The following is a 144179-nucleotide window of genomic DNA, read 5'->3' as shown; positions in this document are numbered from 1 at the left end:
GTCAACAGTTATAATCCCCGTAAATGTTTAATGTTCACCATAATCCCATTGTCCTGAAAGCTATTGTTTTACCTGGCTTTGATATATGGAGAACCACAGTTTATTTATCCCATTCAGTGATGCGAACATTTTTAGGAAACTTTTAGACTCACCATATTCATAGCCTACCTGTGATCCATTATTATTTTACTGTCTGATAGATTTCTGCAAACCTGGAGATAAATACTGCATTGATGCTTTTGTTTTCACGCAATGGCCTGACTCCCTCTTTTCCTTCTCTTCTCTTCCATTTCCTTCTCCCTCTTCTTTCCCTCTCTCCCTTCTCATCTTCCTTCTTCCTTACCTCCCCAGTCTTCCCTCTATCCTCTCAGTCTTCTTAATCTGAGAAGCTGCCGGTAATCACAGAGCTGCTTAAGAAAATTAGCTTTAGCATTGGGGTCAACTATTAACACATCAATTTCCCACGTGGAGAGACAAATTTATAGAGACCTTATTTTTTATTAGTATACATTATGTACATTAGGAGAGAAACCAGTGTTGAAAATTTCCGAGACAGTGTTCCTCACTGGCTTGAACCTTGCCTAATAGGCAAGTCTGGCTGGCTAGGAAACACCAGAGATACACTTGTCTCTAACCCAGCACAGGGTTAGCCCATAGGCCGCTCAGACTCCATGTGGGTCTCCTAGTAAGTAGAGCAGGGTCTGTCTCTGATAGGCTTGATAGGCTAGGGTCAGATAGTAGGAAAGGAGGACTTCCCCTTTCAGCGGGCTAGGGGAGAGTTGTGGGCGAGGGAGGAAGAGGAAGGAAGGCTGGAACCTGAAAAAGATGAGAGAGGGGCCTATAATCGGGATATATATATCCATTTATATGTATGTGTATATGTATATGTATATATATATATATATGTATATGTATGTATATAGTCTCTTACAATTTATTCTCCATACCTAGCTGCATACATTGGTCTTGCGTTAACCATCTCCCAGCTTTTTTATTTCATCTATCTATCTATCTATCTATCTATCTATCTATCTATCTATCTATTTCTTGATCTATCTATTATTTCTAGGCACAATTTCTTCTTATAGCCCTGGCTGTCCTGGGAGTAATGGTGTGTACCACAACTGACAGTCTAGCCTTTTGTAATTTTTTAAACTTTTCAAAGTAATTTTAATTAGTAAGTTTAAGATTAACATACCAAAGCAAATACACTTTGGAACAAAGAATACTCTTTTGTTAAGGTTTTCTGTCATGGGAGAGTTTTAATCTATAAAAAAATTAGAAGGGTCAGTGAAACACATCCATATATCCCTTTTATGTATCTTTCAACATCTTATCAATATTCTGTTTGTATTTACTAAGATTTTACATTGGGTCATGTGTACTTTTCTTATTGGTAAGAGTAATTCAATGTGCAGTTCAGAACATGATCAATGACCTCAGTGTCAATTAAAAGTTATGTCCTGTGTTCTCAGACTACTCATAGTCAATCTTTTGGATCTCTTGTGACTCTTTTTCTTACTATATTTATCCAGAAGAGATAAATGAATGTTGTGCTTTTTACCAAAGTGATCAAAGTGTGCCTAGCTGGTTAATCCTATGTGTTCTGCTTCCTCAAATGTCACAGGTTCCTCAGATCAAATGTTCTTTTACATGGATAGACTGTAGTTAACTCAAGGTAATATTGTCTTTAGCAGATAGCGTATTTTTCTAGGAAATATGGCATAGCCATCAGTCCGTGCCAGGTTAGAGACACTTCTGTGTAAAACTAATATCCTATTTAAGGCAATAATTTAATTTTACTCTTTTTAACACTAATATGCTTCTTCTATCATGGAATACTTTTTATTGAGACATTCACTTTTCCTGTTTCATGGTCCAGGGCAGAAAAAAAAAAAAAGGAGACTTTACTTTTTTCTGTGACTAGGTTTGATCTTCCTTCTTACTCCTCTGGAGACAAAGAAGCATAAGATGTTCAATTAGAGTTGAGTCTTAGTGCTGAGAGTTGGCTTCTCCTGGGTTGAAAATCTTCAGCCTTTGGGATATCATTCTGGGCAGCAGAGCTTATGCTCATTATCTGTGACTCTCGCGGTTCCTCTACAGAGGGAAAAGTGAACTTTGGTATGTGCGAAAGATGTTAAACTTCAGCTGATGAAGCACATTCCAAGACTGGAACTTTGGAAAGATGCAAGAATAGGGTTTAGGAAGGAAGTGGCCGAAAAGCTAGTCTCATTGTTTATGAATAAGAAAAGTTATTAAATCCTTAATTGAAGCAGATGCTGAGACCCATAGCTAAACTTTGGGCAGAGTGCAGGCAATCTTATGGAAGAAGGGGGAGATAGAAAGACCTGGAGAGGACAGGAGCTCCACAAGGACACTAATAGAGCCAAAAAATCTGGGCTCAGGGGGCCTGCAGAGACTGATGCACCAACCAAGGACCATGCATACAGAGGACCTAGACCCTCTGCTCAGATGTAGGCCATGGCATCTCAGTCTCCAAGTGGGTTCCCTAGTAATGGGAACAGGGACTGTCTCTGACATGAACTCAGTGGCTGGCTCTTTGATCCCCTCCTCACCACAGAGAAAGATGATACAGCTAGTCCTGATGAGACCTGATAGGCCAGGGTCAGATAGTAGTGGAGGAGGACCTCCCCTATCAGTGGACCAGGGAAAGGGCATAGGGGGAGGAGAGGGTACAAAGTGAATAAATAAATAAAAATTAAAAAAATAAAGGAATGAAATCATGGAGCTGGAAAGAAGACCCAGTAGGTAAAGTGCTTGAGGTGCAAATATGATTCAAGACAGCTACTAGTGTGCAAGTTATTACTGTAATATAGAAGCAAGAACATGGGTCTCCCTCCATGTTAAAAGAGTGGTAAAATCTTTATATAAATTCTATTGCCAAATTCTGAGCTTCCTCATGTACAGTATAGACAGAAGCGGGTCTGATTTTGTACACTGTTGAGGTTGATTCAGAAGGCTCCTTAGCAGTGCTCTGACAGCTCAGCTGTGTCTTGGCTGCATTAGATTTATCCGAGGGTCTATGCTTTTGAAATTGTGACGTGTTATTAGGGAAAGAAGATTTCAAGTGGTATATAATCAGGATTCAAGGAGATAAATGCTATGATATATATATCCATATTTCTCATACACACATACATAGCACACACACACACACACACACATAAAGTTCCAAGAAAAGAGAAATGAGAATGTTGTGTTCTTTTCCAAAACGAAGGCATTTCTAAGACTTTTGATGAGTCAGAACTAGCCATATGATAAATGGAAATATGAGGTCACTCCATATTCACAATTATTACACTTTCTTCATAACTCTGCTTTAACACATGTTCATAATATTCAGCGTAACGTGCATCTTATTGCAGTAAGGTTTTATATTTGCTGACTTTCTTAAAGTAAGGATTGTGGCTACTCATTTCCGTACACTATCTCTAATACTGAACATACTGCATGGCACATAGAACATAGCTTCAGTTATTTGGCTGTAGAAGCAATTGTCATAAAACACAAGATTCAGGAGATACAATTTTTGTTCAAGAAATAGTAATGACACTTATTATAGCCAAGTCATTGTAGCTCCAAGCAAAACATGGGAAGATTATCAATGCCCTGGTAGAAATTGGAATTGTATCAACATAGTTATTGACTAATCACTAGTAATCCTTAACCATGTGAAACAGAACACTTTATAGAAGCAGAGAAAGTATTTATACCAGAACAAAGAAATGCAGTCCACCATTTTATTAAATTATTACTTTGTTGAATTTAAAGGTCTATTGGATCATGTTACAAAGGTCTGTTTTTTCAAACATTTTACTTAATGACTCAGTGTTAAAATTCTTCAATTATGTTGTTTTAATTTGTATCAAAAACTCAGGCTCAGACTAAATTGTTGGTATACAAATACAGTTTTAATTTTTTAAAATATAGGACAAGTATAATTGATGAGAGTGCACAAATCTAAATTAAACTCTAATTAGGATGCCAGGAGTACGGATAACATGCACATTTGCAGTGGTATCCAAGGTGCACTTTAATTACACCCCTTACTCATATCAGAGTTTGGTGGCAGTAATTTTCCTTCTGCACTCTAAATCCATCAGGTGGTATCAGGGTGCCCATAACTAACAAAGCTAAAACACACCTGTGAAAAATCTATCACAGTTCTTCTGAGGCTAAAACCAAGTTTTCAGTTTCACTGTTTTGGATCTTTAAAAGGAAGGAGTTGGGGGGGAAGTTTCTATTTCTAAAATACACTATACAATTTTATTCTATTTTGGGCAGAAAGAATACTGCTATATATTCCAAGGTTATTCACATTTTGGTAGCACTATTTCTGCACCCATTCTGTGGCTGTGAAATTTTAAGCATCTATGCATTCAAAGACACGTCACTTTTATAGAATTAGGGTCAAAATTTGGAAAAAAAAAACCCACCTATCCAACCATACATGAAATGAGGAATGGTTATATATTTTTAACAAAATTGGTTAGAGAGAACAACTTGGGTCCCCTCAAAGCATGTGGGCACAGTCATTCTCTGCAAGCGCTACTTCTAATTGTTAACTTTTCTCACTATTAGTTACTTGTAGGATTTGAAACCAATGTGGTTGCTAATAATTACTATAAGGGAATGTTAAAATCTGGGCATCTGGAAAGACTAAAAAAAGTATTGCTTCAATGCAGAAATTCCTGTTTGTTTTATGTAAGCAAGATATGAAGCCCTGAGAATTTGGATTCTAAATAGTCATTGCAATTGAAGAGTAGTAAATGAGGGAAAATACATCTATGTTCAGGTACAGAAACATAGAATTAGATGGTAATATATGAACATGTGATATTTGACACCAGGTTCAATTTTGTAATAATGTAGGCACTGGATGTAGAGTCTCTATGGAATTTTGATAGCCAATTTTGACTGCAAGTGATGAAGTCTTCTATTGAATGGGGAGTGGATTCCATTTTTAGAAGAGTTGAGCAAAGGATAAAAGTTATTTTATATGGAGGGAGATACACAGAACTTACATTTACAGTATTGCTGACCAAAAGCCATGTAAAGGCAGAAATTAGGTATTTGTATTTAAAATTGTCTTTTAATCATCTGTAATGCTTACTCTTTTAAATTTAGTATATTAATCATATAATTAGAACTTTGATATATTAATCATATAATCAGAACACTTTAAAAAATTTATTAATTATTTATTACAATTTATTGACTTTGTATCCTGGATGTGGCTCCCTTCCTCATCTCCTCCCAATTTAAATAAAAAATTTTCCATAAATTTCTATGTATCCAAGTCTCCCGAGGAGCTATAGGTAGTTAAATCTTGCAAGAACAGGGAAATTGTATTCCTAAGTGTACGTCACTGGTACATTGTACCCACTCAAGCAAATAACACCAATCCATGTTTATTCACTCAACAACCCTAATAAATGCATTGGGTGACAGATTAGAAAAAAATGTATGTAGGTACACTACAGAAGAAAGAGATTTTATAGGAGAGGAAAGAAGATAAGAGAAGATGATGGAAAGTGATTGAAAGTTTTATATATATGACATTGTAAAGAAAAAAATACCATTCAGAAATAGTTAAATATGTACCCAGCAAAATGACAAAGTGTGGCATTTAATCTTGATTCTAGTCTGGATGTGTGGGAATCATCATTGTGCACAGAGGAAACAGTCTTTTTTTTTTTTTAAATCTGAGGTAAATACGAGTAAAACTTTCTCTAACGATGCCCAATGTTTTGAAGCAAAAATAAAATACAAATTATGGGTCTGAAAAAATACATATTTATTTAAACCAATAACATTGAAAATATGTGAAAATAATTACAATGTTTCTTTAAAACCTAGGACTCATATTTCATTTTTTTAATTAGGTAGTTTACTGTTGTTGTGATAAAATACCCTGACAAAGAGGCAAATTAAGAAAAACAAGAAAGTATATTTTGACTCACAGTTTCAGAGGGATAGAGTGTGTCATGGTGATGAAGGAGTGGTAACTAACAGAAACACCAGGCTGGCCTGGCAGTCCAGGAACATTGTGGCCACCTTTGATGGCTACACAGGAAGCAAAGAGAGAAAAGAGGAAAGAGAACGAGCTATAAATCCTCAAAGCCCACCTCCAGTGACATACATTGTTTAGTAACCTTCCCAAGGTCCTGTGTCAAGTAGGAATCAAGTACAAATTCAAATAACGAGCTACTGATGGACATTTTTTACTTGAAACCACCACTTTTCTCAATGAACCATTCTTTGTATTTACTACAACAAATATTTATTGAGTAGCAATAGACTACTCTTTCAATAAGAAATTGTATCCAGAGATACACCTAAAACTACATAATTATAACAGTTGTTTTAAAATATGTGATGGAAAAAAAAACTGTCTGTCTTAGTTAGGGTTACTATTACTGCAATGAAACATTATAAGCAAAATGGAAGTTGGGGAAGAAAGGGTTTATTTGACTTACACCTCCACAACATAGTCAATTTCCATCATTGCAAGAAACCAGGACCAGAACTCAAACAGGGCAGGAAACGGGAGCTGATGCAGAGGCCTTGAGGGCCTCCGCTTGCTGCCTTGCTTAACATGGCTTGCTCAGCTTGCTTTCTAAGAGAACTCAGGACCACCAGAGGGACAGCATCACCCACAATGGCCTGACCCCTCTGCCATCAAACACTAAGAAAATGCCTTACAGGCTTGCCTACAGCCCCATCTTATAGAAGCATTTCCTTTACTGGGATTCTCTCCTTTCAAGTGACTTTAGTTCCTGTTAAATCGACATAAAACTATCCAGCACATTGTTTAAAGACAGGGACAGAAGACCAATCCAGGCATCTGCTGAGAAAAATAAAATAGTCATTCCCCAATAAGGTCACAATTCCAAGTTGATGAACTAGGGTGAGAGCCGTGCAAAAAGGAGGAAGCACATTCAACAGAAGATTCTCAGACAGAACTGGTAGAGTCCCGAGTGATGAAGAAAAGACAAATGAAAAGAAGGGGGATGTATGAGCGGTAACATAACCAGAGTTAGTTTTTTATTGGAGTATTTTGAACAGCAAGTTTTTATTAGTTGTATTTTGAATAGTAAAATCATCTGCATGGCCTACACCCAAAAGTTTAATCAAGGCGCAGGGTAAAAAAATCTGTCTTCCCTTTTGGGTGTATTGGTCCTTATTTCCGCAGTCAGAGGGTTTACAACATTCATTTTGAAAAAGAAAAACACTTTGTTAAGGTTAATTGACACAGCGTAACACGCACAATTTAACAAACGGTGAAGTATGCACACTCCTACGGACCCACTCAGGACAATCAATATCAAAGTCATGCTCAAAGGGAGCGTTCCTTTTTTTTTCTCCCTGTATTCTCCCACCAACAGGCAGCCCTTAATCTGTTTTCTGTAGGTATAGATTAACTTTCACTTTTTTTTAAAAAAATTAACCGAACCACATACAAAGCATTACATATTTGTCTTCTTCTATGTGCCACAATCATTTTCAGATCATTCTTACGGGGAGCTGGAAAGATGGATCAGGGTTTCAGGAAACTGGATGCCTTCCTAGAGGATCAGGGTTCAGTTTCTGACACTCAGAGGGCAATTCACAACCATAACAAAATTTCCTGAGAATACACCATCCTCTGTTTTTTTTTTTTTTTTTTTTTTTTTTTTTTTTTTTTTTTGCAAGCACCAGGAACACACCTAGCTCACAGAGATACATATAGGCAAAACACCACACACACGATCATGAAATAATAAAACCACTCACACTGTTGGGTGCATCAGATTCCAGCCTTTTATTTCTGACTATGATCTTATGAATAGATCACAATCTATTTACCCATTAACTCCAGACACTTGCATGGGTCATGACTCTCATCGAACATCAAAAATATAGCAGCTCTAAGTAGCTCTAGGTGTGTGTGTGTTTGTGTGAACATTTTTTTTTCATGTCTCATAAGCATTGCAACGGTTAGTCTGCTTGTTTCTGTAACAAAAATACCTCGCAAAGGCAATGTAAGGAAGCAAAGGCCCATTTCGTCTCACAGCTCTTTGGTGCAGTAGATCATGGCAGGAAAGTCATGACAGAAAGAATGTGACACAGCTGGTGCCAGTGTATCCACGGACAGGGAACGGAGAGAAATGAATGCTTGCGCATCCTTTCTTTCTTCTTTAGTTTGGAATGGTACGGTCCACAGTTACAATGGATCTCCCCACCTCAGTTAACCTAATCATAATCTCTCACAGACCTGTCCACAGATTGTTTTTTTTGTAGTGATTCAAATCTCATCAATTTGATAATCTTGATTCCATAACCTATGAGTAGAATAGTTAGGTTTGTTAGTGGTTGTATGCATGATCTTTAAAGAATGGGTCAATCATTTTAAATTTGGCTGCACCAGGTCAGAGTCCCATCAGCAGTATGCAGCTCTTCAGTTGTCTTTGTCAGCCTATTATATGTTCAATTGTTTTTATAGTATTTAATTTAATATATATAATTGATGGTTTTCATTGAAGACTGGATTTTCATTTCCCTTATGTGTGAGGGAATATCCTCTTTGGTAGACTGCTATTCACGTCTTGCGCTTTTTCTCTTTGGATCTGTGTGCATTTATTACTGAGCTTTGAAGAGTGTACTTCATAGTTAAAACATATCACGGCTTCAAAGTTTTCTGTGAACTTTTAATTGATTCTTTGTGAGCTTCACATCATGCACCCCAGTCCCACCCGCTCCTCTCCCTATTCTCTCATGTCTTCCCTCTGCCCTTACAACCTCCTCCTCCTCTCCAACACACACACACACACACACACACACACACACACACACACACCAAAGCATAGGAGACCTCTTGTTGTGGAAGCTGTAGTATGTCACACTAAGTCTCACAGTGTATCTCTGTCCACACATCTTCACTTACAAACATTATCCGATATGTAATTTCAAATATTTTCTCCAACTGTGTGTATTGTTTTACAAGCTTTAACTGCTTGTGACCATTTTTGGAAGTATTATGGCTCATTAATCTAAATTTCATCTTACTTTTGGTGTTTTTTTTGCTGAGATGTCATGGCTCAGCCAAATGTTTATTCGAAGCTTTGTAGTTTTTAGCTGTTCCATCTATGCATTTTATACATTGCACATTAGCTTTAGTAAGGTATAGAAAGAATGGATGGATTGAAATTTTATATTTTTTAGAATGTAGAGATACAAAAGTTTGAACAGTATGTGTTGAATAACTGGTTTTTTTTTCCTTCATTCAATGGAGGAAAACAATTGAGGATATATCTGTGGTGCATTTTTGGTCTATGGAGTTTACGTACTCTAACTGCTTTTTCGAGGACAATGTTGCTTTGTCTTATTTAAGCTTCTAAGTAACTCCCAGTTTCAGGTATCATATCCTCTTAAGCTTCTTTTCTTCAATGACAGGTTGTTTGATCTGTCATGAATCCCTTTTCTTTCTACATCACTTTACAATTAACTTTTCAAATATTTGCATAAAAAGATAAAAAGATTTTTCTAGAAGTTTGAGCTAGATGGTAAAGGTGGGGTGAGATACTGAAAGGCACAGATTTGTTTAGGTGACAAATGCATTTCCCACCTCCATTTTGAGTGTTCAGATCTTGTATTGTCTTTGAAAGATTTCAAGTATCTGTGATAGTGGCCAGGAAATAATGCCTTTCAATTTTGTCATTATTTTGAAATTCAGTTTGTCAAGGCTGGAATGCATGGACTTATTTAAAGCTGGCAGATGAAGTCTTACATATTTTCAGTTTTTTTCCCCTCAATACTTGAATCTTCTCTTTCTGATGTTTACTCCTTTCACTCCTGTTTAAAAATATCTAGGCATGCAAGATGCTATAAGGCTTCGAAGTGGAAACGCTGAATAGATGCTGGAGAAATTTTATTTTGAACTTTAGTTTAGATTTCAGATTTCATAGGAGGCAGAGGATTTGAAGAAGTGGAACAAATTAAAGATAGACATATCATATGTGAATCATCTGAAGTTTTAAGTATCACAGGACAACGATGAAGGATGCTGAGAATGGTGAAACAGGATGAACTCTGTGCTGTGACAAGTGGCTGTGAAATCAGGGAAGAGGTGCTAAGAAGAGGATGTCACAGACTAATGACAATCCTTAGATCAGAAAATATTCACATAAATAATCAGGAATTAATTTTCTCAGCAGAGGTTTTTTTCCTAAATAAAAATTTCCTCTTGCATTTTTGGACAATGTTCTTGAAACTAGACATTTTAAACTATGCCTGTCAGATTTATGTTGACAATAAAATAAAATATGTGCAGATAAATCAGTCACTATTGACTGTAACCTTTAAATCTACAGTCAAGTAGAATTTCAAAGATTACCGACAACTACAGATTATAGTTGAATAATTTAAAGCAAACAAGGGAAGTTCTTTTTATTCATCGAATTATTTGCTGCCTTAGAAATTTCAACTATGATCAGATTTTTTTCCTTTAGCTATTTGTTTCCTAAACATCATAACAATTTAGTTTTAGTGTCTTGGATAATTTTTGTTTATTAAGTATAGAATGTTTGCAGCTAAGGAGATATCTCTGCGGTTAAAAGTGGATGCTGTTCTTATGGAGACCTTAGTTCACTTCTTAGTATTTGTAATTAACTGTACTCCAGCTCTTGGGGATGGGATCTCTACATCTGTCCTCTCCACACATCTGTACCCATGTACCCACCCATAACTAACCATAACTCCAGCCTCTGGGGATCTTATATTCTCTTCTGATTTCTCCACCTGTCTGCACCCATGGGCCAACTACTTCCCCCACTCCCTACAAACATACAGATACCTAATAAAAACTTATAAAATAGAATGTACACAATGATTAACCTATGTATGAAGACAAAGTGTTAAAGAATCAAACATAAAAAAACATGACGAAAGTGAAAAGAAAGTGCCTTAAGATACGTTTTTATTCATTAGACATTTTGTGAATTATAGTTTAAGAAACACTCAACTTCTTAGATCTTTTGTTTTTGTATTGTATGCGACAATTTATACCAGGTATGAAGAGTTACACTTGGATTTGTTTCAAGCATATTTCATTCCTATTTCCAAGAGAGTTTGGTCAGACTAAAGATATACTTAAGAAAACTGTCAAATCAATCATAGATTATTAAAAAAAAAACAAAAACAAAAACATGGAGGGGATGCTAAACTTGAAGAATGATTGAAGATTCCTGGAACTTATATGCAAAAGCTTCTGACTTTAGTCAGTTTTCACCCAGTATTAAAATGTCTAGATATTTCAGACATCAGATGCCTACTATTCAGAGTGGACTTAGGTCAACCTGAGGAAGCAAGACAGTGCAAGTGTTTCCCAAAGGAAAAAAAAAATCAATTGTAAAGACAGAGAGGATACTTTGCTTATAGGCCCTGGCATTGATCACATGCTCTAAGTGACTTTGTGCAGTGCTTACCCCTCACCTATAGGGTTGAAAGAGCCCTGCTCTTCCTGCTCTTATGAAGCCTCCTGCTTGGACCTTTCACTCATCAACCTATGACCCTTGGGTTCAAACTTAACGGAAGGGTTGACAGCGCTAACTATGCCACCAAATAGAAAGAGGAAGAGAGCAACTTAATTCCCTGGAGTCGATAGGGAAAATTCAATCAGAAACTTAAGAGAATAAATTAAAAAGGTTCCTGGGAAAAGAAAACAACAGCATACTTCTTAGCAGCTGAAAAAAAAAAATAAAGTACAAAAGCAAAAGCAGAAACAAATGTGGTTCTGAATCTATAATTCTCTTCAGAGCAGAAGATGACATAAGAGGCAGGCAGGAAGCTCACACTATGACCGTTAGCATGTTATTGTTTGCTGAGCTGCTCTACAGAGCCTGTCATATTGTGACAGATTTTCATTACAGAGTGAACAATAATTCTGTCAATAGGAGGAGAGAAGAAAAAAAAAATCAGAACCAAGGAAAGTTGGCTGTTTCTGTATGCTAATATCTTTCACTTGAACAGTAGTTTGTTTACAAAGTATTTGACATAAAACTTTATAGCCCTTTACGTTGCAGGAGCTTTTTATAGCATTCCTTGTGCCCCAACACAAGTGTCAGTGTGCTCAAAAAGCCACAGAGCTGAAGATCTGCTGTGCCAGCTACTTTGTTAAGATATATATTTTTTTCAATTTCTACTTTCTATTCTTCATGTTGATACTGTTTCAGAAGTCAGCCTATGATTATATGTGAAGGCATTATGAGGTTTTAGTGAGGAAGCAGTGCCATGTAATTCAGAGAGCCTAAAGCATGCAGGATCTTATTAATGGGCTGAGGTGGGGGAGATTTCTAAAAGGAATTTCTATGAGCCACCATATGGTTGCTGGGAATTGAACTCAGGACCTTTGGAAGAACAGCCAGTGTTCCTAACCTCTGAGCTATCTCTCCAGCCCCTAAAAGGAATTTCTAAGATCACTAGAACATCAGAGTATCTCTCCGGTACTGAGTACATGCTGGGTGAAGTGAAGGAATAAATGGATGAATACTTTGACATTATTTTTAAAAAATCAATTATTTGTTTATTATTATTATTATTATTATTATTATTATTATTATTATTTTTACTTTGTATCCCAGCTGTAGCCCCCTTCCTCATCTCCTCCTGGTCCCACCCTCCCTCACTCTTCCTCCACAATTTGTTTTCTAGTCCACTGAGAGGGGAAGTCCTCCTTCCCTACTGTCTGATCACAGCCTATCAAGCTCCATCATGGCTGCCTGGATCCTCTTCCTCTGTGGGCTGGCTAGGTTGCCCTATCAGGGAGAAGAGATCAAGGAGCAGGCAACCAAGTTCATTGGTTGTCAGAGACTCTTATTAGGGAACCCACATGGAGACTGAGCTGTCTATGGGCTACATCTGAGCAGGGGGTCTAGTTCCTCTCTATGAATGATTTTTGGTCGATGCATCAGTCTCTGCAGTACCCACTAAGCCATGCATTTTTTGGCTTTGTTGGTTTCCTTGTGTGGCTCATGTTCCCTCTGGGTCCTTCTCTCTCCCCCTTCTTCCATAAGACCCCTTGTGCTCTGTCTAAAGTTTGGCTGTGAGTCTCTGCACCTGCTTCAATCCTCTGGGGGTTGGAGTCTTTCAGAGGACATCTATGGTAGGCTCCTGTCCTGTTCCCTCTCTTCTACTGCTTCTGGTGTCTATACTCTTTTCCTTCTGAATGAGAATTAAGCATCTCCCTAGGGTCTTTGTGGTATATTTACACAATGGAATACTACTTAGCTATTAAAAGCAAGGATATCATGAAATTTGCAGGCAAATAGATGGAATTAGAAAAGGTCATCCTTAGTGAGTTATCCCAGAAGCAGAAAGACACTCATAGTATATACTCCTTTATAAGTGGATATTAGCCATGTAACATAGGATAAATATACTAAACTCTACAGACCTAAAGAAGCTATTTTGACATTCTTATTTTCACCCAAGCCTCACATTTCCACCACAAGTCTTGAGTTTATATATATCTATTTTTTTTCTTAGAATGTTTGGGGTGATCCTTTATAAGTCAAGGTATTGCCCCAAATTCTGCTTTGAATTTCTTCAGTTTCTCCAAGATGCTTTCTATTAGCTAAGATCCTTTGCTGCCAAGCTCAGGTCAGCTTTTCTATTTTTATTTGGAACAGACACAGCCTTTGCTTCTACGTTCTGGAAAAAAACAACCTCTTTATCCAGCATGTTTAGAAAAGAGAAGATAAAACAAAGGACCGAGGTGGGAGAATGACAAAGACCTTGTGTCTTTGAAGAAACTGGGGAAGAAAACGATAGCTTAGAATGAACTAGGATAGGTATTGGGGACGTAGGGCATGAAAATGGGCAGTTTTAGATTACCTAAGGAGATCAGGTCATAGGCTGGACCACAGAGGATTGGAAGAGAACCACTACCGACAAGTTAGCTATGGGTAGAAGAAAGTATATTTGGCATGGGAGGTAGCCAAGAAAAGCCGGAATGTAATTAAACAAAGGTGCAGCTGATTATATGTGATCTCACGGCATCTTGTGAGCAGAGGTGGAGAGCATTTTGCCATTCCCCAGTTTCTCACTCAACCTGGTACAGTTTCTGACAACTACTCTAAAAACATGCCAGCAATTATAAAGCTGGACAAGACAATTCACACCTGAGATCCCAACTGCTGGGACACAGTCGAGGTAGGAGAGATGTGGTGAATTCGAGGACGGCCTTGCTATATATTGAGTCCCAGGCTAGCAGAATGAAGCTCTGTCTCGAAGTAAATGCATAAATAAATGAATACAAATTTTTTTCCTATTTCCAGCCAAAATTTAAAGTCTCACTGTGAATTTGGATTAAATTACATTTAGCTTTTTAAAAATTAGATTTTAGTTACATATTTTTTTCCTGTATGTCTTCACCTTTTCTCCTTCTACATGTCTTACCCATATAACTGTCTCTACATGGTCTAGTCTATTCTTTTAATTGTTGTTCTATCTATCTATCTATCTATCTAATCTCCTATTATTATATTATATTTTTATTATCTATCAAATCTCCTACATATTATTTGTATGTATATGATTTCAGCGGGGCTTTTATCTGGGGAATACTACTTTACTTTTTTGCCTCCAATTCTTTTTCCTGTGGTTAGGAACCCTGTGATATTTCACATAGTTTTCTTAGAAGTAATGACAACAGTGCAACCATATCTATAATAATATTATACCACATACGTGAGTTAGACAACCCCAGGGCCTTTAGCACTGCACAGTGATATTGTCACTTTGGAAAGTGAAATAAAGTCCTATATAGGGAATTATCTGATTCCATGAAAATGTATTTCTTCAAAATCCACTGAAACGTCTCCCTGGAGACATTATCAGAATACCTAAGAAAATTCCACTCTATGTTTTAAGACAGCTTCTCTAACGGCTTTGAATATGTCATGGAAATAGTGAAACATAAAAACAATTCCTCTTGATTCTTTTCTCATCAACACTCCCTTCCTGATGAGAGGCTCTCCTATTCTTTCTTTGTTAACTGCCACCTTTTCAACTGTTATGTCACCATAGCAGTTACACTAATCGGTGCTATACTAATCTAGATTAGTCGTATGTACTCTAACTGTAGGTGTGTGAATGGTGCCAAAAACGAAAATACTCCACAGATCCATTCTAGGCCATCTTTGAAACTGCACATTATAAGGAAAACACAGATTATCTAGGATCTAGTCCCCACAAATCTGTTTGAGAGGTTGCAACCCCTTTTTAGATGATGTAAAGAGGGAAAAGTTGGAGCTCCATGGACACCAGAAGGTGGCTGTCTATTCACTTATTGCTACATAGGAGCTGCTAATAGCTACTCAGCTGAAAGGGCTACCATTAGATTTCAAGACACCAAATATTTATTATTGTCGCTGAAATACATTAAAATCAAGTTGGAAGTCAATATGCTTGATTTGCTTTTCAGTCCTCACAGCTGTAGAACAAATGCTATCTGAAAGCATTTTAGTTTTCAACAGTTCCTGGTAAAAGAAATTCAAACTATGCTTTTAACAAACATGTAAAATATTGGACTTTTAAACAGATTAGCTGTTTTTTAAACCATAGCCTCAGAGAACATCACTATGTCACCTATGGAACCGTTCAAATCATGAAGGTGATATCTAGAATTTCTTCATGAGGCTAGGTGCCATTAAAATCATGGAAGCAATTTCTAGAATTGCATCAGAGGGCTACCGTCAAATAACTCATGTGATCCCGCAAGCTAATTTTGATTGACTAGCCCAGGTTGCACCTGCATACATAATTACACAGCATGTGTGAAGTTATAAGCCACAGGGCCATAATCTTTATGTACCATTTGCTTTCTCTAACTGCCACCAGGCTATTGTTGAATGTGCTTGGCTCAGTTCATAATTATAGCCCAGAATGAATGTTATTAATTAAGCAGGAACCATAGCATAATCATTAATAATTGGTTCACTTTGCAGATTCCAATGTCAGACAATCAGTGATCAAGATCTTTTTATTATTATCTATTTCAATAGCTGTGATTACCCAACCCTTCTTGGCTTCACATTTTCTATTTGCAAACAGGAGTAATACCTTTACATGAGATCAGTATAGTATTTAAACTGTGTTAGGAGGTAAATGCCCAGCAATCATTACTTGCTATTTTTGTCAATTATAGTAGAACCTAGAGCCATGTGATTCTATTTCACTTAAATAACAGTGAGAAGTTATGGCATTGTAAATGGTTGTTTGCAAACATAAAATAGGTCTTGGTCATCCAATTCCCAGAAATATTAAGATTTTTGCATGTCTTATTAGAGAAGGAAACATATTGATAAAAGAGGTTATGTTCTCCACTAGCATAAATATGAATTTCTGCTGTATTTTATACACATGGGAAATGTTGTCATTTAACTGTGCTCACTGTAAAGATTCAGAAATAGTTATCAACTTGGTAATAGCTAATAGACCTAATGCACATACCACAGTCTTAAAATACTATACTGTCAAAAAGAACCAGGCTTCTTTGGAGGTAAAGAAGAAGAAATATAAAAGAACTCAGATTATTTTGCAATGATAAGAATGCAGACAGACAATGACAGGTTGTTATGAGTGTAATTAAAATTTCTTAGAGAGATGGGATGTAGTTAAAGTGGTACAATGTTCTTCCATTACATGTGAAGCCCAGGCTTCAATTCCCAGCATTGTATAAACTAAGCACAGTGTCCCACACATCATTCATGGTGGCATGTATGACCCTGGCACATAGAAAGTGGAGACAAGAGGATCAAAAGTTCAACATCATTATCGGCTACCTTGTAACTTTGAAGCCAAAATATAAGTACAAATAATAATAATAATAAATGGGCATATTAGGTCTAGGGAGACTTCTAATGCCCATTAATGAGACAAGTCAGCACAAAGAAATGTAACGAGCATAAAGGATAAAATAAAACGTATCATATGTTAAAGCTTATGAGGTCAAAGATAAAAACAAGTGGTATTGGGGTTGGTTGATAATGACTGACAAAGTAAAATCTTAAACTTTTCCTAGTTTTTAGATATACTCATTTTGTGTTAATTGTGAGTATATGTAATTGCATGAGTGTGGTTGACCCTGAAGGCCAAAAGATGAGGCTACATGATTCCTTCGAGCTTGAGTTATAAGGATTGCGAGCTACTTGACGTGAATTCTGGGAACCAACTTTGGCTCTCTATTAGTGCAGCAAGCACTCGTAACTACTGACCCATCTGCTTATCTGCTTCCCTGACTCCCTCTCGCACTCTCTCTCTCTCTCTCTCTACATATATGTAATATTCAATTATATTCTTTATATAATATTTGTATATATTCTCTCTATATATGAATTGTGTAATATATATATATATATTCATCTAAAAATAAAACAAAAGAGCAGATGAGATCTTTTCCTTTGCCAACAGGTTCTGGATAATGAAAGGAGAATGAATGGTACATGGTGCACTTCAAACCCTCTGCTCCATGACTGTAGGGATCAAGTGGATCTGGTCTTTGTCAACAATTGAAACTACTAAAAAAGAACATGTTTCCCACATATAACATATTTGTCAGGAAAAAATAACCAGTATATACAGCTTATGGACCTTCTACATGGAATTTATAGAAAAAACAGAATGAATAAACTATGTTCAACACTTAAAGACCAGAAGAATATGTTAAGCACAGATGGAAAACTGTGTATAGAAAACACCTTAAATTATTCCATAAAGTAAAGAAGGAAGTGGAGGAGAAAAAGAAAGGAGGACAAAGGGGTGGAGGAGAAAACAAAGAAGAAAGAAAATGCAGAAAGATATTTGTGTAGTGAAGTCGCAAAATAATTAACCAAATGACCAGTCAAATTTCTAGATGGTACAAATATGAAAAAACAATCTATTGATTTCCTACCCCCTGTCCAAGCCAGCTGTTTTGATCTTCAAAATTATCAGGTATGAAACAAAACTACATATGTGAGATTTATCAGAAAAAAAATGTATTTGGGTTGTATTTACCTTTATACTGTATATTTGTTTTTAGGGATGGGACTTGCAAGAGAAAGCAAGTTTACTGAGTGCTCTCAATAGGGCAGACTCTTTGTATATAATCTCAGAGCCGCTGTAGTGTCAGTTTATCCATCTCACAGCGGAGACAATAGTGGGGTTGGGATGAGCCTAACAGAGTCTTTAAGATCAGCTCAGGTGGTGAAGTTGGATGCACACGGTTCTCCTGACTCACAGACTGCGTGCTCCTTCCATTACTGGTAGTTACTCCACACAGTGGAGAAATACTTGCACGGCAGGAGAACCAAGAAAGATGGGCTTGTGTTTTAAAGAAAACTCCTCCCAAACCGGAGTGTTGGGACACACCTGTAATCCTAGCACTCAGAAAGGCAGAGGCATCTCTGTGAATATGAGGCCAGCCTGGTCTAAAAAGCAAGCTCAGGGTAGGAGGATAGGCATGTTTACTCAGAGAAACTCTGTCTCCACACTGCCTCCATCCCCACCCCCCAAAAGAAGTGAAGGTGTTTCTTTATTCAGGTAACTTACAACCAGATGGTCCATGGTGTCATGTGTTAAAAGGTTTTTTTTTTTTACAGGTCACAGACACACAGAAAGATAGAAAGACATATACTAAGCCTCTTGTAAAGACAAGAAAGGGGGAAAATATTGAACTTTCAATGAAAATAGACATACTGACATCAAGAATGAACTAAAAAAACCTGATTTTAAAAAGAAGTATTTTTGAGGTTAGGGAGGAAGCTCGTTGGGTAGGAACACTTGCTGAGCAAGCATGGGGTCCTGACTCTGAGGCCCCAGCACACGTCACCAGTCAGCAGGAGCCGCGTGTGCCTGTAACCCCAACATTTGCAGAGCAGAGACGCAAAGAATCTGGCTAGCCCAGCTGAAACGTGACTTTCCTGTTCAGTGACAGACCTCGTCTCAGCACAATAAGGTAAAGTGATGGAGTAAGGCCCTAGGTATCTTCCTAGTGCTTCCAAGTGTGTGTCTATGTGTAGATTCGCATGTACATACCACATACCTACACTGTACCTTTCACACAGCAATGCAGCACACTGAAAACCACCAAAAAAGAAAAGAAACTCAAATGCTTGCATTTTTTTTTCCTAACAGATATGTGACCTATTCAAAGGATAACAGGCTTTTGACTAATCTCTTCATTTATTAATTTGAATAGCTAACATCTTTACTTACAAAGAATTTTGGGGAGCATTACGTTGTATAGTACATTTCTGTGAGACACACACACACACACACACACACACACACACACACCGGCTTCTGGTTTAGTCATCCAAAGGCAATGCTGATTGTTACATAGATGTCTCTATAATAAACTCCTTTCATACTGGCTGGCTCTATGGTTTATCTAAAGGTTTTATCTACACTGATTTTTGTTCTTTGTTCATTTCTCTGTGGTGCCATTAGGAAATTCAATATGATGGCCGTGTTTTGCCATTATGCTGTTTCCTTGCAAAGAAATATCCAAGATTCTTTTCTAATGTGTGCTTAACGGTAACATTGTTAGCGGCTGAATGTCTCAGCTTGAGCAGAAAAATATAGTTCATTGTACAATAAAAGCAATATTCTTAATTTAAATCCGGGGTCCCTGGGCCTGTATTGTTCTCAGCCCTGGATATAACTGTAGAGCTATTTTCTTTGTTAAGAATGCATTGCTCCTTTGGTATCTATCCAAAGATTTGATCTTCCAGAACAAAGCCATGCAGCATCCTGATTCAAATGAGATAACACACCCTGTGGAAAGTTTTGAGATGAATAATTTGTAATCTCAGGTGTCATGTCCGCCGAAGAGACTCTCTATACATTAACCTGTGCAAAGAGCTGTGTGGCTCGAGTTGAATTGTTTAAAAGGACAACTAAGATAGGGGATTATATTTAAAAGGGGGAGCAAACCAAACCAGCCCTAAGGGTTACCTAATTTATGTAATAGCTAATTAAAGGGAGTTATTTACTTAATGGTGTGGACTTGTTTGACTCCCATTAAATACGTGATTATCTGTGTAAACTGACATCTCATGAAAACGCACTTTTCTGCTTGAAGATAATGTCTCCCTGTCATCCCGCAATAACTCCCAAAGGTCAGAGCTATGGAGATTCCATATGAAGTACACCAGCTTTTACGAGTATTTCTAGAGTGAATCCGAGAGAACCTTCCCTCTCCTGAGAGTTAAAACTATTAACCATTTTGTTTCCATTTTGTTTCTGTTTTTTTTTTTTTTTCAGAACCTTTGTTATCAAGAACATCCTCCAAATTTCATTGTACGCAGCGAAATTCATGTACATAACAAAGCAGATCTTTATTTTTAACTAGCTTGCAAGAGAATTTCTCTGAGACGGATGGTGGTCTTCAACCAAATGCCCCTCCCCCATCTTTTTGTTTATTGTGGAAACAATACCAAAGGCACCTAGTGAAAGAGAACAGCATTAAATAAGAATTATGTCTACTCCCACACTAAACTCCCAGGATCCATGCCGCATGTGGTTGTCATGCTGTATGCCATCCCAGGTTTTCCTCGATCCTTGTGGTTTGTAACACATCTGAAGTGTTAGTAGTCTCCGGAGTAGATCTGAGCTTGGGCTTGCTCAGTTTTCCTTCACGGTCAACTCCAGCCCTGCATCTTAGCACCCGTGTAGAGTCTTCCTGGTGCACTCCAGCAGCATAGCACTCACCGTCTCTTGACATGTTACGTGATTAGAGGTGACTGCTTGGAAGGGGTTACTACAAGATTTCCTGCCCGCCATATTAAATACCAGGTCGCCATTAGTTAGTCAAGTAGCAGTGTCAGCTAGGCAGTGGGTAAATGAGTTCAGGAAGAGGAATGAGTGTAGGCCTAAGTTTGTATACACGGGACGCACACTGTTAAGGCTGAGTAAGAAGCCAAGGTGATGCATAAGTACAGACAAAGGAGATTCAAGGAGTGGCTCATGGAGCAAATCAAGGTAAAGGAGAAAGTCAATGTGAGCAATAGTCCCAAGAACTTAAGAGTCTCAAGGGCAGTAAAATCCAAGAGAAAAAGGGCTGGGAGATTTAAATCAAATATCACAGTCAGGCAGGTAGATTTGGTCTGCGAGCCATGTGAGAGCAATGCACAGATTTTTTTTTTTCCCCTGGAGTTTCTATCCACTCGAGCCATGTGATTTTAATGCAAGTAAGACAAACACAAACTATGTTAGTTATTCCACGTGAGAGGAAGGGTGGCATGACTGTCAAAATCAGCACTGGTAAAATGTCCCAAACGCCAGACATTTCCTAGAATTCAAGCTATGATTTTTTTTTTTTAATCTTAGCAACAGAAAAATGTAATTAACTCAAGGGAGACAGGAATGTTAATTTGCTGATGACTTGCAATTGGGGTGGCCTCACTGGTTTGGAATCCTTTCAATTTCTCAGAGTTAAATGGCAAAGAAGGAGGAGGTCCAGGTGTGTTGTTTCCTATAATGAATGGCTCCTCCTAGGCTTTGGAATGCTACAGAAGTGATGAGGTATGGCTGATTATATTGTACTTTGTTGTCATTATTTTAGCATTAACTCAGAGGTTTCCAATTTATAATTCTTACAGGGGAAAGAAATGACTGTGATTTATACAAGTGAGGCAAATTAATCAATAATACAACTATTATTCAACTCTAGCAATTACATCATTTTAAACTAAATTCCTGCTTTATTGCTCTAATTCATCTACAAGACCTTGTTACACTTCAGTTTAAGGAAGACAGACTAACATATATTGGAATAGAGCAGATTTCTGCATTAAATATGCAATATAAAAAACCTTTAGTGTTTGCAGGTCAATATCCTCTTAGGCAGAGGGATAAATTACAACTAACCTGTGATAATCATAACTTAATCAATAAGACAGACAAAATTATTCCTTGATTTATCAAATACTCTTAACCTTAATTCACTTTAAATTTCACCTAATTGCCTAAAGGAAACCTATGGCAACGATAACTGTAGCTTCCAATATTATGAAGCTAAAATTAAGCATATTGTTTTACTGTTTTGTATTTTCTTAGTGTATGACATATATTTTATTATACATTTAAACTATTGTGCTGTATTGTATACATTTAGCATGAAATTGTTTTCTACCAAGATAATTCAGTGCATTCATGCACACACAGTTTCTCCAATTATTAACATTTATTAAAATTAGCATGTTAGACAAAGCGGTAAGAAGTACAAAAGCACACTTAAAATCTTCTCTCAACCTTATTTCATCCAAATCTCTTTTCAGACTCCTAAACCAACACTTCTGGACATGGACCACTGGGATGGAGCTGGGCTCTTATGAACTAATAGAGGATGAGGTTCTAAAGATGTTCAAAGTGTGTGAACTCAGGAGAGGCACTGTACTCCAGTGTTTATAGAGAGGGAAAAAGTCACTTACAGTGGGGTTGGGGAATGTGAATGTTTGTTTCAGCTCTTTAAAATTAATACCCAGCACTCTGACCAAGGTTTGGTTGTGAGTCTCAGCATCTGCTTTGATGCACTGCTAGTGGCCCTCTATGGTAGGCTCCTGTCCTGGTTCTTGTTTTCTCTTCCTTTCAGGGAATCATATGAAAGAAGGGGGAGTTGGTAAGACCTGGAGAGGACAGGAGCTCCACAAGGACCAAATGTATCTGGGCACAGGAGTCTTTTCTGAGACTGATTCTCCAACCAAGGACCATTCATGGATATAATCTAGAACCCTATGGGCTCAGGCGTAGCCCATGGCAGCTCAGCATCCAAGAGGGTACTCTAGTATGGTGAATAGGAACTGTCTCTGACATGAACTCAGTGGCTGGCTCTTTGACTCTCCCACCCCCTGAGGGAAGAACAGCCTTGCCAGGCTACAGAGGAGGACAGTGCAGCCAGTCCTGATGAGACCTGATAAACTAGGGTCAAATGGAAGGTTAGGAGGACCTCCCCTATCAGTGGACTTAGAGTGGGGCAGGGAAGAGATGAGAGAGGGCATATGGGATTGGGAGGGAATGAAGGAGGGGGCTACAGCTGGGATACAAAGTAAATAAACTGTAACTAATATAAGAATTAAAGTTAAAAATGTAAAAAGAATTACTATCCAGTATTTGTTATATGGTGAACAAATACATGCTGAAGAATGGATAAATTAAGGTGTAAAGGCAGACACATAAAACCTGAAGGAATGACATATGAAGCATCTATGGGCTTAATGCAAAAACCTTACTTCAACTTTTAATCGAATCAGCAAAACTAGTAGAGACTGCTGCAATGGCCATGGTAATGTGTTGTGTTTATTTTCCTGGCTGGTGCCTATTGTGTCATACTTGCTTCAGGGTAGAGTGTCCATGTGCTTAAACTGCACTTTTTTTTAAAATATATATTTTGTCCCTGTCTTCGAAATGCTAACTAATTTCAGTGCAGATATTTTGAAAGAAGTTTATGATATAATTATGGCATCAGAAACCCTGGCTTGGATGTAGCCCATAGACTCAGTATCCTAGTGGGGTCCCTTAAGGGTCCCTTTCTCTGGTATGAACTCAGTGAAAGGCTCTTTGATCACCTCCCCATAGGGGGTGCAGCCTTGCCAGGCCACAGACAATTCAGCCGGTCCTGATGAGACCTAATACGCTAGGGTCAGATAGAAGGGGAGGAGGACCTCCCCTATTAGTGGACTAGGGGAGGGCCATGGGAGGAGAAGAGAGAGGGAGGGTGGGATTGGGAGAAGAGAAGGGAAGGGGCCACAGTCAGGACACAAATTGAACAAATTGTAATAAATAAAAACATTTTAAAAGAATTAAAAAACCAGAAAAATGGAGCAGAAAAGCATTTTCGTGTAAATCCCACAGCTACTAAAAGCCATCCTACAGTAAATAATGCAGAGGTTGACAGCTCTGGATATGGTCCTCTACTTGTGCACTGCCCACACTCACACAAGGGCACGTATGCCATGCCCACACTCACATATATCCATGTCTGTAATCATTTCACCTTTTATATATATTTGTGAGTTTTATCATGAAATAGTTTCAGACTTTCATAAAAGTTATAGAATGCGTGTCAAGAATTCCTATATATCTGACACTCAGATTGCCTGTATGCTTGGTCACATTTTCTTTATCTTTTCCTTTTGTGGATGTACAATGCCTCTTTGCCTTTAATTATGCCAACATATTTAACCTAATTACAATGTAACGGAAACGCAAACACTGACCGAATGCCATTATCATAGAATTTCATTTAAATATCACTGTTTGTTTTGCCAGCATCTTTATGAGTTTCTAGCCTGCAAGTAAGTTTCTATCATTCTCAACCAAGACTGTGGTTGAAACTCAAAACTTTGATGAATCGCACATTTTAAGATTTATGAACTACTTACTTGTTAGAACGTCTTTTAATTTGTGTTATAAAGATTTTTCTTAAGGACTAGATTTACTTTTACATTTTGACACAGAATCCAAGAAACGATGTCTCTTTTGGTTTCATTATATAAGGGGATATGGAGTATTGTCTTATAAACGTGAAATGATAGGCTGGTAGCATATTACAAGTGTGGTTATGTTATCTGTTTGATGAACAATTAAGATACCTTGTTTCTATTTCCATTGCATTTTGGACATCTCCCCATTTTTGCCTCATTTTACACCCTCTTTTCATCAGACTTCCCAAGCGAAAGAGTTCTGCGAATATCCCATTCCCTCCACTTCCTTCAGCCTCTGTTCAGACACAATAAAGCATTTGATGGGCCATTCTTCCCTCATCTACAGCAGGTAAAGCGGTTCATGTTACAGAGAGAGGAATCCAAGTCTTCAAGTTATAAGTATCTGCACATTAAAATCAGCTGTGGGTCCAAGTATGTCGTGCATATCTTTTAGAAGCTGAGCTTCAGGCAGGAATTCTTGTGTGGTTCAATGCTTAAAGCAAACTCATTGGCAATCAGAGTGAAAACAAGGATAGAACAAGGAAGAGCAAAGCTGAGCTCTGTGGTGGCCTCAACTGTATGGTAGTATTACAGTGTGAGCCCATGGGGAACCCTGCAGTCCTAAACTCCCCCAAGCAGTTGGTTCCATAGGGAAAGAAGTGGAAAAGTTTCCCTCTCTTTATGTCAGTCACTTCCTAGGTTGTCTTTGGAGGTAAAAGAAAAAAAATAACTTTCACAATAAGGTGACTTCTGTTTGGGGCTGAGGATAAGTCTATAGACAGGAAACAATGGCTAGCAATGAATAATTATGCCGACAGGGCAAGACTGCACTGAATCTACTAGGGACACATCTGAATCCCATCACTTAGATACATCTAACACGTGGTGCTCAGGAGGAGGGGTAATGAAGAATTGCCTTGAAAGGCTAAGGATATAGGGTAGGTAGGTGAAGCACGTGCTGCACAAGTGCGGAGACCCAAATTGATCCTCAGCAGTTCTGTATGATGTTAGGAATGTTGCAATGGTTTTGCAGTTCCACAACTGAGAATGTGGAAATGGGGAGATCCCTGGGACTCACTGACCAGTTGGCACACACCAGTCAATGAACTCCAGGTCAGTGAGAGCAAACCTGTCACCAAAAGTCATGGTGAATGGCTCCTGAGGAACAACATCCACGGTAAATCTCCGACTTCCACAATTGCATGCAGTTGCTCATGCGCGTGGACTGCACATGTTCATGCATAAACACGCACACACATACACATACACCACACAGAGAGAAGAAGATAGGTAGAGGAAGAAGAGAGAGGGAGAGATGGGGGATGGTTTGTGTGGATGAGAATGGCAACCATAGATTCATGTTTGAATGCTTGGTTCCCTTTTGGTAGAACTGTCTGGAAAATGTTAGGAAGCTTTTTTTGGAGGCGATACAGCCTTATTGGAGGAGGCATGTCTCTAGGGATGGGCTGTGAGGTTTTAAGAGCCCACACCAGCCTCAATATCTTCCTGCCTCCTTCCCTGCTTTCCTCTTTCCCTCCCTCCTTCCCTCCCTGCAGTCCTCTCTCTCTGCCAGATGCTTTGTGGAAATGTTTGGGAAGGATTAGGAGAGACAGACTTGTTAAAGGAGTCACTTTAACAAAGTATGTCACTGGGGTCAGGCTTTGTGATTTCAAGTGCCCAGGGTATTTGTCCCCCATCCCCCAACCCCGTTGCTTGTTGATCAGGATGTAATGCTTTTAGCTACTCAGCTACTATTTCAGTGCTATGCCTCTCTGCTTCCTGCCATGATACTTACACACTAACCCCCTAAAATTCTACCCAAGGCTTCAATTAAATACTTTCTTTTATAAGAGTTTCCTTGGTGCCTCGGCCATGGCGTCTCTTAACAACATTAGAACTGATATGAGAGAGAGAGAGAGGGAGAGAGAGAGAGAGAGAGAGAGAGAGAGAGAGAGAGAAGAGATGGGGTGGTGAGAGAAGAGGGATTAAGATGAAAGAGAGAATTTAGCTTGCTATTTGTATGATGGAGAGAGCGCTGGCTGATCAGGACAGAAAAGTAAAAGACAGAAGGAACTATCTGAGCAATGGGTTGGGGTGGGGTGGGGCGTTTACTGCAGCATGTAGTGCTGCTGTCAATCATTATTGGCCTGATGGCTTTCCCCAGTTATCAAACACTTGAAGACTGAAAACAAATTTCAATACTCTTCAACTTTCTAGTTAGCAAGACCATCTGGTTAATAACTTTCGGGTTAATAAGAACTGAATGTCCTTAGATGTTAAACACTGGAAGACTCGATTTAAAATATGCTTTTTAAAAGAAAAACCTCAGAAAAATTTAAATCTTTTAAACGATTTAAATTTACATGAAATATTCACCAGATAGAAATTATACCTACAAATATACTGATGGATTTCAAATTTATTTATAGTGCACAAAGAAATTGTAGCTGAACGTCATAGAATTTGACAAAGATGCATCCTTAAGAGGAGACCCACCTTTGTTTATATTAGGGCACCAGTTCATGGTATGCTTAAGGAAATTTGGAATATGTTTTTATGACTGTATGATTCTACACAGATTTATTAAGTTTTAAGCGGTAATTTTTCTCGGAAAGCCAATGCTTTGCTTTCCTTTATAGAGAGGATAAATGGGATTTTTTGTGTGCGACCTTGAAAACTTACACTAAAAGGATGAAAGACACACAGTGGTGCAGGAAACAAATTGAAGCACATTTCTTTTTGAGACGACCCATGTGCCAGTGTGAACTTTGAGAAGTCATCTTTTACAAAGACTTAAAGAGAAGCTTATTAAGGGTTCTGTAGACAGCAGTATCTTCCACAGCACAACACGCTAGGATGACAGTGTAAAATCACAAGGCTGAATGATAACTTCGTGCCTCTCAAGTTTTTAAGACATCACAAGGGCAATGATATTTGTGTTTTGCTCAGGACTATTTTCTCAGCTTTGCTCAGTAAAGCAGTTACACATCTGGCCTGCATTCCCTGACCTCCTCAATCTGCTATTTGTCTAGTGAAGCCTGCTTGACGTCGCTCGAATGGCCTTTAATCAGAAAAGTTTTTTAACCAATGATATCCCACAACTTGCCACGAAAACTCCAGATCCACCTGCTATCCATTCATCCAATTCTACACATACCTAGCAAATGTCAGCTGTGTTCAACGCACTGTCAAAATATTATGTGAACTTAGAATTGACACAAGAGCTTACTGGATGTTCTTTGAATGCAGATCCAGGCTTGCCCTTTTGATTGACTTTTTCTTGACTAGGCTACCTTTCAGTTTAGAAAGGTGAGACATTATCTTATGGATTTACATCTAGTGTAGACAAAAGTAATCTCTTTTCTAGTAGAATAGGCACAACACAAAAGTTATGGTTAGTTAACCTTGAGGCTGTGACTAATTTTGTGTGTTGTTTGGCAATCATGTGTAAGCATCCCTTTATTAAGGAACAATGCCCTTCATTTAAACCTCTTTTAAATGCTCTCATTTAAACCACTTTTAATATAATTTTAGTAATTAATAAATATAATGTGTTCCTTGACACTTGTTCATTTTATATATTTTTAGAAGAATTAGCACTCTGCTGGTCAGTAGTGCTTTTATTAACATCAAGGAAAATCAATAGCTGTGAGTTATAGTTAAGAGCAGCATTTGTTATGCTTGGATGATAATGGCAGTCGTAGGTGTTTGCACTTAAGGGAAAAAAGAGAACAATCAATAGAGCCACGAAGAAACTATTCCAATCTGGATAGAGCAATGTATGACTCTCATTTTAAAAAAAATAATGGCTATTAATTTATAAGTGTATATATTTGAGCAGTGTATCAGTCCTTGCGAATCATTTACCACTTCTACAACCAATGTATTCTTCTCAAATTTCTTTAAAGGTGCATCCTCCAAGAATAGAGAGGTAGAAAGAAGGTAGTTACCCTCTTTGTCCGTATGTAGAACCAAGGAATGCATTGGTCTAAGACTTTTCCCACTCCCACAAAGAAAAAAAAAATCCTTCAAAAATTAAATCAACACAAGTCAGTCTTATAGGGAAGGTCCTCAGACTTAAGTTATTCAGTGAAAAATTATTAAATTACCAGATATTTTAAACTTAAAATTATATCCACAAAACTCAACTGTGGGCCTCTATCTAAGAAGTCAAGATAACAGAAAAATGAACCAAATCAAATGAATGATACCTGTTCTCCAATATATACATACAAGAGATCGAATTTAACGTGGGATTCCACTTCATTGTCAGCATGCTCACCTTGTCAGGTATTTAGCACCAGAGATTATTTTGCAGGGTGATCCCAGAATGTGCAGATTTATATTTCCCTTTCTGGATAGTTAGCTATAAAATTATTTTAATTTAATGATTTGCTATTACCTTGGAATTGTATTTATCCTTTTCCTAAATGCCTGTGCTTCACCTGTGCAGATTCAGTTTTTCTATTTTAATAATCCAGCACAATAGGATCCTTTTTGTAAATATTTTTTCTCATAAAATGGACTTTTTAGACTATTTTAAATTTATTATCTCTGTATAGGACCTTTGCAACTTTGGTGATTCTTGCTATTAGACAATTTTTAAGTGGAAACCTTACACTTCAAAAACTTCAAGTTTGATCAGGCAGGATGTTTCGATATGAATATTTAATAATTTTCACCCAAGCCAATAGACTAAAGATTCAATAAACTAATAGGTCTAAAGATTCAGATGAAGACTAAACTCCCAGATCTCAGTTCTAGTAATTCAGGAGGCTGTTGCTGCATTGTGAGACCTTTCTCCCTTATCTATCATTTCAGACATTTGGTGAAGGTGGATGTTAACTGGATGATAAAGAAGAGTGGAAAGAAAATAGTTTTGATGAAAATCAAGGTGACTCCAAGAGACATAGGGTGAACAAGAGCCACAAAAAGACAACTGTCATCAAATGTTTTTCTGAAAATTTTTCTAGTTGTGAGAAAAGCTGTCAGTACAGAAAAAAAAAATCTATTCTTCATTTTTAAATTTGACAACATCTGAGAGATAATTTCTGCTCTTTGCAAAACATTTTGATTCATATCATGCCCAATTCTGGTCACACTAAACAATTAACCTTGAGAAGTTAGAGAAGAATAAGTGACAGATTTCCCGTGCTTAAAAAAAAAAAAACAAAACACAAAATTTTGTGTTTTGAATTATAAGATATAATTTGAACATTCAATCTTGCAGTAAAGTTAAATTGTAATCCAGTAGCTTGAGCATTCAAATTAATATGAATTAGTTAAAAGTCAAACACCCAACATTACTTCTAGTGGTATTGAATCACTTTCTGCTATGCTTGGCTCTTACGTGAAGCTTCATTAACAATACTTTGTTCAGGCCCTCCTTTATTTGAATCAGATATAGTTCTTTATAAATTGTCTTGCCAGCTTTTATATCTCTTCAGATTTTCTATACCAAATACTAATTAATTCCTGTTATCCTAATCACTATAGACAGTTTTGAAATGGTTCCTCATTGTACTGTCTGAAAATACTAATGAAAGCATTTCAACAACCTCACTGAAACAGGACATTTTATGTACTAATGCACAGAGTTTTCTTTTTGTTCTTGAAGATCATCTCCTTTCTTGCTTTTGGACCCCCAAAATAAAAATCAAATAGTCACAAAAGCAGAAAATAAAATTAGTTTGAAGGTAAAAAAACAGATTTAGCATGTCTGCTTTTATGTTGTGGTCTTTGATCCACTTGGACTTTGCTTTTGTGCAGAGTGATAAGTATGGATCTATTTGCATTTTTCTACATGGAGATAATGCAGTTAAACAAGCACAAGCACTGTTTATTGAAGATGCTGTTTCTTTTTCTTTTTTTTTCTTTTTTTTTCCATTGTATGGTCTTGGCTTCTTTGTCAAAAAAATCAGGTGTCTGTAGGAGTGTCGGTTTATTTTCAGAAAACTGGGAATAGTGCTACCCCAAAACCCAGCTATACCACCCCTGGGGATATATCCAAAAGATGATCAACCATACAATAAGGATATTTGCTCAACTATGTTCACAGTGGCTTTATTTGTAATAGCCAGAATCTGGAAACAGCCTAGATGTCCTTCAGCCAACGAGTGGATACAGAAATTATGGTGTATTTACACACTTAGAATACTACTCAATTATTAAAACAAGTAAATTATGAAATGTGCAGGCATATGGATGGAATTAGAGATTATGCTGAGTGAGGTATCCCAGAAGCAGAAAGATACGCATGGTATATACTCACTTATAAGTGGATATTAGACATATTATATAGGATAAACATACTAACATCAACAGACATAAAGAAGCAAAGGACAAGGAGGATCCTAGGGAAGATGCTTAATTTTCATTTTGAAAACATGATAGACATGAGAAGGAGTGGAAAAGAAGAAATAGGACTGGAGTTTACCACAGATGTCCCCTAAAAGACTCCACCCAGCATGGATCAAAGCAGATGCAGAGACAGACTCACAGCCAAACTTTAGACAGAGCACTGGAAATCTTATGGAAGAAAGGGGATATACAAGGACTGAGTGGGGACAGGAGCCACGCTAGGAGACAACAAACAAACAAAAAACAGGGCCCAGGGTGTACTGCAGAGACTGAGGCATCAACCAAAGACCATGCATAGAGAGTAACTAGACCCCCCCCCCCCCCCTGCTCAGGTGTAGATCACAGACAGCTCAGTCTCCATATGGATTCCCTAGTAAGGGGAGAAAAGACAGTCTCTGACATGAACTTAGTTGCCTGCTCTTTGGTCACTTCTCCCTGATAGGGCAACCTAGCCAGCCCACAGAGGAAGGGAATCCAGGTCCTGATAGGCTAGGGTCAGACTTCCCCTACCAGTGGACTAGAAAAGAGGGACAGGGGAGGAAGCAAGAAGGAGGGTGGGACCAGGAGGAGATGAGGGAGAGGGCTATAACTGGGATACAAAGTGAATAAATTGTAAATAATAATAATAATAATCAACAGCAGAAGAAATGGAATATGTAAACATATAGTTAGATCAAGAAAAAAAAAATGAAAGGAAACAGAAGCAATCACAAATCATGAATGGGTGGTTTTATTTTACCACAGGCCCAAATATATTATAAGAAGCCCAGGCTAAGATGACAACTTTTTGTCTCAAATTTTGAGAACTTACATGGAATAGGAGAGTTCCTTGAAAAACACAAATTCTTGGAGACTAATAAAAAATGCTAATGGTTTGTTTTAAATTTAGTATTCAAGGTAAAATTTCCAAATGCTGAGATTTTTGGTAGAGAATTCTCCCAAATATTTGAGAAAGATTTAATCCCAACTCCATACAAAATGGGGGAAAAAAGTGAGTATTTATAACCAATTTCGTGAACCCAACCTTGCAGTCATACAGACAATAGAATTATACAAAAAAGAATGTAATAGAGAAAGGATAAAGAATTTTGAAAACAGAACCCAACAATATAACTAAAGGACAATGCTTTATGACCAAGTGTTTTCTTTCCCAGGAACCAGGTAGCATTTAAAAAATAATCAGAAATCCACGGTCTCAATTCAAAAACATAGTGAACATTTTATAATATTTAACAGTGATTCTGAATAAAATATTTTAAAAAGGAGCAAACAAATTTCTTCAGTGTGGTGATGATTAAATAGAGGTGACATCATCCATAAGATATAGAAGACTAAATTATTTCTCCTTACATTAGAAATAAAGCAAGGGCTCCCAATCTTCTCACTTACGTTTAGCATGGCAATAGCAGCTCCATACAAGCCAGTAAGGCAAGAAAAGCAACAATATGCCTGAAGATTAGGACAAAAAAATGATCAAAGATCAATGTTACAGAATCTCTAAAATATTGTGATCTACGAAATCTCTCCCATTCATTTTATAAACAGATATTCAGGTCTTATGAAACATTCAATAGTATAGAAAATATTGAATGCTTATGGGTACATATGATTATAAAAAGGATGTGACCTACACATTTAAGATGTAAAGCATTATGGAGATCAACTGGCCCTTTCCCGGAAAATTAGGAATAGTACTACTCAAGATTCAGCTATATCACTTTTGGGCATATATCCAAAAGATGCTCAATCATTCAACAAAGACATTTGCTCAACTATGTTCATAGCACCTTTATTCGTAATAGCCAGAATCTAGAAACAACCTAGATGTCCTTCAACCAAAGAATGAATACAGAAATTGTGGTACATTTACGCAATGGAATACTGCTCAGCAATTAAAAATTAACAAACAAACAAACAAAAACATGAAATTTTCAGGCAAATGGACGGAACTAGAAAAGATCATGCTGAGTGAGATAACCCAGAAGCAGAAAGACATAGATGGTATATATTCACTTATAAGTGGATATTAGCCATATAACATAGAATAAACATACTAAAATCTATATTCCTAAAGAAGCTAAACACTAAGGAGGATTCTAGGGGAGATGTTCAATTCTCATTCAGAAGCGCAAACAATATATACATTGGAAGAAGGAGAAGACAAGGAACAGGACAAGAGCTTACCACAGAGGTAAGCCTCTGAATGAATCTGTACAGCAAGGTATTGAAGCAGATGCTGAGACTCAAACTTTCGGTAGAGTGCAGGGAATTCTATGGAATAAGAGGGAGGTAGAAAGACCTGGAGAGAACGGGAGCTCCATAAGGAGACAAACAGAGCCAAAAAATCTGGGCCCAGTAGGCCCTTCAGAGAACGATGCTCCAACCAAGGACCATGCATGGAGAGGACCAAGACCTCCTGCTCAGATGTAGCCCATAGACAGCCCAGTCTCCAAGTGGGTCCCCTAGTAAGCAGAGCAGGGGCTGTCTCTGACATAGACTCAGTGGATGGCTTTTTTATCATCTCCTCTGGGGGGATTGGAGTTGGACAGACTTGTCAGGCCACAGAGGAAGAGAATGCAGCCAGTCCTGATAAGCCCTAATAGGCTTAGGTCAAAGGAGGACCTCTCCTATCAATGGACTAGGGGAGGGGCATAGGAGAAGAAGAGGGAGAGGCCATAGTCAGGATACAAAGGGAATAAATAGAAATAAATAATTAATCAATTAAAAACAGTCAGCAGAAGTATCACAAGCCTTTGGAAGAAATTATCAGTCAAGAACTTACATTTCTGTGTACATCAGAACATGAAAAAGTCAATAAATAGACAATAACTCAATTAAAATAAGTAGAAATTATTTGAGCAGACACCCATGGCACACACGTGCCTCACAGAGATTACAAGTAAAAGTCAATAGATAACATCAATGCATTTAGCCAGCAGAAGAGTACAATTTAAACCCAAATGTCATATTTCTATATATTAATCCAGATGGCCATATTTATCAATACTGACCATACAAGATCTGGCTAAAATTAGAGCGAATGAAGCTCTGAGACATTGATAATGAGGTTGTGAAATAATACAGCCACTTTCAAAATCCATCTGGAAATTTATTTTAAAATTAAATATTCATCCACTACCATAAAAGCCTTTATATTCCTAGGTAAATGTCAAGGGAAATGAAATCACATGTCCATTAAAAGAGTTGTACATGAATGTTTATAGAATCTGCATTTTTAATATTCCTAACCTGGAAGGGACATAAATGCTCATCAAACGTTTAATGTAGAAACAAACTGTCAGGCATCTGTATTGTAAAACCCTTCTCAGTAATGAAAAAACAGGGTGGATGGTTGGTAAACCCAAGAACATGGATTCTGCTTAAAGTAAGTTTTTGAATGAAAAAAAAAAAAAAAGAAATAATATAGTTAGGCTTTGGTTCTTTTCTGTTAAATTCTTGAAAATGCACTGTAATCTATTGTGGTAGGAAACCTGTGTAGGAAACCTGGGAGACGCAGAAAGAAGGATTATAAAAGGGTACAATGAAACTTTGGAGGTGAGGAATGCACTCATTATCTTGATTGCAGTGTGAGTTTCACAGAGGAAGACATGTGTCAAAACTTCTCACATTGTACTCTTTAAATATATTCTGTTTGCTATTCTACTTATACGTTAATGAAGCTGCAAAGAAGAATCAGCCATTTCTAAAAATAGCATATGAAGCTGTCTCAGTTTCAGTTAATTAAATTTTACTCTGGGGACTCAATAGAATATTGAATATCTTTTCCTTTGCAGGGTTTCTCTGTATGTGTTCTCCTATCTTACAAGTTGATCACACATTGGAAAATTCAGCAACTACCATATACTCTGTAGTTAGCATTCAGTCCATATTTGTTGAATGAATAGATGAATGGATGGACAAATACGCACCTGAACAGAAAATAATATGTTCCTATGATATGTTCTTATAGCTGGTCCACATATATTGGCTTTCACATTATAAGGACTTTGAGATATTGTTATTTTCTTTTATCTGTCTAATTATAGAAAACAAACACTTCTGTATCTGTCAGGGTTCTGACTCTCCTTCTTCTTCCCTCCCTCTCATATATATATTAGTGTATATAATAAATCTATATTATATGTTATATATAATATATCTACTTAATAGATATATTAGAATGACTTACAGGCTATGGTTCAACCAAACCAACAAGGACTGCCTATGAATGGAAGGTCCAAGAATCCAGTTCTTTTTCAGTCCTCAAGCGTGGATGTCTCAACTGGTCATCAGTTTACATCAGAGTCCTGAAGAACTGGATGCTGATATCAGTGAAGAGAAGGACTTTGCTAATGAAGGCCAGAGAGGCAAACAGGCAAAGAGAGAAAGGCTTTCTTCCCTTTATATAGGCTTCTGGAAGAAGGTGTGGCCCAGATTAGAAGTGGATTTTCCTACTTCAAAAGATCTGGATGAAATGTGTGTTTTCCCACATCAAAGATCCAGATCAGAAGTCCATCTTCTCACTTCAGATGATTTAAATAAACAAAAATCCCTCACAGGTGTACCCAGCCATTTTTGGGTTTCAGTTAATTCCAGATTTAGTCAAATTGGCAAACAAGAATAGCCATCACAACTTCCTTTTCCTACTTCAGTATTCTAGCAAAATAATTTTGGGTTTTTATTCTATACCATATTTTCCTGTCTGCCAGTTCTCAGTTAGATCCCTATAGATTGCTTTTATGTAAAAAGAGTTCTGTCCTTTCCATCAATTACTGGGAACCCTTGCATGGCTGATGTAGTTTTGTGTCTAAGCTGCTTGAGGAAATCAGATATCCAATTGGGTTTCTGACAATTAATGCTGTATGACTCTTGTTGTATAATCCCTAGAGAACCTAAGAAATTAAAAAAAATATGTCTTTCTTTCCAACTTATTTTCCTTATGGCTCTGGTTTAGAGAATGTGACTTTTAGAAGCTGCAGTCTTCCAGAAGTGGTAAGAATGTATTATGATAAAAAACGGGAAATGTACAGGGTAATGAGACATTGGTGTAGTTTCCATCTCAGAGGAAGTTCAACAAGAAAGCTAGAGTGGGCATTTCAGTCCAACAAACATTTATTGAGCACCTATACGTGCAGAATACTCTATGTGCAGCTCATGGGAAGACAAGGGCACAGAAAGACGTTTTCACTGGGTGTGTTGAGTGAATGATAAGTGAGGTTATGGAGCTAGAAACTGCGGGACCAAGGTCCAATTCCCAGGCACAAGCATGCTCTTCTTTAGGAGAGATGTGGATTTCAGGGTAAATGATAGTCCTGTTTTCTCCTGAGTTGTGACACTGTCACAAATCTCTCATCTGTCCTGGGAGATGAGAGGAAAGGAGAGGGGAGGGTTAGAGCTCAGGATGCCGACATGGCCTAGTCACATGGAGCTGAAATAAAACTAACAGTGCGAGATCCTTGAGAACTTTTAAGTTCACACTTCTGATAATTTTGTTTTATCGAACCGAAATCACCTGGCAGCCTCATGCTTGTGGATAATGGAGGGATGTGGGATGAAGAGAGCAGAAGAGACTCAGCTGCCCCAAGCAATTGTATCTTACTTAATGGAAATGAGAGTGATAAATCATACTGTTAAGAAGGAGTTATTAACTCAGTATTCATTTTAAGCTAAAGCATCTTCACTCCACCAGCAGTGACATTCCAAGATATAAACTTGAGACTCTGCCTGGCTTTTGCTGTTTTTCTCTCAAAGCTGGATACCCACAAGCAGAAAAGATATTAAACACACATACACACTTCTCTGTTGGTCTCCCCCAGGAAGGGTGAAGCTCTTTGAACTCAATAAATGTGCTGAATTTATATATGCATGAATATGCCAACCAATGCGTGACTCATAGAGCAACTCGTAAACTCCTCGAGCAAACTTGACCGCCTGAGTTCAGTCCACAGAACACAGAAATAATAAAATGAGAAATAAAGGCCAAGGACTGTGGCTTATAATCTCAGAACTGGAGAGGGAAAAGCAAGTGGAAGCTCCTTCTCATCTTCATGTGCCCCTATGTGGATACATGTGCACAGGAGCGTACTCTTGCATGTGAGAGCAGGCCATGTGCACACACACACACAGAGAAAGTATTGGGTAACACATTATGACACAGTATCATTGCCTGAGTTAAGTGTATAGGACATGGGAGAGCACTTGTGTGGGACCGTTAGAGCCATGAGCTCAACTCTAGACTCATCCATCCCCCGAAACAAGGAATACCAATATTACCAGAAGGGTGAAATGAAAGCAGTTAAATATTTTAGTTTATTTTTTATTAATTACGGTTTATTCACTTTGTATCCCAGCTGTAGCCCCCTCCACCAGTCCCTCCTTATCCCACCCTCCCTCCCTCTTCTCCTCCTGTGCCCCTCCTCTAGTCCAAAGATAAGGGAGGTCCTCCTCCCCTTCCATCTGACCATAGTCTATCAGGTCTCATCAGGACTGGCTTCTTTGTCTTCCTCTGTGGACTGGTAAGGCTGCTCCCCCTTCAGGTGAAGGTGATCAAAGAGCCAGCCCATGAGTTCATGTCAAAGACGGTCCCTGTTCCTATTATTGGGGAACCCTCTTGAACACTGAGCTGTCTATGGGATATTTTATAAATTAGAAATAAGATACTTTGGGTGGTTTTTTAAAAATATAGAATGAGTTTCAATGGCCATAAAACGTGTGATGGAATGACAAATTCCAACAATGCAAACCAAACGATAGCAAACAGGAAGGGATGTGATTTTTCATGAAAAATGGAAATAGGAGAAACTTAATGCTGCTGTAGATTTACTCTCAGACATGTCAAATTGCCAACCTGATCCTTAGTCCTTTCTGTCTCAAATTTGTATTCATTACTGAAGTCAGGAGGAAAGCTTTATTTGCTGTCATGCTGTCACATTAAACTTTATTATTATTATTTTTTTTTTCAGAGCAAGTTGGAGACATTGTCAAAATGTAAAATTAGGGGTTGGGCAGGTGACTCAGTGTTATAAGTGCCTGTTATACAAGCAAGAGCCCCAGAGGGAGTTTGGATCCCTGGAACCCACACAAAAGCCGAGTGATCGGGGTGGCTCACTTGTGATTTCAGCTTCAGGAAGCTGAGACAGGGGAATGAGGCCATGGAGCAAACTGGGTAGCTAGATTAGCCCAGCCATATCTATGAGCTTTAGATTTGCTAGGGGCTCTGAGTATAAGAACCACCAAGGAAGATTCCTTGCATCAGCCTCAGATTTCTCCATGCAAGCACATACATGTGCAGCGTGCCCCCACACGTATGAACGTGCATACAAGTCATGCACAAACATTACACTCACATAAAAAGATGGAACACTTAAAATTCAAGTTATTTTTGAAGGTTTATAGCAAACCTATCTTCCTGCCCCCCTCCCCCTGTGTTCTACAACTCTAAACCCTGACAATGATTGTTCAAGTATTTAAAAAATAATGTTGTTTATTCATTTACATCTTAATAATGCTCTTATATGCCAAGCTTCTGTAAGTTTCAGGAGCTATGAATATGATATCCAGAGATGACACTGTGTTTGTTGAAAGGCAGACTCTTAGCTCCTATGCTCACTTCCACTCCACGATTTTCTTTGTTATTTTGCTGCTGTGTTTATGGCATTCAGAATTACGTGTGTGTCTGTGATATGTGTGGTGTCTCCTGTGAATGCGTGTGTGTATATGAGTGTGTGGGTGTGCGTGAGTGTCTTTGTGGGAGTGTGTGCTTGTGCAGTAGTTTGTACCAAACTCAGTGGCTATATTACTTTTTCTTGCCTTCTTTTTTTTCAAATTTTTTATTAATTACACTTTATACATTTTGTATCCCCCCATAAGCTCCTCCCTCCTCCCCTCCCGATTCCATCCTCCCTCCCCTTTCTGCATGCATGCCACTCCCCAAGTCCACTGATAGGGGAGGTTCTCCTTTCCTTTCTGATCTTATTCTATCAGTTCTCATTAAAAGTGGCTGCATTGTCCTCTACTGTGGCCTGGTAAGGCTGCTCCTCCCTCAAGGGGAGGTGATCAAAGAGTAGGCCAATCAGATTATGTCAGAGGCAGTCCCTCTTCCCATTACTATGGAACCCACTTGGACACTGAACTGCCATGGGCTACATCTGTGCAGGGGTTCTAGGTTATCTCCATGAATAGTCCTTGGTTGGAGTATGAGTCTCTGGGAAGTACCCTGTGTTCAAATTTTCTTGTTCTGTTGCTCTCCTTGTGGAGACCCTGTCCTCTCCAGCTCTTATTATTTCCCACTTCTTACATAAAATTCTATTCACTCTGCCCAACAGTTGGCCATCAGGCTCAACATCTGCTTTGATAGTCTGCAGGGCAGAGGCTTTCAGAGGCCCTCTGTGGTAGGTTCCTAGTTTGTTTCCTGTTTTCTTCTTCTGGCTTTCAGAAGCCCTCTGTAGAAGGTTCCTAGGTTGTTTCTTGTTTTCTTCTTCTTCTGATGTCCATCCTCTTTGCCTTTCAGGATGGGGATTGACCGTTTTAGTTAGGGTCCTCTCTCTTGCTTAGTTTCTTTAGATGCACAGATTTTAGTGGGTTTGTCCTATGTTGTATGTCTATATGAGTGAGTATATACCGTGTGTGTCTTTTTGCTTCTGGGACAACTCACTCAGGATGATCCTTTCCAGGTCCCACCATTTACCTGCAAATTTCATGATTTCTTTATTTTTCATTGCTGAGTAATATTCCATTGTATAGATGTACCACAATTTCTGCATCTATTCTTCAGTTGAGGGGCATCTGGGTTGTTTCCAGCTTCTGGCTATTACAAATAAAGCTGCTACAAACATGGTTGAGCAAATTTCCTTTTTGTGTGCTTGAGCCTCTTTTGGATATATGCCTAGGAGTGGTATGGCTGGATCTTGGGGAAGCGCTATTCCTAGTTGTCTGAGAAAGCGCCAGATTGAGTTCCAGAGTGGTTGTACAAGTTTACATTCCCACCAGCAGTGGAGGAGGGTTCCCCTTTCTCCACAACCTCTCCAGCATGTGTTGTCACTTGAGTTTTTGATCTTTGCCATTCTGATGAGTGTAAGGTGAAATCTCAGGGTTGTTTTGATTTGCATTTCCCTAATGGCTAATGAGGTTGAGCATTTCTTTAAGTGTTTCTCTGCCATTCTATATTCCTCTACAGAGAATTCTCTGTTTAGCTCCGTTCCCCATTTTTTAAGTGGATTACTTGGTTTGCTGCTTTTCAGCTTCTTTAGTTCTTTATATATACTGGATATTAACCCTCTGTCAGATAAAGGGTTTTTGAAGATTCTTTCCCAATTTGTAGGCAGTTGCTTTGTTTTGATGACGGTGTCCTTTGCTTTGCAGAAGCTTTTCAGTTTCAAGATGTCCCATTTATTGATTGTTGCTCTTAGAGCCTGTGCTGTTGGTGTTCTGTTCAGGAAGTTTTCTCCTGTACCAATGAGTTCTAGGGTATTCCCCACTGTTTTTTCTAGCCGATTTAATGTGTCTGGTTTTATGTTGAGGTCTTTGATCCACTTGGACTTCAGTTTTGTGCAGGGTGATACGTATGGATCTATTTTTATTTTTCTACATGTAAACATCCAGTTGGACCAGCACCATTTGTTGAAGATACTATCTTTTTTCCATTGTTTGGTTTTGGAGTCTTTGTCAAAGATCAGGTGTCCATAAGTGTGTGGGTTTATTTCTGGGTCCTCTGTTCGGTTCCATTGATCCACTATTCTGTTTCTATGCCAGTACCATGCAGTTTTTATAACTGTTGCTCTATAGTACAACTTAAGATCAGGGATGGAGATACCTCCAGAAGATCTTTTATTGTAGAGGATTGTTTTAGCAATTCTGGGCTTCTTATTATTCCATATGGAGTTGAGAATTTTTCTTTCCAGGTCTGTAAAGAATTGTGTTGGTAATTTGATGGGCATTGCATTGAATCTGTAGATTGCTTTTGGTAAGATGGCCATTTTTACTATGTTAATCCTGCCAAGCCATAAGCATGGGAGATCTTTCCATCTTCTGATATCTTCTTCTAATTCTTTCTTCAGAGACTTGAAGTTTTTTTCATACAAGTCTTTGACTTCCTTGGTTAGGGTTACTCCGAGGTACCTTATGTCATTGTGGCTATTGTGAAGGGTGTTGTTTCCCTAATTTCTTTCTCAGCCCTTTTGTCTTTTGTGTACAGGAGGGCTACTGATTTTTTTGAGTTAATTTTGTATCCGGCCACTTTGCTGAAGGTGTTTATCAGCTGTAGGAGTTCCCTGGTAGAGTTTTTGGGGTCACTCTTGTATACTAACATATCATCTGCAAATAGTGATGATTTGACTTCTTCCTTTTCAATTTGTATCCCCTTGATCTCCATCAACTCTCTTATTGCTCTAGCAAGGACTTCCTTTTACTATTTTTCTGTTATTGTTTTCATGTAAAACATGCCACAGTCAAGTTTTCTATCTCAGATAACATTTCTATTCTTTTTACAAAATTGATTAATTTGTTTATTCACTTTACATCCCTAACTGATTGTAGCTCCACCCTCCTTTCCTCCTCCTCTCCTCCTTTTTCTGCCCTCCCTCCCTCCCTCTTCTTCTATCTCCCCTCCCATAATCTTCAGAAAAGGGGAGCCCCTCCTCACCCGAGCTCATCAGAACTCAGCATCAGAACTGAGTGTGTCACCTTCCCCTGTGGTCTGGCTAGACAGAACTGCCAGGGAGGAAGTGATCAAAAGGCAGGAAATATAGTCCATGCCAGAGACAGCCCCCTCTTCCCTTACTAAGAGACACACATGAAACCCCAGCTACCCATTGGCCACATCTGTATAGCTGGTCTAGGTCCAGTGGTTGGTGCTTTAGCCTCCACAAGCCCATATGGACCCTGGTTCTTTGGCACTGTTGGTCTCCTGTGCAGCTCCTGTCACCTACTGGACCCCCTACCCCCTACCACACACACACTTTCCCACAAGACTCTGCACTTTGCCCAACATTTGGCTGTTGAGTCTCAGCATCTGTTTCAAATGGCTGCTGGATGCAGCCTCTCAGAGGACAGCTATGCTAGGCTCCTGTCCACAAGCATAGCAGAGTATCGTTAAGAGAATCAGAAGCTGTATAGGGTGGGTCTCAAGTTGGGCCAGGCGTTCATTGGTTGGACATTCCCTCAACCTCTGCTCTATCTTTATCCTTGCGCATCTTGTAGGCAGTGTGAATTTTGGGTGGAAGATTTTGTGGGTAGGTTGGTGTCTCCCTTCCTCCACTGGGAGTCCTGTCTAGTGAGAGGATGCCCTCTTCAGTCTCTGTGACCCCTGCTACTAGGAGTCTCAGCTAGCATCCCCTCCAGATCCTCTCAGAAGCCTACCCTGCCTTATGTCTCCAGCTTGTCACAGAGCTGCTCCTGCCCTCAGTTTCTCTTCTTTCTGCAGGCCTTCTGTTCCCACCTCCACAATCTCCCAGGGTCTGATCACCACCCTCATTTCTTTCTGCACTCCCTTTCCTGTCTTCTCCCTCTCTTCAACCACTTCTGCTGGTTAGTTGTCTATTCTATTTCCCTATTTCCTCTTCTGAGTGAGATTTAATACAGGATAAAATTTCTTATATTACTGTTTTTTTCCCTGTATGTTGTTTTTTGATGGCATTTGCTGTTTTTATCTTATATTATTTATTTTTTATTTCTTTTGTGACTCCAGCGCTTTTCACATTATCAGCATCATCATTTTCCTCCATTCTTTCCTTAATAGTTTGTCTGGAAGGAACTTCCTTATCAGTGACCTCTTGGCACCTACTCCAACCCAAAGCAGGTGTTCTCTAGGACTGTTTTTGTAAATTCCTTTCCCTATCGTCCGTTTGTGGAGCCCTGTTATCTAGAAATGTATATCTTTCCAGAGTAAATAATCACATTCTAGGTTTTCATAAAAATATAAGAGATGCAACAGACTTAAAAACAAATCAGTCTTGTCCAATGTTTTCTTTACTGATGAGAAACCTAAGAGGTTTATGATAGCAAAATGGCTTTCCCACAGTCTCCAAATTGTGGTGGCAGAGCAGTCATTGCAACATATCTTGTCTGTGCTTAAAGCTTTATCAGGCAATACTCTCTGAACATAGGGGATGAAAATATTGCTCCATCTAGAGCAGAACATGGGAATTCCATTTATATATATATATATATATATATATATATATATACATATATACATATATATATCTTATTGTTTTTCTCTCATATCATCAATTACACTTATTTTGATGGGGAGGGAGAGTCCGATAGACACCATTTTAAAGGCTACACAGTCCTTTCTCCCATACCTCCACGCTTAACTGGTTTCTCACAATACTGCAATTGGCCCCTCTTTGTACCAGGGTGATTATACAAGTACGGTAACAATAGGTCAATAATTCTGAAGTCAAACATGCCCAGACTGATGAATGGGGTTATTTTAGCTACTTCCTTCTTTTCTTCTGCTTTTGATTTGTGTATGACACTAAGCCAGTCAATGAACTGTGTGACTTCCTGAATCAATAATCACCGATCCTCACGAATAGGCCTTTCTGGAGAGACTTTGCAATGAGCATCATTGCAGCCGTGATTAACATGGCTAGAACGGTTTCAGACAGCTGTGCAACTATTACAAACATCAATTAAAGTGCAGCTCCAGATGTTCCACACTCAGAACTATAGCCCCCACAAGGTGGCTGCAGCATGGAATTGGGTGCATAAAAGCTGTCAGGTTTAGCATATCTTATGTGTGTCAATTCAAGGCAACTCTTCATGCCCTTGTACTTATGCCGTTGATGTCCCAGCTATCTGCAGGAAGTGTTCACATATCCCAGAGAGGAGTGAAATTCATCACTCATAAAGAGGTTCTCCTTTCTGTGGGGCTGTGATCCATTTCAGGGAGAGATAGTGGTGCCGCTTTTCGGCATGTTTTATATGTTTCCTCTATACTGGAGACTGCTTCCTGCCACTGATGTCTTGATTTCAGAAAAAAGGGAAACTGCTTACTGAACACTCATAATTGGGTTGGTGCCATAAAGTTAATTCACTCACAGAATTTGAGAGACTGTGTATTATAGCTTTCTATACTCCAATGAGAGTTGTGTTGTTAACTAGGGCTATGCATTTTCTATGAAGATAAGAACGCTGATTTGGAAATCTTTCCCTGATTGTTTATATACCATGGGATATACTTTCTAATATATGTAAGACCCAGAACCAAGCATCAAAATAAAAAAAAAATCATGGGAAATGTTGTGGAAGGAAATGTGTGCCCTTTAGCGTTAGAAGGGTACCAAAAATTCACTCCAATATACTATAAAACTGTGAACTTTTAATATTAAAATGAGTCTAAGCACCTCGCTCTCCTACAATAATAAGGCCCAGACATCCTAACATAGATGAAACACAAGAAAATGACCTTAAATTTATTTATATGAAGATGATTAAGGCCTTTAAAAAACGAGTTTAAGCATCTCCACAGTGTTCATTCAAACATTATTTAATAGTCTGGATTATGCCTAAAAATGATACTTGTTTACAAAGTTATTGTGCTTATTAATCCCCCACTTTAAGTGTACAAAACAAATCTTTACATCTAAGATGTGAGCACTATATAGCTCAGGATAGACATCAGGAAAGCAAACAAGACAGTATTATTATATGATGTCATATTAGAGATGATAAAAGGTCAACATTCAAAGTATGGTTTCTTTGTGAACAGAGGACATCATATACAAAACACTGTACAAAACACCGTAACAAAATGTTTTGCTTTGTACAATCAATACTTTCCAATAATGAGTCTCTTGAAGTACAGTCTCTACTTAAATGTACATTGTTCTTCATCATCTTAGGTTTAAAAATGATAAGTTATGCCATCTTAAGTCAGGGTTGGCCAAGGAACACAGACATTCTTTGCATGTAGCAGAGGTAATGTGAGGGATGAAGATGTTGTGGTAAGTAGAGCAGCTAAAACAGGATAGCAGTTTATTCTGTGTTGCTTTAAAATGTGATATTCTATTGGAGATAAGAAAAGTAAAGCAAGGAACTAAGATTTGTTGTTAAATGTATTTTTATGAATTCATTCATTTTGTGCTTTTGGTAATTAGCTTGACAAGCATGTATTGGACATGCTTAATTATTTTATGCTTAATAAGTTTTTGCTTAGACAAGCATAAATTAGACATTTAAAATGTATGTTACACACACACACACACACACACACACACACACCAACTATCTCCTTAAAGTAATCTTGTGTTCTGAGTAGCCTTGTGGTAGTGTTGCAGAAAATAAAATACCTGAGTTATAAGAAAGAAAAATGCCTGCCCTATATGCAAGCCTTTTGCACACTGATGCCTGCTGGTACTGAATAGTGCACTTTGGAGGGGAAGTTGCACATCATATGTAAATAGTATGGAGCAATACAATGGGATTGGGAGGCCCATTTGCTTAGATGATGACATCAACAGTCCTCCATCTTTTGGTACCCTGGACCAACACTGGAAAATCAACCATACAGCCTTGTGGTGAATCTCAAGAGGTGCTGGGAAAACAAGCTTCCTGAAGCTATATCTCATGTTCCTGAAAAGGAAGGGTATGAAGTGCTTTTATCCCTTCAGTGTTTAGCTTGAATCCCTGAATTTGGTCAATTTCCTCTCTTTACATGGGGCATGGAATTCAGTATAATGGTTGATGGCTGGTGAATTAAGTAGGACTCAAAAAGAACCCCCGAAACAACCTAGCCTATCTTGTGATAACTTCATTCTTGTAGGATAAAGACTATGTAATAAATATTGTGAACTGTTTTTTATTTTCCAATGAGCTAGTTCAGGAATAAGATCTCTGCCCTTATTCTGAAGGTCCACTCCTGCTTTCTCACCAGGAGTGGTCAGGTTTCTGTTATAGGCAACTATCAGGAGGGCTTGTGCCAACTCAAAATGAATATTCCTGATTCACCATGTATTGGTTTTTCTTTTGCAATGACAAATTTACATAGATTTGGGTCAAATAATATGTTTTACATCTTGCAGTTTCTAATTGAGAAGTCTTACCTGGGTCTTTGGGGGATAAAAATCAGCTGCATTTATTTAAGGAGGCTCTAGCAGGAAGTCTCTTTCTTCACTGTGTTCAACTTCTAAAAATAAAATTTCTTTGCCTATTTGTTTGCTTACGTATTCATTTGTGTGTGTGTAGTTATGTTAATATTTCATGTCTTTCCCATTTGCTCCCCACCATCATTTTTAACTCTTTTTTTAACAAATATTTTTTTATTCACTTTACCACATCCCTCTCCCCTTCCCAGTTCTACTATCCCTTCTTCTTCCCTTTCCCTTCTCCCATTTATCAAGAAAGGAGAGCGCCCTTTCCCATCCACCTCAGCTCATCAAGTTGCATCAAAACTGAGTATGTCCTCTTTCCATGTGGCTTGGAAAGACAGTCCTTCCAGGGGGAAGTGATAGAAAAATCTAGGAAGTGAGTCTCTTTCCAATGCAATCCCCATTTCCCTTACTACAGGATCCACATGCCCATTTGCTACATCTTTGTAGGGGGTGTAGGTCCAGTTCATACATGGTCATTGCTTGATGCTTCAGTCTCAGCAAGCATCTCTGGTTAGTTGGCTCTGTTTGTCTTCTTGTGAAGTTCCTGTCATCTTTAGGTCTTTTTCTCTTTCCTCCCACTTTTCCACAAGACTCCGTATGTATCGCCCAATGCTTGGCTCCGAGTCTCAATATCTGTTTTAAGACTATGCTGGGTAAAGTCTCTCAGAGGACAACTCTGACAGACTCCTGTCAGCAAGCTTAACAGAATATCATTCATAGTGTTGGGTTGGCACTCTCCCATAGGATGGGTCTTTGGTTGGACCATGAATTGGTTGGGTATTCCCTCAAGTTCTGTCCTATCTGCTCTATCTTTAACTCTGTACATCTTGTAGGCAGGGTAAACTTGGGGTTGAAGTTTTGTGGGTGTGTTGGGGGTTCCTCTCCCTGTACTAGAAGACCACCTAGGATGTAGGGGTGTAATCTCTTGGGAGGCAGAGGCAGGAGGATGAATGGGTCAAGATCATACTTGCTACATAAGATTTCAGTCTAACCAGGACTACATGAGACCCTGTCTCAAGAATAAATACATGTATGTATGTATGTATGTATGTATGTATGTATGTATTAAAGCTGCAAAACAGGCACTTTTTGATTGTTTTTTAAGACTAGGTAGAGCAACACAGAGTTTCAAGGGATTAAAAAACATGTAGCCCAATATCCTCCTTTTACAGTTTAAGAACTGGTTAGCCAAACACAGTGGTTTATACCTATAGACTCAGGTATGTGGGAGGCTGAGACAGAAAGATCACTGAATAGGAGGCCATCCTGGGCAACATAGGGTGGTCTAGCCTCCAAAATATTAAAGTTGGCGCACCATCCTTTTTAGGAGAAGACCTCACTGTTCTACTTAAGGTAGTATGGGGTTTAGCGTGTAGCCCTCACTGCTCGCAAATTCTGCCCTCTGAATTCTGAGGCTTCAGGTGTGAACCACTACACTTGGCTTCCTCATTATTATTAAACCAGATTTTAAACTCAATTCCCCTCAGAATACAATCTGTCTTATATCTTCTTGCACAATGAGCTTTCGACAGAGCTCTGATCACTCCTTTTCAGAGGTCTCCACTGACAAAACTTCTGCCTCAATTTGTATTTCTTTGCAACGGGGTCAAGACCTATTTTTTTTCTTACACCCAGCTTCAATTAATGTTCATTTGAACATTTGTAGTTTTATGCCATCTTTCGTGCAACACTATTATAGGACTTTCAACTTCACGTGAGGCTCAGGAAGATTAGAGACTTTGTCCAAGGTGATCCCTTATGAATGAAGCAGGACCAAGATGGTTGCTTTGATTGCAGGGTCAGTGAGTCCATGTGACCAGCTTAAAAACTACCCTCTATTGTTCTACTAATGAAGAATAAAATAGATATCACTTTTGTCTAAGCTTATTCATGTCTGTATTTTTATCATGTTGATTCTAACAGTTATTCTCAGTTTTCTTTGTTTTCAAACCATTACTGCCAACTAAAACTAAACCCAACTTTAAAGCCCAGTACATAAATAGTATTCACTGCAAAATTATTTACCTTTTCTTCCTCTTTGGTTTTGTTCCTGCCAGTCTTTTTTAAAAAACTTAGTAAGAGTTCAATTAAAATTATTTGAATTATTGATTCAAACTATTATTTTTTTTCTTGTTGGCATTGACCGTCAAGTTAATTTGCAGCAAGTGAAACAATACTTCCTCATCTGCAAAATGGGGTGAGAGGCAGCACCTATTTTTCAGGCTTTTGTGTTGGGATGACCTTCCCTCACATTGAGAAAGTATGTCCCTCTGTTTTCAATTGTTAATTCTGTGCCAGCAGAGAGCTAAGTCCTGGCAGGATTTGGTACTATAATTTCTATGGCCCATCACAGGTTTTCTATTTGTAAATGCTTGCCCTTCTTCATCTGCCAACGGAAAACTCATAAGAGATGGATTGGGCATTGTCTTGCTGCTTATTGATTCAAAGTAGAATGTGTCTTTTTGTGTAATAAAGAGCTGACAGCCCAGACTGGGGCATGAAGTTCCAGGTGCAGGACTTTTGGGCACACAGAGATGCAAGAGACTTGAAAAGTACCTCTGGCAGGATGGTAGGAAGCCTTTAATACTATGAAATAAAAATAAAAACATTTTAAAATTTATTATTCAATAAGAATAATGACCAGTATAATACAGTATAATATTTTTTTTCTGAAGGAATTTGAAGCTTTATAGTATTTGTTTTTCTTTTTTTTAACCATAGTTCTATTATTGGTAGAACTTTCTGTATAATCAAATATTTTGAATATTACAATAGTGATTGGTGCAGGTTTTCTTGGTTGACCATCTCAGCATTTATTTTCAGTCTCTTTTCCTTAGCTATGTGTTTTCCAGCTGTCTTTCCTTGTACAGGCAGTCACAAATCACATTTTTGGCTCATGGAATGTGAATAGATATGATTAGAGAAGGGGTTACCTGGGAAAGTTTTTTTTAAATATTAATAAAACTGCTGTTGAAAGTGGCATTCATTATGCCTTTTTTCTTTCTTTGCATATCTCAACGGTAATGATGCCTGGATTTGCAGCAATAATCTAGTGAACATGAGAGAATAAAAGCCAAAAGAATTAGAGACTTGGAATTAACATTTGGAAACACTAAACCATGGATGCCAGATGTCTGTCTCTGGACTTCTTATTGTTTAGGAAAGAAAAAAAAAAGATATTTTTAATACCATGTGTATTTGAATTCTTCTATTAAGTATAGCTGAGAAAATCCATTAAAGCATAGTTTTTAAAGTCAAGGTAACCTTACAACCATCAGTCATTAACTATCAAATACAACCTTATGTGAACTCATAGACCCTAGAAGAGAGCTTATTATTACCACATTTCTAACTGTATTCTAACTACTCATTCTACGTGCACAGAAAGCGAAGCTTTCACATCTCACCAAAGAACCTTCTTTTTGCAGCAGATGGGGACTGTTACATAAAAACGACAACCAGTCGAAATACAAAGAACAACTGGTTGTGATGTGTTCAGCATCAACTCATACATCACAGCTCCTGCACTTGAGGCTCAGGGAACATTGTCATTTAGGAGACAGAAGGAGTCTACGAGACAGAGGACCAGAATGTCTGCTGTGAGATATTGTCTACATATGACAATGATTCCGTACTCATTAAAGACAAAAAGTTATTAATGAATTAAGACCTGCATTGTGAAAACACCATGGATGGGGGAGACCCTCACAAGGTCCCACAACACGCAGCAAGTAACTAATAATTGCTGAAAGTGGGAGAATCAGACCTTTCCAGATATAACTTCTCTGACTACTTATCTGATCCAAAGAATTCAGCCCTAAACAAACAAATATTTGAATAATACCAAATGTAATGTATATAGTAATAATAACTAAAGAAGAAGGGCTAATGAATTTGGGAGTGAATTGGAGGCACAGGAGGAGCTGGAGGAAATCATGTAAATACAATATTCATGTATGAAATTTTCAAAAATTTAAATTAAATAGAATACAAACTTAGGCTGCTTCTGGAAGAGAATTATATTTAGGTCCTTGAAGCAAGTTATGCAGTGATTATCATTTTTTGTTATCTGAACTATCAGACATTCATAATTTTCCATATCAAGGAAGGTGACAGTGAGAAGCCAATAATTCCTGTTTAAACTTAGCATACAAAATAAAAAGAGGGGAAAACGTACACCACAACAACAGATTAATGGGGTTTAACACACATGGCTCATTGGTAACTTTGAACACCGATAGTCTCAATCACCCAACCACAGAATGGATGTGAGAACAGGATCCATCCTTCTGCTGCATCCAAGAAACATATCTTACCATCAAGGATAGACATCACCTCAGGGTCAAAGGATGGATAAGAAGATCCCAAGTTGTAGTTTTGTTCTGACAAGTGTCTTTTGCTTTACAGAAGCTTTCAGTTTCATGAGGTCCTCTCATTTTCTGGTTCTGTTGCTCTCCTTGTGGGGTTCCTGCCCTCTTGTAAGAAGTGGGAAATAGTAAGATCTGTCTGGTCTATTTTATTTTACTTTTTTTTTTTTTGTGTGTGTGTGTGTGTGTACACGTGAGTACCCATACATTTGACTCAAAGCACCTTTTAAAGATCAAGGACAGTATTCAGAGTGCATTCTCTTCTTTTAGGTGTGGATTTTGGGGATCAAATATAGGTTGTCACACTTGGCAAAAGCACCGATGACCTCCTGAGCTATCTCCATGTCCTGATTTCTCTTTAATTTTACCCATCTACAACCTACTTTCTTTCAAATCTCAAAAATGTTAAAAAAAAAAACCCTCTACTTTTGAGTATGATTGTGTTACATATACATTCAAAATCCTACAAAACTTTCCAACTACACTCCAAATAAGAGGAATGGTCATTAAAATGCATAGTGCCTTGGCTCTAAGTTATTTCATTTCATGGCACATTTTATATTCGAGCAAAATCTTTTTTTTTTTTTTCTCCTGCATCACACTTGTGTTTTATCTTCTGGCTTCCTAACATCTAAAATGAGATCATTAGGGAAGGAACATTCATCTGTTTGTCAAAGTGATATGTTCCAGAGAGAAATTTTAACAAATATATGAAAAACTATCAAACAAATCTTACTGGTCTTGATTGAACCACAGGATAGGTAAGCTTCAGCAACATTGCTTTGTTAGGGATTGTGTCTTTTTTGAAGCTAAAAAACATTTTATTCTTAAATACCATTTTTAAATAACTATAAAGCAAAGCAAAGTTAAAAGAATGTGTGTGTGTGTATGTGTGTGTGTGTGTATGTGTGTGCGTGCGCGCGCACACACGCGCGAGTGCGTGGGTGCCGAAGCAGGAGTCAGAGACTTTTGATGCTGGGGTAAGCTAATGGAAAAGTACTAGAGGATACTGGAATCAGAAATTGTTGGTATCTAAGCTAGGTCTCCATTCTCATTCAGAGGCTGGGCAAAAGAAGCACCAGTCATTCATGACACTTGGCATTCTAACGTTGTAAAGTTTTTTTTTAAATAATTTTATTTTTTATATTAATCATGGGTTATTTACTTTGTATCCCAGCAGTAGTCTCCTCCCTTATTCTGTCCCAATCCCACCCTCCCTCCCTCATCTCCTCCCTGCCCCTTTCCAAGTCTGCTGAAAGGGAAGGTTCTCCTCCCCTTCCATCTGACCCTAGTTTATCAGTTATCTTCAGGACTGGCTGCAATGTCCTCCTCTGGCCTAGCAAGGCTGCTCTTCCCTCAGTGGGGTGGAGGTCAAAGAGCCAGCCATGCATGTCAGAAATAGTCCCTGTTCTCCTTACTAGGATACTCACTTGGATACTGAGCTACCATGGGCTACATCCAAGCAGAGGTTCTAGGTTATATCCATACATGGTCCTTGGTTGGAGAAACAGTCTCATTAAAGACACCTGTGCCCTGATATATTTGGTCCTTGTGGAGCTCCTGTCCTCTCCAGGTCATACTAACTCCCCCTTCTTTCATATGATTCCCTGCAATCTGCCAAAGTTTGGTTATGAGTCTCCCAGTCTGCTTTGATACACAGCTAGGTAGAGTCTTTCAGAGACCCTCTGCGGTAGGCTCCTGTCCTGTTACTGGTTTTCTCCTACTTCCAATGTCTATCCCCTTTGTCTTTCTAGGTGAGGACTGATCATCTTACCCCGGGTCTTCTTTCTTTTATTATCTTCTTTAGGTACACATATTTTACTATGTTTATCCTGTCATATAGGTCTAGTACCCACTTATAAGTAAGTATATATCGTGTGTCTCTTTCTGCTCCTGGGATACCTCACTCAGGATGATATTTTCTAGATCTCACCATTTGCCTGCAAATTCCATGATTTCCTTGTTTTTAATTGCAGGGTAGTATTCCATTGTGTAAAAGTACCACAATTTCGGCATCCATTCCTCTGTTGAAGGACATCTGGGTTGTTTCCAGTTTCTGGCTATTATGAATAAAGCTGCTATAAACATGGTTGAGCAAATGTCCTTGTTGCATACTTGAGCATCTTTTGGATATATGCCTAAAAATCAAAAACAAGGAAATCATGAAATTTGTAGGCAAATGGTAGGAACTAGAAAAGATCATCATGAGTGAGGTATCCCAGAAGCAGAAAGACACACAGGGTATATACTCACTTATAAGTGGATATTATACATATAATATAGGATAACCATACTAAAATCTGGACACCTAAAGAAGCTAATCAAGAAAGAGGACTCTGGGTAAGATGCTCAGTCCTCATTCAGAAGGGAAAAAGGGGTAGACATTGGAAGGGGGAGAAAACAGGAAGCAGGGCAAAAGCCTACCACACAGGGCCTCTGAAAGACTACCCAGCAAGGTGTCAAAGCAGATGATGAGACCTACAGCCAAACTTTGGGTAGAGTGTAGGGAATCTTATGAAAGAAGAGGGAGATAGAGAGACCTCGAGGAGACAGGAGCTCCACAAGGAGAGCAACAGAACCAAAAAATCTGGGCACATGGGTCTTTTCTGAGACTGATACTATAACCAAGGAAAATACATGGAGAAAACCTAGAACATCTAGAACAGATGTAGTGCATGGCAGCTCAGTGTACAAGTGGGTTCCATAGTAAGGCGAACAGGAACTGTCTCTGACATGAACTCTGTGGCCTGCTCTTTGCTCACCTCCCCTTCAGTAGGGTGCAGCCTTATCAGGCCACAGAGGAAGACAATGCAGCCAGTCCTGATGAGATCTGATAGACTAGGATCAGATGAAAGGGGAGGAGGATCTTCCTTATCAGTAGACCTTATCAGTAGTCCTTATCAGTGGACTGGGGGAGGGCATGTGTGGAGAAAAGGGAGGGTGAGTAGGATTGGAAGGGGACGAGGGAGGGGGCTACAGGTTGGATACAAGGTGAATAAACTGTAATTAATAAAATTTAAAAAAGAAATAAAAAGATTTGCCTTACTATGAATTTTTCTGTTTATCAGTTTCTATAGCAGATGCATAAGGTCTCTGTATGTTTAATTTTATTTATTTTTACTGATGAAGACCAAACCCTTCATAAGCTGCTTGTATGTGGTTTCTATTAAAGAATGTTTTGCATTTTATCTTTCTTAAAAAACAACAGCCAAGACCTCACATAATATTGCTATGACCAACACCGTAAATACAGATACTCTATGATGAAGAATTTAGTTGGCCAGGACATCTTATTTGGACAATTACGTGAAATGAAGCTATAAAGGCAAGAAATAATCACAAGTGTGGGGCTCGGGGATGTCCCATGGCTGCCTCTCAGTGCAGATTGTAACATGCATTTTAATATGAATCACATAGATTTGTTGGAATTACTGTGATGTCAAAAATAATTTCAATCATCCCTCTGTCTTTTTGAGCCCATTGTCCCAGTGGGTCCAAAACCACACATATTAAATTGGGTTTTGTGGCATGCCCTTTGAAATTTGCATTCGTGCTACAATAACTAAATCCTAAGATGGAGGAAATAGCTGCCCATTTAATGATTTGATTGCTCTTTACAGAACACATTTTTCAGATTATTGCACCAGTTTTCACTTTCTTTTCCCTACAGAATACAGCTCCTACACCTTAGCCCAGAGTCACAATGACCTCAATATTCCACCTAAGCTTCATTCTCTGTCGTTTCTTTCAAAGACTTTTCTGTTTCATTCCATACACAAGTTACTTCCGTTTTAGATCTCATGTCTGCTTGGAGATCCCAGTATCTCATGGATGTCTCCATTTGCCCAAGAACTCAACCTGAATCCTTCTCCGCCTTGTCATCTTTTCCCATTCCTTACATGCGGTACACTCTGAAGAGTATTTCAGAATTCCAGTAAGAATGGATGGCTCTTTCTTTTGTGCTCCATGACAGCTTGCATTTAATTGGCCCACTATTTTATGACGGCAGACTCTTATGCTAAACAATCTGTGTTTGGTGCTGGTCTAGGAAATCCTTGAAGGTGAAGGTTATTTTTATTAGTGATCATCATATTGCTTCAGTAGGAGTCTCCAGGGGCTGGAGAGAGAACAAATAAATGACAACTGGTCCAGCCAGTGTCCCTGTGCAGACTTACAACTTTGTCAAGTTCCTCACATTCTACCCATTTTTAGTCGCTACTCCCATAGCTTTTGGACACCCAATCAAATTATACTGCCAAACATGGGAGGTAAAGAAGCTAAAATGAAATAAAAGACACGACTCCTACTATGTTCATGGCTCCAAACATTGGATATTAATCCACTGAGAGCTTTTGTGTTAGCACAATGAGGTGCTTCTTGGAAGAGAATGTTCCATTTCTCTGTCTTGAGAATCCCACAGCACTGCCAGAGACACTTACTCAATTATTATTTATTCTTTCAGCTATTCGAGTGCTTATTATTCCGCAAAGGAATATGAAGGTAAATAAAGACAAACTTCATGCATTGCTGGCAAAAGTTCCCATATCTAAAAGGGCAGGATTCTGCGATAATGTATATAAACTGTGACAGGAAGATACTTTCCACGGGAAAATGATTTCAAACAATCAAAAGACTTGACTGGGCTACACAGTCAAAGCAAAGACCATGTATTGGGGTGGAGGTGGGGTTTACGTTTGACAATAGGAAGCTTGTAGCATGTTACTAGCTGTATTAGCTTGTATGGGTAATCAAACTTCTAGTTTTCTCTACTATAAATTGTGATATTTTTCATCCAAAAAAGTTGTTAATCAAAAGATATTATCTTTGTGGTTGAGCAGATGGTAAACAGCAGTTTAAACACACACCCAGTCACAGGGGGAAGGGAAAGAGACACAAACAGAACACAGAGAGAGACACTGAGAGAGACACAGAGCCAATATTGGTAAGACACGGTGAATGCTGTTGGTCATGGGAAGATCACTATGCATGTGCAGGCTGTGAGCATTCAACAAATGCTACCCAGGATACACTGTCCTAATGTGGTGGTTTCTTCAAAGCAACGTTATTTGGGGGGGGGGTGCTGGGAGGAAATACAGCAATGAATTTTCCTAGACATTCCGTATCTAACTGAAGAGTGGTTCTTTCAAAAGGACCCTAAGGAGTCCTCTTAGATGGGGACCATTGTCCTCATCGCAGGAGTGCAGCAGCTGAAAGAATAAATAATAACTGAGAAGTGTCACACAGACTGGGCTTTCCACCTGCCTCTCCCATGGTGCACTCATTCTTCCAATAATTTCTCACTTGCCTCTAAGTTATCAATATGATTTCCTCCTTAGAGATCACTGGAATTTTGAATATTCGCTTTTCTTTCCTGTAATTCTTTCTCCTCTGCTCATCTGCCCAATATCAATTTATTTCATAGGCTCAATGATCAAATCTCAAATGAACATGAATAAATCTTTTCTTTTCCTTAAGCCATGGTAAAAATTGTGATCATTGTAAGACTTGAAAGCAGGTCATCCTGGCTCCAGTGTCAGTAGTGGTTTCAGATACGCTATTATGTTTGAGTAGATAGTAAAAAAGTAAATCATACCCCAGTCTTAAGCATGAAAACAAAACAACGTGTTACAAAGTTTTAAAGTAAATCTTTCTTTTGAGGATATCATCTTGAGTGTACGGTAGGTGCTTACAAAATTTCTTGTTGAAGAAGTTAACAAAAGTGTGGAACCAGGAATCAGAGGTTACAAGCAAATGAAATGCCAAGAGCTGTGTACTGCATCCAAGACTAAAACTGATGTTAAAGTGTTTTGTGTAAAAATTTCCAGTGACATCTTTCGAGTAAAGCTAAATATTTTGTCATATAATTCCAGCTTTTTTGTTAGTGCAAATATATTTTTGTATGTATGTGTGTTCTTACATTTAAACCATAGCTTACTGTGTAACAGATGAGTAAGTTTTGAGCAAACCTCTTCGGTTTGTACTGTAAAATTGGGATAATACAGCAGGATTTCAGGGTCACATAATATAACATGGGTGACGATTCTGCATTCTCAGTCTATCATATTTTTGCCACTTATTTTCACAGTGCAAGATAGCATCTATGTGCTGCAACTGTTTGGCAGGTTCTTTGGCAAGTCAGAGAAAAGATAGCAGAAAAATAGAACTTGAGTGGAGAATTGGAGGATAAGTAAAGATGTGTTGGGGAAGCGTTAAGGGAATTATTTTCTAAATAAACAGATTCTTCTATGGCAGTATGGGAAAAATAAAGGCTGCACTACAGATTCAGATATGTATAGTTTGAATCTAGACTCCATCTCTTAGTGCTAAAATGATAATGGGAAGTTATCCATGATGGCCTGCTCCCTCTTTTTCATCTGAAAATCACTCTATTAGAGAGTTTCCAGTATAATAATGAGAAACTCTATAATAATGTCCAATAAAGAATTGGTCCTCAGAGGAATCTTGTAGGAGTTAACTAAGATCAAGGATAAGCAAGCTGGCTTTGAGTTACAACTGAAATTTACAGCTTAGATTTTCTAAAAATCAGCTTTCCATATACTATTTAATTGAAAAAAATTCCACATGAACAGTTTTTTTTTTCGTTTTTCCTAAAGCATAAATATGACATTTTTCATGACTTGCCAAGTTCAGCAATGGGCCCTAAAAATAATCAGACCCTCAAAAACAATGGTTGCATATTACCTGTAAAATATAAGAAACTATAAAAATACAACACACCTACTGAAGGATTCTTCTCCTTCAGTAATGGGGAATGGTGATGTCCCATAGCAGTTTCTCCCAAATGAAACATTGTCTTCACAAGGGAGAGGGAGAGTCATGAGCAACAGGAGGAAACAAAAAGTCACATGACTGGGTGAACTGAATGTAAAATATTCTTAAGGGCCCCTCCTTAGTCACATAAAATAGACTAAAAACCCGCTGAGGAAAATATTCTGGTCATCGAAACCATTGCAAAGAGAGCTATTGAGACCACCGAGCTTCCTGCAGTCTGTAGAGTGATAGATTTGGGGCTTCCTGTAGTCTCCAGCAGTGTCGAGTTGTTAGAGAGGCTTTTCACTAATGCAGCCGCTTTTGTGTCATCTTAGTCTCTATACACCTCTCAACCACACTCCAGTTAACAATCCCAATAAAACACGCAGTGGCTCACTAAATTGGACATCAATGCAATCCTTATTTTGTTCAGTTAAGGGTCCCCTTTTGGGGGTTAGTAAATGTGCGTTTCATGTCTCCCCTGAAAAGTTTGTCCCATAGCAAATGGATGATAAAAACGCTTTTTTCTTTCCTTACAAAGAAAAAGAAAGCGATGTTGTTTTCTACCCCCAAACCAGAATCTGTGAAGATAAAACCAAACAACCAAACAACCAAGTAATAAAAGCCTGCACTCCTTTTCGGCACACATAGATACAAAAAATAGCACACAGTGGTTTGACTCTGCAACATCAGACAAAAAGCCATTCATTCAGATTAGAAATGCCTGAGCATCCCACCTGGAATTCACCCTTAAATTAGGTCAGCCCAATTACCTACCTCAGAAGAGGAAATTTAACCAGGCAATGTGATCAGACTAAGTCAGTGTAACTGCGAAGCAACTGGAAGACATTAAACACGACACCTCTGCTTGTCTATTGGCTCAGATATTTGTCTTTGGTCACCCCCGACGTGTGAGCATCCATGGGACATCTTTCAATCCATGGGACATCTTTCAAATCGCATTTCAGGATGGAAGCTTTAGGATCTGGAGTAGACTAGGTGTGCCGCTTCCTAAGAGACAACCATCTTCAGTGACTGGAACCATTGCACGGAAGTCTCTTCTTAACACCCAATTTTCTACCTGGGTGAGGCAAAAAGCACCGAAGAGACCATTACACACGGGACGGTCTTGAGTGGACATAATGATTGCTATCAAATGTAAAACATGCTACTGAACAGAAAAAGGAGAGTCCTCTAAAATACGATAGAGATTATATGCTATGGCCAAGGTTTGAAAACTATCTTGTGAAAGTGGACATTATGGAAAATTAATGTTTAATTGTAATTTCTTATATGAAGGTGTGATAGATTGTAGCATAAGAGAAGAAGAGGGTTGAAAACAGACGTAAGAGAGGGTTATTAAAGCTGTATTCATGGTCAGATTTCGCTTTATGTTCTCTAGACAGGTAGATGCTAAGTGAAGCTAACACCTTTAGGGGAAGATTCCTTCATTAACACATGTCCAAATTTCCCTTCTTCTAACTAAAGATTTTTGAAAAAAAAAATGATTATACCCAAGTTCCCTTTATCTCCCAAACTGATGACATAAGCTGAGCTTTCTCAGAAGCATTCATGTTTGCTATGTTTCTGATGAAAACTGAGAATTCCCAAAGGTATTCTTTTCTGTAATATTCATCTTTCTAATATGGCCTGGAGCGAAGGAAATCCAAATTGTTTTTAATCCATCTTTCTAAACTATGACCTTGCACAGTATGTTGACCGCTGAAGCGTTTTCCTTTGTGATGACATCTGGAGTGAAATTTCTAATGCTGCATCTGTTCACATAAGCATTGCTTTGTGAATCGTCCCCATGTTGTCCTGATTTACAGTATTCGGTCAATAAATCTTTTCATAGTCTTTTATTACTTGGCCACGTTTACTTTCTGACTTTGGAGAACAGTAAAAATACAAGGAAATGGAGAGATCCTGTGTTTGTTAATTCTTATTTTAGATAGTGTGGCTGATATAGTTCTAATAATCGGTTATGATAACCCGCAGCACTATCAAGTAGTTGGTACTCTTGGCACTTACAGATATTTCATATGGTCTATTATTTGGCCCATACTACAATGAAACTGTTGAAGAGAAGGAAACCATAGGCTGTGTCCTAACTGCTTATAAAAATTCTAATAATTATACGTTACTATATACTAGTAAGTGTGGAGAAATGTGAGCTCAAGCAATCTGGCTTGCAGAGTCTCTATGAGAGGAAAGGGATAAAGAGAGAGTTAGGAGGAATATGGGGTCAAATGAGATTTACAGAAATAGAAACTTAAATATATTAACCTCCTAAGGAAAGAAACCAGGAGAAGAGTGTCTTTGGATAAAGACTATGCAGTCCAGAGTATAGCTGAGCTGAGGATTCTCAGGACTAGAGAATCCATTCCATCCCCACACTCACATTCTGTCCTATCAGGTGGATGGGATCTCTGCAGATGTCAGTCAGTTTAGTGGAAGGAAATGGAAACAGTTTTCAGTTATGACTTTGATTCAAAAAAAGAAAGAAAAGAAAAGAAACTGGCAAGTGTGAGACAGTGAATGAGAATGTGTCTATAGGTATGGTTGAGACAATTTGTGTGTTAAGCAAAGAAGTGAAACAGCTAAGGAAATGGGAGTGCTGTGGCTAAGTGGAGCCTCACAGGAAGCAGAGATTCAAACTGTCAGTGGCACTAATGCAACCGGATGCTGGTTTTGTTTGGTTGTTTGCCTTTTGTTTGTTTTGATTTTTTTTTGGTATTGTTGTTGTTCTGTGCATAGGAGCCTTGCAGAAGATGGCAACTGAGTATGTTTTTATTTAATGAAGTAGGGCACTGCTACTCTAATGAACAAGATTGCTCAGGGTAGTGATGATTTGTTGTTAAAATAAACTTTTAGAAACCTTTGGTTCTAGGTTATATCCATACATGGTCCTTGGTTGAATGTCAGTCTCAGAAAAGACCCTGTGCCCAGATATATTTGGTCCTTGTGGAGTTCCTATCCTTTCCCCATCAGACTAACTCCCCTTCTTTCTTATGATTCCCTGTACTCTGCCAAAGGTTTGGTCATGAGTCTTTGCTTTGCAAACACTGCTAGTGAGGGAACAAGGACTATATCTAACAGGAACTCAATGACTGGCTCTTTGGTCTCCCCACCCCCGAAGGGAGGAGCAGTCCTGTTAGGCCACAGAGGAGGGCTTTGCAGCCAGTCCTGAAGATACCTGATAAAACAGGATCAGATGAATGGGGAGGAGGTCCCCCCTATCAGTGGACTTGGAAAGGGGCACGGTGGAGATGAGGGAGGGAGGGAGGGACTGGGAGGGAATGAGGGATCGGGACACTGCTGGGATACAGAGTTAATAAAATGTAACTGATAAAAAAAATAAAATAAAAAAAAACCTTTGGTTTTGTTAAATTTTTTAAAAAAATTATTTTATCTGCATGGGTGTTTAACCTGCATGTTTGTTTGTGCATGATAAACGTGTGCTTGGTGCTCGCAGAGGCCAGAAGAAGGCGTGTTTTCCTTGAAACTAGAGTTAGAAATGGTTGTAAGCTCCCACGTGAGTGCTGGGAATAAAACTGGGGTCTTCTAGGAAGAGCAGCAAATGCTCTTAACTATTGAGGCAGCTCTCCAGCCCCTATATGGGATTTTTCATACACAACAGAGGACATTCCATGAGAAGAAAAATGTGGAGCATGTGTATATAGTTATCATCGAGGTGTTGGGGTTTGTATTTGAAATATAACCCATAGGCCCACATATTTGACCTCTTGGGATGTGGCTCATTGTGCTTTTTGGGAGGGTCATGGAACCTTAATGAGATAGAGTTTCACTTTCAGACATGGGGTCACTAGGAGTGGATCTTGAAGCTTTGTAGGTGGCCCCATTTTCTGTTCAATCTTTGCTCCCAGAATCTTCTTGTTGTAAGAGTCACAATAAAGGTTATGAAGCAAGAAATACATTTTACAGATTTTTTTTTTTTGTTTTTGTTTGTTTGTTTTACTAGAACTGAGCACCTCAGATTAAAATGCAACTTTTTAGAGGCCAAAATACAGCCTGTTGTTGTTATCTTCATATCTCTGTTAAATCCACTCACACAGGCTTGGAAGATGGAGAAAATGATGAGCTTGAAATGCAAGTAAACATGCTTTTAAAGTGAGTTTTGGTGTTACTGCTCACAAAACCTTAACTGTGTGATAATTTAAGTTTAAATACATGTGGTTAAAATGAAAAAGGAGAGTTATTTCTCGGGCCAGTGATATAGCTCAGTGGTATAGAGCCACGCTGCTGAGCTTGATGAACTGGGTTGACCTCCCCAGAACCTATACAGTGGGAGAACTCTAACTTCTCTGTCCTCTGATCTCCACACACATGCCTTGTCAACCTGTAGGAATCAAATAATAACAAAGCTGCTCATACCTATTGCAATGAAACCATATACTAAGAACTCACTTGATTCTGATCTCCAGGATATGAAAAACGTCCATATATGCTACATAATTCAATGTTCTTGGCTCTATATAACAGCAGAGTTGTGTCGTTAACGTTCTTGTTAATATAAGGGACAATGAAAGATGACTAGGGTCTGCATTAGAAATGTGGATTAGCTCTTTCATATTTTAAGATTCATCAAAGAAGAGAAAGAATTTAGCTTTACTAAAATTCTGGAAAGCTGTATAAACGCTGTATTTGAATAACACCTAACATGGTCATGTATAGCAAAGCATTTTCAAGGGTTCATATGTTTCCACACATTTATATAATTCCATATAATATATGGAGAAAATAAAAGTTTGCTGTTTCTTTTCAACAGAATTTTTTTTGCAATATTTTAATATTTTTATTCAACCCGGCAACACAAAGTTAGGATTGAATGACAATCCACATGAGAATGTCCAAAGTTCTATGCAGGGGGGCTTGGCCTTTTGTTTTCTGCCCTAGATCCTTTGCACCCACCCCAACAGGTAATGAGTACCTGCTCTGTTCTGCGCTCTTAGTATGTGTCAGAAGTCTCTTAAGCAAAGACTTTGTGAAGAAGAAGAAGAGAAGAAGAAGAAGAAGAAGAAGAAGAAGAAGAAGAAGAAGAAGAAGAAGAAGAAGAAGAACACTTTGACTACCTATGACTATATTGAAAGTACAATGTGGTTACTTGTTTCTTACACTAACTTACCACCTCCCCTGTCTTGAAATGATTCATTCTTTATTCCTTGTATGTGTAAGACATGTGTGTATGCATGTGCCTGTGTGAGCGTCTGTGATTGCTAGTGTACATATGTTCACCTGACTATGGAGAACATTGTGTGTCTTTGTCAGTCACTCTGCCCTTTATTTTTTGAGGTAGGATCTTTGGCTGATCCTGGAGCTCACCAATTCAGCTAAATTGGCTGGCCAGCAAGCTCCAGGAATCTTCTTCTCTCTGTCTACTGCACGGTCTGGAATTTCAGATGGGTCCTATTTTGTTTGGCTTTTACATGGGCATCAGAAATTTCAACTCAGGTCATAATGCACACAGCAAGCAATTTACTGATTATCTCCTCAGCTCCATTCTTTGTCCTCTAATTTTTAAATTCACTTTATTTTTATTATTGTGATGTGTATATGTGTGTACCTGTAAACGCATATGTGAGCCATGATATGCACGTGGAGGTTAGAGAGTAACTTGTAGGAACAGGTTTTATTCTCTTCTTCCATCATAGGGGGCCTAGAGATTATACCAGGTTGTCAGGTTTGGCAAGTGCCTTTACCTCCTGAGCCATTTCATCAATATTCATTATCTTAATTACTTTGTATTTCTTAGTTGAAAATCAAAACAGTGGAATGGGCAAAACTTTTGTAATCTAAAGAGTTGGTAGGAACTCAATTTTGCTTGTTTTTCATAAATAAAATTGTAAAAGGCACATGTAATTGTTTTAATGAGGAACATTCTATTTGCCATGTACATAAGAGTAAGGGCCATCTGATGGAGGATCAGACATAAAAGAAATAATGGTAGTCCTTAAGGGGCTCGATTTCTTGTTAGAGAGACAAGACAATCATGTAAAAAGTGCTTAGCAAAATCCTAGTGGTTTTAGGATTAAGGATAAAAATATGAACATCAGGGAATAGGTAGAGTTCTGAGTTTAGGAAAATCAATAGCAGACAATTCTTTTGGAAGTAATTTAGACATAATGAATTTAGAATTAGCCACAAAATTATTTTTATCCTGTGTAAGAAAAAAAAAAAAAAACCTAAGCAAAAAGTCAAACTTGTGTTAAGCCCTAAAGGACAAGCAAATGTTATCAGCAGAAAACATTTAAAATGTAATTTATATAATTCTATGGCTAAAGTTTTATTGCCAGGCATTGTTGGAGTCCAAGTCAAACAGGAAAAAAACTGGGGAAGAACTATTGAAGTCAGCGTAAATGGTTTAAAAATCAGGGCTAACAAGATAGTTAGATGCTAAAGTGCCTACTGTGCAAACAGAAGGACCTGAGGTAAAAGTTCCAGAAGGTACTGTGATAGAACAGTTACAGCAGCGAGCAAGACTGTCCTATCCCTGGGTGCCAAAAGAAGAGGCCGAAAGAGCTCTGGAGTTCAGTAAGGCAACTTGGCTTGTCAAATAGGCGAGCTCCTGTTTAGTGAGAGGGCACATATGAGAACATAGATACGGAAAGTGATTGAGGAAGAAACCTAAGGTGAATCTATAGCTAACACACAGATACACACACACACACACACACAGAGAGAGAGAGAGAGAGAGAGAGAGAGAGAGAGAGAGAGAGAGAAAGGTAGTACAAAATGAATTCTACACCTGTAAGGAGTTAAAATCTTTGATCAAGTCAAAAAGGTTCAAGGGCTGGAGAGATGGTCCAAACGGCCCTGAAGCGAACAATACCATTGCTCTTGTAGAATACGAAGGTTTGGTTCCCAACACCCGCACGGTAGCTCACAAGCAGACCTAACTACAGTTCCAAGGGACCTGCTACCTTCTCCTGGCCTCCACTAGCACTGCAAGTACATGGTATACACACACATGCTGGCAAAACACTCATATACATACGATTTAAAAAAAGAAATGAGAAAATCGACATGCAGTCCAGAAGGCAAAGTTCAGTTCTCCGTTCAACCATGTTTAATAAAGAACAGTTTTAAAAGTCCATGACAAAATAAGTCTAGTTTTAAAAACCAGCCTTTCGATCTAGGCTTGGCCATATGGTTTTCTTTGGTCTAGGTGGCACTAACTAGCAAATTTGGCACACATGAAGGATTAAACAGCTCTTGGAACTTTGATCCTTTCATTTCCTGCTGTTGGCAATCCTTAGGCCAAAAGGGAAAGCCCCAAATAAGAACTGGGCCATTAGAAGATGAGAGGCTAGTCATTCTTTATCAGGTTTTTCTGGCTGTCTAGACAGAGAAGAAAGCCATCCCAAATGTTACAGCCCCAGAGAAGTTGGCAACTGACACCAGCAATAACCAAAACAACCCCTTGATTCACTCACAGAATTAGGAGAAAAAGAATGGTCGCTATATTCTTTAATTTGGTGTGGAATGCAAAAGTTAATGGACCAAAAGAATCACAGAAATGGCAAAGATTTTAGAAACGTCCTACCTAAGTTACAGTTTTGATAATACCCATTGATATTTTGATATATCGTTTAACCATTTTAAACGTTTTATAGGTTTACCTTATGTTTTTATGTTTACACTTTTTACCAAAATAAAAGTACTTTAAAAAGTGTTTTTTTCTTTTAAATTGTATTTAATAAAGGGAGTTCTATACCTTCCTCCCACATGCTGTGTTGGGACTGATGTCCTCTACCAAACCACAATCCCTGAGTGTCAGAGGTCATGCATACTTCTAACACTATTGATAAAGGTTTCTCAAGAAAGACATGATGGATATCTTAAAAGCTGCACAGAATCCTCTCTATTTAGATGTATTTCACACGGCCACTGAGTTGGGCACACATCCTACCATATAACAAAGTGCCCGAACACCCGAAATTATCTAGAACTTCCCTGCAAACTTTTCAACTTTGGCTTATATAAGCATTATTAGTTTGCCAAGGTATCATGGATAGCAACTGGATATTAACCTTGGCAATCACATTGAAATTTAGTACTCCCATCTAACAGTTTTTGAATTAAACTTTCTTTCTGTAACCATGCAATTTTTGTTATTTTTAAAGTGCCGTGTAAACAGTAACAGGCTGAGCTTAATTCTCTTGTCAGTTGCCATTAACATCTTTTCAAAATAAACAAGAAAAAAATCAAACCCTCATTCCACCCAATAGGAACATAACACCAAGAAGAAAAGCATCTGCCAGTGGTCCTAAATGCTGAGCTGTCTCTCCATCCCCAAATCTACACCTACTTGCACTTTAGGAAAAGAAAGAAAGAATAGGAATGTAAAAACTGTGGGGAAAAGCCTGAAAACAGTGCCTTCTTTTCTCTCATTGCTACATATTACACTGTACCTAAGGGGGGACTTGACTATTATGGGTCTGGAATCTACACTCTTCCCACATGTCTCCCGTAGTTTTATTTTGAAAATTATACTCACTATATATTTAATTACTTGTGTGTATGTGCATGCTTGTGTGTGTGTGTTTGTGAATACAGTATCTGTGGAGTTCAGGAGAGGGCATCCAAATCCTTTGAAACTGGTGTTACGGGAGGTAATTGGTCACCTGGCTTGGGTACTGGGAACTAAATACAGGTCTTCTGGAAGAGCTGTAAGTGTTCTTAACCACCTTTCCAACTCCTAGCCTCACATGCCTGTGGTAAAAAAATAAAATCTTGAGCTATCCAGGGATAATGAACACCCAGCTGAGAAATATTTTTCCTCAATCGTGTAGGCTTGACCATAATCTGTGATCTCCACTGTCTTCTTGCACTGAGCTGATACTGACTGTGTCCCAGGTTTAATGAATGTCCTGCTGTGTCTTCTACTGGGTGAAGTTCAACTAAAGTACCATTCCCTGACGACAACATGGATGTCTCCATTTTTGAAATAATTTTAATTGTTTTTTAAATTGACTTTACATCCTTGTTGGAACCCCATCCCTCCTCTCCTTCCATTTCCACCCTTTCTCCTTCCTTCCCCTGCCTGGTCCCCTCTTCCTCAGAAAAGGGGAGCTCCCTTTCCCATCTACCCCAGCTTAAGTTGCAGCAGGACTCAGAGTGTTCTCTTCCCCTGTGGCCTACCAAGGCAGTCCTTCCAGGGGAAAGCGATAAAAAAAAAAAAAAAAAAAAAAAAAAAAGCTGCCAAATGAGTTTGTGTTCGATGCATTCCCTTACTGGAGGACCCACATAAAGCCTAAGCTGCCCATCTGCTACATCTTTGTAGGGGGCCTAGGTCCAGTTCTGCATGGTTTTTGGTTAATGTTTCAGTCTCAGCAAGCCCCTCCAGGCCCTGGTTAGTTGGCTTTGTTGGTGGTGTTCTTGTTGAACTTCTTCAGGTCCTTTTCTCTTTCCTCCTACTTTTCCACAAGACTCCCTATGCACTGAACAATGTTTGACTATGAGTCTCAACATCTGTTTTGAGGCACTGCTGGGCAGAATCTCTCAGAGGACAACTCTGTCAGGCTCCTGTTTGCAAGCTTAGCAGAGTATCACTCACAGTGGCAGGTGCTGACATTCTCTGGTAGAGTGGATCTTTGGTTGGGTCAGGCATTGGTTGGGCATCCCCTCAATCTCTGCTCTATCTGCTCTATCTTTGTCCCTGCACATCTTGCAGTCAGGGTAAATTTGGGGTTGAAGTTTTTGTGACTGGGTTGGTGTTCCCCTCCCTCTGCTAGGAGACTAGTCTAGTTAGCAGGTGTCCTCTTCAGTCTCCATGGCCTATACTACTAGGAATCTCTGCTTTAGACCCCCTCTTGTCCTTCCAGGAGCCTACCCTGACCTAGGTCTCCGGCTTGTCACAGAGATGTCCCCACCCTCAGTTTCTCTTTTCCCTGCTGTCCTTCTCTCCTCTAGCCCTTGCTCACCCCAGGTCTGTTTTCTGCTCTCTTAACTCTCTTCACCCCCTCTCCTACCTTGTCACCTCTCTTCAGTCACTACCTTGTCTATTGTATCTACCCTTCCAAGTGAGATTTATGCATCCTCCCTTGGTTCCTCCTTGTTACTTATCTTCTTTGAGTCTGTGGCTCACAGTATGCTTATCCTGCACTATATGGCTAAAATCCACTTATAAGTGAATACACACCATGTGTCTCTTTGCAGGTCTGGGTTACCTCACTCAGAATGATCTTTTCCAGTTCTAGCCATTTGTCTGAAAATTTCATGATTTCTTTGTCTTTAGTTTTATTTTATTTTTTTTCCTTTTCATTTGTATGTGGTTTTTGAAAGGCAGCAACTTACAGGTTGTGCAAATGCCTTATGGGTTTTTCTTAATTGCTACAGTACAACTGATTTACAACAAATTTGTCAGCATTATCGCTGCAAGTTGGGGCACTTAGATCTTTTGCTTTTCACATACCCTGCATTTTTGCGACTTTAAAGGGACTCCAGTGATATATCACTGACAATACCAGAACGGTGTCAAATCTTTCAGTTCATAATTATTCCTAACTGGATATAAAAGATGTTCTGTCTCAAAACTGCCAAAGCATTCAAGTAGCATTGATAAAATTCTTGCTAGTAAAATTTGAACAAAAGTTAGGTAACTATTACTCTAAAGAGTTTCATGTCAAAGGCTTATTTTCTAAAATATTTCATGCACAAACATGAGGAATAAGTTTGGATGTGTAAAAATATTAATGTACTTCATGCTGACTTATGAAAACAATGATATGATACATATAAAAATATGCATATTCATCAGAGAAATGACCTCAAGAATTAGGTGACTGTTCTCATTTCAATAACTGGAAGGGTCTAAGTTAAGACACTAACCTACTCCAAAATGTCTGAATTCACATACCAAATGATATACTAGTAAATCTCTAAAAAAATGATTGTTTATTTTTCGTTGACTATTTTAAATTACCTCACTTTGTTTCCCCAATTTAACAGCAAATTCACAAGACCACTGTATAAATGGATTGACTCAGGTAAGTAAATCTTCCTTTGTGCCTTAACGTTAACTCCAGCTTGTGTTTGTCAACACTGAAAGTATTTCTAATGGTTGCCTCGCTGAAGATTCCAGTTTTAGACCCCAGCCCTTGTGAATTTAATTTGACAGCACACATCAAGTCCTGACTTTGTAGCTGCCTGGCTTTACCTTTCAAAGTGAATGTTAATCAGAAGGCCCAGAGCTGAGGTGGTGTTATTTTAGACATTGACTAGCAATTTTTTTTCGGGAATAATGTTCTTTCCCAGGGCATCTCACATGGTTATTTGGTTGCAATGGTGGAGTACTTTGGGGTATTCAGCATAGGTTTGGCATTTGACATCTTTGAGCGGGAACTGACATGAAAACATCCGTGCACTGGGAGGATGGTCACATGAAAGGGTAGAGGGTGGTGAATAATGAACCTAGAAGTTTAAGCCATTGGTAGAAAGCATGAAGAACTTAGGAGAAAATTCACCCATGGTTCTTGACTGAAAACTTTTTATAAGGATTCATGTGTGCTTCAAGCAAATTTTAATGACTCTCTTTTATTTCATGGCAATGGATTTTGCCTCATCCATTCCAGTACTGTTGATTTCAGATTTTACTTAGAAGTCAGATGCATGAAAATAACTTCTGAACACAATTGCAAAGGTAGAAACAGGGATGCAGGATGCTGGTCTCATCATTTTTTCAAGTAACTTAGGAAACAGAAGAAACAAGACTTACAGCTAGAAATGTTTCTTGATAAGAAACTGTTTCAAAGTTTGAAAGAATTCGGGGATGAAAATATAATTTAAGAAACTTAATTTTCTGGAACAGAATGAATGTAAGTTTCTATGGCATCATACCCTTTACTTACTGCATGCCTTGCATGAACAAGGGCATAGCACCTTGTCCAGTACAAACATCAAAAGAAAGATATGCTATGGTTTATTAACACTGACACAGTGTAGGCTGCACCCTCACCCAGGTTTCTTTCAGTTTTTGTAAAATTGCCTTTCACACCTACAATGACATCAACAATGAAATACATTTTATGCTAATTACCATTTCCTGTAGAGACAAATTTTCAGCTTTTTTTCCCCCTTTACTTTAACTCATCGAAACTTTTGAATGACTTAAGGAGCTTTATATCCATTTAAGTAGATAATTATTTTGAAAAAGCACTATCAATCATTATATATCTATAAAAATATGGAGGTAATCACTCTTCTAAATGCTGCTGGTATATAATGTAAATATCTCTATGTCAAGTCACTCATGTATCACCTGTCTACTTACCCTGTCTACTATCAATCTAATGTTTGTTGACTGTCTTTTCTTCCCCTGAGTTCATACTAATACCTCCAATTTAAAAATCTCATTTGCAGGGAATCTTAGGAAAGAAGTGGGAAACAGTAAGATCTGGAGAGGACAGGAACTCCACAAGGAGAGCAACAGAACCAAAAAAGCTAAGCACAGGGGTGTTTCCTGAGACTGATACTCCAACCAAGGACTGACTATGCATGGAGATAACCTAAGACCCCTGCACAGATGTAGCCCATGGCAGCTCAGTATCTAAGTGGGTTCCATTGTAATAGAAGCAGTGACAGTCTCTGACATGAACTGATTGGCCTGCTCTTTAATTACCTCCCCCTGAGGGGGAAGCAGCATTACCAGGCCACAGAAGAAGACAATGCAGCCACTCCTGATGAGACCTAATTGACTAGGATCAGAAGGAAGGAAAAGAAGTCCTCCCCTATCAGTGGACTTGTGGAGGGGCATGCATGCAGAGGGTGGAGGGAGGGAGGGATTGGGATGGGAGGAGAGAGGGAACCACATGGGGGATACAAAGTGATTAAAGTGTAATTAATAAAGAATTAAAAAAATTAAAAATCTCGTTTCTGGTATCTCTTTCTGAATTCAGTCATCCACCTTTCCTCTTGAGTGCCTGAGTCTGCAGCCATCCCAGTAAAATCACCTCCCCACTCTACCCTTGCTCTATGTCCTTATTTTGACCCACTGTGGCTCAACACCCATTTTTGTTTGCTTGTTTTCTTCCTCAAAAGCTTTAATAGTTGTTTAGAAAGGAAATGAAACTTAAAGTGACAAAAAAAAAAAATTGTAAAAAAGAGTACAGATTGATCTCCATAGGAGAGTAGAACAGAACAGAAAATTATGGGTGGATGGTTGGGGGACTGGAACTAGAGTGTCAAGTGGAGAGGGGGAAGAATGAGTAGGATGAGGGAGGGAACACAGGGAGGGAAAGCTAAAATTAAGGGCCCTGTGAGGGGTAGTATGAAAACTTAATATGGTATAAGCTATATAAAATGTTTACATATTTGAAGGGGATCTAAATGTAATCGACAAATAGCAGCAGAGAAAACGCCTCTATTGGACATCTCTTGTTACTAAATGAAGTTTCCAGTACTATGATTGGGTTATACCTAGGAAGAGTTGTTAGCCAAAGGACTTCAATAGGAACCTCCAAGCAACACAGGCAGGTGCCAAGACAATAGTCTGATTTCTTCAAACTAATGGCAAGGCCTCATTGCTAAAGATAATACTTATGCAACTCATTGATTACGGACGGAGAAGCCAATCAATCTTGTGCTACATAGAGGCTTCACACCTACTTTCTAGAGTCTTTGGTACAGGAAAGAACTCAGCACACTACAAAAGAAAAAAAAATGTAATCACCAACCCAGCCTCACATCCTTTGATCTACAGTGGTGTCCTGCCTGCAAGATATATTAGTGTAAAGTTGGCACAAAGCTTACGGGAATAACCAAGCAATATTTGTTTTGACTTAACGCCCACTCCATTTTATGGACCTCCCCCCCTCGCATTGCTTGGTGACTAAGTATAAGAGATTAGGTAGCCCAAGGACCTCAGGTAAAACAAAATACGGTAGTTCTAGACAAAATGAAACAAAAATTAGTAATAAATTGACTACTAGTGACTATCTTATATACTCATAGATTGGAGCCTTGCTTACCTATCATCAGAGAAGCTTCCTGCTAGAGTAGTTGAGAACAAATACAGAGACTCACACCCAGGCATTATAAAGAGAAATAGAGACCACAGGTCACTCATCCCTAAATGGGATATTTCCATCAAATCTCTCCCCATAGGATTCAAGGAGCCCCAGGGAAGAGGTAGTGAACAGAGTATGAGAGCCAGGAGTGATGGAGAGTGCCGATCAAACCAAAGACTTCTAAAGCAACAGGATTGATACCCAAGTGAACTCACAGATATGAAGGCAGCATGCACAAGGTCTACACAGGTCTGCACTGAATGAGGTCCTGGAGTAAAAGAAGTGAAAACATTCCCCCATCCCTAACCCAGAAGCCATATCTCATTGATAATCACTCGCAAATGAAAACTTATGTTTTCAAGGGTGTCTCACTAGAGAAACACATTTATTTATGTTTTTTAAAGAAAAATTATTTAATTATTATTATTATTTTTTACAATTTATTCATTTGTATCACCATAGTAGCCCCTTCCATCATCTCATCCTGGTCCCACCCACCTTCCCTCTTCCTCTCCTCCCCATCTGCTTCCTTTAGTATACAGAAAAGGGAGAGTCCTTCTCTCCCACTACCTGACCCTAACCTATCAAATCAGGACTGCTTGGATCATCTTCCTCTGTGTCCTGGTAAGGCCACCCTCTCAGAGGGAAGTGTTCAAAGAGCAGGCAACCAAGTTCACGTCAGAGACTACCCTGTTCCCCTTACTAGAGAACCCACCTGGAGACTGAGCAGCTGATGGGCTACAGCTGAGCAAGGGGTCTAGTTCCTCAGTCCTTACCATGTGTGGTCCATATTTGATGAATCAGTCCCTGCAGGTCCCTCTGGGTCTAGATTTTTCGGCTTTGTTGGTCTCCTTCTGGAGCTCTTGTCCCTTCCAGGTCCCCTCCCTTCTTCCATAAAACTCCTGCACTCTGCCCAAAGTTTGTTAGTTAGTCTCCACAGTTGCTTAGATCCTCTGCTGAGTGGAGTATTTCAGAAGACATCTGTCATAGGCTCCTGTCCTGTTCCCTCTCTTCCACTGCTTCCAGTGTCAACCCTATTTACTTCTGAATGAGAATTAAGCATCCTCCCCATAGTCCTTCTCATTGTTTAGATCCTTTAGATCTATAGATTTTAGTATGTTTATCCAATAATATATGGCTAATATCCACTTGTAAGTGAGTATATACTATGCATGTCTTTCTGCTTCTGGGTTGATCTTAGGATGATCTTATCTAGTTCCATCCATTTGCCTGCAAATTTAACAATTTCCTTGTTTTTAATTGCTGTGCAGTATTCCATTGTACAAATGTATCACAATTTCTGTATCCATTCCTCAGTTGAGGGGCATCTGGGTTGTTTCCAGGTTCTGGCTATTATGAATAAAGCTGGTACAAACATGGTTGAACAAATGTCCTTGCTGTATATTTGTGCATCTTTTGGATGCACAAAGGAGTGGTATATGCCTAGGAGTGGTATAGCTGAATTTTGAGGTAGCACTATTCCTAATTTTCTGAGAAAGCACTAGATTGATTTCCAAAGTGGTTGTACAAGTTTACATTCCAACCAGCAATGGAGCAGGGTTCCCCTTTCTCCACATCCTCTTCAGCAAGTGTTGTCACTTAAGTTTTTTATCTTAGCCATTCTGATGGGTGTAAAGTGAAATCTCAGGTAAATCATTTCCCCGGTGACAAGGATGTTGAGCACTTCTTTAAACGGGAAAGACTACTCATCTTTTTTTTTTTTCATTTTAAAAATTTATTTATTTTTTTATTAATTACAGTTATTCACTTTGTATCCCAGCTGAGGTCCCCTTCTTGTCCCCCCTACAATCCCACACTCCCTCTCTCTTCTTCTCCCATGCCTGTCCCCCAGTCCACTGATAGGGGAGCTCCTCTTCCCCTTCCAGCTGAACTTATTCTTTCAGGTCCCATAAGGACTGGCTGCATTGTCTTCCTCTGTGGCCTGGTAAGGCTGCTATCCCCTCAGTGGAGGTGATTAAAGAGCCAAACACTGAGTTCATGTCAAAGACAGACTCTGTTCTCATTACTACGGAACCCTCTTGGACACTGAACTGCCATGGGCCACATCTGTGCAGAGGTTCTAAATTATCTCCATGCATGATCCTTGGTTGGAGTATCAGTCTCAGAAAAGACCCCTGGGCCCAGATATTTGGTTCAAAACACTACTCTTAAGTGTAGGCTGTATGCTCAGGTCTAGATGGCCAGATAATGAACTTCTTACAATCTTTGGAGGTTCTTTGTTTCAAAATGTCATGTAAGATTTGCTTTTTTGTTTGTTTTTAAAAATTTTCTTCAGGAGACCATTGCCCCCAGGGGCGAGACGTGCTCCATGCCAATTGACTAACTCCATGTTTTCCTCCAATTTTGAAAGTCATTTAAGGTTCTTAAATTATTTTTTTCCCTTTTTTCTTAAATTTTTCATCAATTACACTTTATTCATTCTAATATCAGAGATCAGACCTCTACTCTTGCCTGATGCGTCTAAAACAAAAAGGGGGAACTGTAGAGAGCTGCGGAATGCTATGCCTTAAAGATGGAGCTGGTTTCCGCCTTCCACCTTCCCGATGGTGAGTGCTCTCTGTCACGAACAACTCCACATTTGGCCAAGGCCGAGGATCTGGCTTGCTTCCATGTATGTGGACCTATCTGCATTGCCCCCGTGGCACGCCTGGGTTGGCTACCCAGAGGCTATTTAAGCTGTGGGCTGGCTTTCCCCGGGGTCCGAGGAGGATTGTTCAATGTTCCTGAATAAACTGCATTGAAAAAAAAATTTTTTTTCTTTATATGTATATATAAAGATATAAACATATATATGTATATGCAAAGGTATATACAAAAAAAGAAGTGACCCCAGTTGATATATAAATAAAATTAGAGCCAAGAGCATTTCTTTAATAAGGCATTCTCTATAGTAATAGAAAATTAAAGAGCATTCCTGGGAGATTTCTATATTCTGGTATGAATGACAGAAATATTTCTTGAACAAGCCTTAACTGTTTGTTCATGCTCTCATCTAACCATTCTTACATTTGTGCAAACATTTGAGTGATTATGAATTGTCCAACATATTATAACACATGAGGAATACAAAGATAATGATTGGTTTTCTGAACTTTATTCCCTCCTCTAATTATTTTACTTTCAACCGAATCCCATCCCAATAGCTTACCTGTAGGTACATATGTATAATCAAAAAGAAAACAAACAATGCTTAATAAATTGCTCATATCTCAGCAAATATTATTTTAGGGAATTACATATCCACATAGATTTGAAATTAATAATACAGTGGCCAAAGGAAGATGTCAAATTATAGTGAAATTTCAGCCAATGTAGAATTACTGTTATTAATGTAGATATTTAAGTTAGTAACTCTGATACCACTAATTGCTACTTCCAGGAGAGCTGTACACATCTGGGCGACCTGCACCTCCTAGAGCCCTTTGTCCCCTGCTTTCCTCTGCTTCTCTGCTTTCTTTCTGCTGTTGTACTCCTGATTCTCCTCATTTCATTTAGTTCCCCATAGTCTTAGAAGCCTTGAGGCCAGTTAGACTTGGAATAATACCTTTGAAATTAAGACCCAAAGAGACATCTTTCTTCTCTTTATGAAATATCCTCAGGCATTTGGCATGAAATGTCTGACCAACTTCCTGCCATCTTACTGTGAAGAGCACCTCTTGGTCCTGACTATCAGTTAGTACCCAGTGTTCAACCCCTTCTCATTCTCCACTCTTTCCCTCTTTCTCTCTTGACCTCTGGATACCTCTGGATACCATTCAATTATCGACTACCATGGCACCACCTTTATTTATTTATTTATTTATTTATTTATTTATTTATTTATTTTCAATGCAGTTTATTCAGGAACATTGAACAATCCTCGGACCCCAGGGAAAGCCAGCCCACAGCTTAAATAGCCTCTGGGTAGCCAACCCAGGCGTGCCACGGGGGCAATGCAGATAGGTCCACATACATAGAAGCAAGCCAGATCCTCAGTCTTAGCCAAATGTGGAGTTGTTCGTGACAGAGAGCACTCACCATCGGGAAGGTGGAAGGCAGAAACCAGCTCCATCTTTAAGGCATAGCATTCCGCAGCTCTCTACAGTTCCCCCTTTTTGTTTTAGACGCATCAGGCAAGAGTAGAGGTCTGATCTCTGATATTAGAAATAAATTGGGACTTTGTACAGATGTTCATTTAGGTGTCATCCACCCAAAGAGCATCAGACCCGTCCGATACCTTTTTCTCAGAGGCGGGACCTGGGGCATCAACCCGCATGCAATCAGACATGCTCTTCTCTGGGTCCAAAGCGGCTGACCCTGAGTGCAGTGCTTAGCCTCGCATCCTGAGCGTATCATTTTAGCTTTTTATGGTATCCAACCATGCTTGGGGAGAATGTCCTGCTTCAATGGCTGTAAAGGCCTGAATGATCATGGCTGCATCACACTGTTGTGAGACTCTAATCTTGCATATATACCACAGGCAAACCAAGGAGACCAACACCAGAAGGCCTGTTAACACTCCCATGCCCACCCATTCCTTCAGATGATTCATGGCTGCAGCAATCCATGTTGATAATCCTGTGGCTAGTCCTGCGTCCACTCCGGTAGAATTTACTGTGACAATGGCCACTCTCAGCTGCTCCATCGTAGTATCGAATTCTCCAGTCCAATTACCTAAAATATAGCTCAACAATTGTTTAGACAGATTTGCAGCGCAGGAGAAATTCTCATGTTGTATGCTAGTGACACAAAGTCCAGCATACTTTCATTGACAGCCAGGTTGAGCGATTTGCCATAGGGTATCAATTTGCTCCTGCAAGAGGTCGAATCTGATTGAACACCATCAAGCTTCCTTTTAGTTGAGCATTAATTCCTTTATGTACAACTAAGGAATGAGCTACATTGGCTAAATGATTATTCAGGGTCTGAGCCGTCTGCCCAGTATGACTCATGGCTAATGCCCTGGTGGTAGCTCCAACAGCCGTCAATGAGATGGTAGTAACAATGGTGGCTGTAGTTCCAAGATCCCTTTTCTGTCTGAAGAGAGTCATAGCGTGAGGGGCATCAATGGGCATAGGCACCCAGTGAGGCATGCGAGTAACCAGGGCATACCTAACTTTACTAGCATTCCAGCATTGGGCAAAAAAGCAAGCATCATTACCACAATTACTTGGCTCTATCTGGCTAATAATGAATAAAAATGGGGGATATAGACAAACAGGTGTGGGCTTATAGGAAATATTATGAGAAGCCTTAACCCCTCGTTGGAACATCCTGCGTCAGTTCTAGAACTAGCAGTGGTGGTGTCCGAGGTCTGAGTAGGTTCAGGAGACCATTGCCCCCAGGGGCGAGACGTGCTCCATGCCAATTGACTAACTCCATGTTTTCCTCCAATTTTGAAAGTCATTTAAGGTTCTTAAATTATTTTTTTTCCCTTTTTTCTTAAATTTTTCATCAATTACACTTTATTCATTCTGCATTCCCCCATAAGCCCCTCCCTCCTCCCATCCCAATCCCACCCTCCCTCCTCCCTCTGCTTGCATGCCACTCCCCAAGTCCACTAATAGGGGAGGTTCTCCTCTCCTTTCTGATCTTAGTCTGTCAGTTCACATCAAAAGTGGCTGTATTGTCCTCTACTGTGGCCTGGTAAGGCTGCTCCCCCCCCCCCCCCCAGAGGGAGGTGATCAAAGAGCAGGCCAATCAGAGTATGTCAGAGGCAGTCCCTCTTCACATTACTATGTAACCCAATTGGACTCTGAACTGCCCTGGGCTACATCTGTGCAGGGGTTCTAGGTTATCTCCATGAATAGTCCTTGGTTGGAGTATGAGTCTCTGGGAAGTTCCCTATGTTCAAATTTTCTTGTTCTGTTGCTCTCCTTGTGGAGACCCTGTCCTCTCCAGCTCTTACTATTTCCCAGTTCTTACCTAAAATTCCGTTCACTCTGCCCAACAGTTGCCCATCAGGCTCAGCATCTGCTTTGATAGTCTGAAGGGCAGAGGCTTTCAGAGGCCCTCTGTGGTAGGTTCCTAGGTTGTTTCCTGTTTTCTTCTTCTTCTGATGTCCATCCTCTTTGCCTTTCTGGATGGGGATTGGACGTTTTAGTTAGGGTCCTCTCTCTTGCTTAGTTTCTTTAGATGCACAGGTTTTAGTGGGTTTGTCCTATGTTGTATGTCTATATGAGTGAGTATATACCATGTGTGTCTTTTTGCTTCTGAGACAACTCACTCAGGATGATCCTTTCCAGATCCCACCATTTACCTGCAAATTTCATGATTTCCTTATTTTTCATTGCGGAGTAATATTCCATTGTGTAGATGTACCACAATTTCTGCATCCATTCTTCAATTGAGGGGCATCTGGGTTGTTTCCAGCTTCTGGCTATTACAAATAAAGCTGCTACAAACATGGTTGAGCAAATGTCCTTTTTGTGTACTTGAGCCTCTTTTGGATATATGCCCAGTAGTGGTATGGCTGGATCTTGAGGAAGCGCTATTCCTAGTTGTCTGAGAAAGCGCCAGATTGATTTCCAGAGTGGTTGTACAAGTTTACATTCCCACCAGCAGTGGAGAAGGGTTCCCCTTTCTCCACAACCTCTCCAGCATGTGTTGTCACTTGAGTTTTTGATCTTGGCCATTCTCATGGGTGTAAGGTGAAATCTCAGGGTTGTTTTGATTTGCATTTCCCTAATGGCTAATGAGGTTGAGCATTTCTTTAAGTGCTTCTCGGCCATTCGGTATTCCTCTACAGAGAATTCTCTGTTTAGCTCTGTTCCCCATTTTTTAAGTGGATTACTTGGTTTGCTGCTTTTCAGCTTCTTTAGTTCTTTATATATACTGGATATGAGTCCTCTGTCAGATAAAGGGTTGGTGAAGATTCTTTCCCAATCTGTAGGTGGTCGCTTTGTTTTGATGACGGTGTCCTTTGCTTTACAGAAGCTTTTCAGTTTCATGAGGTCCCATTTATTGGTTGTTGCTCTTAGAGCCTGTGCTGTTGGTGTTCTGTTCAGGAAGTTTCCCCCTGTACCAATGAGTTCTAGGGTATTTCCCACTTTTTTTTCAAGCCGATTTAATGTGTCTGGTTTTATGTTGAGGTCTTTGATCCACTTGGACTTCAGTTTTGTGCAGGGTGACAAGTATGGATCTATTTTCATTTTTCTACATGTAGACATCCAGTTAGACCAGCACCATTTGTTGAAGATGCTATCTTTTTTCCATTGTATGGTTTTGGCGTCTTTGTCAAAGATCAGGTGTCCATAAGTGTGTGGGTTTATTTCTGGGTCCTCTGTTCGGTTCCATTGATCCACCATTCTGTTTCTATGCCAGTACCATGCAGTTTTTAAAACTGTTGCTCTATAGTACAACTTAAGATCAGGGATGGAGATACCTCCAGAAGATCTTTTATTGTAGAGGATTGTTTTAGCAATTCTGGGTTTCTTGTTATTCCATATGAAGTTGAGAATTTTCCTTTCCAGGTCTGTAAAGAATTGTGTTGGTAATTTGATGGGCATTGCATTGAATCTGTAGATTGCTTTTGGTAAGATGGCCATTTTTACTATGTTAATCCTACCAAGCCATGAGCATGGGAGATCTTTCCATCTTCTCATATCTTCTTCTAATTCTTTCTTCAGAGATTTGAAATTTTTTTCATACAAGTCTTTGACTTCCTTGGTTAGGGTTACTCCGAGGTACCTTATGTCATTTGTGGCTATTGTGAAGGGTGTTGTTTCCTTAATTTCTTTCTCAGCCCTTTTGTCTTTTGTATACAGGAGGGCTACTGATTTTTTTGAGTTAATTTTGTATCCTGCCACTTTGCTGAAGGTGTTTATCAGCTGTAGAAGTTCCCTGGTAGAGTTTTTGGGGTCACTCACGTATACTATCATATCATCTGCAAATAGTGATAATTTGACTTCTTCCTTTCCAATTTGTATCCCCTTGATCTCCTTCAACTGTCTTATTGCTCTAGCAAGGACTTCCAACACTATGTTGAAGAGATATGGAGAGAGTGGGCAGCCTTGTCTTGTCCCTGATTTCAGTGGGATTGCTTTAAGTTTCTCTCCATTCAGTTTGATGTTGGCTATAGGCTTGCTGTATATCGCCTTTACTATGTTTAGATATGTGCCTTGTATCCCTGATCTCTCCAATACTTTGAACATGAATGGATGTTGGATTTTGTCAAAGGCTTTTTCAGCATCTAGGGAGATTATCATGTGGTTTTTTTCTTTCAGTTTGTTAATATGGTGGATCACATTGATGGATTTCCGTATATTGAACCACCCCTGCATACCTGGGATGAAGCCTACTTGGTCATAGTGGATAATATCTTTGATGTGTTCTTGGATTCGGTTTGCAAGTATTTTATTAAGTATTTTTGCATCAATGTTCATAAGGGAGATTGGCCGGAAATTCTCTTTCTTTGTTGAGTCTTTGTGAGGTTTAGGTACCAAGGTGACTGTGGCTTCATAGAATGAATTTGGTAATATTCCTTCTGTTTCTATTTTGTGGAATAGTTTGAAGAGAATTGGTGTTAGCTCTTCTTTGAAGGTCTGGTAGAATTCTGCGCTGAAGCCATCTGGTCCTGGGCTTTTTTTGGATGGGAGACTTTTGATGACCGCTTCTATTTCTTTGGGGGATATAGGTCTATTTAGTTGATTTACCTGGTCCTGGTTCAGCTTTGGTAAGTCAAATCGATCAAGAAAATTGTCCATTTCATTTAGATTTTCAAATTTTGTGGCATATAGACTTTTGAAGTAAGTCCTAATGATTGTTTGGATTTCCTCAGTGTCTGTAGTTATATCCCCCTTTTCATTTCTGATTTTGTTGATTTGGGTGGTGTCTCTCTGCCTTTTAGTTAGCCTGGCTAAGGGTTTGTCGATCTTGTTGATTTTCTCAAAGAACCAGCTCTTGGTTTCATTGATTCTTTGAATTGTTTTATTTGTTTCCAATTGATTGATTTCAGCCCTGAGTTTGATTATTTCCAGCCGTCTACTCCTTCTTGGTGTGTCTGCTTCTTCTTTTTCTAGGGTTTTTAAGTGAGCCATTAGGGTGCTTGAATGAGCTGTCTCGAATTTCTTCTTGAAGGCACTTAGTGCTATGAACTTTCCTCTTAGCACTGCTTTCATTGTGTCCCACAAGTTCGGGTATGTTGTGTCTTCATTTTCATTGATTTCTAGAAAGACTTTAATTTCTTTCTTTATTTCTTCCCTGACCCAGCTGTCATTTAGTAACAAGTTGTTCAGTTTCCATGTGTGTGTAGGCTTTTTGTTATTTCTGTTATTGTTGAGGTCCAGCTTTATTCCATGGTGATCAGACAAGATACATGGGATTATTTCAATCTTCTTGTATCTGTTGAGGCTCGCTTTGTGACCCACTATGTGGTCTATTTTGGAGAAGGTTCCATGAGGTGCTGAGAAGAAGGTAAATTCTTTTGTGTTTGGGTGTAAAGTTCTGTAAATGTCTGTTAGGTCCATTTGATTCATGACCTCTGTCAGAGACATTGTTTCTTTGTTTAATTTCTGTTTGGTTGACCTGTCCTTTGTTGAGAGTGGCGTGTTGAAGTCTCCCACTATTAATGTGTGGGGATCTATATGTGCTTTAAATTTTATCAATGTTTCTTTCACAAATGTGGGTGCCCTTGTATTTGGGGCATAGATGTTCAGGATTGTGATGTCTTCCTGGTGGAATTTTCCCTTGATGAGTATGAAGTGTCCTTCCCCATCTCTTTTGATTAATTTTGGTTGAAAGTCTATTTTATCAGATATTAGAATGGCTACTCCTGCTTGCTTCTTGGGTCCGTTTGCTTGGAAAGTCGTCTTCCAACCCTTTACCCTCAGGTAATGTCTATCTTTGTGTCTTAGGTGTGTTTCTTGTATGCAACAGATTGCTGGGTTTTGTTTACGTATCCATTCTGTTAATCTGTGTCTTTTTATTGGAGAGTTGAGTCCATTGATGTTGAGAGAGATTAATGACCAGTGGTTGTTAGATCTCTTGATTTTGATGTTGGCTGTGCTCATCAGGTTGTGTGCTTGGTTGCTTTTTGTTTTACTGAAGTGAGGTTATTTATTTCCTGTGTTTTCTTGAATGTAGCTAGCTTTCTTGGGTTGTATTTTCCCTTCCAGTGTCTTCTGTAATGCTGGATTTGTTTGTAGGTATTGTTGAAATTTGTTTTTGTCATTGAATATCTTGTTTTCTCCATCTATGAGGACTGAGAGTTTTGCTGGGTATAGTAGCCTGGGCTGACATCTGTGTTCTCTTAGGGTCTGCATGATATCTGTCCAGGCCCTTCTGGCTTTCATAGTCTCTGTTGAAAAGTCAGGTGTGATTCTAATGGGTTTGCCATTATATGTTACTTGGCCTTTTTCCCTTGCAGCTTTTAGTATTTTTTCTTTGTTCTGTATACTTACTGTTTTGATTATTATGTGGCGGGAGGATTTTCTTTTCTGGTCAAATTTGCTGGGTGTTCTGTAGGCCTCATGTATTCTAATTGGCCTCTCCTTTAGCTTGGGGAAATTTTCTTCAATGATTTTGTTGAAAATATTTTCTGGGCCTTGGAGAAGGGAGTCTTCTTTTTCCTCTATACCTATTATTCTTAGGTTTTGTCTTTTCATATTGTCTTGCATTTCTTGGACGGTCTGTGTCAGGAATTTTTCAGATTCAACATTTTCTTTGACAGATACATCGATTTCTTCCATTGTATCTTCTACACCTGAGATTCTTTCTTCCATCTCTTGCAGTCTGTTGGTTATGCTTACCTCTGTAGTTCCTGTTTTCTTCCCTAGATTCTTCCTTTCCATTATTTCTTCCATTTGTGTTTTCTTTAATTTTTCCAATTCTATCTTCAGGTCTTGAGTTGTTTTGTTTACTTCCTTCACCTGTCTGATTGTACTTTCCTGTTTTTCTTTTAGTTCCTTCAACTCTGTTTCTTTCATTTCATTCAGTGTTTTAAGCATTTCCTTTCTAAAGGCCATAAACTGTTTGGCTGCAGCTTCCTCTATTTCTTTACGGATGGCAATATTCTGTTTGAGTTTATCTTCCTCTATGTCTTTACGAATCTTATTTGTTTCCTCTGTTATCATCTTCATGAGCATACTTGTTAGGTCATCTTCTTGGATTTCAGTTATGGTGGGGTGTCCAGGGCTACTTGCCCCTGGGTAACTGGGTTCTGGAGATGCCATATTGCTCTGTCTTTTGTTGCTTGAGCTTTTACGCTGGCCTCTACCCATTGTGTTATCTTAGGAGTTTGGGGTTATTTTCTGGTGGTTCCTGGGGATCCTGTGGTGGAGAGAATCCCCTTTGCAGAAAGCTGGATTTTCCTGAAGGATGTCTTCTCAGCTTTTTGGGTATAGTCCCTGGATGGCTGGTGTTTTTTCAGGAGTTGCTCACCTCAGGGATATAGACCTGAGTGGTAACTGTGGTCTTTGTTAGTCAAGAGGGTTCTCCTCTTACCCAGGGAAGTCCTGGGGGCAGCTGCCCTGTTTCTGGGTTTCTTGTTGCAAATTTAATGATCAGCTGCTGTGACCCAGTTGGACATCAGGCGCGCCTCAACTGTTTGTGCTTGTGTCTGGAGCACAGCTGAGTGCTGGCGCCTCGGCCCCACTAGACTGCTAGACTTTTTCTAGGGAAGGATTGGGTGATTTAGATCAGTACAGTTTCCTTCCTTCCCCGTGGATTCTCTGGAGACACCGACTCCTAGTGTCTTTTTTTTGCCCTGGTGCACACTGCTCAGTGTCCGCCAGCTGGCTGGCCACAGAAATTTGCCTGTGCCTGGAGCACAGCTGTGTGATGGCGGCTCAGTCTCTGCCAGCTGTCTGGTGCGCAGAAACTGCCTGTGTCTGCCTTTGTGGCTTTTGGGAGTCTGAGTGGCTCCCTAAGCTGGGTAATTTTCCGGGGACCTTTTCAGGTTGGGGGTGAGCTGAGTGCTCTGAGATCAGACCCGCCGTTTCTATCTCTGGCGGCGAATCAGGCGCGCAGGCAGGCAGGGCTCTGTGCCGGAACCTGGGTCCCCGGCTCTGGCTCCGGGCTGGCTCCTGGGGTGCCCGTGGAACCCGCCCGAGTCTTTTCCAGGGGATGTCTGGGTGACCTAAGGCCGGTCCCAATCGTTTCCTGTACCCTGGGGTTATCTCTAGACTGAAAATTCCAGTCTCTGATAGTGTGGTGCCCAAGGTTCAGTCTGGGACCGGGACCAGAGACACTGGCTTGTGGCTCTGGGCTGGGGCTGGGGCTGGCGGCTGGCAGCCAAGCGTCTGGCGGAACCGGGATCTCTTCCGCGGTTTAGCCGGGTGAGTTAAAAGCTGATTGAATCCCCCACCGTGGGGTATCCTCTCACCTGGGAAACACAATGACTGTGTTTTATGGCCGAGAGTTCTGATTGCTGTTCACTGTGCTGATCCTGCTGTGCTGCTGCTCAGAATGAGAGTCCTCCCAGCGCTGCCATCTTGCCCCTCCCCGCACCACCTTTTTTTAAAAAGTATTTTTGATAATTATGTTTCAAGGAGATGGTTTGAGTGTCCTTAGTAATTACATTTGCATATTGTAAATCTGGTAAGTGGCTTGAGAAAAATCTGCCACTGTTACTAGGATGGAAATGCTCTAACAAAAATGAGGATTATTTTATTAATTAAATTACTTATTTACTTTACCTCCTGATCAAAGCTTCCCCTCTGTCCTTTCTTCTCAGTCTCTCCCTCTCACATCAACCACTACTTACCCCCCTTCCCCTTCTCCTCAGAAAAGGTGATGCCTGCCATGGATATCAACTGGCCTTAGCCTATCAAGTTGCAATAAGACTAAGTGCATTTTCTTCTATTGAGGCTACACAAGGCAGCAAACAAATTAATTAAAAAATGAAAAGGAAGAAAAAAAAAAGAAGCTAAGACAGATAGGAAAGAACCACAGTGTTAACTGTTGGGAAGCATCGCAGAAATGTTACCTTTGCTTAAAACCATATTTTTAAACCTCATATAGTTAGCTCCTACTTAGCTTTGGGGGCTTTGTTTAGGCATAAGCACTTCAGTCTAAATTCTACCTTTCAAATGCTTTCATACTCACATGTAACTACTAGTCTGTCGGAGATAAAATTACTCTTTGAGTATTAATCAGCTTTTCAGTGCTGTGACAAAACAGTTAAGTAATAAATTTGAAAGATGGAAAAGAAGGAGGTCAAGGTCTCATGGTCAGTAGGAACCTGCCTAAAGGTTAAGCCAACTGTGGGGAGGATCACAGTCACCTTGGTGCCAGGGAACTCTATAGAGTAGGGAGAAGGCAAAAGCACCGACTCTGTTCCTACTCCCTTTTCATTTCAATGCCTCAAAGCAACCCTCGCAGTCTCCCAGTATAAAATATTGTAACACTAACCTCACTACGTTCAAAATAGTTGTCATATCTTCTCAAGTTATGTGATCCTGAGCACTGCTGTATCCCTAGCACTGGGAAGAATGCCTTGTCACCTAGCAACCAAGCCATAAATACTCCTTAAATTGGCAGATGGTCAGGAGGTCAGGAAAGAAGAAATACAAAGCAAAAAAATAAAAAAGGGAACTTTTTAGGGTATAAATGATGTTCAGCTAGACCGTTAAAGATGCTTTTAACCCCAAATCACCTTTCTGCAAAAACTCGTGTGCCCTCTTGTCACTACCAATTGCAGATTCTACAGAAGTATGAAAAAATGTATAATTTCCATTGGAGTATAAGTTCACCAAGGGGGAAGTTTTGATCACTTTTATAAAGCTAAGTTTGGGAAATCCATAAATATGGGCAGGCTTGTTAAACAGGTCCATGTAAGTGGATCATTTGATGGTGAACAAATATTATTGGTAATGGTATAATGCATTAGAGTCATACATCTAGTCCCATTTGAAAATCTCAGTTCTTCATGAAAATTGTTTCTAGTGAAGATGTACCAGGATGCTTGTGTTACAGTTCTTCCACAAAGGACACTTGTGGAAATCAAAGCTCTGCCCTTCAGGAATCCAAGCAGTCCATCTCTCTCATGTGTCTTTTTCAGTATAAGTTATGGTTGAAAACATAAATTTTAGTGACAGCTAACATCATGCAAAATATCAGGCTTGATACATAACAATACTTATTTATCTGGTGACATGCTCAAGCTGAATGCTGTTGAAAGGGTGTTTGGGGAATAAGATGAAGTGATGGTCAGAAGCTTTGCTTTTTTAATGTGCAAACATATTTAACATCAGTGCTGTGCCTCTAGCCTGTGGAGTCCTGCACTTTATGTTTTTAAGTGTGTGTGTGTGTGTGTGTGTGTGTGTGTGTGTGTGAGCACATATATCTGGGTCTTTATCTAGAGAACAGGGGTTGATGCTGGCTGTCTTCTCTGTCATTCTACAGTTGTTTATGTAGGTAGGGTTTCTTACTGAACCCAGAACTCACCAGTTTAGCTAAACCAGCTAACCAGCTTGCTTGTGTGATCCATGGTCTCTGCCTCTCTGGGATTTCAGGTGAACCACCACACTTGGTTTTATGTGGGTGCTGGAGATCTCAACTATGGCTCTTGTGACATGTTCTATATCCACAGATTCCTGAGCCCTCTTCTCAAGCCTGGGGTAGTGCTTGGATTCTTGTAGATCAGAGCCTTGTGTCCTTGTTCAATTTTTCTTCTCCCCATACTCACAGCAGCCATTGATTCACCATACTAGTGAACAAGTCAACATCTCCTCCTAGCCACAGGACTCTTCAGGATTTGGGAATGACATGATCTTTACTAAAATTAACACAGCTAATGAACTAGATCTTAATGACAAAAATCACTGCATACCAGTTGGCATCTGGCATGTTAGTAGTTGTCAGGCATAGGAATGGAAGGGAGTTTTCTATCTGCTCTTTCTTTTAATGTTTAGCAGGAATTTATTAGTAACAAAATAACAAAATTTGTACTATTTTTATAGGTTCTTTAAAACACATTTTTAAAATTTTATTTCAAAATTAGCAATTGTAGAGCCTTTTTTTTTTTTTTTTTTTTTTTTACCATTTTAAACAAGAACACTTTTCAGAAGTCCAGGTCATTTCTGTGAGATTGCTGCAGGTCCAGGGTTGATATTTACTGAGACAATCAATAAGTGTAGCTATGAAACATAAAAGAAATGTCTTCAATTTTCAATCCAGGACATTTAAAGTTGAATGCCCTTGGTTTCAAGTTGAGAAAACTAAGATCAATATAGTTTTCACTTTTTTCTTTAATATTGTAAATTTTACTTACATTTATTTATTTATTTATTTATTTATCTATTTATCTATTTATTTATTTGTGTGTTTTTGTGCATGTGTCTGGGTATGTATGAATGTGATGGTATTCTTGTAGAGCTCAGAAGAGAACTTGCAAGAATTAGCTATCTTCTTTCACTATGTGAGTTCACAAAATTGGAGTCAATTCCTCAGTCTTGGAAGCAAGTGCTGTTACCCACTGAGATATCTCACCTCCCCGGTATCATATTTTCAGAAGTGTTATCATGATGTTAAGAATGTCAGTAGTAGATTTTGTGTTTCTGGTGATAAAATGCCCAACTATCTTTGGCCATAGAGGATGGATAGTTATATATCTTGCAACAATCTGTTTAACTGAATCTTTTCAAAGCTCATGGATTTTAACATAATTAAGTTAGGAGGCGTATCATTTAACTTTCTGTATATTCCTTGGTTTGCCTTTCCTCTCTCATTGTATTGGCCATATTTACAAACAGTCATCATTTATTTGGTAGGCTTGCAGAGGGATCTCTTTCCTTGATGAAAAATGTAGTTCTGTACAAAGAGAAGAAAAATACAATATAATAGCTGTTAGAGAGACAAGGCAAAGTGGTATCAGGAATATCAAATCAGATAACACATGTAGATGTACATATATCTTAAAATATAAAGCTATTTATAAATTCCCAGTTAAATATGACTCGAGCCAACTGACAGATTAAAAACTAGGGTTTGATAGGCCTATGCATTCAAATTACTAAGCTCATGAAAACACAGTGCTCATTTTTTAAATTTGGAATATGAAGAATCTTCACATGTGATTTTAGTGATTCTTTAAGACCACTGCTTAAATGACAAAGATAAAGAGATAGAGAAGACAGACAAGACATAGATTCTACCAATACATGTGCTACATTGAACATCTACATCATTTTTGTTTTCTTCTGAAACCCCAAAGATAAAAACATGAATAAACAGACAAGAAAAATAGGATATACAATGTGAAAGACACATAAAACATTTGTTGCAGTGGAAAACAGTTGGAGAGATAAATAAAGCAGGAAGAGGTGAAGATAAAATGCTTACAAGTCATCTATAGAAGTCAACATATGTGTAATGAAACTTCTAGTTCTTAAGTATCAAAGGCTTTAAGCAAGAGAAATGTCATACAGTGTTTAGTAATTTGAAGGAATTATTAATAGACAGGATCCCCAAAATGAAAAATCAAGTACCAATTATTATAAAGGATGATCAGGTACCAAATCTTTCCCTTTGAAGAAAACATGAAAGAAATAAGGATGATTATTCTCTGGCTCTGGTTTACCACAGACACAGAGAGTCTGTCCTCAGTAACCAAGAACAGCAGTTAAATTTATTTATTGGAAACAAATTAATTAAAAAAAAACACTAAGCAATGAACACTGAAACAGCTATTTCCCTTTATTCTCTCAACAACAAAAATGATGCTCTGTGTTTTAATGGACTTTCTAAACACTTCCTCCAAGATGAGGTGGTAGGCTGCCACCTGGGTTACGAAACTTACCAAGAAATGCTGACAATAAGGACTCAGGGCATGGCCACTAGGCTGTGCCATCTTTATGTAAACCAAGTTCATTCAAAAGAATACTGAATTCCACTGCAGCTTTTGTGATTTGTTTTTGTGCCTCATTCTGAGTTATGAGAAAGCAAATGATCACCAGTTCCTCAAAGAGTTTTATCCTCCAAGAACTCTCAGAGAGACCGCTGAGCCTGAGGAGCCCTAGATTTCCCAGGGCTCAGACGGTGGAAGGAGGGAATCAACTCCCTCCAATTATCCTCTTTCCTCCTCAAGTATTTCATATTTTTTTCTCAAATAAGTAAACAAATAAACACAACTACTCTTCTACAAAGTATCAAGGTAAATAAATAAGGTAAAAGATGAACTAAAAAACATAGAAGCTGCAATATAACTCAAGTACAAATTTGTAGTAGTGAAAAGATTTATGATAGCATCAAGGAGATATAAGAAATTTAAAAGCAAATAATGACTAAAAGTGGAAAAGATAGAATTTCCCTTTGAGTTCCAATATCTAAGAAATAAAAATTACAAAAATATTGCCACAGATGAAGGAATAATGTTCAAAATGTAAGATTAAAAATTTCATTGCCATGGAAGCTGTGTTGCCAAACATAAAATATTTTACAAATGCTTACCATGTTGGGAAGAAATACCACATCATAATAAATGTAAGATATTAGAGTTACATTTTTAAGGAGAATATAAGTCATTTTTTTTTTATGGAGTGACACTGGTGTCTTAGGTACTGCTCTATTGGGGTGAAGAGACAACAGAATCTAGGCAATACTTTGAAAAGAAAGCGTTTAATTGGAGGGTTGCCTATAGTCTCAAAGGGCCCATGAGCATCATAGCAGATATCAGACAGACATGATACTGAACCAGTAATTGAGAGATTTACATTCTATTTCTTAAAAGAGAGTGACAGAGACAGACAAAGAGAAAGACATACATACAGACAGAGACACAGAGTGAGACAGACAGACAGACAGACACACACACACAGAAACAACGAAAGACAGAGACAGCCAGCCAGTGAGACACAGAGAGAGACAGAGAAACAGAGACAGAGAGAAAGATATTCTGGACCTCACTTGGGCTTTTGTAACCTCAAAGTCCGTTCTGGTGGCACGTCTCCTCCAACAAGACAACACCTCCTAATCTTTTCCAAACAGTTCCACCAACTGGGGACAAACCATTCAACTATATGTGCCTATGGATGTGATTCTTATTAAAACACCACACCCCGTATAACCACCACACTCCAGCGCAACCCCCTCGCACAGAAGTAATTGACCAACACAAACTGGACTCCGTGAAGTGAAATGAATTTTGTTTCCCTATTTTTTTTCTATTTTGAGACGTAATCACAGATGCACAGACATATACACATATTAAGACCTGGTGAGTGGGAAGAACGATGGATCTGGGAGGATAGTTAGGATGGTGAATGTAATGAAAAATACATTGTATGAACTTATCAAAGAATTGATTTTTAAAAACTAAAATATCTGATAAAAGATAATATTCAACAGGTACTTCCTGTATGCAACTTAGCCTCGTTAGGGATTGAACTGAAGGTATAACTATTTAAGTCCTGACCTAGAGTAGCTGAAGTGAATCCTTTATATGAAAGCCCATAGCACATTTCCTCTACTGAAAAAGGTAATGAATCAACAAGATATATAGGATAGCAAAACAAATAGAGTGATTTCACAGGCTTTATGAAAAAGACGCTTAAGATTACACTCAGCATAGCCCGAGAAGCTAGATTAGATAGAAACCATGTAATGTGAAAGTCCAAGAGAGTCCTGTCAAGTAAAAATGCATCCTCCCAATGTGTGATTTGCTTGGTATAATAGTTACTTTAAAATTCCTTTGGAGACACTGAGAAAAGAGTAATGAAAAGTAAAAAGTAATGTAAGAAAATGCAAAACAAATCAAACAATAGAGGTATGTATTTAAAAATATGTACTTATTTTTTTAATTTAACGTCAAAACTTAGAGAAACAGGTATTTCAGTTAGTTGACTGTGTATTAGTTATTCATCTCTCTGCTCTGACAAAATGACAAAATCAATGCAAGGAAGTAAGTGCTTATTTTGGTAGACAGTCCATTGTGGCAGAGAAGCTTGGTGGCAGTTACATGAGTATTATATAATGCTAATGATGTTAATGTTTTTAGCAGAGCAGCTAACACATATTTCAAGATGTCACAGGTCACATTAATAAACCTGGGAGTCACATGTGTGATTTAAGTAATACCTTCAGTTGAGTCCTGTCTCAAGATTTGTGTGAAATAATTACTATTAATTAATAAATAATCAAGTCTAAATTATCATAAAAACAAATCTATTGGTAAGTATTTTAAAGTCATAGATACAATTTTACATTTATAAATAAAATTTAACCTCCAGTACTGTGATGTTTGAGATAGACATTGAGGTAGACGATGAGATATTGAAAAGTAAGTTAATTGTGGTATGTTACATTATTTTAAGATGCTTGAAATCATTTCTGTCAACAGAAAGAGGTAAAATTCCAGAGAAAATATCAGTGGCTTAAGTCAGATATAATAATTTGCAAAATTTTAATTTACTTTTCTTACAATTCTATTTATTACCATAACAAGCAACATATTTCCACATGTTGAAAATACTTTGTTATATTCATATTTCTCTAAATTTATTTCTCATTCTCATAGATGAATTTACAATTGGTAGCTAAAATTTATAAATGATGTTCAGATACATATTTATTATAGCCAAGGAAACTAACCCACTTTAGCTAAAGAAAACATAATGACACTAATTTTGCTCATGTGAGTTCAGTGATAAATACAAATGGAGGCAATATAAAACATTCTTTTGATTTATTTGTTGTTTGGATCTTGTGGAATGTTTCCCCATAAATAAGCAACTTCAATTAGCCCATGGTCATAAAATCAGATTCTAAAAACGTATATTTTTTCTTAATTCAGGTTGACAGATGGCCCAATTACATTACACTCACCATCTTATGGATGGTGAGTAAGAAATTATGATTTGCCATGTTGAAAAAAAGTTTGTAAATCTTTTGTTGCCTTTTCATTTACTGGGTAACTCAAGCTTTGGATTGGTTTAAATGCAAAATCCTAGACAAAGATGTTTCCATGGAGTACTTAACAGAGGGTTGAATATCAATGTCAGACCATCAATATCTCATTTTTCTTCTCTATTTCTCCTGTTTTAACATTTTTTCCTTCTAGTAATACTACTGTAGCGATGGTATTTTGAAAAAAAATAGTTTGCATACACCCTAAAAACTGTACCATTCCTTGTGAAAACACCCCTGCTTCCACTGTTAAGAAGAACTGCTGAGAAAAAAGCAGAGTGAGCACCCATTCTTGAGCATTGGAGGTAATTGTGTCAGGAAATTTTGTGTTGTATACTTTTTTTTTTTGCAATTTCAAAATTACATTTCAATTTATTATACCAAATCTCTTTGCCAAAAAGTGTAGTGGTAAACCCAGATCACAGGCAGCTCATGGTATGTGTGTGTGGGGGGGACAGCTGTATTAATTAATTCAGAAATTTATAAAGAATAGCCTGTTAGACATACATTTTTTTTTTCAATGCAGTTTATTTTAAAAAAGCAGAGTGAGCACCCATTCTTGAGCATTGGAGGTAATTGTGTCAGGAAATTTTGTGTTGTATACTTTTAAAGAGAGTGAGCCATAACAGCTCTCAGCAAATAGGCTTATCTGAAACAGAATGAAGAACAGGGAACACGGAAGCTCTGTTTACTCAGACTCATCTGGTGTGTAAAACAAATATAGATTTACAGAAACCTAGTTTTATAGAATACCTAGTTTTATGGTGCACTAGTATTATGGTGCACTTTAGCTACTCTATTTTTTTAAGTGGGATTCCATATGTGCAGACCACGTAGCTTCAGTGGTGATGAGCATAGAACCTTCCAGATGAAGAAGTTAAGAAGCAGGAGGTGCACTTGGTTCCTCCTTTCTATCTTCCTCATAGTAAGAGATGATTTTTTTTTTGTCTGCTGGCCTTCCCATGATCGTATTTAAACAGTATGATTATATTTAAGCAATATCAAATAGAAAAACAAAAATCTATCTGATAGATGACACAAAAAGAACATTTTTTTCCTTATGTTGTTTTAAAAACGCAGTGAATGTTATGAAATGTTATAGATATATGTTTGCCCTCTTTATGTTAAATTGACATATGGTAGTGATTTTGAACTTGAAACCTCAAGTGGGTGTTTATGCTCTTAAACTCTTCTTACCTTATAAAACTGTTGTCCTTTCAGTCAGGAGAAAAATTGTATGCATTTGCCATGAAAGAACCAGTGCCCTGTATCTTCAGCCCGACCAGCCAACTCAGCTGGTTTACTGACTCAGCAGAGTCTCAATAATTTCTTGGACTAATGTTACTATTTGTTTCATTTGATTTTTAATTATTACTTTAAGTACAGTTTTCTGAAAGCCCAGAGGAGTAGACGCGCAATAATCTACAGAGATGAAGCAGGACATTCTTCTCTATTTTCTTGCTTTGGTAGTTGATATCAACCTAGGAGATAAATAGACAAAAGTCAATCCAAAAACCATCATGAATTATATCATGTACAGAAAGGTAAACAAAAAAGTTTTCTCTAAAAGATGTATATTGAAAACTTCTGATGAGATTCTTTTTTTAAATAAACACTCTCTTAATATATTTGAGACATGTTCCTCAAGTCAGAACTGATGCCTCATATATTTTTTCTTTTTTTTTTCATTTTTTAAAATTCTTTATTAATTACACTTCATTCACTTTGTATTCCACCCCCCCCCCCCCCGTGGTTCCCTCGCTCCTCCCTTCCCAATCCCTCCCTTCCTCCACCCTCTGCATGCATGCCCTTCCTCAAGTCCACTGATAGGGGAGGTCTTCTTTTCCTTCCTTCTGATCCTAGTCAATTAGGTCTCATCAGGAATGGCTGCATTGTCTTCTTCTGTGGCCTGGTAATGCTGCTTCTCCCTCAGGGGGAGGTAATTAAAGAGCAGGCCAATCAGTTCATGTCAGAGGCAGTCCCTGGCCCTATTACAATGGAACCCATTTGGATACTGAGCTGCCATGGGCTACATCTGTGCAGGGGTCTTAGATTATCTCCATGCATAGTCCTTGGTTGGAGTATCAGTCTCAGATAAGACCCCTGTGCTCAGATATTTTGGTTCTGTTGTTCTCGTGTGAAGTTCCTGTCCTCTCCAGATCTTACCGTTTCCCACTTCTTTCCTAAGATTTCCCACACTCTGCCCAAAGGTTGCCCATAAGTCTCAGCATCTGCATTGATAGTCTTCAGGGCAGTCTTTCAGAGGTCCTCTGTGTCAGGCTCCTGACTTGTTCCCTCTTTTCTCCTTCTTCTGATGTCCATCCTCTTTGCCTTTCTGGATAAGGATTGAGCATTTTAGCAAGAGTCCTCCCTCTTGATTAGTTTCTTTAGGTGTGCAGATTATGGGAATCTTATACAACTACTCTGGAAAGCAATCTGGTGCTTCCTCAGACAACCAGGAATAGCGCTTCCTCAAGATCCAGCTATACCACTCCTAGGCATATACCCCAAAGAGGCTCAAGTACACAATAAGGATATTTACTCAACCATGTTTGTAGCAGCCTTATTTGTAACAACTGGAAGCTGGAAACAGCCCAGATGCCCCTCAATTGAAGAATGGATACAGAAATTGTGGTACATCTACACAATGGAATATTACTCAGCAATTAAAAACAAGGAAATCATGAAATTAGCAGGTAAATGGTGGGAACTGGAAAAGATCATCCTGAGTGAGCTATCCCAGAAACAGAAAGATGCACACTCATGAGTATATACTCACTCATGTAGACATATAATATAGGATAAACCTACTAAAATCTGCGCACCTAAAGAATCTGATGAGATTTTTAAAGAAACAAGAATTAGAAGAATGGCAGCAGGCTGCTGTATTCATTTTCCTCTCATTATTGTGATTAAATATCTTATTAGAAGCAATTTAAAAGGGGTTATTTAAATTTTTTTTTATATCTGTTGAGGCTTTGCGACCTACAATATGGTCTGTTTTGGAGAAGGTTCCATGAGGTGCTGACAAGAAGATAAATTCTTCTGTGTTTTGGTGAAAGATTCTGTAGATGTCTGTCAGGTCCATTTGATTCATGACCTCTGTTAGAGTCACTGTTTCTTTGTTTAATTTCTGTTTTGTTGACCTGTCCTTTGTTGAGAGTGGAGTGTTGAAATCTCCCACTATTTATGTGTGGGGATCTATGTGCTGTTTAACTTTTACGAATGTTTCTTTTACAATTGTGGGTGCTCTTGTATTTGGGGCATAGATATTCAGGATTATGATGTCTTCTTGGTGCAATTTTTCTTTGATGAGTATGAAATGTCCTTCCCCATCTCTTTTGATTAATTTTGGTTGAAACTCTAGTTTATTAGATATTAGAAGGGCCACTTCTGCTCGCTTCTTGGGTCCACTTGCTTGGACAACCATCTTCCAGTGGCTTTACTCTCGGGTAATGTCTATCTTTGTGACTTAGATGTGTTTCTTGTACGCAACAGATTGCTGGGTTTTGTTTACATATCCATTCTGTTAGTCTGTGTCTTTTTATTGGAGCATTGAGTCTATTGATGTTGCGAGAAGTTAATGACCAGTGGCTGTTAGATCCTTTGATTTTTGATCTTGGTTGTGGGGTGTGCTTGGCTCCTTTTAGTTTTGCTGTAGTGAGGTTATTTATTTCCTGTGTTTTCCTGAAAGTAGTTATTTTTCTTGTGTTGGATTTTTTTCTTCTAACATCTTCTACTGTGCTGGATTTGTGGGTAGGTATTATTTAAATTTGTTTTTGTCATTGAATATCTTGTTTTCTCCATCTATGATGACTGAAGCTACTTATTAAAAATTTCATTTAGGAGATTATGCTTTCAGAGGGTTAGAGTCTATGACCATCATGGTGAGGAACATGGCAGCAAGCAGGCAGGCATGGCATTGGAGAAGAAGCTGAGAGCTTACATTTGAGCCACAAACTCATGCAGAGAGAAAGAGAGACACACACAGAGAGAACTAACTGGCAATATTTATAATGATAACAGTGTCTCATCTTTCCAAAATATCAAGTACAAATGCACAAAGGTAATATTTATCCTTCTCCAAGTAGTACTCTTTCTGATTTTGAGTACATGGAAAATAAGTTAGGTTAGAATCACTTAAACTTCATACCTCCTTAAAAAGTACATCATATATTTCCCTAACAGTGTTTTTAAGAACAAGGAAAATGGGTGTTAGGCCTGTGACTTCTTAGAAAGAAAATGCTTGCTGAAAAATCTCCACATATATTTCTTGATTTCTAAATGCCATTTGATCAGTTTGAGATGACAAACCTATCAATTTAATTCTCTAAAATAAGAATCTACTCCAGTAAGGCAGAGAGTTGAGGATAAAACCAAGGAACTGTTCACATGATCTTTCTTATAAATTCAGTATCCCCTTAATTCTGCATTCCAGTTCATGGATAATTGTGTGGAGCTGAGAATAAATCATACTCATAACTGTGAAGCACAGCTTTTCCTTAATAGTCTCCTTAGGCAACTGACAAATTTCATGTTATGTGCATTTTGGAGGCACAGATAACAGTTTTAGATTTAAAACCACCAGAAAATTTGCAGCTGTGTTTTTAATTATTAAAATTCAACTCTAATTAGACATTAGTATTGTTTAAAATGTTGCAGATACCCAAATTCTTTGTAGTTAAGTCTAAATATAATACAGTTTGATATATATTAGAAATAGTTTACATAATCTACTTTATACAAGAATCAGGGATACATAAATATTAAGTATAGGGGTAATTAATCATAGTAAAGTGAGGTGATTTTAGAAGTTTTATGAACATATTTATTTGAACGTTGTTCTTTCTCTTTCTTTTTAATTTACAATATTTTTCCCACATACAGTACATCCTGATTATGCTTTCTCCTCCGTCTACTCCTTCCAGATTTTCCCTTCCTCAGATACACTCCCCTTTTCTGCTTCCTCTTGAGAAAGAGCAGGCCTCCAAGAGACAAGAGACAAATAGGACAGGGCAAAAGCTCTTCTATGGACACTGGACAAGGCAAAACGGTATGAGGAAGAGTCAAAAAATTCTCAAGAGCAGTCAAAAGACTTAGAGACATTCACTCTCCCACTGTTGGGAGTCCCACAAAATGCCAAGCTAACAACCATACTTATACACAGAGGGCCTGGTGCAAATCCACGAAGGCCCCTTGCCTACTGCTTCGGTCTATGTGAGCCCATGTGAGCACTGCTTAGCTGATTCGGTGGGGCCATGTTCTTCTGGTGTTCTCCATCTCCTCTAACTCCTTCACCTCTTACTCAGGGTTCCTGGAGCTCTGAGGTGAGGGACTCCAATTTATATTCTCCAAATAATGTCTGGCTCTGGGCTCTGCTGCTATCTGCTGCTGAAGGAAGCTTTTCTGAAGATGGCTGGGTAAGGCATAAACTAATTAATAAAAATTAAAATAAAAAAAAACCAGATGTTGATTGGCCACTCTTACAAGTTCTGTGCTTTTATTATCCCGCATGTCTTTCAGGCAGGACAAGTTGTAGGTGGAAGGTTTTGTGGCTTCATTGCCACCAATTTTCCTTTTCGGTAGCCTATAGAGTACCGTCAGACACCAAATATTCACACAGCTCATTCATCATAGAGAGATTGAGCTAGTACTTGCATGAAGCCTTCACCCTTACCTTCTAGTTTCTTTGTATCCTAGTTTTTCCTATTTTAACTTTTATTTTTTATATTAATTACAGTTTATTCACTTTCTATCCCAGCTGTAGCCCTCTTCCTCATTTGCTCCCAGTCCAGCCCTCCCTCCCTCATGTCCTCCCATACCTTTCTTCAAGTCCACTGATGGAAGAGGACCTCCTCCCCTTCCATCTGATCCTAACCTATCAGGTCTCATCAGGACTGGGCTTCATTGTCTTCCTCTGTGGCCTGGTAAGGCTGCTCCCCCCTCAGGGGCAGGTGATTAAAAAGCCAGTCACTGAGTTCATGTCAGAGACAGTCCCTGTTCCCCTTACTCAGGAACCACTTGGATACTGAGCTACCATCTGCTACATCTTTGCAGGGGTTCTAGGTTATCTTCATGTGTGGTCCTTAAATGGATCTTAGTTTTTAATCAATATATAAATTTTCTAATGCTGAGAAATGAACTAATTCATTTAGCACTACTAATTGCCCAAGCAGGCTCGTAGTTTGGTTACCTATAATGCTTCTCACTCTTTCCCTATAGGTCAGCTTGGTACTATAAAAATAAAATGCTCATGGAATGCAAATACCTAAATTATGAAACTCTATCAGACAGACATATTTTGAATATGGTTCAAACTAGAGAGTTTCTAAAGAAAGAAATGTCAGAAAAGAAATTTGATTATTTTTAAATTTCATATGGATTCTTTTGGTGGTTTAATGTAAGAAAATATCAATGGAATCAAATTCACCTCTAATCAGAGCACTGGGGAAAGTGGTGCAGACGGGTCATAGTTACAATTCAACTTGTGATGTATGTTCAAGACCAGCTTGTAGAAGAGAGACCTTACCCCACAAAAACAGGAGATAAGGATGCAGCTCGCTGGTAGAGTATTTGCTTACCTTACTTGAAAGTGAGCCCAATTCTAGCAATGTGGAAAAAAATTAAGTAGGAAATAGAGAAATTTTACTGTGTGGCTTTCTCTGGTGGAAGAAGGGGGATTTTGTCAATATATTGTTTTTTAAGACGGGGTCTCATGTATCCTAAGCTGACCACAAATTCACTACGTAGCCAAGGATGATCTTGAATTTCTGATTCTCTAGCCTACTTTCTAGGGACTGGTACTACATGTAGGTGAAACTCAGGACTTCCTGTATTCCTCCCAGGAATACTCTACTGAGCTAAAATCACAGCCCTCTTATTTTTAAATATTTATTTCATGTAAAAAAATATATAGTGAAAACAATGATACTAGTCAGTTCCTGAAGTGTGATAAATAACCTATTTTTTTTTGTTTTCATTTAAAATTCTTTTTGAAATTTGTTACTTCACCTATTCCCAACTAAGCTACCAACCAACAGGATATATACAGCCAAGATACTGTCTATATCTATGATAGCCATGATTTCAACTTTACATGGGTATATTAAGTGCATAACAAGCAAAAGAAGAGAAACAAACAGCAAGTAACAGACAGACAAAATCAGTAAAAAACTAGCAAGGCATCATCAAATCAGGAGTTTGCAACATCCCGCAGACACAGCCAGAGTACTCTGATTGAAAGAGCAGACAAAAGTAACATCAGTAAATTTGAAGGCTTACAACATCCAGCAGAAATTGAAGTTAAAGGAGTCAGCTGGAGTTCTTGATTGAGTTTTACCTCAATGGATGAGCTTCTTACTTTCCTTTATATTGTTATACAGTGGGAGAAAAAATAGCATCTTCAGTGTGATATCACTATGTCTTTTCAAGAGTATGATGTTTTTAGTACACTTACCTGCTTCCTGATTTTTCCCTCTCCTCATGACAGAGCCAGGGGACGTCCTGACTCAGAACAGAAACAGATTGTTTTAGAGGAGACAGAGGACAGTGTCTTTGCTCCCAGTCTGCTTTCAGTGAGCTTAAACAGCATGTCTAATTTTTTGATAGAATGTATATTTCATCTATCTATCTATCATCTATAATTATCACACATCTATTAATTATCTATATGTATCATCTATGTATGTATCTATGTAGTTATATATCTATCTATGTACCTATCATTTGTATAGCTATGTGTCATCTATCTATCCATCTTCTATATATCTATGTTTCATCTATGTGTGTTTGTATATATGTATGTATGTATGTATGTATCTATCTATCTATCTATCTATCTATCTATCTATCTATCTATCTATCATCTTTCTGTCAATCTATCTATACATCTATCATCTATGTATCTGTTTATCTGTGTATCTTCTATCATTTATCTCTATATCTATCTGTCACATCAACTCATCATTTGGGTTTATGCATTTAAGACACCTTTATTGTGAACATATTTATATTTTAAAGTTTCATCTTCTGGATTTTTGGGGGGGCATAAAGTAGGCCTTCTCTCACTTGGAAAGTAAAACTAATTCAGTTTTCCTGAATGATTCAGAAAGTACCAAAGGGATATAGAAAGAGCACCCTCTCCACTTCCCCTCTCACCCCGTGGATAGTCTGAGGAGTGCAGCCTCATTCAACAGTTGCTATTATCCCTGGAGGAAGGGCTGAAATTGGTTCTCCTTGAGTTATCAGTATCAGGAATAAGTGGAAGGTGTTCTTTATTCTTCCCTGTAAAGAGCTTTTCTAGACAAAACTGAAAAGATCAAGAGATCAGCTGTATCTGAAGATGATGTCCTAGTCCTAATAGTGTACTTGAAGGATGTTCTTATGATGGAAGGAATCATTCACTTAATTTAGCAAGCTGTTTCTTAACAAGTAAATGTGTTTAATTTATTTCATAAACCTCTAAGCACACTGTAGTTTACATGTACACTGTAGGGTAAATTTTCTAATTCAGATCTCATGTACTTGATAAGCTAAATGAGACTGGCTTCACTTTGCTAGTGGAGGATAATGAGGAAGAAGGTAATGTCATTCAAGTATTGATGTTTCCATACTTCAGCAACCTCAAATACTCTAATGTTTTACAATGTAAAAGAAACAATACTGTTGAGAGGTAGTTTGAGGAGACTGTTTAAAATCAGGGCTACTTAGACTAAACCAGGAGAGCTAAGTTGTATAAAAGACAGTAGTGTACAAAATACAGTACTCGGGCCAGCAGTATGAACTCCACTGGAAAACTGTTAAAATGAAAGAAATGACCCAGAATCTTACAATGGGTCAAGCAATTTGCTTCAAAGGTACAGTTTGGGTTGGTGTAGAATGAATCATCTACACTGCGAGGGAAGAATTGAGTTTGAGTACCCATGCAACCTGGATAACAAAGTGAGCTGAGAATTGAGGAAAGTGGATTTTTTTTTTGGTACCAGCAGCAAGAGCAAGAAGACAGAGGAGTGTGAGCTTTTGGTTGCCGTGGTGAAGTCCAGCCTGTGATCAGCACTGCTTCTTGAATACTGCCAGCCTTGGGGCCCAATTTCTCACTTTGATTACATTGTCATTACACATTTTGTTCATAAAGCTAAATTATTTCTTCTTTTTACATATATATTTGTTATATATATATGTATTTATATATTATATATTACATATATATAAAAATATATATTTATATATTATATATATTACATATATACATAACAAATATAAACAATTGATTCACTTTGCATCCCCACTGCAGCCCCTCCCTTATATCTTCCCAGTCCTACACACCCTCCCTCTATGTCCTTTCCCCAGTCCCCTGTAAGGGAGGACCTCCTCCCCTTCTATCTGACCCTACCTTATCAGGTCTCATCCGGACTGGCTGCATCATCTTCCTCTGTGCCCTGGCTAGGCTGCTCCCCCTCAGGTGCAGATGATCAGAGAGCCTGTCACTGATTTTATAATAGCCCTTAATAGTGAACCCACTTGAGAACTGAGCAGCCAATGGGCTTTCTCTGAACAAGGGGTCTAGGTCCTCTCCATGCATGGTCCTTGGTTGAAGTATCAGTCTCTGCAGGCACCCCTGGGCCCAGGTATTTTTGGCTCTGTTTTTCTCCTTGTTGAGTTCCTGTCTCCTTCAGTTCTTTCTATCTCCCTCTTTATCCATAAGGATTCGGCACTCTGCCCAAAGTTTAGCCCTGAGTCTCAGTATCTCCTTTGCTACACTAGTGGGTAGAGTCTTTCAGTTGTCCTCTGTGAAAAGCTCCTGCGCTCTTCCTTGTCTTCTCTTACTTCCGATATCTATTCTGTTTGCCCTTCTGAATGTAGATTAAGCATCTTCCCTAGGGTCCTACTTGTTTAGCTTATTTAGGGCTATAGGTTTTAGTATGTTTATCCTATATTATATAGCTAATATATATTAATAAGTGATTATATATCATTTCTGTCTTTCTGCTTCTGGGTATCCTCATTCATGATGATCTTTTTTAGTTCCCACCATTTGCCTCAACATAAATTCAAACACACTAAATTGGTTAGAAGAAAAAGTGAGGAAGAGCCTTGAACTCATTGGCACATGAGACAACTTCCTGAACAAAACACCAACAGCACAGGCTCTAAGATCAACAATCAATAAATGGGACCTCATGAAACTGAAAAGCTTCTGCAAATCAAAGGACACTGTCAACAGAACAAAATGACAGCCTACAGACTTGGAAAGGATATTCACCAACCCTATATCTGACAGAGGGCTAATATCCAGAATATTTAAAGAACTCAAGAAGTTAAACAGCAACAAATCAAGTAATCCAACTAAAAAAAATGTGGTACAAAAAATGTGGTACAGAGTTAAAGAGAGAATTCTCAATAGAGGAATATCAAATGGCAGAGAAACACTTAAAGAAATGCTCAGTGTCCTTAGTTACCAGGGAAATGCAAATCCAAATGACCCTGAGATTTCACCTTACACCCATCAGAATAGCTAAGATCAAAAACTCAAGTGACAACACATGCCAAAGAGGATGTGGAGAAAGGGGAATCCTCCTTTATTGCTGGTGGGAATGTAAACTTGTACAACCACTTTGGAAATCAATCTGGTGCTTCCTCAGAAAATTAGGAATAATGCTGCCTCAAGATCCAGCTATACCACTCCTAGGCATATACCCAAAAGATGCCCCACCATTCAATAAGGATATTTGCTCAACCATGTTTGTAACAGCTCTATTAGTAATAGCCTGAATTTGGAAACAACTCAGATGTCCCTCAATAGAGGAATGGATACAGAAATTGTGGTATATTTACACAATGGAGTACTTACTACTCAGCAATTAAAAACAAGGAAATCACGAAATAAAGCTAAATGTTTAATCCAAATTTAAAATCCTTGAACTAATTTAATCTCTTTAAAAAGTTTGATATAACTGATAAAAGCCATTGCTGACTTTTGAGGGTTTTCCCACACCCAGCCCATGCTGCTTTTGATTTTAGGCATTTTGAGACAAGAATTCACTATGTAATTAAAGTGTCCTCACACTCACATTCCTCTTGCCTCAGCCTCCTGAATGCCGGAATTAAACTCTTCTGACATATGCCTCTAAAGCATATATATTATTAATTTTGACGGATGTTTTTAAACCTTGGAAAGTTGACCAAGTATGTCAACCCATGAATTCAAAGCTAGAAGCACACTGCCATTATCCACCATAGCATAAAATAAACTGTTATCTTCTCAAATATATGTAATCTGGGCTCATTGGTACCATGCCTCTATTTGACTTTTTTTAATAAAACTGAGACTAGAAGTAGAATGAGATATTTTGAGAAAGTACGTGCTATGTGGCATTTGGAACTTTGCCATACATGTCCTTTGCTGACCTGCTAACCAATGTGAATTCATTCATCAACCAAATGCCCATCCCTCCTTGCCCATGAACCAACAAATCACAAAGGCAAAACTTCGGAAAGAAAGAAAGGGGAATTAATATTGCAATGTCTTCTTCGCTAAATACCCTGGATCTTTTGGAATATGTGAAGATCCATTTCAAGTCTTTGAATAGACTTGTGTAATCAGGGATGGATAGCTATGAAAATTCATGTCCATGGATCATGTCACATAACCTTTTAGCAAAAAGAGCAGCCAATTGCCGTACAAAGCATAGGTACCTATGTGTGGTGATGCCGTTGCTAGTGGTGCTGCATTTATGTTTGCAATGCCATGAGATTTCCTCATGACCAAGACCCACGCTCTGAGCTCTCCATGTGAAAAGAAGATCTTTACTAGTGGGCTAGATTGTTGTTGGAAATGTAGAAAAATTTAATTTATAAACATAAAAATGTTTCTTATATTAATAATACTGCACTGTAAATTTAGAGCAAATTTTCTTCTTGTTCATAACAATTTTAGTTTCATTTATTTTTAAAAGCTATGGCATTTAAGAGATTAATCAGGAAAGTGTCTTTTAAAATGTATTTAATGTTTTTTTTCTGATAAAAAGAATTATCTTAATATATTATGAAATTGGATAAATAATGTGTTAGGTCCAAGAACTGCATATGACTGTGTTATCTGTTAGCTAAAGGCACTGTATCAAGGCTAACAGTTCTATTTGATGTACTAAAATGTGATTTCTATAATAGCTTATATTATAATGGCCTCTGTGTTCTTAGCCTTCATGTAAATTTACATAGCCTTTTTCTACATCATAGCAGCAATAAGAAATAGGGTAAGTCTGTGAATCATGAGTACTGGTAAGGCATGTAAGAAATATGTGTACAATTATCAGAAGACCACAAAGATGAGTTCAAGTTTCTCTAATGACTTTCAATATTTCTTAACCATCAATACTCTCAGTTTTATTTTAAGCCACAAGAATATTTGTTTGCTGATAGATATTTTTAAATCTACCTGCAAGGCCAATGCATATATTTATTGTTGCCTGGGTGTCTAGTAGTTTTCAAAATTATGGTTTAAATATAATATGGGAAAGTAATATATTTCCTTTTAAGATGTTTGCATTCCATCTTCCAAATCTCATCAAAATGAGATTGAAAAAAAAAATCTTGAACAGGTTAATGTTGTATCAAACTGTTTCACAAACTATTAGTTGAAATTAGAGCCAATTCCAACTTCTTATTTTATAATTAATCTATCTCCAAGTCAAGTATTTTTTTAAGATGAAACATTTTATTCTTGCTTACCTCAACACCTTAAGATGTATCATGATCTGTCATTGCCTTGGCTCTAATAATATTTTTTAACAAGGTGCATTTCATGTTTCCAAGTCTAACTATTAAGCAGACGGCACACTGTCAAATGCTTGGTGAAAATGTCACTGCAGATTAGAATTTAGTGGGTTGATCCCATGGAAATTCTACTGTGGTGTCATGAAAAAACATTCATGTGTTTGCTGGAATCTTGATTTTAAGGTAGAAGAAACGGGTCTCCTTGCAGGCTCTGGCTATAACTTTGGTCTGTTCACTCTTAAGCTTCCACTTTTTCCATAGTCAGAGGAATTTGAAACAGCTCCAGGCTTCCCAAAGCAGCTACTGTTCAAAGGAAATGTGCTATTCTAGACTCACCACTATTAAAATATTTAGCCATATTGCTGACAATCTGTTTAGCAAAGGTCAGTATAATAAAAGGATCTTTAAACTTGCCCTAAAAGAGGAATGGAAAATAACGCCTGAAAATTAGTCACAATGAGGTTTTCCAATCTTTGTCTTTTAAGGTGATAGGTTTGAACGGCCAAGCTGGAATAGCCTTTTGTTAGCTTGAGGGCAGTTAAGGCAGCCTTGTAAAGAAAATGTTACAAGATGAGCTCCCTCATCAAAATAAGGTGAGGAGAGTGATTTGTGTTTCTCTAGAAACAAGTGAGTTAAAAAGAAGAAGAAGAAGAAAGAAAGAAACAAAGGCAACAAAGGCTGTAGAAATGTCTAGGAGATACTTTCTTAGCAGTACAATACTTTTGAAGTCCTTGAACCAGTAACAACTAGTTTGGCATCTGGACATGAAGGCACACAGGTATAATATTTAGTCTTTTTAGGAGAAACTGAAGACACCACTTTGTCATCTTTGGAACAGGCATTTCTTATGTTTAACTGTTAGATCATGTAGTTTTGCTTCTGGATAATGAATTAAACTTTAACCCAGTCCTCAGTCTGCACTTGAATTTCTTGTCTTCTCCTTATGTCTCCCACTCTCTGATCCCATGCTCACTTCCCTATTCTGGCTTTGTCTCATCAGATAGATTAGATACACAGAAAAATAAATTTTTTAAATTTATTTTAAGTTTATGGGATTTTTGCCTGCACACACACACACACACACACACACACACACACACACACACACACACACACATATATATATATATATATATATATATATATATATATATATATTAATGTATGTTTGTCTGGTGCCTTCGGAGACAGAAGAGGGCAATGGTTCCCCTGAACTAGAGTTTCAGATAGTTATGATCTAACATGTAGGTGTTGGGAATCCCACCCATGTCCTCTGAAAAAGCAGTCAGTGCTTTTAACTGCCAAGCTGTTTCTCGAGATCCTAAGGAGACATTTTAAAGCTACATGGGAGAGTTGTATATTAAGAGGGGCATCTGGTGAGGAAACCCTTCTGGAAATGGGTCTCATTCACTAAGACAGTCATTCCATCACATCCCTCCAACACTTGTTAAATGAACTGCTGCTTTACACTGCAATAAAAACGACAGGTCAGAGTGAAAGGAGGCTTCAGCATTTTCATTAGTCCTTGTATTAGAATTTCTGTTGGGATCAATTCTGTTATCTGTTTTTCTTTCAAAATACTTGTGACAATAAAGCAGTCTTGTAATGTTGTACTGAACTAAAAAAATTAAGATGCTTGATTGTTAGCTTGATTTGTTACCTTCTGAACACAAATCTAAAGGAAGTGCTTCATTTTTAATGATCTACAAATCAGGTAAGTCTTGAGATTATTCTTGAAGGCTGATTCTATGTTCCAAGATTCTCAGAGTTTATAAGTACTGAATTTTAGCACTCATAACTCCAGTTTCCTACTATTTTTTTATTTACTAAATCCCTCTGAATTAACTCTACACAATTAAACAATAGAGCCTAATAATACACTGGAAGACTTAGAAGGAAATAAAAGTAGAGGCCATGTCAGAGTTATTCAGTCTATAAAAGTATGGAGTAGGAGAGCTGTCTACAGCTTGTTACACCCGTTAACAATACAAGCATTCAAGAAACTCTTCCACACAACTCAAGAGAAACCGCACAGGATACTAAAAGAAAAACATCAATACATTCTGTAGCCATTTATATGTGTGTTGCATGTGTGTGTGTGTGTCTGTGTCTGTGTTTTATATGAGAGAGAGACAACATCAATTGTGATTTGAGTAGCTGGCAATCAATATGTTTCACCCAGAAAGAAGAAATAAAACAACAAACAGAGCAGCACAAACAGATAAAATCAGCACGGATTCTGTGTATGTCTTTGAAAGAGAAGAAAGATGCTTTCATATAGCGTTGAAGGACCAAAATCCTCTGATGTCTTTCCCATGCTGGACATTCTCTCCTCCAAATGTCCCATAAACCTGGGTTCAGTTCATACCTAGTAAAGAAGCAATTACATGTAGATACTCATAAGGCTCTTGTAAGCTTATGACGAAGAAGGTATGTTTTCTGCTTAAAGAAGAAGGTATGTTTTCTATGTCATAAGAAGAATGTATAGAAGGTATACATAAAGAAGGTATGTTTTCTACATCATAAGAGTTTAAGGTGGAGGTCAAGATGCGTGATATTCAAAAATGGGGGAAAATAGCAGGGATCTCTGGGCTGCAGGTTCAAGGAAGGAGTGCTCAATAATTAAGGTTCTTTCAGGCAGCTTTAACTGATATGATGGGTATCATATTCAGGATTCATTTAGACTTCCTTGGGGCCAGTGGACTGGAGATGCCGTTCAGGGTTCTGTCTGATGCTATGCTCTTAAAGTCATAAATTATCTTTACTGTGTGGGATGGTGAGATGAAAGGTCACTGTGCCTGTGGACATTATGATGTCCTCTGATAGAGGCAACCATTATAAACACTGGGTTTTTTGTTTGTTTTCCCTCCAGTATTCTATTCAAGTATATTGAAAAGTTGAAAAAACCCTGGGAAAAGAGATGTTTTCCACTTCCTAGTCCTCAGAACACATGAGAACTGTCTCAAAGCGACTATCACACTATTTGTCAAAAATGTGATTAAAGACTCTAGAGATAAACTTTGGAGATTTTTGTGAATTTATTGAGTGAGACTAAAATACAATCACGTTTATTTTATAAGTGAGGGTGAAGTAGTTTTGAGACAAAAAGGAAGTAAAGAAAGTGTGTTGAGGGAGGAAAGGAGACAGTGTGATCAAGGAGGCTGCGATTGAAGGTGTGCCAACCATCCCTTGATGCCACCAGACTCAAAGTGGTGGTGAGTTCTCTGGAGCTGTGGGAGGAAACATGGATCCTCCAATGCTTTGATTTTAAACTCCTGGTCAATAGAACAGGTAGAAAATAAATTTCTGTTGTTTTTGCCTACCTACAGCAACCTAAAGGCGAATAAACTAAGAACTAGGTGAACATTACCAGGAGGTGATTAACTGGAGGAAGGAAGAGTGAGACATTTCCCTTTGCTTAGGTGTGATTTCCTAAACATAGATGAAGGTGTTAGAAATCTCTTTTTTTGGGGGGGAGCAGGTCTTGGTTGGTACAACAGAGTTTAAAGGCTTTAGACTTACGGAGCTAAAACTTAATGTGTTGCAATATCTTTAGTGCCTTCTGGTTCTCACATTTTTAAATTCTGTTGTGGCTCATTTCCCCAGCCTGTTTCAACCCTTATTCTCTAGTTACCGCACTCATTAACATCCTGAACAAGAGGCAACATAGACAATTCTTACATCTTGAACCAGAGGAGGAAAAACCAACTTTCATTTGAAGAAATGCATTCCTCAACTGTTGAGGGAAGTCGTTTTATCTGTCTCCCACCTCTAGGCCGTATACCACACAGAATCAACAGCAGTTCAATCTCTGGTAGGTTTGAAGGAGACAGGATAGAAAATCTGGATTTTATGCATAACACTTATTTATGCACTTAAATAGAAGGAAGAATTCATTCAGAAGAATGATTTACTCTATAATCCTAGACATTGTACAGAGCTGTAATGGGTAGGAAAAAGTAGGGAGTGGCCTGCACTCAGAGGCTGTAGTTAATAATCACTCTCAACTTGAAAGTATTTGGAATCACCTAGGAGACACCTCTGTAAGTGTTCAGGAGACTGTTTTCAGAGAGGTTTAGATGATGTGGGAAGATTAACTCTGATTATGAGTAGTACTATCCCAAGGCTTAGATATGGGACTGAATAAAAAGGACCCAAAGGAGAAGGCATAAATACTGGCATCATTCTCTCCCTGTTTTTTGACCAAAGACTCTGTTGTAACATCTGTCTTAAACGCCTCTGGCCATGCGTTCCATGCCAAGATGGCCTAAATCTCTCATTGTTAGCTAAAATCAATCTTTCTTTCCTAAATGGCTATGTTCAGGTATAATTTTCCCAGTATAGTTATGAAAGTATATAGTTATCTCAGTGGTTGAGGCAGTACTGTCGCAGAGGAGTCTTTCCAGAATCAAATATTCTTGTAGATACTCCTTGCTTTGAAAAAGTCCTCTTGTTGTATCATATACATATAACTATATAGTCATGGATGTTCTTTTATGGATGCTAGCATAATTTAGTGATTTATTTCAGTTTTATGATGTGTGAAAGTTATAGGGGTCTAGTAAAAATTATGCTTTGAACTTTGAATTTTGTGCTTTTCCGGTGCTAGCGAAACACTCTATAATTATTATTTTTTTTTTTTCAAGAAGGTTGGCACAGGTCTCTGATAGTCACATACACTGAAGGAAAACAAAGCATCCTCTATGGTAGAGAATGATAAAAGCTTATGCTGTTCAGTATGTGTATTGAAAGTATTCCCAGCCTTTTCTGAGTAGCATCGCCACCACACATGAAGCAGTATCTGTATGCGCGATGATTGGTGTTTTACTTTCTGTCTTGCTAGGTAGATTAGAAACCTTTCTCATTTAAAAAAAAAAAATTCCTGAGCTTCTAGCAGGGATGTAAACCAGCATCTTCTGAGTTGGTGAAATAAGACTAGCCCGATGGTAAAAAGAAAAAGAATGTGAGGGAATATGAATTAATTAGAAGTTATTTATATGAGTGAATTGAAAAGATGGTACTATTCTGGTAGACTACAAAGGCTCTGATTCTCCAGACTTCAGTTATGTAAGAGAGAAGCATCACAGCTAACTGTAAAAACCATTGTAATTTTCAACATATTATAGCCTTTATATTTGTGTTTTGCATTTTCTACCAAGAATGTAAACTCTTGATGGTGGGTGACAATGAGTTGTATTATTTTAAATACAGCAACAAACACATGTATCCCATTTACATAAAGAATTGAATCTCAGAATGGGTTGATCTTACTTACTGGCATTTGATTGACTGAGGAACAAAAGGAACCCATAGGACAGTTCTATTTCAGATCATCAGTTTCATCAAATGTAAACAATAATGTTAAAATCCTGAAGAATTGGTAAATGGTTGTTTTCACTAACTTATTTTCCCTCCCTTTAGAGAAGTTTCAAAATACTTATTTATATTAAATGAATTTATTATGTAATCTTAATATCTGTATGAAAATCTGAAAACTGAAGGCAAAGGGGATGCTTAGGATTTTTCCAGGGTCACAGATCTCATTCTTTTATAGTTTAACATGCAGAATTCCCCATACCCACTTTCCATTAACACAATGTAAGAAACAGATGTCTTCCCAGAGTTGCCTATGTGGCCAAATGTGATACCTTTTCACAAATCTACTTTTATTTTCATGCACATATATCACGGGCCTATTAGCTATACCATTAGGTTTCCATGTAAATTTTCTTTATTCTGAAGAGAATTTCAATGATTTGTTTTTAAAATGAAAGAGTCCAGTCGCAGCTCTCCATTCTCTTTGACTTAGGTAGAAACCTGCAGAAAGTGCTGGGGATTTTATGTGGTTCTTGTTGCCAAGGCAACATTTTTTTTTTTTTTTGCTGTTGTTTCCATTAAAAGATGCAGCTTTTATTTTTGAAGCCCAGTTCTCAGCCACAGAAGAAGCAGTTACGATATCAAAAAAGTAAGAAAGCAGAGAGAGAGAGAGACTTTGAGAAAATATTTTTAAAGGCCATTAAAAACAAATCTTAAAATAGCCTTTCCAATATTTAAAAGTGTCTTCACAAATGCTTGCTGAGGTTTCTGTTCCTCTGAAGTACATTAAACTATAAAGACCTGAAAACTTTCTCAAATGTCATACATAAGACTGTGTTTTCCCAAATACTAAATAATTAGAACCATAAACTTCATCAAAGCATTTGAATCTGGCATAACTTAAGGTATTTCCCATTTGTAAAAATGCAGTTTAATGATTTAATGGAAGATGAAATCCAGAGACCAATTGATAGCCTGTAACAAATAGGAACATAAAGCAGAAAAAAAAAATTTACACTTAGAGACAACCTGCTTAAAAAGTGTACTCCTGGTTAATGCCCATAACCCTAGACCTAGTGAATGCAGGCATCGTGAAACAAAGGCGGGAGGGTCAAAAGTTCAAAGTCATTCTGGTCTACATAGTGATGTGGAAGCCAGGCTAGGCCTTGAGCTGCTGTCTCAACAACTCAACACAACTCAATAGAATGTCACCATGGACCAGAGTGGGAGAGAGAGATATGAGGATGAGTGTTCATTTCACCCACCAATTCTTTCTGTGGGTCTGGCTGATGTGTTTCAGATTTTATCAGAGCTGTTCTTCTCATGTTAAATTGGACAGGTCTTTTCACAGTCTTTGTTGATAGGTGTACATACATAAAGAAATAACACCCACGGTTAGCTAAATTTTAGAAAAATGACAAATGAAATGTTCTGTAATGCTTATAATGTGTCAGTTATATTTTTACACATATAGGAATTCATTTAACTTACCGTAAGAATAATATTCAGGTAAACATAATTGCATTGTTTATGTATGGGAATACATAGAGAAGTTGATTAGACTGTTGAAACTTGTGAAAAAAATCTAAGGAGATAAACTAGACTTCAAACAGGCTCAGTCTTGTTTATAGTCCAGTGGTCTTTTAAACTATATTTATTCTAAAAGTTAATAGATCCCCTGTCTAGAAGATTCTGAATTGCTTTGATATGTCAAAATTTGTGTGAGTTTCTACAGTAGAAATATGCTATGCAAAGCTTCTCAAGTGCATTAACTACCGAATACACTTTTCAAAAGTTTTATTGTGGAGCTTTAATTTGTGAAGTCCTGAGCTATCAATCTATGAATGGCTTTTATCTCTGACATACATATCTTTATCATATGACCCGAGGCTCTAGACTGAATTTCACACTCTCCAGAACTCTAAAATAGCTCCTATCAATATGGGTTTTATTGAGAATTTTAAAAGTGAGGAGATGGCTCAATGGATGAAGCATATGCTTTGAGTGTGATGCCCAGAACCCAGCATGCATGCATAGTGGCCTATCTGTAATGTTGACACTGGAGAAGGCAGAGAGCAGTGATCTCAGGGCAAACAGGCTTGCCAGATTAGCTGAATATCTGATTTAGGGGTAGTAAGTTGGGAAGGGAAAAGTTTATTTGGCTTACGATTCCACATTGTTATTAATCATTGAATGAAGTCAGGGTGAACGCAAACAGGGCAGGAACCTGGATGGGGGAGCTGGTGCAGAGGACATGGAGAAAGGCTGCTTAGCAGCTGGCTCTCACAGCTGGTTCGCCATTTTTTTCTTTTAGAACCCAGGACCTCAATCAGGCCAGGGATGGCACCACCCACAATGATTGGGTCCTTCTATATCAATCACTAGATAAGAAAATATGCTACAGTCTCCATGGCCTCTGCTACTAAGAGGCTCTGCTCAAGTACCCCTCATATCCTTCCAGGACCCTACCCTGATGTAGGTCTTCAGCTTCTCACAGAGATACCACAGTCCCTAGTTTGTTTTTTTTGTTGTTGTTGTTGTTTTGTTTGTTTGTTTGTTTTTCTATAGGCCTTCTGTACTCTCTCCCTTCCTATCCCCAGGTCTGATCTCCACCCTCTTAACTCTCTGTGCTCCCTCTCCTATCTTCTTCCCTCTCTTCAGCCACTCCTATGTCTATTCTATCTCCCCTTCTGAGTGAGATTTATGCATCCTCCCTTGGATACTCTATGTTACTTATCTTCTTTAGGTCTGTCCCTCATAGCATGCTTATCCTGTACTAAGATGGCTAAAATCCTCTTCTAAGTGAGGAAGAGTTTGTCTTTGTGGGTCTGGGTTATCTCACTTGGATGATTTTTCCTACTTCCATTCACGTGCCTGCAAATTTCATGATTTCTTTGTTTTTAATAGCTGAGTAAGTATTCCATTGTGTAATTGTGCCATTCTTTGGTTGAGGGACATCTAGGTTTCCAGATTCTGGCTATTGTCAATAAAGCTGCTATGAACATAGTCAAGCACTTTTCCTTATTGTATGGTGGAGCGTCTTTTGAGTATATACCCTAGAGAGGTATAGCTGGGTCTGAAAATGTGCCAGATTGATTTAAGAGGACACTCTCTAACTAGACTAGTCTTTTAGCAGACAGAGGTTAACACCAACCCACCCTCAAAATAATCAACTTGGAATTTACCCTACAAGATGTGTGGGGATGAAGACAGAACAGATAGAGCTGGGATTCAGGGAATGCCCAACCAATGCCTGCCCCAAACAAAGACCCACTTTATTAGAGATGGCCAATCCCTGACACTATGAAGGTGCTCTGCTACTCTTGTAGACAGGAGCTTGACAGAGTTGTCCTCTGAGAGGTACTACTCAGCAGCACTTCAAAACAGATATTGAGACTCACAGCCAAACACTGGGCTGTCTTGTGGAAAAGTGGGAGGGAAGAGAAAAGGACCTGGAGGTGACAGGAGCTCCACAAGACCAACAGAGCCAACTAAGTAGGGCCTATAGGGCTTGCTGAGACTGAAGCATCAACCAAAGATCACCCAGAACTGGACGTAGACTCCCTACAAAGACATAGCAGATGGGCAGCTTAGGCTTTATATGGGTCCTTTAGTAAGGAAAGTGGGGACTGCATTGGAGTCAGACTCACTTGCCAGCCTTTTAATCACTTTGCCCTGGTGGGACTGCCTTGCCAGGCCACAGGGGAAGAGGACAAGCTGAGTCCTGATGCAAATTTGATGAGGTGAAGTGGATGGGAAATGGGGCTCCCCTTTTCTAAGGAAAAGGGGAGAAGGAAGGTGGAAAGATGGGGTTGGGAGGGGAGGAGGTATGGGTCTACAACAAGGATGTAAAGCGAATAAAGCTTATAATAATAAAAATCATAATCAAAAGAAATGTGTAACAATCTTATCCATAGCCTGAATGAAGGCATTTTCTCAACCAAGGTTTTCTCCTCTCAGACGACTATAATTTGTATCAAGTTGAGGTAAAACTGGCCAGCACATTGATTCAGAGAGCTCAGATTGCAGTGAGAGACATTGCCCCTCAGAGAATTATGGAAGCAATAATTACTTGATACGAACATTTGGTCTCCATGTGCATATGCCCACAGTACATCCACACACATACATGCCCATCACACACACACACACACACACACACACACACACACACACACACACACACACATTCACATGCTTACACCACAGCTTTAGAAAATACTTTTAGAATTTGCAATGTTGAGAATAGTTACGGTTTTCTTATACTAAAATTTACTATGCTTGTTTTCTAAAACTTGTTCAGACCTGGTTATCTACTCCATAACTTTTCCCTTAATGCAAGTCTTCCACATATGACTCCAGACAGGGACACAGAAAGGTGTATTTGGTATTTCCAAATGGCATCTTTTTAAGCACTACCAGTAAACTTTATCCCTCCCCCCAAAACTCTCTCTACCACTCCCAGGTAAATTCCCTCATGGTTCCCACTTGCCCTTTTATAGCACCTGTGTGCTACTGTCTGCCTAGACATGACCAAGTGCACCCATGAGCTATCAACACTGTTTACTGAGTAATGCACTTTCCGTAACATGTAAGCAACTTGCTGTGAAGGTGCCTGGACTATGTAGGCACATGCATGCATGCAAGTGTGCAATACGTTGTGACCGTGCTGCCAAAGAGATCTGAGTGATTATGATAACAAAGGAGTATTCGCATCAGAATTAATTGGCAAAAGAATGAGTGTCCCTAAGCTCCAGTGAAAGTGAATGCCCCTCTTAACTTGTAGCCAACTGTAAGGGGAAATTTTATAATTGTCTCCCCTTTCTGTGCCTCCCTTACAGTGTCTGCTCCACTATTTCTCCACTGTTGCTACCACCTGGAACTTAGGACACTATTTGAGGAGAATGTACTCATCAATGTTTGCTGATCAAATCCATTCTCATCATTCTAGTCCTTCTCCCTTTAAGAAGATGTGTATGGGGTTGGTGAGTTATGGAAAACATATGAGTTTAGACTATGAGATATAATTGTTCAGTCGAGGACAACCCTATCACCCACTTATTTTAAAATATTACTAAAATCAGAACTCTTTTTCTCATACCAAGGCTGCTTAAGTTACTTCTTCTTTACCTGGCTGAGGGGGGCTTGCTAGAGTTTTAGGATACCAAAAGACAAGAGTTAAAAATTCTGTTTTTGTGTCTTATATTCATAATAATTTCCATTGATTTTACATTAAATAAAATAATCAACAGTATATAAATACTAGCCACATTATTATTCCATTTCCATAGGTAAAGTTGAGTTTCTTTGAAATATAGAAAAATCTTGAACCTTGGCTTCATATTGTTTTAAGACCTAGACCTACACTTTCTATTCATGGAACAGAGTCCAACTCTTTATGAAGACGGTCAGTTTTTTCAGTGTTTGAAGTATGCCTTAAGTAGAACAACTTATTCATTACTTGCTTAACAAAAAACTTGAAGGATGAATATGCGATCAAACCATCACTCCTTTAATTCACTTGTCATATGTCTAATGATAACATACAATGTTTCCAAATTCATAGCTCATAGAGCTATGAAGTAAGATTTTTGACTCTCAAAATATGCTTGCAAATAAAAACAATCGAAAAAATTATTCCTGTTCTGTAAATAAGGTCAAAACTATGGCTAAGGAAGTCTTTGGCCCCAGGAGAGTATCTAATGTTTTTCTCAGTCATGTTCTCTGTCTGTCATAAATATTTATGTTTATATCCACAGATTTGTGATAATTTTAACTTTGGTCAGAAAAACTTCTTATTGATAGTAAAGAGACTCATTTACTATATAAGATGCTGAGAATAAGTGACTTAGGGCTTAGCTAAAGTAAGGATATCTATATCAACCCTGCCACCTTTACTGCCATCCCAATAAATATCACAGAGGAGGGATCAGAAAGGGTGTAAAATAATGATAAGAAACACTGGCCTATAGACCTGATGTAGTTCTTGCATAAAGAAATTCAAAGCAGCTGTGTTTGTCTGCACAAAGTGAAGCTAGTTAAAAAATCTTAGATTGGAGATGGAGGGACTGTTAACTAAGGAGCTATTGGCAGCCAATGACTGCTGAGGAAGAGTCATTTTTCTTTAGGGAGGAAGGCCATTGGTAGGTTTCCCATGATGTAGTGTACAAATCTAGTCCATGTGCACATGAGCTAGATTCTTACTGGACTCAGAGGAATATTTAATAACAAGAAATGAAGTTGACTCATTAGCCATTAGGGAAATGCAAATCAAAATGACCCTGAGATTTTACCTTACACCCATCAGAATGACCAAGATAAAAAAAAGGTGACAACACATGCTGGAGAGGTTGTGGAGAAAGGGGAACCCTCCTCCACTGCTGGTAGGAATGTAAACTTATACAAACACTCTGGAAAGCAATCTGGCGCTTTCTCAGACAGCTAGGAAAAGCACTTCCTCAAGATCCAGCCATACCACTCCTACGCATACATCCAAAAGAGGCCCAAGTACACAATAAGGACATTTGCTCAACCATGTTTTTAGCAGCTTTATTTGTAATAGCCAGAAGTTGGAAACAACCCAGATTCCCCTCAACTGAAGAATGGATGCAGAAATTGTGGTACATCTACACAATGGAATATTACTCAGCAATGAAAAATAAGGAATTCATGAAATTTGCAGGTAAATGGTGGGAACTGGAAAGGATAATCCTGAGTGAGCTGTCCCAGAAGCAGAAAGACACACAGGGTATATACTCACTCATATAGACATATAATATAGAATAAAGCTACTAAAATCTGTACATCTAAAGAAACTAATCAAGAGGGAGGACCTTGACTAAAATGCTCAATTCCCATACCAAAAGGCAAAGAGGATGGACATCAGAAGGAGAATAAAACAGGAGACAAGTTAGGAACCTGCCACAGAGGGCCTCTGAAAGGCTCTGCCCTGCAGACTATCAAAGCAGATGCTGAGACTTATGGCCAACTGTTGGGCAGAGTGCATGGAATCTTATGAAAGAACTGGGAAATAGTAAGATCTGGAGAGGACTGGAGGTCCACAAGGAGAGCCACAGAACCAGAAAATTTGAACACAGGGGTCTTTCCAGAGACTCATACTCCATCCAAGTACAGGCATGGAGATAACCTAGAACCCCTTCACAGATGTAGCCCATGGCAGTTTAGTGTCCAAGTGGGTTCCATTGTAATAGGAAGAGGTACTGCCTCTGACATAAACTGATTGGCCTGCTCTTTGATCACCTCCCCCTGAGTGGGGAGCAGCCTTACCAGGCCACAGAAGATGACAGTGCAGCCAGTCCTGATGAGACCTAATTGACTAGGATCAGAAGGAAGGAGAGGGGGACCTCCCCTATCAGTGGACTTGGGGAGGGGCATGCATGAAGAAGGGGGAGGGAAGGTGGGATTAGAAGGGGAGGAGGGGGGTTTATGGGGTGATACAAAGTGAATAAACTGTAATTAATAAAAGTTAAAAAAGAGATGAAGTTGAGAAAGAGATGAGTTCAGGAAGCAAGAAAGTTGAAGTGAAGTAGTGGCGGCAGCAGATATGATCAAGATACATATATGACATTTTCAAAGAAGTTTTTAAAACAAAGTATGAAATACAAAGAAAGAGGCTTTGATGAAAAAGTTTTTTTCTCTTTCTTACAAGATCTTCTCTTTGAAAATGGATGCTCAGACCTTGTTAAGTTTTATTAACTGTAGAAGAAAATGAATTGTGTCATTGTGCTACAGTAATGTCTCCAAACATTAGTTTGCTTGAAGATGAAAGTCAAAAGCATGTCAGCATTCATGCTGTAGACTATGGCAGAAACTTGCCTGAATCAAGACAGCTAACTCAACTTTGAACTTCACGATTGTTTGAATCAGCATGGGACTTAATTCATAAGATAAATGAGAGAAAAATATTTCCAAAGTATTTGTCCTTTCTTCTATGAATAACAATCTGTCTTATGGTAATGCTAACATTTTCCAGATAATTTCTTTGAAAACCCACAATAACAACCAGTGCTGGAGGACAGCTCCCACATACCACCATTGGGCACAGAACACTGAAGAAGGCTTGAGTTAAAAAGATTGAAGAGCACTTTCTGTCAAAACACGTGATCAATGTTCATGATCTGACTGTTTCTATGAAAACACATCGAAGTTTACAGTTCTTGGCCCCAAATTGCTATTTTCGTTCTTTAATACAGCTCTATAGAAATTAAATCATCAGAGATATTTTGTTGATATTTTCACTGGCTAACCCATTAAGTGCATCATCATTTGAAGGCACTCAACTTTTAAGTGAAAATTAATATTGGTTTTCTTGTTAAAAGTCAATTAACTTTATACTGAGATATTTGGACCTTGATGTAATTCATTAGAATCCATCAGTCTTTCCCCTTTGTGAATTAACATTAACATCATATCTGAGGCATGCATGTCTGATAGTATATTAGGCTATGCATGTGGGAAAGAGTGTTTTTATGAATTAAATTAGATACTAAAAACATTCTCCTCCAAATTTGTTTAAACCATAGCTGGATGCCAGTGAAGCTTATGACTTTGTGAATGACCCTGGAATAAGCAGGTTCTTTGGCTTAATAAAGTTGAACAAATTACTGCCTTCATCAGAACACCCCTGTTGTAAGCATAGTACTCTCAGCAGTGCTCAAAACGCCCAAAACAGAAGGTAGGTTGAATTAATAGGCAAGTTAAAGAGAATATACAACATTTTTAGTTACATGTTTTATGTGACTTAGAGGATAGCTTGTCTACAAAGTGATTCCGTGACATTCAATACTATACAGAGAAACAGTGTCTCAAAATCAACAACCAATGAACCAACCAACCAACCAACCAAACAAACAAACAAACTATTAAGACTTAGTGGCAGGGTTTTCATTAACTCCATTAGGCTTCTAAGCCTGCCGGATGACCCATTTTGATTGAATGTTACATACACACACACACACACACACACACACACACACACACACACACACACATATATATATGTAATATTTACCTTTTTAATAACATATCTTGCAATCTATATGTAGAGTTAATTCTTTTATCAGGGCACTTAGAATTTATTTTAAAAAAATTTTATGTAATGACTTGGTTCCATAGAGTTTTTATTGTTGTTTGTTTATTTATTTGTCTATAAAGCAAGACAGACAGCCATCCAGAGCTGCCTCCTTTTCTTTGTTTTAAAACAATTTACAATTTTAATTTATTGCCTATTTTTCTCCATGTTCTTTGTGTGTTTCCCATCTTCATTTCTTATCTGGTTTTCTTCTATAATCTCACACTTCTGTACTTCACAGTTTTGTTTTGACTTTTATCCTGGCATAATTTCTTCATTTTTTTTCCTTCCTTTTATTACTCCGTCAGTCACCCTCTTTCTGTTTCAGGGTCATCCCTATGATCTCTGTATTAAATAGCCATGTTGGTTTTCTTTTGTTTAACTGCTTATTTTTTCATTGCTGAATGAGTTGCATTATAATATAATATGGAATATGGTGTTTAGAAATATAACTATAAATTATATGACAGAACTGTGAATACCATATTCAATATATGATTTTGAAACATGCCTATTGTATTGCAACTACTTATTTCCATTAAAATATTAAAGTAAATAAAGTCAGAACAAGCTAGAAGCTAAAGGAATGTACTTAATGTGAGTAGTCAGGCACTGAGGAGGAAGAAAGGCAGGAAGGAGTGGGAAAAAGATACAACTTTCGAAACAAAGCTGCTTAAGAGCTGTTTGCTGACCCTTGACCTGTCAAGAAAGGACTAAAATTGACAGACCAGTTTTCAAAACTAATTTCCTGGGGTGCTCACTTTTGTGTAGCTGTTAATAAATACTGGACAGAAACAGTTTAAGGGAGGCAGGGATTATTTGGTCTTGGCGTTTTGAGTTTTAGCCTATCGCGGAGAACATCGCGGAGAGAGCAAGTACACACAGCACTCCAAGCCTATGTTTCTCCTTTACCCTGTTTGAACTCCTTATCGAGAGAGAGATGGTTCTGCCCTCATTCATGACAGATCATCTCTCTCGAGTTAATCCCTACTAGAATGCCCTCACAGGTCTAGCCAGAGGTGTGCCCAGTCTCCTGGGCAGTTTTAAAGTTGATCAGGTCCTCAGTGAATATAAAATACCGCAGTCACAATGTTGGATAATAGATCTCTGAGCTTATTTTCTGTCTGACATTTTGGATTCTGTGACTCTGTTCTCCCCACCTCCAAGTTCTAAATGGTTGTACAAAAACATGCAAAAGGAAAAACTTGTACTTTCATCCAAAGTACTGTTAAATCTTTTTGGTTTAACAAATTACTTTTTGACATTTATTTGGCATTTGTTTTCATTCTTTATTGGTCTATTGACTGGCCGGGCATAGCTTTCCTTTATAATTTTTAGGGACATGTAGGGAATCTTGTATATTCTGCATACAGGTTAGGTTTATTTATTTATATTTAAGGTACGTAATGGCGTTGTGAAGCATTACTGTGCTATGATAAGAACACACAAACATATAAACTGAAGTGTTTCTTTCCTTTCACACACCTATGTGTTTCTCATTCAATTCCCCATTCTGTCACAAGATTAACTACTACAGTAGGCAAATAATAGTTTCAGTTTGTTGTTTATCTGGACTGCATCAAATTTTATAGAAAGAAGCAACTATATTAGCACCTTCTTCGTGTCTCTTCTTTACATGAAAATCACATGAATAGACACTTTTGTGCCTTGTTTTTTCTCTTCCCAGCAAATGCTGAAAATTATGCGGATCTCATTCTCATTATTTACACAGCTGCATAGCTCTTGTGTGGATACCATACTTTATTTAACAAAGCTTTTTTTTTCTATAGGCATTTAATCTGTTTCCATATGTTTTCATTTATGAGAAATGCTGAAATAAATAAGCCTCTATTTATGCACTGTCATAATGCTGAGGTATAGCTTCAGGACTGATTCTCAGAAGGGAAACTGCTGGATCAAAATATTATGACATGAATAAATTCATTGTGCATTGCCATGTTTTCCAGTAAAAGGAATATGTGGTTCAGATCCTCAGAAGGCATTATATTTTTTATCACAGCCTTGCCTACAGAATGTATTATCATAGTTTTTTTTTAAATTGTCGGTGAATGTTATGAATAAGAAATTTTGCTACTCTGCTATCCTAATTTGTTTTTCCTTCAATATGAGTGAGTATAAACATATCATTGTATGTCTAAATATTACTTATATGTTTATTTACAATATAGATGCTTTACTGATATCTTTTCTCTTTTATAAATTCTTCATCTTATTTTTTTAATTCTGAAGAATTTTTAAAAATTAAAACATAATTATATCAGTTCCTCTTTCCCCTTCCTCTTTATAACCCAATTTCTTGTGAACCCTATTCACTTCCTCACGAATTCATGGCTTTCTTTTTCTCTGATTATCATTACATACATACATATATGCATATATATATATATATATATATATATATACAGTCTTTTAGTAGGTTTAGTGTTGTTTGATGTGTATGATTTAAGGGTTAACCACTTGGAAATGGATAAACAGGAGGCTCATCTTGGTAACATCAATTCTTTCTCTCAGCATCCTTCAGTTACCAGCAGTTTTTTTAATTAAATTTTTATTTTTTTGTATTAATTACACGTTATTCACTTTGAATCCCAGCTGTAGCTCTCTTCCCCTTCCTCCCAATCCCACCCTCCCTCTCTCTTCTTCTCCACAGGGGTCTTCTGTGAGACTGATACTCCAAAAAAGGACGTTGCATGAAGATAACCTAAAACCCCTGCACAGATATAGCCCATGGCAGCTCAGCATCCAAGAGGGTTCCCTAGTAAGGCGAACAGGAGCTGTCTCTGACATGAACTCAAGGGCTCACTCTTTGATCCCCTTCACCTGAGTGGGGGAGCAGCCTTACCAGTTCACAGAGGAAGACAATGCAGCTAGTCCTGATGAGACCTGATAGATTAGAGTCAGATGATAGGGGAGGAGGACCTCCCTTATCAGTGGAATGGGGGAGGGGCATACCAGCAGTCAGCAGTTTTTTTGTTTGTTTGTTTGTTTGGTTTTTGGTTTTTTTTTTTTTTTTTTTTGTCTAGGCGAGGGGCCCTGTGATACTCCCCACTTCCGGGATAGCATCTACTAATGTCATCACTGTGAAGGTCTTGTTTAGGCAGGTATCTTGTTAACGTATCATGGGTGTGGCCTCCCTGTCATGTCAAGAATTCAAAAATCTCCCAGAAAACATCCTGATTCTGTGGCTCTTACCAATTTTATGCCCCCTCTTATGACAGGTTGCCTGTGCTGTGCTTCAGGTGCAGGTGCTATCTTGTAGATTCGTACACAGCACCCTGTGATCCGTCGTTCTAGGTGTTATTACCAGCTATGTGTTTCCTTAATGCTTTCTACGAAGAACTTTTTCCTTTGATGTGCGCTGAGAGCCACACGTATCTGTGGGTCTAAGAATAAAATATTTACAGTGCAGTTAGGAATTAGGGAGGTTTAGTATTAGCAGTAGAAGTCTCTGTATGGTCAATGACATCACTAGTCCTGGGAAGTTGGGTAGAGTTCCAGATCCAGGCATGAATTTCTTCCTAGTGAGAGGTCCTGAAGTGCATTTAGACAGCTGATGGCTACCACCAAGATATAAGGGCCATGTTGGTCATTGCAGTTCATAGACTTCACAGTGGGGTAGGACTATTGAATTATTATTATTATTTTTAACCTTGGCAGCTTTATATTCTTTTTCGTACCATGAAAGCTGCTCCTCAGGGAGGAGGCTTTCAAGTCAGGTCCAGCTGGAATCTTTTGGGTCATTTGTCAGAAGTGTATTGTGTCTTCAGCAATAGGAAGTTACCTTTAACCTTTGAAAAAATGCCAGGTTGTAGCAGCAATGGCCTGTATTGTTTTGGGAGTTTCTTGCAATTCTCTGACCAAAAACTTGGGAGGTTTCTCATGCCTCATATTGGAGTTTTTGTTAGTATATGGCTGTTATGGAAAGCATTGCTAACCTTACTAAAACAGAAAGTAGAATGTAGTGAGTTAAACAGTTTAAAGTCAGATGAGTGATTTTAACTGAAATTACATAAACCACCTATATTGCACCTCAAATATACTAGAAAAATCTGATTTAGAATGGGACACAGGGAGTTGACGTACATAGGCAATTAGCTATGTATTGTGTGTATGTGTTTTTCTGTGAGCGTTTATCTCTAAATATTTGTGTTTGCAGTTGTATGTACCTGTATCTATTTGAAGGTCCAGAAGAGGGCACTGGATCTTGTATATCTTTATGTTCCCAGTGTTTTGTTTTAAATTGCTTGAGAATGTCACACGTTTTGATCAAGTCCTCTCCTCATTCCAGCCCTTTCAATTTCGCAGTGACTAACCCTCTAACTTTTCTTTTTCAGATATCTGTAACCTTTTAATTTTACACTAAGCCCACTTACTGCTGCCAGAATGTGTATCTATGTGAAGTGTGAGTAGCCTAGGTGGGCTGCATCTCTGAAGAAAACCAATTCCTCCTCCTCACAGCCATTAAATGAAAGTAACTCCTTAACTAGGAGGGAACTCATTAATCTCCACTTCCTATCCATGCTGGGATTTGGGGTGGGTTAATCTACACTCAGTCAGAGCCGTTGTGAACTCATGCAAGGTATGGTACTCCTATGTCCTACAAATACTATTTTGCTGAAGATGTCTGATAACATAGATCATCAATCATTTAAAGTTGGTGAAAGAAATCTTTTTAAAAATTGGGATAATCCTGTTATATTTGTTTGAAATTATTATTTTCACAACTCTGTCTTTCTACTCTCTTGTAATATGTTTCTTCCATCAAAGTGTTGCCAAGTACACTGGATTCCTCTTATCACTGCCATTAAGTTTTATATATGATTTACACTTGGAGATACTTTCCAATAAGTTTGAGTGTTCTAACACAGATTTCACAGTGAATATTCTTTTATATTCTTTTCTTTGTAACATCAACTGTACTTTTAAATTATAAATACACACACACACACACACACACACATATATATATATATATATTTCAGGAATCTGAATTATGCTTGGGTTAAGTCTTGACATAACTCTGTCTCTGTCTCACTGTCTCTATGTCCCACTCAGTCTCATTGTATTTCTGTCAGTCTGCCAGTCTGTCTGTTCTCTCTCTCTCTCTCTCTCTCTCTCTCTCTCTCTCTCTCTCTCTCTGTGTGTGTGTGTGTGTGTGCGTGTGTGCGTGTGTGCATGTGTTCTAGTTGTTACTTGTCTCCTCTAGGAGCTGTTTTTCTGCATACTACTAATGTTAATTTTTTTTTCCTAATGGCTGGGTACATTAATAAAGACTGGTTCACTGGGGTGTTCTTTCATAATACAGCAACAACAATCTTGAGGCATATAGATAGTATAGGACTCAACATTCCTTAGCCTCTCTGATATAATAATAATAATCAGGCAACACAGTCAAGTCTCTCTACATTATCTATAGGGGTTACATTTATGTGGCCTGTTTGTCCAACTTTCTCATGTTAGAATTATATGTCACTACACTTTTGTCATTAATTAAATTTTGCTCTTAGATAATTTTGGACATGTACACAATACATGCTCCCCACTCCTGGCCCCCTCATTCCTAACACTTCATCAATTCCCATCCATTTTCCCCCAAAGTCTCTCTTCCACATTCTCAGACTCAATACCTTTTGTTCTATTTTGCTACACACTGGGATTAACCAGGGCCATCCTTGTGCTTAGAACAAGTTTAGAATGCCTGCTGGATTCTGGTGAGGTCATTATTGGGCACACAACTGAAGACAGTGGTTTCCCCTTTCCCACAGTCTATTAATAGTTCAGAGAGAAAGAGCAGAGCACCTTTCTTTCTTCTTCTTCTTCTTCTTGTTGATAGGATCAGCCTTGTGTGGGCCCAGTGCAGGTAAGGAGTGATATAGAAATTGAAATCTGTGTATCTAGTCTAGAAAATAGTGTTTCTTAGCCCTTGACCCTATCTTCCAGCTTATTCAACTTTCCAAATATTCAACACCTGAGGGGAAAAAAAAGTCAAATAGGGAGAAGTAGCTTACAATGGTCATCCTTCTAGAACACACAGAAATTTCATCATGTTTCCCTGGAGTCGGAACCTGTTGCAAATCATGGGGAAATAGACTATTTCAGGTGATGGTAACTGTTCATATTACCTTTCACATCACCTCAATGAGATCATCCTAAAGTCAGTGATTATCCTAAGAGCCACCCTGTATTCTGCTTCTTAGACAGGAGCCATTGTGTACCATCCTGCACTGGCATGACCCAAAAACATGCTCAGTTCGTGTTTCCTAGAGAAGCACTGTCTAGAAGTGGGAATAACACAAACAGCAGAAAACTTTTGGGGCACGATCCAAAGTGTACTCTACCCACGCACACTCTTGGAATGTGGGTGATAGGGATGAGTTATGAATGTTTTAGCATTTAAAATATTAATAAATTTACACAGCCACAAGCAGTTCATAGCTCACCTTGGATGACATTTCTTCAGAGCAAGCTTGTAGATTTATCAGGGCAGGTCCTTGAGGTGTGTAGTAAAGTCGGGAGACTGTCTTTCTCTTGCTAAAGGAAAATCAGTCACATGCCCTTCGTTTGCAGGCTTAGTTTATTCTGGCAATCAAACTCTCTTATGTACAACAGGAATATGCAATGATTTCATTGTAGGTGCTTTAGTTAGCTGATGGCATATCACAAATAGAGCAAAGCCATGGCCTTATAGTCTATTTCTACTCTCCTTGTTCTTTGAGGCATAATCATGACGAGAGACTCGGCCTGTGCCCTTAGATCTTGGCTTAAGGGCTTCTGTCTTGGGGTCAGCTTTTGTCTGTGGCCAGGCTGCACCCAAATCCATCAGGGCAGGTTGCAATGGAGCAGCATTTCTTCCCTTTGTTGGCTAGATTTATGTCAACTTGACACAAGCTCAATTGAGAAAGTGTCCCCTCCAGATAGGCCTGTCGATGACCTGTGATGCATTTTCTTGATTAATGGTTGATGTGGAGGCCCCATCTCGTTGTGGGTAGTGCCATCCCTGGGCTGGTGGTCCTAGGTATTATAAGAAAACAGGTTATGTAAGCCATTAGGAGTGAGCCAGGAAGCAGCACTCCTCTATGGCCTCAGCATCTGAATTTCTACCTTGAATTAATGTCCTGGCTTCCCTGAATGATGGCTACAATGGTGACTACAAGTTGTCAGGTGAAATACACCCTTTCCTCCTCAAGTTGCTTTGCTCATTGCATTTCATCACAGCAACAGAAACTCCAACTAAGAAACTCCACCTGGTAGAATATACTTAATAAATACCTGCTTAGGTCAGGCCTGGATAATTCTTTTGTGTTTCTCAGTATCTATACATCTGAGTAGATCCACCTTGAGTATAGAAAAGAAGTTTACATAAGCAATTTAAGTGAGTCCATGCATCCTTATTATTGGTTGGTTGAGATCATTGACTACAGTCTGAAAACATTGGAGTGGATTTCTTTTTCTTTTTTTGTAGCGCTAGCCTGTGCTTTCTCATGGATATGCACATGAGAAGAGGTCAAGAGGGTCAAGTATCTGACATTTTATTTCTACCAAATCCTCTAAAACTTCAGCTATAGTGGGCTCAATGAACAAGTCCTTGTGAAAACAGATGTCAGTCTTCAGAACAATTCTACAGCCACACAGTATTGCTTCTCTGGGATGCATACACCACATACAATACTCCATTTTTTTAGGTAGCCATTTTTATACTAGCTAGAACACTGTGTGGTTGAAATGAAGAAGAGACTCCCACTGAACTAGTCAAAAATTAAAATCTGTCATCTCATATACAAGAAAGGCTCATGAAAACCAGGCATTCTTGGACTATAGGGTGAATGCTATGAGGACCCTATCATCACTTTTTTTTTTTCATTTCTATTTTTTTCTTCCTTAACACTTTCATTTGCTTAAATCGGGTTTTTCAACAAGGTTGTCAGTTCACAGAGATTCGTGTTTTTCAACCCTGTTGCTATAGAGAAAACATCCTTTATAAGTAATTTGAAAATTCCTTACAAAGTACTCTTCTTGACCATTGTTAACCCTCATCCTACACAAATCTTCTATGGTTCCAGACAGGGCAGCTCTACCTGAAGCTATTTATTTTTAGTGGAAAAAAATGAATATCATATTTTTAAATGTACTTTAAGAACTTTTCACTGCAACCACATATCTAGAATCTTGTGATTTTACCTTTCTACATCAAAATCTAATGAAAACAGTGAATTAAGATATAATGCAATTCATGTCACTTATCTACTTAAAATATCCCTGTTTTTTTTTCAGAAGTCCTGAGGCAATATTTTATTATTATTTTATTATTATTATTATTATTATTAGCAGTATATTTTCTTTGTATCCCCCCTGTAGCTTCCTCCCTCCTCCCCTCCCAATTCCACCCTTCCTCCTTCTTCACCACTTGTGACCCTTCCCCAGTCCACTGATAAGGGAGGTCCTTCTCCCTTTCCCTCTGATCCTAGTCTATTAGGTCTCATCAGGAGTGGCTACATTGTTTTCTTCTGTGGCCTGGTAAGGCTGCTCCCCCTTCAGGGGGAGGTGATCAAAGATCAGGCCAATCAGTTCCTGTCAGAGACAGTCCCTGCCCCCATTACTATGGAACCCACATGGACACTGAACTGTCATGGGCTACCTCTCCAGGCCATCTCCATGAGTGGTCCTTGGCTGGAGTATCAGTTTCAGAAAATACCCCTGTGCTCAGACTTTTTGGATCTGTTGCTCTCCTTGTGGAGCTCCCTTCCTCTCCAGGTCTTACTATCTCCCACTTCTTTCATAAGATTCCCTGCACTCTGCCCAAGGTTTGGCGATGAATCTCAGCATCTGCCTCAATACCCTGCAGGGTAGAGACTTTCAGAGGCCCTCTGTGGTGGGCTCCTGTCCTGTTCCCTGTTTTCTCCCTCCTCTGATATCCATCTTCTTTGCCTTTCTGAATGGGGATTGAGCATCTTAGCCAGAGTCATCCTTCTTGTTTAGCTTCTTTAGGGCTACAGATTTTAGTATGTTTATCCTATAGTATATGTCTAATATCCACTTATGAATGAGTATATGCCCTGTGTGTCTTTCTGCTTCTGGGATAGCTCACTCAGGATGATCTTTACTAGATCCCACCATTTACTTGCAAATTCCATGATATCCTTGTTTGTTTGTTTTTTTGTTGTTGTTGTTGTTTTGTTTTTGTTTTTGTTTTGTTTTTTATTGCTGAGTAATATTCCATTGTGTAGATGTACCACAATTTCTGTATCCATTCCTCAACTGAAAGGCATCTAGGCAAAATTTTTAAAATATTTGTTCAAATTAAAAAAAAATAAGTTTATAGAAATGACTCTTACTCAAATTTGCAAATTTAGGGTTACTGAATTTATTCCATGAACTAACAGTATAAAAATGTAGTGTGTGGCTCTTGCCCTACTTTACTCCCTGTCCACTGGTCAGCTAGTCTCCCAATTCAGAATTGTCTTAGCCAGTGTTCTATTGCTGTGAATAGACACCATGACCATGGCAACCATTTTTTCTTTTTTTTTTCTTTTTTTTTTTAGCAATAGGTATTTCTTTTTTTGTTTGTTTGTTTTTTATTTTAATTTTTAATGATTACACTTTATTCACTTTGTATCCCCCCAAACCTCTCCCTCCTCCCCTTTCAACCCCATCTTCCCTCCCCCTTCTCCATGCATGCCCCTTCCCAAGTCCTCTGATAGGGGAGGACTTCCTCTCCTTCCCTCTGATCCTAGTCTATCAGATCTCATCAGGAGTGGTTGCATTTTCTTCCTCGTGGCCTGGTAATATGCAATGATTTCATTGTAGGTGCTTTAGTTAGCTGATAGTATATCACAAATAGAGCAAAGCCATGGCCTTATATTCGTGTTTTTCAATCCTGTTGAAGGCTGCTCCCCCCTCAAGAGGAGGTGATCAAAGAGCAGGCCAATCAGTTCCTGTCAGAGAAGATCTCTGTCCCCATTACTATGGAACCCACTAGAAGACTGAACTGCCATGGGCAACATCTGTGCAGGGGTTCTAGGTTATCTGCATGGATAGTCCTTGGTTGGAGTATCAGTCTCAGGAAAGACCCCTGTGCTCAGATTTTTTAGTTCTGTTGCTCTCAGGAGCTCTGTGAAGCTCCTGTTTGTAGCAGCTTTATTTGTAATAGCCAGAAGCTAGAAACAACCCAGATGCCCCTCAGCTGAAGAATAGATACAGAAATTGTGGCACATCTACACAATGGAATATTACTCAGCAATAAGAAAAACAAGGAAATCATGAAATTTGCAGGTAAATGGTAGGAACTGGAAAAGATCTTCCTGAGTGAGCTATCTCAGAAGCAGAAAGACACACAATGTATATACTCACTCATATAGCCTTATAATATAGGATAAACCTACTAAGATCTGTACACCTAAAGAAAGTGATCAAGAGGGAGAACTCTGGCTATAATGCTCAATCCCCATCCCAAAAGGCAAAGAGGCTGGACATCAGAAGAAGAAGAAAAGAAGAACCAAGTTAGGAGCTTGACACAGAGGGCCTCTAAAAAGCTCTACCCTGCAGACTATCAAAGCAGATGCTGAGACTTATGGCCAACTGTTGGGCAGTGTGCACGGAATCTTATGAAAGAACTGGGAAATAGTAAGATCTGGCAACTCTTATAGAAGGAAATCATTCAATGGGGACTTGCTTACAGTTCAGTGGTTTATGCCATCATCAGCATGGACAGAAACATGGAGGCACACAGTCAGACATGGTCCCTCAGATAGCAGGCAGCAGGAAGAGGATAAGCTTCAGGACCTGGCTTTGGCTTCTGAAACCCCAAAGCACAACCCCAGTGACACACTTTCTCCAACAGGCCACACTTCCTAATTCTTCAGATCGGCTCCCTGTGAGCCTATGGGGCCTATTTCCATTCAAACCACCAAAACAGTATTCTCTCATTCCTCATACATACTTGCCTTTGAATTTCTTGATTTTATTTTATTTGATGTGTAGAATGTTACCTGTACTATGGTTCTGCTACTTTTTTTTCACCTAGTATGGCCTATTTGTTCTCTTAGACTCCTCCCCTATACCCCAGCTTCAATGCTCAGAGGGTCTTTTTTTTTTTTTTTTTTTTATTTATTTTTTTTTTTATCAGTTACATTTTATTAACTCTGTATCCCAGCCGTGTCCCGATCCCTCATTCCCTCCCAGTCCCTCCCTCCCTCCCTCCCTCATCTCCACCGTGCCCCTTTCCAAGTCCACTGATGGGGGGGACCTCCTCCCCATTCATCTGATCCTGTTTTATCAGGTATCTTCAGGACTGGCTGCAAAGCCCTCCTCTGTGGCCTAACAGGACTGCTCCTCCCTTCGGGGGTGGGGAGACCAAAGAGCCAGTCATCGAGTTCCTGTTAGAAATAGTCCCTGTTCCCCTCACTTTGGGAAACCAATTGGTTACTGAGATACCACAGGCTACATCTGAGTGGAGGTTCTAGGTTATATCCATACATGGTTCTTGGTTGAATGTCAGTCTCAGAAAAGACCCTGTGCCCAGATATATTTGGTCCTTGTGGAGCTCCTATCCTTTCCCCCTCAGACTAACTCCCCTTCTTTCTTATGATTCCCTATACTCTGCCAAAGGTTTGGTCATGAGTCTTTGCTTTGAAAACACTGCTAGTTAGAGTCTTTCAGATGCGCTCAGTAGACTCCTGTCATACGTTCAATGCACATCCCATCTGTCTTTCTAAATGAGGATTGATCATCTTACCCCATGTCCGCTCAATTGATTATCTTTTTTAGGTGTATAGATTTCATTATGTTTATCATATCTTATAGGTCTATATAAGTGAGTATATCCCATGTTTGTCTTTCTCCTTCTGGGATATTTCACTCAGAATGATCTTTTCTAGATCCCACCATTTGCCTGCAAATTTCATGATTTCCTCCTTTTTGATTGCTGAGTAGTATTCCATTGTATAAAAATACCACAATTTCTGTACCCATTCCACCGTTGATGGACATCTGGGTTGTTTCCAGGTTCTGGCTATTACAAATAGAGCTGCTATAAACATGGTTGAGCAAGTGTCCTTTTTGTGTACTTGAACAAACTTTGGGTATATACCTAGCAGTGGTATAGCTGGGTCTGGAGGAAGCACTATTCCTATTTGTCTTAGAAAGCACCAGATAGCTTTCCAGAGTGGTTGTACCAGTTTACGTTCCCACCAGCAGTGGAGCAGGGTTCCCCTTTCTCCACAACCTCTCCAGCATGTGTTATCGCTTGAGTTTTTCATCTTGGCCATTCTGATGGGTGTAAGGTGATATCTCAGGGTCGTTTTGATTTGCATTTCCCTGATGGCTAATGAGGATGAGCATTTCTTTAAGTGTTTTTCTGCCATTCGATATTCCTCTGTCGAGAATTCTCTGTTTAGCTCTGTTCCCCATTTTTTAATTGGATTACTTGGATTGCTGCTTTTCAGCTTCTTTAGTTCTTTGTATATACTGGATATTAGTCCTCTGTCAGATAAAGGGTTAGTGAAGATTCTTTCCCAATCTGTAGGCAGTCGTTTTGTTTTGATGATGGTATCCTTTGCTTTACAGAAACTTTTCAGTTTCATGAGGTCCCATTTATTGATTGTTGCTCTTAGAGCCTGTGCTGTTGGTGTTCTGTTCAGGAAGTTGTCTCCTGTGCCAATGAGTTCTAGGCTGTTCCCCACTTTTTTTCCAATTGATTTAGGGTATCTGGTTTTATGTTGAGGTCCTTGATCCACTTGGACTTTAGTTTTGTGCAGGGTGATAAATATGGATCTATTTTCATTTTTCTGCATGTAGACATCCAGTTGGTCCAGCACCATTTGTTGAAGATGCTGTCTTTTTTCCATTGAATGGAATTGGCTTCTTTGTCGAATATCGAGTATTCATAGGTGTGTGGATTTATTTCTGGGTCTTCTATGCGGTTCCATTGATCCTCCTTTCTGTTTCTATGCCAGTACCATGCAGTTTTTATTACTGTTGCCCTGTAGTACAGCTTGAGATCAGGAATGGAGATACCTCCAGATGATCTGTTGTACAGGATCGTTTTGGAGATTCTGGGTTTTTTGTTTCTCCATATGAAGCTGAGAATCTTTTTTTCAAGGTCTGTAAAGAATTGAGTTGGTATTTTGATGGGAATTGCATTGAATCTGTAGATTGCTTTTGGCAGTATGGCCATTTTCACAATGTTAATCCTACCAATCCATGAGCACAGGAGATCTTTCCATCTTCTGATATCTTCTTCAATTTCTTTCTTCAGAGACTTGAAGTTTTTCTCAAACAGGTCTTTCACTTGCTTGGTTAGGGTCACACCAAGGTACTTTATGTTATTAGTGGCTATTGTGAAGGGTGTTGTTTCCCTAATTTCTTTCTCAGCCTTTTTGTCTTTGGTATATAGGAGGGCTTCTGATTTTTTTGAGTTGATTTTGTATCCTGCCACTTTGCTGAAGGTGTTTATCAGCTGAAGGAGTTCTCTGGTTGAATTTTTGGGATCGCTCATGTATACTATCATATCATCTGCAAATAGTGACACTTTGACCTCTTCCTTTCCGATTTGTATCCCCTTGATCTCCTTTAGTTGTCTTATTGCTCTGGCTAGGACTTCAAGTACTATGTTGAAGAGATATGGGGACAATGAATAGCCTTGTCTTGTCCCTGATTTCAGTGGGATTGATTTAAGTTTCTCTCCATTGAGTTTGATGTTAGCTATAGGCTTGCTATATATTGCCTTTACTATGTTTAGGTATGTGCCTTGTATCCCTGATCTCTCCAAGACTTTAAACATGAATGGGTGTTGGACTTTGTCAAATGCTTTTTCGGCGTCTAAGGAGATGATCATGTGGTTTTTCTCCTTCAGTTTGTTTATGTAGTGGATTACATTGATGGATTTCCGTATGTTGAACCATCCTTGCATGCCTGGGATGAAGCCTACTTGGTCATGGTGGATGATATCTTTGATGTGTTCTTGGATTCGGTTTGCAAGTATTTTATTGAGTATTTTTGCGTCAATGTTCATAAGAGAGATAGGCCTAAAGTTCTCTTTTTTTGTTGGGTCTTTGTGTGGTTTAGGTATTAAGGTGACTGTGGCTTCATAGAATGAGTTTGGTAGTGTTCCTTCTGTTTCTATTTTGTGGAATAGCTTGAGGAGAATTGGAGTTAGCACTTCCTTGAAGGTCTTGTAGAATTCTGCGCTGAAGCCATCTGGTCCAGGGGTTTTTTTGGAGGGGAGACTGTTAATGACTGCTTCGATTTCCTTGGGAGATATAGGGCTATTCAGTCTTTCTACCTGATCTTGACTTAGTTTTGGTAGATGGAATCTTTCAAGAAAATTATCCATTTCATTTAGATTCTCAAATTTTGTGGCATATAGGCTTTTGTAGTATGACCTAATAATTGTTTGGATTTCCTCAATGTCTGTGGTTATGTCCCCATTTTCATTTCTGATTTTGCTGATCTGGATAGTTTCTCTCTGCTTTTTAGTTAGTTTGGCTAAGGGTTTGTCTATCTTGTTGATTTTCTCAAAGAACCAGCTTTTTGTTTCATTGATTCTTTGGATAGTTTTATTTGTTTCTAGTTGATTGATTTCAGCCCTTAGTTTGATTATTTCCAGCCGTCTGCTCCTTTTGGGTGTATCTGCTTCTTTTTGTTCTAGGGTTTTCAGTTGGGCCATTAAGTTGTTTGTATGTGATGTTACGAATTTCTTCTTGCAGGCACGCTCAGAGGGTCTTTATAGTCACCCCTACTCTTTCTTACTTTGTGATGTTTTCTTTTCTCACGGGCTCACCTCCATGGTTATTAAGGATGTCACAGGGCTCACACTTTACCAGGATAATCTCTTCTCCTGTTGAGAGCTGGGTGCTTATACTCCTGGATCTGAGTCACTAGAATACACTCTCTTCTTAGGGTTCTGTCCACATGAACCCACTGACTATGCAAATCATTGGGTCCAACATAGTATTAAATCCACTGTTGAAATCTATTAGGAAAGTATCTTCTCTCTCTATTGAACATTTCCCTGTTGGCTCTGCTTTCCTTTTTATTTAATGGATATTTGAAATTCCACCTTTGTTTGGATTTCTTCGCACCTCATTGTCTGAAATCTCCTTTGTTAGAACTGAGTCTATTTTCAAAATGTACTGTCACCGATGAGACGATATTAGTTTCTCTTCTGATCCATGTTACCTCCTGTATGTAAAATCCTGATTCTTATGGTCTACATCAGAGCATACACTTAAGTACACACTGGTGAATTCTGCATTTGTATTTAAGTCCCATATTTAAATGTCTATTTTATAGCACCTTGTTTCCCATAGAATATATGTGGATACTTTTGAGGTAAAATTTGGTTATGAATTCCTAATTGCTTAAAACAAGAATACTATCCACCACTTTTACCAGTATTTTCCTTAAATGAAATGTACTCCAATTCCTATTTTTAAACAATTCATAATATAAAATGTATGACTGTTCATTGTATTCACACATGTGCTATAGAACACCAGAATTTTAGCAGTCTGTCCAACAGTAACTGTGTCTTTTGAATGGCCTCTTTTTCTAATCTTTTGACTCTCTAGTAAACTTCGTTCTTCTATCTTCTATAGGGTCAACCTTGAAGTTTTCTATATATTTGTAGAGATCAAGCTCAGAGCTCCATGTGGGATAAATAAGTACTTTACCTTAACTTATAAAAGTGTTTGTCCATGAATGATGCCCCTGAAATTTAACTTTCTGTGCTAGATGTGTTTTACTTAGTATAATTGCCTCTGGTCCCATCTATGTTTTTTATAAGTAGAATGATTTCATGCTTTCTTTGGTTGTTCAGTATTCCATTATATCTGTACTGCACTGTCTTAATCCATTTGCATGTCAATGAACATATAGGTAGAGCTCTTATTCTGGTCATTATGATAATAAACCTGTTCAATTAGTATATTCAAGACCAGAGCTTGTAGCATGTCTAATGCTAACATCCTAACTCTCCTTGATTATTAAATGTTATCAGTAATTATTCAGTTTTTCAGAAAACTGTTTCCCACTGAACACTTTAAGCTATTTTTTCCCTCATCTTTCACCTGAAGCAATACGGGATTCAAATAGATGGCACCTGAACTAATAATGAGTCACCTGCCTGCATCCTGGACTAATACAGGATTCAGTCGGCTGATTCCTGAACTGACATCCAAGCCACCAGGCTAATATTTGGACTGATAACTGAACCACCTGTCTAATACCTGCTCTAATAAACAAGCCACCTGGCTAATACCTGGGCTAATACACAAGCTGTCTGACTGATCTCTATGCTTTTACTGCTAATGCCTTAAAAACAGTCTTGACTCAAAGGCATGTTGATCTTTGAAAACTAAAAGATCATGCTTATACCTCCTTCCAAATTTTCAAAAAATGTCACATTGCACCTGAGTGAACTCCATACATTTTCCCATAACATCCCTCAGGCTGCATCCCTCAACACCCCTCAGCCTGGATGGTAATTCTCCTTCCCCTCTCTGACTTCACATTTGTACCCTTCACCTTTGTGCCTCTCATTTCTTTGCACTATGTTGGCCTTCTTCCTCTAACATCTATAGTGACCCTTCTGTCCCTTCTGTTCATCCTCTCCTTGTGTTTATCTGTTCATCTATTTGCCCTTCTAAATGAGAATTAAGGGTCCTCCCTCAGGTCCACCAATTATTTAGCTTCCTTGGGTCTGTGGACTGTAGTATGATTCTTCTGTACTTTATGCCTAATATATTTCTGGTTCTCAGTTACCTCACACAGAATGATATTTTTCTAGTTTCATCCATTTGCCTGCAAATTTCATGATTTCCTTATTTTTAATAGCTAAGTGGTACTCCACTGTGTAAATGTACCACAATTTCTTTATCCATTCTTCAGTTGAGGGGCAGCTAGGTTATTTCCAGATTCTGGCTGTTATGAATAAAGCTGCTCTGAACATAGTTGAGCAAATGTCCTGTTGTGTGGTATGGTGTAACATCTTTCGGGTATATGTCCAGGAGTGGCATATCTGGGTCTTGAGGTAGTTCTATTCTGAATTTTCTGAGGAAGCACCAGATTGACTTCCACAGTGATTGTACAAGTTTGCGCTCCCACCAGTAATGGAGGAGTGTTTCTCTTTCTCCACATCCTCGCCAGCATGTGTTGTCACTTTTGTTTTTGATCTTAGCCATTCTGATGGGTGTAAAGTGAAATTTCAGGGTCGTTTTGATTTGCATTTCCCTGATGACTAAACAGGTTGAGCATTTCTTTAATTGTTTCTCGACCCTTCAATATTCCTCTTGAGAATTCTCTGTTTGCCTCTGTATCTCATTTTTTTTTAAATTGCATTATGGTTTTCATGTTTAATTTCTTGTGTTCTTTATATATTTCAGATATTAGCTCTCTGTCAGATATCGGGTTAGTGAAGATTCTTTCCCAGTCTGTAGGCTGTCGTTTTGTTCTCACGACAGTGTCTTTTGCTTTACAAAAGCTTTTCAGTTTCATGAGGTCCAATTTATTGATTGTTGATCTTAGAGCCAGTGCTCTTGATGTTGTCTCCTGTGCCAATGAGTTCAAGGCTCTTCCCCACTTTTTCTTCTAACAGATTTAGTGTGTCTGGTGTTATGTTGCTGTCTTTGACCAACTTGGACGTTAGTTTGTGCAAGGTGGTAAATATGGATCTATTTGCATTTTCTATATGTAGATATCCAGTTAGACCAGCACCATTTGTTGAAGATGCTATCTTTTTCCCATTGTATGATTTTTGGATCCTTTGTAAAAAAAAAAAAAAAAAAAAAAAAAACTCAAGCGTCTGTAGCTGTGTGGGTTTATGTCTGGGTGTTTGATTCTAGTCCTTTGATCCATCAATCTGTTTCTATGCCAGTACCAAGCAGTATTCAATTACTGTTGCTCTATAGTACAGCTTGAGATCAGGAATGGAGATACCTCAAGAAGATAAGGATTGTTTTAGCTATTCTGTGTTTTCTGTTTTTCCATATGAAGTTGAGAATTATTCTTTCAGATCTGTAAATAATTGTGTTGGCATTTTGATGGGAATTGCATTGAATCTGTATATTTCTTTTGATAGGATGGCCATTTTTACTATGTTAATCTTATCTATCCATGAGCATGGAAGATCTTCCCATCTTCTGATAGTTTCTTCAATTTCTTTCTTCAGAAACTTGGTTTTTTTTTTTTTTTTCATACAAATCTTTTACTTGCTTGGTTAGAGTTATACCAAAATAGTTGTGTGTGTGTGTGTGTGTGTGTGTGTGTGTGTGTTATTGCGAAGGGTGTTGTTTCCCTAATTTCTTTCTTAGTCTGTTTGTTTTTTATATACATGAGGGCTACTGATTTTTTGAGTTAATTTTATATCCAGACACTTTGCTGAAGGTTTTTAATCATCTGTAGGAGTTCCCTGGTAGAGTTTTTGGGGTCACTTATGTATCATATCCTATCATCTGCAAATAGTGATACTTTGACTTCTTCCTTTCCAATTTGTATCCCCTTGATCTTCTTCAGTTGTCTTATTGCTCTAGCTAGGACTTTAGTACTATGCTGAAGAGACAGGAAGAGAGTGGGCAGCCTTGCCTTGTCTCTGATTTCAGTGGAATGATTTAAGTTTCTCTCCATTTAGTTTGATATTGGTTATAGGCTTGCTGTATGTTGCCTTTACTATGCTTAGGTGTGTGCCTTGTATACATGATCTCTCCCAAGACTCTCCCTGATGTCTCTGATACCACAAAGTATCCTCTCCAAAGGACAGTGAGAATGGGCACCTGAGGTTGGATCCATGCCCCCAGTCCCGGAGGGTATCCACTCCATGGGATGGTGAGAGTGGGTGCCCGAGGCTGGAGGCACAATCTACCAGTGTCTGGAAGATACCCACAGACTGTGGGATTGGGGTGAGGATGAGGGAGGCCTGAGTCTGAGGCTGTGTTGGGTGGGAGCCCAGGAAACTTTCTAGGGATTTCCAGGTGACCTGAAGTTGGACCACCACGTTTTTCCAACGGTGGGCTCTTTTCTCACCTGGGAAATACAGACATCAGAGCTCTGGGATCCACAGTATGGCCTGTCAGTTTCTCTGCTCTCACTGCTGTGCTCAGATACATTGCGTGATGGGCGCTACGGCGCTGCCATCTTTGATCTCCCTAGTTGGCTTTTTCTAATTGAACTTTTATTCTAATGTATCAGGAATCATGTCTGTCTTGGATAGTTCTGAAGATTAAAAATTCTTTCTGTTTTAACTTGCTCTGTTTAGTGATAGTTTACATAGAATAATATTGTTATTCCTAATGTGCAGTCATACAAGTTTTAATAAACACACACATCTATCTATAAAAACCCCAGAGAATCACAGCCATAAGAAATTGTAGACTACTGGAGACAGTCATGGCAAAATCAAAATATATTTTGCTAGACTTAGACACAGAAAAATTTCAGTTTTTGATTGTACTGCAAGTGAAACCGCAATCCAAAACTTAACTTTCTAATTTTCTATTGTTACTCAAAACATAATTGATTTTTTTTTTCTATAACATTCTCATAGAGAGCAACCTTGGTACATTTTTCATAGTTCCAATAGCTTTTCATTGGACTTCTGCCATATTTTACCTAGACAATCACATTGTCTGCAGCAACTTATTTTTCATGCTTTCTAATTTGTATATAAGCTTCTTCTCCCTGCCCCACTGTATCGGCAAAATCAGCAATGTGATTTTGAATACTACGTGTGCCACTCTAACCTCTATATTTTGTGAGGGGGGGGCATTCATTGTTTATCATTGACTATGATGAAGCCTGTAAGGTCTTCTGTACATCATTTAACATGTGAAATGAATTCTCTTCTGTTCTTAGTTTGCAAAGATACTTCTCACTGGGAAGATGTCTCATTTGTCAGTGAATTTTCTTCATCTAACATAGTCTTAGGTCCCCTCACATTCTCTGCTGTTTCATTTGCCTTTAGTCAGTTATATGATGCTTCCATTGAGTGATTTTCAAATATCAATCCAGCTTTGTATATACGTATTAAACTAGATGTGATCCTGATTTGTTCCATTTCTCTTTCTTGTTTAATTCAACTTCTTATAAACGTTTTCATCGATATTCATGGACTAATTTGCTTTTCTTCTAATGGGTATTGTTCTAATACCAAGTCAAGTAGTTCTGAGCAAGTAACATTCTTTGCTTTTGAGTATTTGCTGGGATTTGTTAAAGATACCCTCTAGGTCTGAGGTTTTCTGCCTTACAGTTTCTGAAAAATAAATTCAGTGTCTTCAGTGGATATAGAATTACCCAAATTATCTATTCCTTTTCCATTGAGATTCAACAATTTGCATCCTTTAAGGAATTTGTCAGTTCTACCTCCATTGTTGTATTTTTTATCATGTAGAACTTTATTGTACTTCCTAAACACAAGCATATGGCTAGTACCCACAGAGGCCAGATTCTCTGGAAATGGAGTTACAGATGGTTATAAGGCACCATGTAGAGACTGGAAATCAAACCTGGGTCTCCTGGAAGAGCAGCAAATGCTCTTAAACTGCTGAGCTATCTTTAAAAAGCTCTTCTTTAATTTTATTGTAAGATATATTTTAAGAGTTTCAACCTTTCTTGGCAGATTTTGTAATATCTATGTCCTCTTATTGTTTGTTTGTTTGTTTTGTTTTTGTTTGTTTGTTTTGTTTGCTTTATTTTTGTTTTTCTTGATCTGTCTTGTTGTCTGACTTTTCCTGGGGAGATATAAAGAAATTCACTCCAGATAAAGAAAACACTAACAGCCAAAGAAATAATCCGGTCTATATCCATTTTGACAAATTAATGACTTTATTAAGTTTACTTATATGAACATGGGTGATGCCAATCAGCAATTCTACCAGAAAGCTGTGTGTGATACTGTGGGCGGCTAAAGTGTTGAAGAATTCCTCCAGAGCAGGTCAACTCAAGGAAAATCCTCTGAGAAGCTTATGAAGAGCTATATTACTATGAATTTCCACATTGGTTGCCCGAGATCACAGCTGCTGCAATCCAAAGTGATTGAGCCTAACCTAAAGAACAGCTTTTCTGTAGTCCGAATAGCATTTTTATGTTTTACCACTACTGTTTTAAATTTTGGCCTATCTTTTCAAAACAATAGATTGTTTTTATTTCATTGATTTCTTTCTTATGTTCTGCTATTATTGTGGGAAAATGGGAAAGTAGTAACCTACTCTAATAGTGGTAAATATCTGGAGTGCAAAGGCTGAACCTCACCCTAAAGAAGCCACCTTCTCCCCTGCCAGGCAAGTATGTCCTTACATTATTTTTTTTTAATTCTCACTCATGTGTTCATATTTTATACTGCCTACTTTGCAGCAGTCGGTTTTCAGAGGGGGATTGCTTTAGTTCGGCTGGGGCTGCACAGTGTCATTGCTATGGTCTTCTCCACACACCACCTGCTTAATTCTCCTTGCACTGTCTTGTATTTTGTGACGACCAATGTTGTATGACAATGTGATTAGGCCAAGGGATGCCCAAGTAGCTGATGTAATAGAACATGTGGGTATTTTCACAAGACATTAACAGTTAAATTGACAAACTGGGAAACACCAGACACCAGCGCCAGTGTGGATGAGCATCAGTGTATCTGTTAATTTACAAATTTACAGAATGATGGACAAAGGGTGAATTTTCTGTTTGAGCTGAGACATAGATTTTCCCTGTTGCATGGACATTTGTGTTTTTGCTCGTATACCGGTTCACATTAGGACTCCTCCAGTGCACACCGTGTGATAGTTAACATTGATTGTTGACCTGATTGAATATAGAATCAATTAAGAGAAATGTTTCTGGGCACATCTGTGAAAGTATTTTCAGGAATGATTAACTGAAGGGAGAAAAACCCTTCCCAACAGTATGGGATACATTCAGGTAAGAGCACACATGTAGATTTCAGAGGAAAAGTAGCTCTGCTTTCCTTCCTGCTTTCCTTTTTCCACACTGAGTTAGCCCATTGCTTCTACCATGGTTAGCTGGCATCAGACAGACTCCACCTTTTGGAATTTCAAAATGGAACAAAGATCCATGATCATACAGGAATCTTTTAGTCTCTCAGCTCCATATTGGGGAAGTAAAGGAAGCCTTCTTCATGAACTGAACAGTTACTGGGTTCTTAGCCTCTCCAGTGTGTTAATGGTCATTACTGGATTATCCAGCAATCCTAGTAAAACACTGCCATACAAACACACACACACACACACACACACACACACACACACACAGCACACAGTCGGTTCTGTTCTATACCATATCTCCACTGGTTCTATCACCCTTTCAACCTCTTTCTCAGGACTTTAGATCTATTTTTCTGGTTCTCTAGCTTCTAATGTCAGATTAAGGGACATCACAGCTCTCAATTTTGTGATATGTTTCTTATTTTAAACCTCTGCATTCTGTTTCTGTGTTTCTCTCTCTTTCTCTGTGCATGTGTGTGCCAATGTCTTTCTCTATTGCCCAGACTGACTTCAGACTTGCTATGTTATCCAGACTGTTCTTAAACCCATGGCAATTCTCCTGCCACAGCCTCCTGCCCAAGTTCAGGGATTATATTGTGTAAAGGCAGGAGCCATCATGTCGGCTCCTAATTCCATTCTGATGATCTGCTCTCCTGATGTACTTACCAACTAGGCATAAGCCTGACTGACAGAAGGCCACCTCGAGGTGACATTGTCATTGCTTGAAGACATGGGCACAAGCAGTGAGAACTCATGCAGACTAACACTGACATGTAGGGACGGAGTTTCATAAAGTCAAGGTCTCTCCTCATGTTTAGTTTGCATCTACTTTGTCCATCCAATCCTTTGGCTTTTTTCTTTACCACATCCCTTTTATTAATAGTGTTAATATTTATTTCAGCCTGACTCCATTCTTTTTTTTTTGAGTGTTACTGCATATTTTTTTAATTTTTATTTTTAATTATACTTTATTTACTTTGTATCCTCCCCTCCCAATCTCCCCCTTCCTCCCCCTTCTCCATGCATGCCCTTCCCCATGTCCACTGGTAGGGGAGGGTTTCTTTTTCTTCCTTCTGATCCTAGTCTGTTAGGTCTCATCAGGCTGACTCCATTCTTTACAGTGCTATTCCAGGCTTCTTATTTTATTAAAGCATATATTTGAGAGCACATTGTTTTATAATATGAAGCATCATATCACATATTTTAAGGGTTCAAAGAAAAAAATTAGAGACCAGATTTACATAGGTTTAATGACTATATTATTTAATGGCTGTACTGTTACATGTGCTCTGTCTCTCAAGTGAACATTCTTTTTGTTAGGTCCACAGTCCTTGTTTGGAAAAAATAAAATAAAACAAACAATGGGACATGAAGTGTCTTCCCATAGGCTCATGTTTCAAAACATGGTTGCCAGCTGATGCACTTTTGTTTATTTTAATGATTAATTTTATTATTTATTCATTGCATATATCTATGCGTATGTATGTGCACATTCATACTGGTACCCTCAGAAGCCAGAAGAGGGCATGGGATCTCTTGGAACAGGCAGTTGTTAAGTTGCCCAAACTATGTGCTGGTAACCAAACTCTGGTCCTCTGAAAAAGCAGTACGAGTTGTCAACCTCTGAGACATCTTCGCTGTCCCTGAGGATGCTGTTTTGAGGAGTTGTGGAACTTTGGAAACTGTGGTCTATTTAACAGAAATGAGGATGGGGTGTTAATTCAAAGTGATGCTGACTTCTGATTCTTGCCAAGCTCTTTTGCTTTGCGTTCCTCCAAGATGTGGAAAGATGAACCACATGCTCTATTGCTATTGGTTGACCTACTTTAGCCGCCCCGCCTTTTCCCACATGATGAGCTGACCTCACTTGAAATGATGAGTCAAAATAAAACCCTGTCTTGTCACAAGCTTCTGTAAGGTACTTTGTCATTGCTTTGTGAAAGAGAACTACAACAAAAAAGTATTTTAAATACACTTGTGAGACCAATCTAATTCCAGTAAGGGGTTAATATTTTCTGTACTTAACAAAGTCTGTTTCGTCAGGTCAGGCTGTATTTCTGTAATGTATATAAGACCACATATAAACACACACTAGGATTAGTAGCAAATGAAAGTTTAAGCATGCAAAATCCATTAGCTAAATTTGTTCTGTCAAGGATTAAAATAGAAAACCAATTCTTTCCAGATTTCCCAATTACTTAAATTATACCAGTTGTTTCTAATACGGTTGTAATGATTTTTACTTTTGTAACACCATTTCTGGTATTCTGTACAAGGGAGTGACTTTGAACTAATTTTTTCCTCTGTAAAATTTTCCCACCTAAGCAGGAAGCACTGGATAGAAATCATTCATGGACCCTATTGCTGTCATTTGCTTTTCTTTTTATTTATTTATTTATTTATTTATTTATTTATTTATTTTTTCTTATCAGTTACATTTTATTAACTCTGTATCCCAGCAGTGTCCCAATCCCTCATTCCCTCCCAGTCCCTCCCTCCCTCCCTCATCTCCACCGTGCCCCTTTCCAAGTCCACTGATAGGGGGGACCTCCTCCCCATTCAGCTGATCCTGTTTTATCAGGTATCTTCAGGACTGGCTGCAAAGCCCTCCTCTGTGGCCTAACAGGACTGCTTCTCCCTTCGGGGGTGGGGAGACCAAAGAGCCAGTCATTGAGTTCCTGTTAGAAATAGTCCTTGTTCCCCTCACTTTGGGAAACCAATTGGTTACTGAGCTACCACAGGCTACATCTGAGTGGAGGTTCTAGGTTATATCCATACACGGTCCTTGGTTGAATGTCAGTCTCAGAAAAGACCTTGTGCCCAGATATATTTGGTCCTTGTGGAGCTCCTATCCTTTCCCCATCAGACTAACTCCCCTTCTTTCTTATGATTCCCTGTACTCTGCCAAAGGTTTGGTCATGAGTCTTTGCTTTGAAAACACTGCTAGTTAGAGTCTTTCAGATGCGCTCAGTAGACTCCTGTCATATGTTCAATGCACATCCCATCTGTCTTTCTAAACGAGGATTGATCATCTTACCCCATGTCTGCTCAATTGATTATCTTTTTTAGGTGTATAGATTTCATTATGTTTATCATATCTTATAGGTCTATATAAGTGAGTATATCCCATGTTTGTCTTTCTCCTTCTGGGATATTTCACTCAGAATGATCTTTTCTAGATCCCACCATTTGCCTGCAAATTTCATGATTTCCTCCTTTTTGATTGCTGAGTAGTATTCCATTGTATAAAAATACCACAATTTCTGTACCCATTCCACCGTTGATGGACATCTGGGTTGTTTCCAGGTTCTGGCTATTACAAATAGAGCTGCTATAAACATGGTTGAGCAAGAGGACTAATATCCAGTATATACAAAGAACTAAAGAAGCTGAAAAGCAGCAATCCAAGTAATCCAATTAAAAAATGGGGAACAGAGCTAAACAGAGAATTCTCGACAGAGGAATATCGAATGGCAGAAAAACACTTAAAGAAATGCTCATCCTCATTAGCCATCAGGGAAATGCAAATCAAAACGACCCTGAGATATCACCTTACACCCATCAGAATGGCCAAGATGAAAAACTCAAGCGATAACACATGCTGGAGAGGTTGTGGAGAAAGGGGAACCCTCCTCCACTGCTGGTGGGAATGTAAACTGGTACAACCACTCTGGAAAGCTATCTGGCACTTTCTAAGACAAATAGGAATAGTGCTTCCTCCCAGACCCAGCTATACCACTGCTAGGTATATACCCAAAGTTTGTTCAAGTACACAAAAAGGACACCTGTCATTTGCTTTTCAACAATGGATGTTTCATTAACACATTTGACTTCCCATGAATCCTTTTTTGCCTCATAAAAAGATTTACTCTTCCCTTAATATCTATAGTAATGGCTAACTGTTCAAGACCTGGATAGGGACTGCCTGAGTTTTATTTGCACATCACTTCTTTAAACTACTTCTATATGGCACAACGTATTTGGATTTGCTCTGTCTTTTTCTTCATGTACTTTATAATATATATGTATATGTATATGTATACTTGTGAGTTGAATGTAAATATTAGATTT

Source organism: Meriones unguiculatus, chromosome 7, assembly GCF_030254825.1.
Source record: "Meriones unguiculatus strain TT.TT164.6M chromosome 7, Bangor_MerUng_6.1, whole genome shotgun sequence".
In the NCBI taxonomy this organism is placed as follows: domain Eukaryota; kingdom Metazoa; phylum Chordata; class Mammalia; order Rodentia; family Muridae; genus Meriones; species Meriones unguiculatus.
Note: the sequence above shows the minus strand (reverse complement) of the source record.